We start from the raw sequence: 134,193 nt of genomic DNA, 5'->3' as shown, positions 1-134,193 counted from the left end.
GGGAATAACAAGCAATATCTATACACAGATAGATAGCTCTTCACGGCTTTCCAGCGGAAACAACACTTGGCTGTGTCCAGGAGTGGGCACAGACGTTACCATATGTGCCACAATGTGCCAAAGTGGCTTACTGGCAAAAACAAAAAAAACGACCACAAATTTTGAGAATTATGAATCAAAGAGATAGACGAATCAAACGCTCACCTTGATCCAGAGGGAGAGAAACACAGCCGGTGTAGCTCTTCCAGCGCCTCAGTAAACAATCTAAGGCACACCACACATATACATTTGTCTACGTATAGGCCTCGGCAATATCCTCATCAACAAGGCAGCTAAAAACTTGAGATTTCGCTAAGAATCCCCAGAAATCGAAGTGCATACCATTGGAAGCTGGCGGCGGAGGAGGCGATCTGTGGTGGAAGCCGACGCGATCGCCGTGGTAGCCGCGGGCGCCATGACCTCGAATACTCAATACACAAGAGCCCTAAAAACTCTTTTATTTCTATGTTAAACAGTAGAAGCTCGATTCGCCATAGTAATCGATCATCTCGTGTTCCTGGCTCGAGAAACCAATCGCCGCCCCGAGATCCCATTCCTGCTGAGGGGATGGCTGCTGGAGGATCTGGAGGAGATTGTCGTCGTCGCGCGCAAGGGGGAAGTCCGGACCAGCCATTGCGCGCTCCCTCGATTGATCGTGCTGGACGTTCTTGCTCTGGATCTGAAGCTGATAGATGCGGCATTTCTCCAGGACTTGCTCGATCTCCACCTGCTTGGGGCTCTTGGCGCCGCCGGGCTGCTGCTGGATCATCATCGAAGAACTGGAAGGATATTTCGAGATCCCGCAGAAAGAAGAGGAAGATCGCGGCGCGGCTGCTGCTGCTGCCACCGCTGGACGATCAGATTGATCAAAGACGAAATTGGTGCGCGCGCGAATCCCTCGCATTGCCCTAGCGGCCACATCGTAGGCAAGCGCCGCCTCCTCGGCGGTATCAAACGTCCCCAGCCACCGCCGCTCCTTCGTGTTTGGATCGCGAATCTCCGCCGCGAATCTGCCCCATGGACGCCGCCTCACCCCCCGGTACTCGCTGTTCTTCCTGCTGATTTTCTTCTTCCTCGCATGGCCCCGATTCGCCGCCGCTGGCCCAGGCGGTGATTCTCGCGCGCTCGAATCACTTGTACCAGCAGCAACAGTAGCAGTAGCAGACATGATGATTTCGCAATCGAACGAATGATCGATCGGTCGATCGATCGAAGGAGGGGAGTACCAAGCAGATATATAGTGGATTCGCGATTTTAAAGTGGGTGCCCGTGGGATTAGATAGAAGATCTCGTAGGTAAGGCGCACGCACGCACGGCACACGAGCGATGGAGAAAGAGAGACCGACCAAGCAAGCAAGCAAGAAGAAAATCCTGCGGTGCGGACTCCATACGGACTCCTATATAGCAAGTCGCACATTCAATTCGATGGGCATCGTTCTTCCTTCCTCGCTTTGAGAGTGGTCATAGTCAGTCAGTGATTGTCGCTAGCTAGAATCATAACCGAATCCAGCGTAAGATCTCTTGCGGATTCAAGGAATTCCACAATCATTTCTCGCATTTAAGGCCTTGCACGCTCCGACTCTAGGCTCGTGTAATTTTGATTTTCTAAATCACACATTCCTAAAATTATATATTTATTGTAAATTTTCATAAATTTTTCTTTTTATTTTTAACCTTATTTTTAGCTACATAATATTACTAATATATTTCATAATTATAGCTCATAAGTTATAATTTATCAAATTCTCTGATAATATTATAAGTTCATGCTTTTGAGTCATTTTATTAAGATAAATATTTCTTTTAAATTTTCTCAATTCATAATAAAGTATATAAAATTTTATGCTACATTACAGAAAATATTTTAAAAATAAACTAGAAAAATCTATATATACGACTGGTTTTGGGAATGTTTTTTTAATTCAGTCATACTCTAGCCTGGGACTATAACAAATCTTTTGCTGGTTTTTAATATGATTTATATGCTATTTGACAATCAGTCTAGGAGTGGTTTTTAGTGTGGTTTCTATAGTTTTCTATATAATTCACCGATATAGATAAAGTTTAAAATTAACTAATGGAGAGAGTAAGTTTGGAATAATGTTTTGGTCTTTCTATGCACTTAAGTTTTAGTACAATTTACATATATTGTTATAAATAAAGAATGATTCACAATATATTTTGAAAATAGATATAGTTTTAGTATATTTTTCTAGTAAATATTATTGTGGTAGTCCCAAGTATTTTTGGACCAAACCTCTTTAAAAATGATTATCTATCCAAACTTCACAGCCTATTTAGCAATGTACTTAAGGCCTTCACAATTTCAATTTTTTATGAATTTGGCAATTGGTAGATGTATTTCTCACTTCTAAAGTATCACTTTATGTTGGCAAAAGAAGGCTTTAATTCAAGTAGTAGTTGCAATATTTATTTCAAGGTTACTATGTCAAACTTTTATCGATATTTGTTCATTTTAAATGAAGAAATGATAATTTGATGCTATACTACTTTAGTGATAGTTGTTAATTCTTGTTATGCACTATTATCAACCACATTTAGAATTGATAAATTTGACCCAATGTATCGCCCAACTCTTCATTTTGGGTACCAAGCCAATTTTGGATGTATCCTGACTGCATATTGATCAGCTGATTGAGCTAATGGATGAATATTTTAATTCAGGCAAGGAGATTCTATGAATATTCTAATGCTTAAAAACCATGGCACTAGGGATTTCTCCTCCATTCTAGAATACTATTGTGGGGGCTAAGGTTTCTAAAATTGTAGTACATATTAGGGACAATAAGCAGTCTTGATATTTCTTGGTCCCTTATTGATATTCTTGGTCTCTAGCATCAATAAACTTGCAATAGTTTGGGAATGCATTGATTTTCTTTGCGCTTAGCATTGCAACTTATTACAAGACCAAGGACAAGAGTCCACAATTAAGACAAGCATTGAAGTGATTGGAGGCCATCCAAGGAAATAAATTAGCTTCATCTATAAGGCTTAGATGGCTGTGTGTAATCTAGGACAAAGATGAGTATTCTTCCAAGTTGTCTACTTAAGTGAGTAAATAGAGAAATAAAGAAGCCTTTTAAGTTCTCACTTCTTTTCCTTGTATTGTACTTGTCTAGATAGGAGTCAATTTTTGCTATGGTCTAAAGAGCAACAAGAACTTAAACATGCTACTAGTATTAAAAGTTTTACTTTGCTAATCCCTCCATCATGATGTTTGTCTTGTTGCAAGAATAACAACAAACTAGTAAAAGAAAAATCCAAGGATGAAGAAGTGTCAAGTAGAAGTAAAAAACATTCTTCTACCATTACCACATTATTGCTACCTTCTAGTAAGATGTAAGTCCTCTTTTTATTTGGAAGTGTGTTGTCTTCTTTCCAAAACCTACTACATATAAAGGATGAATGGTGTATTTTCTCCTTGACAATATTCTTTTGACATTGCACCATTTTGCAAACTAATGATGTCTCTAGCTAGAACTTGTCTAAAGAAATTCCCATACGCTTTTAGTAAGATAAATAAATTTATATTACTACTATTTAGTATAGGATGTTGAGTAAGGCTTTTTCTGCCTGTACTTGTTCTCCCCTTACTTGCAAAATAGTGTCAAATAGACAAAGACAAAAACATAGAAGGAGAGAAGAAAAAAGAATGAGAAAATAGATTATAGAAGTATTGAGCCCCAAACTCTAAAAGCATGAGTAAGGATAAGTATATGTCACTTTCTCAATTCTATAGATATAAGCGGGAAAAAATATGGTTAATTCAATGCAAATGCATACAACAATGAGTGAGAATTGTTTTCCAATACATTTAAGTGTTATTGATTTTATAACTATTCCTAACTACTTCTTGCATATATTAAGTATTTCTTCTTTGAATGCTTAAACTTAAGTGTAACTCCATTTCATTTAACTTTTTTCTTTTGCTCTGCCTAGGAAGATATACAAGATAAAACATTTACTTCTTTATCAAATATCCTCTTCTAATACTGTATATATTGAGATTATTGGTTATAGACTCCATCCACTTGGCTTGTACCTTCATCATATATTTAGTTCTTCCATGGATTTTGACTATATCACCTATTGCCACTTCTATTGGACTATCATTGTTGAAGACACCTCTTAGAGAAACCATATCCAAAATCAAATGGAAGTGGTTCTAAGTGTGGCACAATATAAACCTTTTTAGAGTATAATATTCATTGGTAGGATGCAAGTGTGATCAAACTGAACAATCCCTAGAGCTAAAACATGCAATTAGTATAGTGATCCACTACTAGAGTTTCTCTTGGGTAATTTCAATTTACTTTTTTTCATTACACACCACTTTTGGCACTAAAAATATTTGTCATATCTAGTACCAACTTTCCTCCCAGTCCATGGCTGGCCAACAGCCCTACATATAAAACATCATAAGCTTAAGAAAAAATACCATACTAGCCTATTGTTCAAGGTATTATAAATTGCAAGTTATTCATATAATAAATTTTGTTTTCATAAATTTTGTTTTCCAGTTTGAAAATATTTGTTGATATTGTCTATATTATAAACTATATTATGTTCCAAGTTTGTATAATATAATACAACAGAATATTATCTATACTAAAAACTATATTTTGTTCTAGTTTTATTATAGTAGTTGAGAGAATGATATAACATCTACACTAAAAACAATATTGTCTTCTAGTTTCATATTACATACACCACAACATTGTCTATATTGAAAATTATATTATATTACACTTTCAGAATAAAACTTCAAAGAACTATAATTTTTATATATAATTTTCTAATATAATTTTCTTAAGTATATGTTATGTATAATAAAAACCAGGTTGATTTTAGTTGCATAAATGTTATATATATTGATAACTATATTCAATTCCAGATTTATAGCTATATATAAAAGAATTATGTTGAAATATGTATATGTGCCTAATTTCATTTTATTCAAACCATTTTTTTTTGTGAGAGCTACATGAAAACTGATATTGATAATCAAATTATTTGCTATGTGAACAGCATACAATAATGCTTGGTTTATTTAATAGTTGTGTTATTCAACAATTGATCAAATGTATGTTTATAATTTATAAACACAAGATTTATCTTATTGTCTATCAATCATTAGATGGTAAATAAATTAGAATATACTAGGAAGTGTTTAGGAAAGTCTATAAATTTGGACAAGAAGCATGCTGGCATATGCCTGTGGGTCTCTAATATGAACAATTCCCTCTAGCAAGGAGGCCTGCCAGCCATTGGATCCCAGACCCAGGCCAAGCTTTGTTTGCATGGTTGCACGAATAATTTTCCTAATGTTAGCCCTGGCCAATAGGAGGCCATCACAACTTTAGTGCTCATTGGCTTCAAACAAGGCAACATAGGCATCTGACATGTGTCACCTATGTGTCCTGCCCTTGTGCCCATTCGTTTTAGCTCACCCTAGGTGCTCTGCCGCAATTGAGCTAATACTTGCTTGCTAGATCACTAGCAATTGCAGCAATTACACTTCTTCCTATGGAGATCCATGTTTAGCGTCAGGTTGGCAGCCACTAATTTTGCCCCCAACCACAACAATCTAGATTTTTATGTGCTGTGGAAATTTGAGACATCTTCATTTGGGTTTATGAAGAACTATTAGAGAGTTTGTAGTCTCTATCCTTCCACGAGAAAGAACAAGCCTAAGGTGAGTTCTTGAACTTGCAAACCCCACCCACCTCTCACGGCTCAAGCATCATTGTATTCTAAAAAGCATGGGAGGCTTTTTGAATTCTCACCACACCTTGGAAAAGGTGTGCTAGTCCTATGTCTAGGTTTTGTTGGTTACTAGATTAATCTCTTTTGTTTATAGCTTAAGGCATGTACAGATTATGCTCTCACTATATAGTCTTCAATTTTTTTTATATATATTTTTTTCTAGTGGAAGAATGCAAGTTTTGGCAATCTCTAAAAATTTTAAGATAAGTGCTTTGATTTTCTTTTAGATTGATGTATCACTCACATTTACTTCTTGCCTTAAGTTTAAATTTGCACTAGATAGGTTATTTCATTTAATTTAAAACTTCCTCCCTAGCAAATATACCTTAGCTTCGCAAGTATTAAGAAGTATACCTCACTAGTTGCCTCCAACTATTGACACTAGCACATATATTCACACTCACAACAACCTTGCATGTGTTAATGAAGAAACTAATCTAGACTTTGAACATGCTAATGCAAAAATTACTTTAGATTTTGACGATGCTAATACAAACATAGCACATGCTGATGAAGATCATACAAATATAGACCTTTAAAATGCTAATGAAACTAATATAAATGCATGTAATTGTCATAGTTATATTGTCTATAAATTAGCACATCAAAAGAATTATAATGACCATATAATACATGTGTTTAATATTGGAAATATGTCATTTATATATGTCTTTTGTGGTGCATTACATTTTGAAAATGAGTCAAGATCAATATGCTGCAAGAATGGAAAGGTTTCCCTTCCCCATATATTGTGTATGCTTTTTAATGAAAATAAAAACTCAAACTTTAAAATTAACATATAAAATCAACATTTGGTTTTTGCATCAATGGGTGTTAATGTTGATAATTTAAGTGGTAAAGTCCCATATTACTTTACAATACAGGGTCAAATTTATCACAATATTGTTTCAGCATATCCTGCTACTAAACGTGCCACCATCATATGGATAACTTTACATGTTTGATGCATCTGAGGCTACAAATATTAGAAAGCAAAACCCATTCAACACAAACTATGATCCTAATTTGCTATTACAATTAGATCACTTGCTAAGAATAATAAACCCATACGCACAAGCTTTTCAAATGATGTATGATTTTGAATCACAAGAACAATGTCTCTCAATTTGCAATGGAACTCTGAAATATAGTGTTTACATGATTGTTAAAAGTGAAGGTATTAATCTACATTGTTATAACTTGCCACTGACTAATGATGTTACTATTGTTTTTGCTATTGATGAGGGTGAGGCATTTTTTGATAGAGGAATATACATACATCCATCTAACTCATAGCCAAAAAAATTTTCTATTCTTAATGAAAATTATAATCCTATGGTTTATCCTTTACTTTTACCATTTGGTGATAAATGTTAGCATGAAAAAACCTACCACAATGAGTCACATGTAACAGTACTTTAGTACTATATATATCAATTTTCTCAATGAGATAGCATTGGCAACTCTTTCCTTTATGATCAATTGCTACATGCTGGGAAGTTTAGTCAACAATTTATGATTGATGCTTATATAAAGGTTGAATTTAACAACTTTAATTTCTTTCACACCTTAAATTTGGATTACTACATAGGTCTTATGGACTATGTTAATAACAGAGTTACTAATAATAATGTTAAATTTGGAAAAGTTATAATTTTACCTTCTACATTTCTTGGTAGCTCATGAGCAATGCAATAATATTATCAAGATGCTATTGTTATTGTTATACATTTTGGAAAATTTGATTTATTTATTACATTTATATGTAACCTAAAGTGGCCTGAAATTTTGTAAAACTTAGAGTTGAATGAATTATTTGAGGATCGACTTGATCTTATTTCAAGAGTTTTCAACTTAAAACTTAAAGAATTTCTACATGATATAAGTATCAAAGGAATTTTTGGGAAATGCATCGCATATATTTATGTTATTGAATTCCAGAAAAGAGGTTTGCCTCATTATCATTTCTTAGGAATGTTATCAAGCAAAGACAAGATAAAAAACTATGACTTGGTTAATGAATTTGTCACTGCATAATTGCCACACCCACTGCTAAAACCAAAATTGCATAACATAATTATAAATCATAGGATATATGGTCTATGTGGGAAGCATATAAATAATAAATACTCTAAAAATTATCCAAAATAATTTAATATTGAAGCTATTTATTGTGTTGATGGTTATTCTGATTACGACCAACCTAATAACAGATAGACTTTTATAAAAATGATTATACTATTGACAATAGATGGGTTATTTTTTATAATAAATACCTTTATAAGAAATATAAAGCACATATCAATATAAAGATGTGCACTTCTATTAAAACTATTAAATATTTATTTCAATATGTATATAAAGGTTATCACTGTGCAACATTAAAATTCCTAATTGCATATGAAGAATGAGGAACTTTAAATTGGGACAAAAACTCAAGTTTTGTTGATACTCAATATATTTCTACTTCTGAAGCTATGTGGCATATATTTAAGTTTCATATGCATGATAAATCACTAACTATTATACAATTTGTAATTCATTTTCCTAATTTTTAAAACATCTATTTCATACCAGATCATGAATAAAAAGCACTAGAAAGAGCCACTCAAAATAGAACAATGCTTACACAAGATACTAATGCAAGGCAATACATATATGCTCAAATTCCATTACACTACATATATAACAAATCCTTTCATAAATGGCAATTACATCAATAAAAAGCTAAACTCATACCAAGAATGTATTTAATATCTCCTTCTAATAGTGAGTTATACCACTTATGGCTTATATTATTCCATAAAAAAGGTGCTATAACATTTGAGGAAATATGTATTGTCAAAGGTGTTATTTTATCTTCTTTTAAACAAGCAGTTATGGCAATGGGACTTTTAGCAAATGGCAACATTGCATATATAAAGCTTTTACTTTTAAAATGCCATCCCAATTAAGATAGTTATTTATTTTTATTTATTTGTATTGTTCACTAAAAGATCCAAATCTATTATGGGATCAGTTCAAAATTGATATGTCTAAGGATTATGTTAGAAATGATATAAACTATTTTGATATTGCTTTACTAAATATTAACTCAAAATTCCAACTACACAATAAATTTAATTGTGATTTTGGTTTACCACTTTCAACTCTTACTCCCATTATCGAACACATGCTCCTTGATCCATCACAAGACCAAATCAATACAAACATAAATAAATTTAGTTATAAAAAATGTTATATTTTTGAGTTTATTATGAATGCCATTGACACTAACTAGTATCAATGTTTCTTTATTGATGGACCTGATGGTACTGGGAAAACTTTTCTACATCATTATAGTATGACAATTAAAAAAATAAAAAGTAATAAGTATGGCATGGACTGGAATTGCAAGTATTTTTACTAAAATATAGTCAAATAGCACATACAACTTTTAAACTTCTTATTCCTTTAAATGGGACTTCTATCTCTACTTTAACAATTAATAGTGTTGCTAGAAAAACCATTAAACAACCAAATATTCTTATATAGAAGGAAATTAATATGGTCCACATGTATGCTTTCTTTACAGTTGATAAATGTTTAAAGCATCTCAAATGTAATTCTAAACCATTTGGAGGTGTTACAGTGATTACAAGTGGTGACTTTCATCAAACTCTTTTTGTTGTTCCCTATGGCTATCAAACTTCTATTATTTCAAACTTAGTTAAAATGAATAAACTATGGTCACTCTTTACAACACTAACACTAATAAAAAACATGCATTCAAGCAATCTTTGTTTTTCTAAATGGCTTGTCAAATTGGTGATAGTAGTTTGTAGTTGCCATGTCTCCCACCAAATATTATCAAAATACCACATGCACTATCTATCTCTACACCTATTGTAAACTTTATTTTCCCAAATACAAATGACATTATAAAAAACTTACACAGCTACATCAAAGATTATTCTCACCCCACTCAATGATGATACGATCAAAATAAATAATGACATTGTTGGAAGACTATCAAGTGCTCCATATAGTTACTTGAGCATTGACACGGTTGACTTAGATCACCCTGAAGAGTTCCCAATTAAATTTTTAAATTCAATCACCCCACCACACAAATTAATTCTAAAACAAAATGTGATTTTGATTCTTCTTAGGAACATATCTCCACAAATTGGTTTATGAAATGGTCAAGCAAGCATCTCAAAACATTTTAGATTATGAAATTATCACAGGACAATTCATAGGATTGCAAGTTTTTATTCCACATATTACCCTTACATCTTCTGATGTTAAAATCCCTTTTAAGATGTCCCGAAGACAATTCCCAATTTGTCTAGGTTATTGCTTAACTATTTCTAAGCCCAAAGCCAAACTTTTGACCTTCTTCTCCCCCAACCTATTTTCACATATTGTCAACTTTATATTGCTCTCTCAAGGTGCAAATCACCTAAACAACTTCGTGTTCAAATGCTTGCAACCCCCCTTCAAGGCAATCTTATACCATATGATCAACACTTTTATACTATGAATACAGTCTAGGCTGAAATTCTTAAGTAGACTAACAAATACATGACATAATTCCAAATCCCTATCTACTCAGCCACCTTTGACCTGCAATTTTGAGTTTCAAGTGCACACCACAAGAAAATTGGCACTGAGTGGTGTGCATTGGGTGGTGTGTCATTTTGGTTATGGTAATGTGCTATTGAGCTACTAATGGCAAAGGTACAATTTTCATCCTATTGCTTCTTGAGTGCAACTCTCATTGCAGTATAATGGTTTTTGGCTCATCCTAGGAGGAACCTCTCTAGCAGGCTGTGGAGCAAGTAGCAACACCTACACCAAAGATGGACTTGGAAGTATTCTTTGGGCTCTTTGTGTTCAAAATGGAAGAGTGCAACTTGCCTGAAGACAATGCTTGTATGGAATCTAGGAACAGGGCAACGATCGGGCAAAAGACACAGCTCCTCATCTAGCAAAGGCGGACGATGAAACCCTAGAAGAAATCTTCTAGAATCTTATTCGCTTGGCACTTAGCTCATCAGTGCCTTCCTCGCTGCTGCCATAAATCTATCAATTGGATTAGGCAAAGCTCTGCAGCAAGATAAATTTAAGTATTTTTCTAAACATTTGGCTGTTGGTGGTCAGGTGTATTTAAAAGTTATAAAATAAAGGGTAACAAACAATATCTAGGCATTGGTCTAAAGAAGATTCTATCTCCATTGGTCAATAATGCCATGAAAATTTTTCTATCACTCACCTTCCAAGAAACTGGTAATGAGAGTTCTCATATGGTACATATCACCATGGACCCAATAGACACTATGGCAGTAGCCGTGCTTGTCCGCATTGATCTCCCATAGCTTCTTGCCCTTGTTGTGGATTGCTGGAGACCATCAGACTCGAGAGTGCACTCCATGGACTGGTAGGGGTAAAGTGATCCATCTTTGGGTAGACCATGCATGACATTATGCCATGTAATACTAAAGGTTTTATATTTCTAATATTATATTATAATAATGAGCCATTTGGTGTTTATCCAGCTGTATTTTATATATTAGAGAATTATAAACTTCAATTTTAAGGCACATGCCATGAAGCTATGCAAAGTTCTATTTGAAGCCAAGTGTCAACATAATATTAAGGAAATGTAAAGAGGACTAACAATTAGTTGTAGTATAAAAGAAGGATGTTTTGATTCATAACACAATCTGAAATTTTCTCTTGATTAAATATGGCTTATAGTTATGTTTTATTCTTTGCATTTATAAGTTTAATTCTAGCTGTAGAAGCAAGACTTAAAACATGTGGTGAATCTTGTTCAAGTCATAATGAGTGTAAAGGGGATATTGCTTGTTTTGATGGCATTTGTAAAGATGATCCTGATATGGATACAAATTTATGTCCTGGTGATGATGGGAGTGGTGGTGGTGGTGGGGGTGCTGGTGGTGGTACTGGTGCTGTTGGTGATGGTGGTGCTGGTGGTGGCACTGGTGGCGTTGGTGGTGGTGGCGTTGGTGGTGGTGCTGGTGGTGGTGCTGGTGGGGGTGCTGGTGGTGGTGCTGGTGGGGGTGCTGGTGCTCGTGGTGCTGGACTTCTTGGAGGAGATATATCTGGAGGAGGTGGTCTTCATAGAAAACTTTAAGTAAAAAAAGAATTAATCTAAAATAAAAATGATTAATTAATAAAGGATCAAAATAATCTACTTTATAATTCTTTGTTTGTATGTTTAAGTTTAGCTTTAAGTTCATATCATCCAAGGAAAAGGGGTTATTAATCAAATTGCTAACATTTCCATATTTAGGTTTGTGTAATGAGTAGGATTCAATATAATAATTAATGAGGAGAAAAACAGAAAATCAAAAATTTGAGAATACATTTATAGCCTTAGACTTAGTTTTAACTTTAAGTTTCAATAATGTGCTTAATTTTAGATTCAGGTTTAAAAATACATTCTTATTCCACTTTGCTCAAGAAAGCCAAAGGTTACCTATGTTTGCTATTTGATCAACACTAATCTAGCAAGCAACAAAACTTAGACAGAGGATTGGCACACCTTTTCTAGGCTGTGTTGAGCACTCAAAAAGCCTCCTATGCTTTCCATTGTGTCTTGACCACCACTAACACTGTAGAAACACAAATGAGCCCAATTTGCTGATCAACAACTTGAGCCGATCACGCTTGTCTCCTGGAACACTTTGAATGTAGAGACTGGGCAAGAAGATCTAGCTCTTAAGTTTCTGAATAGTGTAGAGGATCAAGGAAGGTGGCTGTGTAACAGACGATGCAAGCTACTTCAAGGGCTGACAGTTGGAGAAGGCAAGGAGCTCAATGGGAAGCTTGATAAAGTTTTGGAGAATACAATTACATTTGGGGGATGGTCCAAAGTTGAGTTGAGCTCATGAGTTGAGCTCAATTCAACACAAGTCAACTCAAGTCAACATAGTCAATAAAAAATATTACAAAGGAGATCTAAATTGAACAAATGAAGGTTCTAGCAAACTTTAAAATATTAAAATACGTAAATATCTAAGTTAAAAGTTTCTATAAGATTGAATTGTTTAAAAAAGACAAAGTTCATGAGAACCTATCTTTTATAAAACTATATTATTTTATTATGGCAACTGTTACAGCTATCATATTTGATTTGACTACTTAATATTTTGAATACTTTTACAGCTGTAGATACTATTCCTTCATTCAAAAGAGTTTTTAGGGTTCTTGAGAAGATGGGAAGCAAGGAAAATACAAGATCTGTGAGTAAGAGTTGTAGTGCAAAGGAATGTGAGAATGTTAATTTTATTTCACTACCACAATCTCCATATTACACTCCTGGTCCTTATTACCCATCTGGGAATGTGGAAACCACTATCACGATTGATAAAAATACTCCTGTTACTTCTGAAACAACAGTCCAGAGCAAGAGAAATGAAGAAATCAACAACACAGCGGAAAGCACCATCAAGCAAAGACAAGATAAAAAACTATGACTTGGTTAATGAATTTGTCACTGCATAATTGCCACACCCACTGCTAAAACCAAAATTGCATAACATAATTATAAATCATATGATATATGGTCTATATGGGAAGCCCTTACATATAAAATAATAAACACTCTAAAAATTATCCAAAATAATTTAATATTAAAGCTATTTATTGTGTTGATGGTTATTCTGATTACTACTGACCCACTAACAAATGGACTTTTATAAAAATGATTATACTATTGACAATAGATGGGCTATTTTTTACAATAAATACCTTTGTAAGAAATATAAAGCACATATCTGTAAGCGACTAAATTTTCCATTCTACTTTAGTCACTTAACCACACCTCCGACCACTTGGAGGAGTCTCATTCACAACCTCCATCAGTCCAATTCAGGACTTGGGACTTGCTAGCCCCAAGAATGGCATCCATGCCACTCCACACTTGCACCTGGTCCAAGTGCTCCACGTGTCCGGTCCCGAGACCGACACCCAAAGGTACCACTGACATCTCGGCCCGTTACGCTAAGGCCATGCCCATTCACCTTTGCTGCACCAGTGGTTCAACACCACTTGCATCACCACCTCGTCTCTCCAAGACTGGGCCATGTGTCCACGAGTGGTCATCCTAGATCCACTCCTTAGCATCCTTAGGATGCCCACAGACCTGGGGAATTGCCTTCCCCAAAGTCCCTTTGTCAGTTCCTACCAAGTCCCTTTCTGCCCCTGGCCGTGTTTGCCAACACTGCCACTGGATCGAGGCCCACAGGCCCGACCACTAAGTCCCACGGTCCTCTGGGACTTCCTCACCACATGACTGTGTCCTTGGTCACTACCCCAGAGGACTGCTCCTCTTCCTTTCCACAGTCTGGGCCTTTGGGACAACATTTCGGAACACCGTGGCCTTACGCGAGCCACCTGGGTACTCTCCCCACCTATCGCCTTTAGGTGCTCTAGCCATGGGCTTAGAGCGAGGTTCCGTTGAGCCACGCCTGGTATCCAAGTAGGTAGTGCCACCCACACTTGGACTGGGAGCATCGGCCAGTCGATCTCCCGGGGGAACTAGAGCCGGCTCTTGAACACTTCACCAAGCTACCCCGCTTGTCGGTCCGTGTTCACTCTAGTCTTGGACTTCCCAGTGGGCAGCTCATCACCCAACACTGGGTCCGGCCTTCCTGGGCCAAACTGGCCTTTCCTGGCCAAACTGGCTCCACTGCAGTCCTCCCCCTACTATACTTTTGGAGCTCACCAAACCCCCCAGGGTCTGGGAGACGAACGCTTTGGGCTTTCACCCTCTCAGGCTCCGGACTCGGACTCGGACTCGGACTCGGACTCGGACTCGGACTCGGACTCGGACTCGGACTCGGGCTCGGGCTCGGTCTCGGCCTCGGCCTCGGTCTCGGTCTCAGTCCCGATCTCGGTCTCGGTCTCGGTCTCGGTCCCGGTCTCGGTCCCGGTCTCGGTCCCGGTCTCGGTCTCGACTTCGGACTCCATCTCGGACTCCATCTCGGACTCCATCTCGGGTCCATCTCGGGTCCAGCTCGGACTCCATCTCGGACTCCATCTCGTGTCCATCTCGGACTCCATCTCGGACTCCATTTCGGGTCCATCTCGGGTCCACCTCGGACTCCAACTCGGGTCCATCTCGGATCCATCTCGGACTCCACTTCGGACTCCATCTCGGGCTCCATCTCGGGTCCATCTCGGACTCCACTTCGGACTCCAACTCGGGTCCATCTCGGATCCACCTCGGACTCCACTTCGGACTCCATCTCGGACTCCATCTCGGGTCCATCTCGGACTCCACTTCGGACTCCAACTCGGGTCCATCTCGGGTCCACCTCAGACTCCACTTCGGACTCCATCTCGGACTCCATTTCGGACTCCAACTAGAGTCCATCTCGGACACTCCCACGTGTCATGTGTTGGTCCTTTTGGGTCCCTTTTTGGAGCCTCACCTTTTGCTCGCTTCGTGCTCGTTCCTCGAGCACTTCGTTGGGAGTTCCACTCCCGCTCTTGACTTTTCAAGTCGGAGCTTTTGGTCCAAACGTGTTACGCTCGTTTGGCTCTCGCTTCGGCCACTACCATGTGGTGCCCTTCCGGCTCCACTTTGGGGCCTAGGGATTTTGTGTCTCACAACTCCACCACCCATAGACGAAGTTCGATGTCCTCATCGAACGGTAAACCCTTTCATAAAGTAACACCCACACGTGTTACCATTTCCATCCTTGGCACCTAGCCAATCTTTGTCTATGGTTTGACATCAAAGGCTCACCATGCCTTGTCCATCCTTTAAGGAGCGTAGTCTCTCCAACTTAGAGACTGATTGGACCACATGTAATGGTTCTCTCCTTTTATTGGTTTAGTTCTCGCTAAACCTCTTAGAGACCCTTCTCTAAGTCAATGCCACTACTCCTTCTTGAGTAGTCTCAATTTCCATCGATATAACCTTTGCACTTTGGAACTTTGAATTTTGACTTCTTGGAGTCAATTTCCTAGGTGTCTCCAACACCTTGCATTGCATAGATTGTGCGACTCCACTTCCCTATCCTATTGAGTTCATTACTTGAGGGCACCATCATCCTCTCTTCTATTTCGTGTTACCTTGGGCACTAAGTTCCATTTATCACACTTTGTGCTAGGGTTGTCCATCGCCCTATCATTTGGCTACCTTACCGCTCCCTCCCTTGGAGCTTCCACTTTCGCCAAATCGGAGCAATTCGGAATCCCTCCTTGGAAACACACTTCCTTTCCCGCAACTTGTTAGCGTCCAACACATTAGTGTTCCTCGCCTAACTTTGTCACTTGGATTCCTTCCAAGGGATTCCACGGCCCTATCTTGGCCACTCATCTTTTGCTCCTATCCGTTGATTGTTGCACCAAGCAACATCGAATCTCTACCTCCCTCCTTGAGGTATTGTTTCGGTTCCATAGCAAAGACTCTTCTTTGCCAAGTCCGGAGGATGTTCACCCCTAGTACGTCTCTTTAGCATCTTCTGCTATGGGCTCTATCCACGGCCCAACTTCGTGACCCTCCCATGGGTCTTTTATAGAGACTACTTTCCTCGGACTCACTATGCCATCGCACGGACATAGTTTATTTCCCTTAGGTGCTCTTCCCACTTGGTTATCACGACCAAGCCACACCACCTTAAACAGTTCAATTTCAACATTTTGAACCAGGAACTTCATTCCTTAGCCAACCAAGGACCTTGTCCTTTTCTGGCCATAAGATCACCTAGTGATCTCACCTTGGCACCTTAACAGAGTTGCCAAGAGGTACTTGGTTTTCTAGACCTCCAAGTTGTTGACTATAACCCCGGGGGCATCCCCCACACTTGGCGGTGCACCCAAGCTAGCCCTTACGGCCAAGGGTTCATAGCAACTGAGATTAGGTGTCCCCATCTCACTCACCACGACCTTGGTGCCACTTGCACCAAAGTGTTCAAGTTAGATATGCTGAGCTTTCACACTAAGCAATCTAACCGTGCATCACGACTCCGAGGCATCCCTCGCTTGGCGGTGTGCCCAAACCAGTCTCCCCACTGAGAGTCCATGACCACCGAAATATGAGTGTCCTCATATTCCAAACCATCACCACGCCCTAGTGATTTGGGACTCGAACCCAAGCACTAAAGGGTCGGGACTCGAACCCAACCTCCGTATATGCATCTACGGACGGCATCACACTAGATGCCTGGCGTGACTCCCCACGCCGGTGCACCAACCTATTTTTAAAGTGCGCTACAGATCACAGCTTAGGAACCTAGTTCCTCCACACTGCCAAGTCCTCTCACTTGACATGTCTGTGATCATGCATGGACTCCTCCATGCTCGGCCCCATGGCCCACCCCTTTTGAAGTTATCACCTTCAACTAGGGTCTTTGTTCCCCCGATGTGCCAATCTCACTTGGCAAGTCCTCCGACCATTGTAACATGGTTCCTGCATAAGCGTGAAAGTCCTTGACCATCGACTTTTGTTCAAAGCCCTCTCTTTGAACACTCGGGAACTACTTCCCTAACCTTGATAACCTTGCCTCATGGCAAGCTTCAAGACCACGCTTCTGCTGTGCCACTCTGATTTCGCGCGTTCCATAAACCATTTACACTTGGCCTTTCTAGGTACTACGCTACCTAGAATCGTCTTTGGGAACCTTGAAGGAACTCTGTCCCTCAGCTTGCTAAGGCCTCCCCTTTCGCAAGCTTTATAGTTGCCATATAGTCTAACATGGACAATTCCATATTTTAGACTCTCCATGGCATCACGGTTGCTAGCAACAACATCCTCGAGCACCCTCTTGCTTCTCCACTCCCAACTTTCATAACCACTGTTGGATATGTCCTTTGATTTCTATGGTTCAATTCCATCCCAATACTACTTGCCTTTGGCTTCACACCTTTCCTTCGGTCATTCTCCTCCAGACCAGGAGGATAGCTTTGCACTTTCTATCATGCCTTAGCAAGTATTCTTAGGGATGAACCTACCCAATAGCCCAGGGAGTGGTTCCTCAATCCGGGTATGCTCAGCTTATAATCCCACACACTGGGATTACATTGTTGCTTATGGGCCTTTACATGCCCATCACTAGCCTTGCCAAAATTCCATTTTTGGCTTTGTCCAACTTGGGTAGACAGTCCTCTCCTGTCTCCGCAAGCTTGGACATTTGGATAGCACCTTCTATTCATCATTCGCTAGGGACTTAGTCCCTTGGGCTTTATCCATTGCCCTCGCGACATCAAACACCACCTTCTGGTGTTCTAGAGTGTTTGGGTGTCCCAATGATGGCTTTCTTGACAATGAGTATTTCCTTTTATGACATTGACTTACTATATTGCAACATAAGCAGCTTATCCCCCGTAAGGGTATATACGACTTCCCTATATTAGAAGTCTTGGGTAGCTACCTTCTACCCGTTTAACCAGTTATTTTGCACCTCTTGCTTAGTTGCCTCATAGTTGTCAAGTCCTACAACTCATTGCTTGGTGCTTGCACACCTCCATCATTATCTGGGTCACTGCACTCCAACTGCATGCTCTGCCGCTTAGGCTATGCCATTCCCATTTCCATTGGGATTCCTTTGGCAAGGGGTTCTCATGAACCCACCAACATAGCTTCAAGGTATCACACCTTGGCACATTTGGTGTCTCCACACCATCAGCTCCACGAGCCTACCTCTATGATACTTCCCCTTCGTGTTTAAGTCTTTGCCAAGACCAACACCGCTCTTTCTCATGCCAACCATCCGTTAGCACTACACCATAGAGGTCACACACAACTTTGTGTCAAAGTTGTTTTCTTCTGGGAACACCTTTCCCATAACTTTAGCATGGCACATTTTGCCATTGATGAGATACTCTTTGTTCTCATCCTTGGATCCTATGATCCCCCCCCATCCTTTGTGGGGTACAACGCACCTCAGTCCAAATGCTTCTATCAGTCCTTTTAGGACCATCCCTTGACTCTACTTGAGTCGTCTAGCAGTTTTGGACTTGGTTAATCCACCGACCCGTAAGGTCCTACTTGTGAGGCACTAGCTCACCGGAATACACTTCTTGCATTCCTGTCCTACTCAAAAGGACTATTTTCACAAGTGTTACTCCGACACTTGATTTTGTTCTCTGGGGTCAAACTTTGCCCCTTAGGACTACTTGTCCATGTGATGAGAATACCAACTCATCCACTTAATACACCCCCAACTCCTTGGGTTGTTCCAGGATTTATTAGAGGTAGCCCCGGCTACCATTTCGAGGACTCGTGTCCTCATCCATACTTGACCTCTCACGGTCATCAATTCCGGTCTCACCTTCATGAGCACCAGCCTCCACCATGTGAGGATAAACTTGTGACTCCTTTATTATTTTTGGAGTCTCTATCTTCCCCGTGATCCCAACTATAGTTGTTTACCCCAACTACATTAGCCCGTTTGCTGAGTCAAACGCTCATCTGGATCACCTCCTCAACTCAATGAGGAAAACCTTGCACTGTTCCCAAGATCCCAAAGTCGTTCCATTATTGGCCCCTTTTCTATCCACCACCTTGTCTACAAGTTCACACATGAACTGTAATGGAGAGCCATGTCTTCCCGACCTGCTACTCCTCAAGGATAGGCCCACTTCTCGGACCTTCCATTACAAACACCAGTGGTGATATACTTGAGCACCAATAAAAGTCAGACTAAGGAACAGCTCCGATACCAAGTTGTAAGCGACTAAATTTTCCATTCTACTTTAGTCACTTAACCACACCTCCGACCACTTGGAGGAGTCTCATTCACAACCTCCATCAGTCCAATTCAGGACTTGGGACTTGCTAGCCCCAAGAATGGCATCCATGCCACTCCACACTTGCACCTGGTCCAAGTGCTCCACGTGTCCGGTCCCGAGACCGACACCCAAAGGTACCACTGACATCTCGGCCCGTTACGCTAAGGCCATGCCCATTCACCTTTGCTGCACCAGTGGTTCAACACCACTTGCATCACCACCTCGTCTCTCCAAGACTGGGCCATGTGTCCACGAGTGGTCATCCTAGATCCACTCCTTAGCATCCTTAGGATGCCCACAGACCTGGGGAATTGCCTTCCCCAAAGTCCCTTTGTCAGTTCCTACCAAGTCCCTTTCTGCCCCTGGCCGTGTTTGCCAACACTGCCACTGGATCGAGGCCCACAGGCCCGACCACTAAGTCCCACGGTCCTCTGGGACTTCCTCACCACATGACTGTGTCCTTGGTCACTACCCCAGAGGACTGCTCCTCTTCCTTTCCACAGTCTGGGCCTTTGGGACAACATTTCGGAACACCGTCGCCTTACGCGAGCCACCTGGGTACTCTCCCCACCTATCGCCTTTAGGTGCTCTAGCCATGGGCTTAGAGCGAGGTTCCATTGAGCCACACTTGGTATCCAAGTAGGTAGTGCCACCCACACTTGGACTGGGAGCATCGGCCAGTCGATCTCCCGGGGGAACTAGAGCCGGCTCTTGAACACTTCACCAAGCTACCCCGCTTGTCGGTCCGTGTTCACTCTAGTCTTGGACTTCCCAGTGGGCAGCTCATCACCCAACACTGGGTCCGGCCTTTCTGGGCCAAACTGGCCTTTCCTGGCCAAACTGGCTCCACTGCAGTCCTCCCCCTACTATACTTTTGGAGCTCACCAAACCCCCCAGGGTCTGGGAGACGAACGCTTTGGGCTTTCACCCTCTCAGGCTCCGGACTCGGACTCGGACTCGGACTCGGACTCGGACTCGGACTCGGACTCGGACTCGGACTCGGGCTCGGGCTCGGTCTCGGCCTCGGCCTCGGTCTCGGTCTCAGTCCCGATCTCGGTCTCGGTCTCGGTCTCGGTCCCGGTCTCGGTCCCGGTCTCGGTCCCGGTCTCGGTCTCGACTTCGGACTCCATCTCGGACTCCATCTCGGACTCCATCTCGGGTCCATCTCGGGTCCAGCTCGGACTCCATCTCGGACTCCATCTCGTGTCCATCTCGGACTCCATCTCGGACTCCATTTCGGGTCCATCTCGGGTCCACCTCGGACTCCATCTCGGACTCCATCTCGGGTCCATCTCGGACTCCACTTCGGACTCCAACTCGGGTCCATCTCGGATCCATCTCGGACTCCACTTCGGACTCCATCTCGGACTCCATCTCGGGTCCATCTCGGACTCCACTTCGGACTCCAACTCGGGTCCATCTCGGATCCACCTCGGACTCCACTTCGGACTCCATCTCGGACTCCATCTCGGGTCCATCTCGGACTCCACTTCGGACTCCAACTCGGGTCCATCTCGGGTCCACCTCAGACTCCACTTCGGACTCCATCTCGGACTCCATTTCGGACTCCAACTAGAGTCCATCTCGGACACTCCCACGTGTCATGTGTTGGTCCTTTTGGGTCCCTTTTTGGAGCCTCACCTTTTGCTCGCTTCGTGCTCGTTCCTCGAGCACTTCGTTGGGAGTTCCACTCCCGCTCTTGACTTTTCAAGTCGGAGCTTTTGATCCAAACGTGTTACGCTCGTTTGGCTCTCGCGTCGGCCACTACCATGTGGCGCCCTTCCGGCTCCACTTTGGGGCCTAGGGATTTTGTGTCTCACAATATCAATATAAAGATGTGCACTTCTATTAAAACCATTAAATATTTATTTTAATATGTATATAAAGGTTATGACTGTGCAACATTAGAATTCCTAATTACATCTGAAGAATGAGGAACTTTAAATTGGGACAAAATTCAAGTTTTGTCGATGCTCAATATATTTCTGCTTTTGAAGCTATGTGGCATATATTTAAGTTTCATATGCATGATAAATCACTAACTATTATACGCTTTCCAATTTATTTACCTAATTTTCAAAACATTTATTTCATACTAAGTCATGAATAAAAAGCAGCAGAACGAGCCACTCAAAATGGAACAATGCTTACACAATGATTCAATTTAAACATACAAGATACTAATGCAAGGAAATATATATATGCTCAAATTCCATTACACTACTGTAAGTAATTACTTTTTCCATTCTACTTTAGTCACTTAACTACACCTCTGACCACTTAGAGGAGTCTAATTCACAACCTCCATAAGTCCAATCTAGGACTTGGGGCTTGCTAGCCCTGAGGATGGCATCCATGCCACTCAACCTTTGCACCTTGTCCAAGTGCTCCACGTGTCCAATCCCATGACCGACACCTCAAAGTACCACCAACATACAAGTCTATTACGCTAAGGCCATGCCTATTCACCTTGGTCATATCGGTGGTCCAACACCACAAATATCACAGTCCCATCTCTCAAAGATTGGGTCATTCGTCCATGAATGATCATCTGAGATCCACTCCTTAACACCCTTAGGAAGTTCACAAACATAGGGAATAGCTTTCCCCAATATCCCTTTTCCGGTCCCCACCAAGTCCCTTTCTATCCATGGCCGTGTTTGCCAACACTGTTACTGGATCAAAGCCCACAGGCCCAACCACTAAGTCTCACAGTCTTTTGGGACTTCCTCACCATACAACTGTATCCTTGGTCGCTACACCAAAGGACTGCTTCTCTTCCTTTCTACAATCTAGGCTTTTGGGATAACATTTTTGAACACCGTGGCCCTACACAAGCCTAGTGAGTACTCTTCCCGCCTTACGCTTTTGGGTGCTCTAGCCATAGGCTTAGAGCAAGGTTCTATTGAGCCACGCCAGGTACCTAAGTAGGTAGTGCCACCCATACTTGGATTGGGAGCATCGACCATTTGATCTCCTGGGGGAACTAGAGCTAGCTCTTGAATACTTCACTAAGCTACCCCACTTGTCGGTCTGTATTCATTCTAATCTTGGACTTCCCAATAGTCAACTCATCACCCAACACTTGGGTACAGCCATCCTGGGCCAAATTAGCTCCACTGGGCTCCAACCCCCACACTCTCCCTACTATACTTTTGGAACCCCCCTGCAGCCCCCCTCTAAAAGGATGATTGCTTTGGGCTTTCACCCAACTACCTGTATTAGTATTCGGACTCAGACTCAGACTCGGAGTTAGTCTTGGTCCCGGTCTCAGACTCGGACTCGGTCTCGGTCTCGGTCTTGGTCTCGGTCCTGGTTCCATCTCGAACTCCATCTCAGATCCATCTTAGGTCCACCTTAGGTCCATCTCAGGTCCATCTTAGACTCCATCTCAGGTCCATCTCAAGTCCATCTTGAACTCCATCTCAAGTCCATCTCGGACTCCATCTTAGGTCCATCTCGGACTCCATCTCGGACTCCATCTCAGACTCCATCTCAGACTTCATCTCGGGTCTATCTCGGACATTTCCACGTGTCATGTTTTGGTCCTCTTGTGTCCCTTTTTTAAAGACTCACTCATTGCTCACTTCATGCTTGTTCCTCGAGCACTTCGTTAGGAGTTCCACTCCCTCTCTCGACCTTTTCAAGTAGCTTTTAGTCCAAACGTGTTACGCTTGTTTGGCTTTCGCTTCGGCCACTACCACGTGGCACCCTTTTGGCTCCACTTTGGGGCCTAGGGATTTACATACAACAAATCCTTTCATAAATAGCAATTACGTCAATAAAAAGCTAAACTCATACCAAAAATGTATTTCATATCTCCTTCTAATAATGAGTTATACCACTTATGGCTTATATTGTTCCATAAAAAAGGTGCTATATCATTTGAGGATATATGTATTGTTAAAGGTGTTATTTTATCTTCTTTTAAACAAGCAGTTATGGCAATAGGACTTTTAGCAAATGGCAACATTGCATATATAAAGCTTTTACTTTTAAAATGCCATCTCAATTAAGATAGTTATTTGTTTTTATTTATTTGTATTGTTCACCAAAAGATCCAAATCCATTATGGGATCAATTCAAAATTGTCTGAGGATTATGCTAGAAATGATATAAACTATTTTGATATTACTTTACTTAATATTAACTCAAAATTCCAACTACACAATAAATGTAATTGTGATTTTGGTTTACCACTTTCAACTCTTACTCCCATTATCGAACACATGCTCCCTGATCCATCACAAGACCAAATCAATGCAAACATAAATAAATTTAGTTATGAATAATGTTATATTTTTGAGTTTATTATGAATGCCATTGACACTAACCAGTATCAATGTTTCTTTATTGATGGACCTGATGGTACTGGGAAAACTTTTCTACTTAATACCATCATTATAGTATGACAATTAAAAAAATAAAAAGTAATAAGTATGGCATGGACTGAAATTGCAAGTATTTTGCTAAAATATGGTCAAATAGCACATACAACTTTTAAACTTCTTGTTCCTTTAAATAAAACTTCTATCTCTACTTTAAAGTCAACCATGTCAATGCTCAAGTAAATATATGGAGCACTTGATAGTCTTCCAACAATGTCATTATTTATTTTGAATGTGTCATCATTGAGTGGGGTGAGAATAACCTTTGATGTAGCTGTGTAAGTTTTTATAATGTCATTTGTATTTGGGAAAACAAAGTTTACAATAGGTGTAGAGATAGATAGTGCATGTGGTATTTTGATAATATTTGGTGGGAGACATGGTAACTACAAACTACTATCACCATTGCCAAGTTTGACAAGCCATTCAGAAAAACAAAGATTACTTAAATGCATGTTCTTTATTAGTGTTAGTGTTGTAAAGAGTGACTATAGTTTATTCATTTTAAATAAGTTTGAAATAATAGAAGTTTGATAGCCATAGGGAAAAACAAAAAGAGTTTGATGAAAGTCACCACTTGTAATCACTGTAACACCTCCAAATGGTTTAGAATTACATTTGAGATGCTTTAAACATTTATCAACTGTAAAGAAAGCATGCATATGGACCATATTAATTTCCTCCTATATAAGAATATTTGGTTGTTTAATGGTTTTTCTAGCAAAACTATTAATTGTTCACCCTGAAGAGTTCCCAATTAAAATTTTAAATTCAATCACCCCACCACACAAATTAATTCTAAAACAAAATGTGATTTTGATTCTTCTTAGGAACATATCTCCACAAATTGGTTTATGCAATGGCACTCACCTCATTCTCAAGCAAGCATCTCAAAACATTTTAGATTGTGAAATTATCACAGGACAATTCAAGGGATTGCAAGTTTTTATTCCACATATTACCCTTACATCTTCTGATGTTAAAATCCCTTTTAAGATGTCCCGATGACAATTCCCAATTTGTCTAGGTTATTGCTTAACTATTTCTAAAGCCCAAAGCCAAACTTTTGACCCTATTGGCATTTACCTCCCCCAATCTATTTTTACATATTGTCAACTTTATGTTGCTCTCTCAAGGTGTAAATCACCTAAACAACTTCATGTTCAAATGCTTGCAACTCCCCTTCAAGGCAATCTTATACCATATGATCAACACTTTTACACTATGAATACAGTCTAGGCTGAAATTCTTAAGTAGACTAACAAATACATGACATAATTCCAAATCCCTATCTACTCAGCCACCTTTGACCTGCAATTTTGAGTTTCAAGTGCACACCACAAGAAAATTGGCACTGAGTGGTGTGCATTGGGTGGTGTGTCATTTTGGTTATGGTAATGTGCTATTGAGCTACTAATGGCAAAGGTACAATTTTCATCCTATTGCTTCTTGAGTGCAACTCTCATTGCAGTATAATGGTTTTTGGCTCATCCTAGGAGGAACCTCTCTAGCAGGCTATGGAGCAAGTAGCAACACCTACACCAAAGATGGACTTGGAAGTATTCTTTGGGCTCTTTGTGTTCAAAATGGAAGAGTGCAACTTGCCTGAAGACAATGCTTGTATGGAATCTAGGAACAGGGCAATGATCGGGCAAAAGACACAGCTCCTCATCTAGCAAAGGCGGACGATGAAACCCTAGAAGAAATCTTCTAGAATCTTATTCGCTTGGCACTTAGCTCATCAGTGCCTTCCTCGCTGCTGCCATAAATCTATCAATTGGATTAGGCAAAGCTCTGCAGCAAGATAAATTTAAGTATTTTTCTAAACATTTGGCTGTTGGTGGTCAGGTGTATTTAAAAGTTATAAAATAAAGGGTAACAAACAATATCTAGGCATTGGTCTAAAGAAGATTCTATCTCCATTGGTCAATAATGCCATGAAAATTTTTCTATCACTCACCTTCCAAGAAACTGGTAATGAGAGTTCTCATATGGTACATATCACCATGGACCCAATAGACACTATGGCAGTAGCCGTGCTTGTCCGCATTGATCTCCCATAGCTTCTTGCCCTTGTTGTGGATTGCTGGAGACCATCAGACTCGAGAGTGCACTCCATGGACTGGTAGGGGTAAAGTGATCCATCTTTGGGTAGACCATGCATGACATTATGCCATGTAATACTAAAGGTTTTATATTTCTAATATTATATTATAATAATGAGCCATTTGGTGTTTATCCAGCTGTATTTTATATATTAGAGAATTATAAACTTCAATTTTAAGGCACATGCCATGAAGCTATGCAAAGTTCTATTTGAAGCCAAGTGTCAACATAATATTAAGGAAATGTAAAGAGGACTAACAATTAGTTGTAGTATAAAAGAAGGATGTTTTGATTCATAACACAATCTGAAATTTTCTCTTGATTAAATATGGCTTATAGTTATGTTTTATTCTTTGCATTTATAAGTTTAATTCTAGCTGTAGAAGCAAGACTTAAAACATGTGGTGAATCTTGTTCAAGTCATAATGAGTGTAAAGGGGATATTGCTTGTTTTGATGGCATTTGTAAAGATGATCCTGATATGGATACAAATTTATGTCCTGGTGATGATGGGAGTGGTGGTGGTGGTGGGGGTGCTGGTGGTGGTACTGGTGCTGTTGGTGATGGTGGTGCTGGTGGTGGCACTGGTGGCGTTGGTGGTGGTGGCGTTGGTGGTGGTGCTGGTGGTGGTGCTGGTGGGGGTGCTGGTGGTGGTGCTGGTGGGGGTGCTGATGCTCGTGGTGCTGGACTTCTTGGAGGAGATATATCTGGAGGAGGTGGTCTTCATAGAAAACTTTAAGTAAAAAAAGAATTAATCTAAAATAAAAATGATTAATTAATAAAGGATCAAAATAATCTACTTTATAATTCTTTGTTTGTATGTTTAAGTTTAGCTTTAAGTTCATATCATCCAAGGAAAAGGGGTTATTAATCAAATTGCTAACATTTCCATATTTAGGTTTGTGTAATGAGTAGGATTCAATATAATAATTAATGAGGAGAAAAACAGAAAATCAAAAATTTGAGAATACATTTATAGCCTTAGACTTAGTTTTAACTTTAAGTTTCAATAATGTGCTTAATTTTAGATTCAGGTTTAAAAATACATTCTTATTCCACTTTGCTCAAGAAAGCCAAAGGTTACCTATGTTTGCTATTTGATCAACACTAATCTAGCAAGCAACAAAACCTAGACAGAGGATTGGCACACCTTTTCTAGGCTGTGTTGAGCACTCAAAAAGCCTCCTATGCTTTCCATTGTGTCTTGACCACCATTAGCACTGCAGAAACACAAATGAGCCCAGTTTGCTGATCAACAACTTAAGCCAATCAGACTTGTCTCCTGGAACACTTTGAATGTAGAGACTGGGCAGGAAGATCTAGCTCTTGAGTTTTTGAATAGTGCAGAGGATCAAGGAAGGTGGCTATATAACAAACGATGCAAGCTACTTCAAGGGCTGGCAGTTGGAGAAGGCAAGGAGCTCAATGGGAAGCTTGATAAAGTTTTGGAGAATACAATTACATTTGGGGGATGGTCCAAAGTTGAGTTGAGCTCATGAGTTGAGCTCAATTCAACACAAGTCAACTCAAGTCAACATAGTCAATAAAAAATATTACAAAGGAGATCTAAATTGAACAAATGAAGGTTCTAGCAAACTTTAAAATATTAAAATACGTAAATATCTAAGTTAAAAGTTTCTATAAGATTGAATTGTTTAAAAAAGACAAAGTTCATGAGAACCTATCTTTTATAAAACTATATTATTTTATTATGACAACTGTTACAGCTGTCATATTTGATTTGACTACTTAATATTTTGAATACTTTTACAGCTCTAGATACTATTCCTTCATTCAAAAGAGTTTTTAGGGTTCTTGAGAAGATGGGAAGCAAGGAAAATACAAGATCTGTGAGTAAGAGTTGTAGTGCAAAGGAATGTGAGAATGTTAATTTTATTTCACTACCACAATCTCCATATTACACTCCTGGTCCTTATTACCCATCTGGGAATGTGGAAACCACTATCACGATTGATAAAAATGCTCCTGTTACTTCTGAAACAACAGTCCAGAGCAAGAGAAATGAAGAAATCAACAGCACAGCGGAAAGCACCAAGAAATCTACTCCATAAAACTTTCCATGACATTTGTAATTTACATATTAATTCATATTAAAAACTCTATTGCTTGCCTATATCGCAATCCTCTCATATGATAAGACCAAGGTATATTTTGCAGTGAATCCTCATTAAAATTTTTTGGGAATTGTTTGTAAATAATGATAAAAGAAATCAAAATCTTTCGAAAGACTCAAAAGTAATATCACATCAAAGAATCAACTTTATCTACATTTCCAAGACTAAAAGGCAATCTCACATGAGAGAATGGTAGCGTGCCAACGTGCTCTACCACTATAATGTGGTCTATATTTCCTTGCAATTTATTTCCGTAGACATTTGGCATGTGTATATGTGTAGCAAAGTAGGATTCATCATAATGATAGAGCATGTGTATACACGATAATCTAAAATTCTAGAAGCTCTTATGTTTACAAGAAAGCTATGATTATGAAGCCCCATTTCCAAGACTGACATTTAAAGAATCTGAGTATTGTCAGTGTCATAATAAATAAACCTCGTTCCCAAGAATCTGAGTATTGTCAGTGTCATAATAAATAAACCTTGTTCCCAAGAATCTGAGTATTGTCAGTGTCATAATAAATAAACCGCATTCCCAAGACTAAAACTTAGTATATAAACTATCTAGAAAAGTTATAGTCATTGTAGGTTTTTTGTTCTCCTTGAGCTCCTTAGAAGTTTATATTGAAATGGCTCAAAGGAGACCCATTGCTAATCGTACTTGGCCCCCCAGCATTTCATATCAATCTCCACCTCCATCCCCAAGTTCTACCAACATTCCACCTTCACCTCTACATAACAATCTTTTTTCTGCTGAGGGCTCTAGTGAAGCTGAATTAGAGCTCCCTATATGTGAAATTCCAGATCTTGCTACTAGAGAGGGATTGCCTTTAGCGCTTCAAGAGCAATGCCACATGTTTTTGCAAGATCTTGCTCCTGACATGGCAGGACTACTTGAAAGCACAGAACGCTATTACATTCGGTGTCCAATATGCTACTTTTTCTTGGACAAGACAAATGGCTCTATGGGTTTACAAACTTTTCTTGAGCACTGTAAGAATTGCCCAACGGCAGGTCTGGAAAATGTGCACATGTGGATGTACAATAGATTCAAGAATGAGTTACAGACATATACCCACTATCGCTTCATGGTGAGGAACAACATCCCCTTAGGAAACACTGCATTGGCTAATGCAAAATATGGGTTTTTAGGCCACCCTATAGTGGAATCTAAGATCTAGAATTACTTTACTATACTATAGTATTGTCACTATTAAAAGAAAAAATATAATAAAATGATATTAGTTGTAGGTAACATACCTTGTTCTAGAAGGTGCTATCATATCACATACAATTGTTTACAAAATGTTGAAGGAGGAGATGGCAACACACAAGCGCTACAAAGTGATGGTGATAGGTGAGAATGATAATTTGCAATTATGATATCTAACACTGATATTGACATCTGACACTTTCATAGATATTTGACATATAACAAGCTTTTCATTTTATGTAAATATGCAATTCGCTGGGGCCACTGAAGTGCCTGAGGTGGCTGGCCCGAGCTCGACCTCGGGCACTTTAGGGGTTGGAGGGGCCGAGGTTATTTGAATAACCTCGGCCTCCTGGGCAGCCAAAGTGCCCGAGGTGGCCGGCCGGAGCTCGACCTCGGTCACTTTTGCTCGCCGAGGGGCCGAGGTTATTTGAATAACCTCGGCCCCTCGGCAAGCAAAACTGCCCAAGGTGGCCAGCGGGAGCTCGACCTCGGTCACTTTTGCTCGCCGAGGGGCCGAGGTTATTTGAATAACCTCGGCCCCTCGGCAAGCAAAACTGCCCGAGGTGGCCCGCCCGAGCTCAACCTCGGCCAGCAAAGAAGCAATCAAGAAAAAAAAAGGGAAGAAATGGAATGGAAGCAATGGACTCAAAAAATGGAAGTGCAAGCAATCAAATCGAAACTCACCCTTGGCAGCATCTTTCCTCCCTCGATTTCTTGATCGTGCTAGATTTCTTGTGCGCTCAATCTCTCCCGCTCGCGCACTCAATCTCTCCCGCTTGCGCACTCAATCTCTCCTGCTCGCACACTCAGTCTCTCCCGCTCGCGCGCTCAATCTCTCCTGCTTGCGCGCTCAATCTCTCCCGCTCGCGCGCTCAATCTCTCGATCTCTTGCACGCTCAATCTCTCGATCTCTTGCACGCTCAATCGCTCGATCTCCTTCGCACTCAATCCCTTGATCTCCTTCGCGCTCAATCTCTCGATCTCTTGCGCACTCCACTCATGATGCAAACAGTAACCTAATCTTGGTGGCTACCCTAACCCTAATCCTGACGGCTGCCCTAACCCTAACCAATCTCTAATCCTGGCCGTTCATTCCAAATAACCTAAATCTCAACCATCACAATATCTTTGATCTTATTTTATCTTATCATTATTATTGTATGTAAATTATGCTTCTTTATTTTGTATATTTTAATGATGGTATAACTAGCACCTATCAACATTTCTGTTATTAGAGATATGATATTATATTTTACAAATTATCTAGAAAGGATGCATTCTCATCACTATTTTGTACATATTTTGGAATCGTTACAAGAACTTCAAAGAGTATAAATAAGGCACGTTAAAATATGTTGTACTATATCCATCTATGAATGGATGAATCCTCATCCAGAAATTTATTTTGTACTGTATTAGATCCTAGACAATAGGCACGTGCTTTAAATGTCATTGAGCAGTGTTCACAATTATGGATAAAACTTGAGTTGTACTACGAATCAAATCTGTTATTGAAGAATAAGATTTGACAAGATTTATTATCATCTACCACTCAAAATTTGACAACTTGACATATCACACGTGCTGATAGTTAGATTGGATCTCTTGGTTTGACACGTTATAGCTGAATGTCATTACTGGTATCATTATTAACTATCAAACTTCACGTGCTGAAAATCTTTCCTTGGATCTATGTGTATACATGCATCAGACATCATAATAGATGACAGTAATATTAATACTGTCACACTTACACATGTTAAATTTTCTATAGAATTTAAATTCATTTTGTACGTTGTCTTCTTATTACTCTATTTAAATTTCAATTATGTTTCACTATAGATTTTTACAAGTAGCATAAAGAGAGAGAACTCCAAAACCTATTGAGAAGGATGGAGAGGTTTCTTCTTCATTTTCGAGATCACCCACCTCTTTCATTCTCTCAGAGTATTGTTTTTGAAAGTTTTTTATGTCGGCGTTTTGATCTTCGTCTTGGCTCTATTTCTTTAGAGGCTGTGATCCGCAACGACACCGGTATAGTTGCATACTCGGAGTTTCTTCTTTCTGGTGTGGGCGAGGGTGGACAACAATGGGATTTACAAAATTCCAAGTCGAAGGAGATTCGAGTGTTTGGATCTCCAGTCAAAATGCCAAAATGCACTCCAGCGAAAGTGAATGTGAAGCAAGAGTCAGTCATTATCCTCTCGTCCTCTTCTAGTTCAAGTGAAGATGTCATGCTAGTGTCGGTGCCAAATTCACCAGCTCCAGCTCCAACTTCAGCAATATTCAAAGCCGTTAGCAATGCTTTCCAGTTTTCACGCCTCTCAATCGACGTGCACTTGTTTTTGTATAGGCTTGTGAGTGAGCTTCCATCCTCCTACAACGGCAACATTTTCTTCGAGCTACCACCTCTTGTCAGCAGCACAGGTTCCAAACGGAAGGGGATGGAAACCAAGCAGGATGTCCACAATTGGTGCAAGATCAAGACCACACACTTCCAACATTTTGAAGGCATAGTGTCTATAGTTCATTGTGGCGGGCATTTAGATTGTGTGGATGAAGCATGCAATCGAGACCGCTCTAGAAACTCTATATTTTTCGAAGGGTCTGCAGTCAATCCTCCAGCCTGTGACACCATTGCTGTTGGATTCAAATGTTGATTCTGCAAAAATGCTCCTCTATGTCGTGCTATCTGCAATGCCAAGATGTACTACTTTCTTCCACGGGATGGAGTGGCTGGAAGAGCTGCAGTGCATGTTGGCACACATATGCATCCAATGCAGGAAGGGATACAAAGGAGTTCTCTCAACCGTTTCAAAGATGCTGTATAGGAAGAGACTATGAAAAACTCATCTGTAACTCCGAAGCATGTTCAGAAGACCGTCCTCAAGGATTTTATCGCAAATACCTTACTCAATCCAGGTTGCCAAAAGACTCAACTAAACGAGGCTAGCTTGCGGGACTTACTACGAGGAGTACAACCTGCTACTAGCCTAAGGAGGTACATCCGTTATTTTTCATATGTTATAATAATAATTTTTTCTTACATTATATTGTTTAGGATAAAATCTTGGATGTGTGAATCTCGAGAGGGGAAGTTGCAATCAAAAATTGACTCCATCCTTGAATTGAAACGGACTTGTCCATACGAGTTCATCCACGGAAGTTTGTTTCTAGACCAAGTTGTGAATGAGCAAGAGCGCCCCTTCGTCTTCAAAATGTCTACCATGGGCCCTGCCTCTGGCGTAGATCTTGTCTCCCGAATGGACATGTTTGGGTCCAATGACCTTGCAAATGTATGGGTACATTTTGACCATATGGAGCGTGTATCCGGTTGGACAACCATGGGAGCTCATGTATATGATCCAAGGTAATTTTTATTCTCATTATATTGAAATTGTTATAATATTTATGTTTTTATAGGCTACGTTGTAATTTAACAATTGCGACAAAGCTCTATTTCGTTAAAGTGGGATTTATTCAGTAAAATGGGACTAGGTACAAATTTTCAAGTATTTGAAAATGACGTGAAATTATATGTTTTTTGTCCAGGGGCTAGACATATCTGGGGCATGGTGACTAGCGCGGTGACTTTGTGTCCAGACTGAGTCCATCTGGTTGTATAATAAATCTCATTGTCAAGGTGAATAAGCCGAATCTGAAGCTAAAGAAGAGCGATGGCATACGCACACACACTATTTGTTTGTTCATTGAGCGTGTGGTGAGCTTTCCAAGATGAACGTCATTCCTATTAGCCAGACATATAACTTAATGGTGAGAACATTTAGATATTATTCAATGTTATCTTTTTCTAACGAATCTAATTGTGAAGGTGTAGCAAGAGGCATTGCTAGTCTGGAGAAGTCATTTAACTCATTTGACCCTTAGTGTATTTTCATGAAACTAAATAACATTCATATTATTAAGGAATTTCTCTAGTACCTTTTTTTTACGACATAGAGGCTTGCATTTCTTTCAAAGGTGATTTAGTAAAAGGCCTGAGGGCACATGCCATTCTATTTCTCAGACCGGTATTAAGATATACTAGTGCAAAGGGCCACATGCCATCACGCCTCCTCTGATTCAGATTCGGATTGTTCACCTTGAAATAAAATACATTAGAAACTTAGTAAAGGAATATTAATGAATCTCACCTTGAACCCGGGTTATGAATGCTCTTGCTGCATCTCTTGCATGGTCTGGCAAGGTGATGGCGGCACTTTGCTTCCGCATCCAACCATGCACAACATTATCCACCGATATGCTCATGCTGGGATCCCTTGGATTCAGCACCCATCTCTTTTCTAAGCAATCCTTCGTATATCCGGAACTTGGCTTGAACCACTCCACAGTTACATTGAAGGAGTTAGTTTCCGCATCCTCCTCTGCATTAGTGATGCAGCGCCCCACCCATATCATTTGTTTTTTATTACTGGGTCTGACAAGCATGACCATTCCTTTGCAGACCTGTACTGGATTGAATGCTGAATCCGGCTTCTTGTTCCTCGGCCCACAATAGTGATCCTCAACATCGTTATCTGTCACTGCATTTCCAGAGGACATTGTTCCGCTACTATCTGGTGCTCTGGGTTCTGGCCAAAAGGACTTTTCCAATTCTTCATATACAACCGGCCCATTTTGGATAGCAGATATAATCTTCTCCCAGTATTCGAGCAAAGGCTTGCACCTCTTAAAATAGGATTCTCCACCAAACACCAACCCCCTCTTCCAGAAGGCAATATGCTGTCTAATCCCGGCCACTATACTTTCCTGGTCTTTGAGTCCATCCGGGTGCATCGGCCGTGGGGAACCCTGAGGAATCATAGGTTCCCCAGTTATGGGATCTCTCTTGAAGAGTTCAATGCCATCCACTGGCAGCCACACTGTGTCCCATTCTCTCATCTTGTACCTCATCACTAGAGCACCGTCACGCATGCTGAAATGAAACTGAAGAGGCTTGGAGTGGCCAATCAGCGTTTCGGATCCGTCCCTGATGTAGCCTCTTACAAACCCCTTAAAGTCTGGAACCTCTGTCACAAGTGCAGCTTCAACAGTGCCTTTGATGCAATTTTGGAATTCATCGTAGAGTTGTGGGAGGGTGAGGACATTGGATCGCCGGAGGGACTCTGCCAGGTGACTGAACATGGCATCGACGTCTTCATGAGTGTGCCCAACCATGAGAAAGCCAAGTGTAACCGTTTCAAATATGCCTTTGGCAACAAGCATCGCCAAGTACGCGAAGACGTACATGTTTTTGTTCTCACTGCCAGCATTGTCTGTTTGGAGCAGAAGATGGGGTGGAAGGCCACATCGGCCGCAAGAACTTCCTTGAGATTCTGCTTCGTTTGGATGAGGTTGTGCATTCACCGGGCGACCAGCCTCGTCGGAATGGCATGAGGCCTCACGTGATAACCCTACAATCTGACGGCCAACATATTCACTGGGATGGCATGGGGCCCCACGCAATACTGCAAGCCTTTGCTCCTCCTCCAGCTGAACCCTGTATGGGGTTCGATCGACAAGGGCCTTATGCAAGGGTTGGCCGTTCAGCTCAGTCTGCGCACTTTGCAGAGACCTTAAGTGTTTTGCTAGGGACGCAATCATCATGTTTGCACCCCCGCCACCCCATAGAGGTACAAAGAAGTTCCCATAGTTCTGGGCACCATGCCCATGAGCGATTATGCCAAACAGAGACACAGGCAGCTGCATGGATGAAGAGATTGCCTTGGGGGCAGGATTGAGTCGAGGTAAGCACGTCTTTTTCTGGTCCATTTTGTCGTGGATGATGCAGAGGTAAGAGTCAGGTCTCTCCATGGAGAGAATCCTGTTATGATAATATGCAGTCCTGCAGCTTCTCTGCTCGATGTTGTGGTCGAGCCGCCTTCTAACCAACGTCTCTCGCTCTTGAGCGCTGCAAAAATTCTTCGACAAAGCCATTTTGATAGCAGTGCACTCGTCACACTTTGAAAAGCTGGAGTACTTTCCTATACTCACATCCCTGAACCTGTTGCTCCACAATCTACTAAATCTAAATTGGCTCAGCTTCCTGTAGCCATTACTCTGGAGTTCCCGATTCACATCTTCCAATATGGCCCCCTTGGTATACATGGAAGGGAGAACTTGTTGGGTGTCTCGTGTTCCATCTTCCAAGAGGCGGGTTTTATGTGGTTGCTGCTCGCTACATGTCTCAACAAACCTCTTGAAGATTGCCTCTCCATATACAACATGACCCCTGGTTTTGTGCGTACCGTCGTTCCCATGGACTGCCTGTTGAACCCTTTGTTCCTCGAACTTAGTTTTGATTCTGTAGAATGTGCTTCGAGGGACTCCATAAATGATTCTCCATGCTTTCATGCAGACCAAACCCCTCTGGAAGACCATGCCCCCCACCTGATGTTTTAAAGCATCAACAGATGACCGTAATGCCTCATACACAAAATTGCGAGCTGCCTTCCAGGACAATGTCTTGTATCTTGCTCTCTCCTCTTCAATAGCATCCCAATCAGCATGTTGACAGCACCTCCTCTTGCAACAAGCAACTGTCGAGACCATTCGAACCTCCATCGCCATTTTCTGCCTTTTCGGTTCGTTGCTCAGATCCCTTTGGCTGCGCTGTAGGAAGGTGTACTTTCTTTTCCCATGAAGAGATGTTCTGTCATCAGTTGTAGTGGTGTTTGATTATGAATCCTTCACATTCTCAAACACTAAATGCCTCAATTTCCACCGCACAATGCTTCCAATAGTCAGATTGTTTTCTTCTGTGTCAACAACCTCTAAAATCGCAACTCCAATATCATCCCAGCCCAATTCTTGATTAGCAACCGCATCTCTTGGATCGACAACTGTGGCTAAGCCCTCAGCTACCACCTCCCCCTCGGGGTTGTTTAGAAACACCTTTGCCTGAATCCATGTAGCACGGTTCTTAAGATCCACGGAGGGAACATGCGTCGCACTTGCGCTGTCCCCAACATCTGCTTTCTTCTGCAGATTTTTCAAGGCAACAACAACATTTACCCTGACAACCATCTCTCCTCGTTCAATAGCAACCACATTCCCATCGAAGACAGTCTCTACTGATACAGCAGCATTGCCTTCCCCAAGCCTTTGACAGTGTATAACAAAGTTCCGATCCATAGACACAAGGGTCCCTTTTGCAACTCTCTTCCCACCATTCAAAATGTAAACCTTTTCCCCAACCCTGAAGGCCATTCTGAAAGTGCAGAAAAGAAGTTAAGACCATACAAAAAATGATTGGAGAATGGCCTAAATCATAACATACCAAATAGCATGAGGCCACATGCCATTATTCAAATATGCTATTGACACCCACATGAAATTTCGCATTCACAAAATTGGCATGAGCCCTCATGCCATTAGTGGTACCACTAATGGCATGAGGCCTTATGCTATCTTTGGCCCCTGCTAGCCTGTATGGGTGACTAGTCACGCACACAAAAATATATATAGTTGCAGCAAGGCAAAAGGAATATGGCAATAGGCTAGCAGGGGCCAAAGATGGCATGAGGCCTCATGCCATCTTGATATACACACAATTGCAGGCAAGTAAAAACATACATGACAATACACTAGCCATGAAATTGCAAGGGCCCAAGATGGCATGTGGCCTCATGCCATTTCTAAATGTGGTCCTAAACCATTCCATGGTGAACATACTAGGAAGCACAAGTGCCAAATATCAAGAGGAAGCGGTAGCCACACCAAAGATAGTGCCGCTCGCAACACCGCAACTACTCGTAGCGCCGCTCGCACAAACTGCCACTCGCATAAACTGTCGCTTGCAATGGCGCTCGCAATGCCGCAACCGCTTGTAGACGCATAAACCACAGCTCACAACGCCGCTTACACAAGCAGCGCTCACTGCGCTCAGCGGAACCAAGAACACGGCGCACAAAAATGATAGACCTAGGAATGAGTTCGAGAATTCAAAAATAACACACGCTTGAACGTCACATCAAATCCTCTGACAAACCAGATCTTATGATTCCTCTGACAAATTTCAAACTGAGTAGCTTCTAGACTTTGCTGTCGGAGGTTGAACTTTGTCACATCATGTCCTTGCCTCGATCCAGCTGTGCCATGTCAGTGATTCGAACTTTGCCATGCCATGTCAGCGATCCGCGCCAAGATTATTCGCCGTGTAAAGGAATAATTATGTTGTGTGTGTACGTCCATTTATGGCAATATAAGGCCACACGCCATTCAAAGAATAATGCTAGTCGAGCATTTTTTGGTGCATTTTTGGGTTCAAAATTGCATGAGCCCACACGCTATAAAGTTTACCTGTACCAAAAATAGAAACAGCTTTATTTACTTGGGAATTTAAGTGGTTGAGGCATTTTTAAACTTACAAACACATGCCCTACTTACATTCCTTTGGTTGCTTAAAATTCAAAAATATTATAAACCTTTCTTTTTGCATTTTCAATGTTTTCAATTATGGTTTTTGATTTTCGCAGGAACAGCCTAGTAATCTATTTGCATCCCGTCATGTTTATAGCTAGCTTTCGTTTGTCCCATTCGCTAGCCTGAGATACATCTGCTCGGCATCTGCCTCTTACAGCATTTGCCCAGAAAGGGCATCTTTCTTCACGCAGCATTTGCCACATGTTTAGGGTTAGGGTTTAGGGTTTAGCAATTCAGTAGCTTGATAAACATGCAAATACAGAACTTGATGCAAAATCCTTTGATATGTCACAATGCCCCTAGGACCATAAACACATTTCAATAGAGAGCGTCCTTTCATTTCATAACTCCTTACGTAGATCTTGGTGAAACCAGAGTTAGTGAAGTTGGTTTCTTGTGATCCCGCATCTGATTGTGATGTCCCTTTGCAGTGTCGATGGAAAGGTCAATGCACACCAAACTGTAGAATTTTGGAGCAAAATAACGGTCAGATCTATGGCAAATGCCCCTGAAACATTGTAAGGCTCGTGTGGTCTCATGTGGTGTCCGATCAAGATGCTTCTTTGCAGGGTCATCAAGAAGGACATTGTATACCATTCTGTAAAATCTAGTTGCGATCTAACGGTTGGATCTCCAGGAAACTCAAAACAATCTCGCGCGTGTCAGAATATTCTAGGAATATACTCCTATGTGCTCCTGAAAATGGCATGCGGCCCCACGCCATTCAAGAGATAACGCCAGATGACGCCGAGCATTTTTTGGTGCATTTTTTGGGATCAAAATTGCATGAGCCCACACGCTTGAACGTCACATCAAATCCTCTAACAATTTATTTAGCTGAACATCTGGCATTTCTGGAAATACAAGATGCTTTGGAATATCCAATCATGCATGGTATAAATATAGCGAGGGTATTAAATGATATCCCAATCATGATCTTTCTTTTGGATTTCGCGTGCATGCAGTCCGAGGAATGATGACGTTGCGGATTTCTTTTGGATTTCACGCATGCGCGCGCCGATCCAGAAATTAATGGTGGCGCCCAAGTCCGAGGAATGATGACGTGGTGGGATTACCAACCGTAGTGACATTTTGCGCGTGTGAGGTTAGGTTTTGCATTTTGCTTCGTACTCGCGCTCACACACTCGCGCTCGCATCGCGCTCCCACTCGCGCTCCCACTTCTCTACAGGTTTCTCGTGTGCATTGGCGTCCACTCGCGCTTGCATCACACTCGCGCTCGCATCGCGCTCGTGTGCATCGGCGTCCACTTCAAGACACACCCAGTTTGTAACTTCGCCGCCAACTCCGCCGCCCAATCCGCCACCCACACGCAGCCCACTTGGAGTCCCGGGAGATTTCAGCACCACTCTCCAACTGTAAGTGGCAGAGTAGCCTTACTGCTACGATCCGCTGCACACACAATGCACATTCGCCAGCGAGTCCGGTTGTCACGCCTCCATTCGGCTTCAAATGGTAAGTCTTTTAGGCCAAGTAGAAAATGGCATGAGGCCACATGCCATTCAGTAGCAACATTGGCATGCACCGATTGGGCTCTCGAGTGCAGTTCGGTTACAGATGGCGTGTAGCCTCACGCCATCTTAGGATGCAGCCTCAAGACATCTGATGCAGTGGTGAATGGCGTGTGGCCTCACGTTATTTCCAGCTGCTAGCTTTTCATCTGTCAGCTCTAATTGTTGTGCATTTCTGAACAGGCAAGGAATTGCGTTCTTCTTCCAGCCACTGTCAATGTGGATGCAGAGAAGGGGGAGGAGCTCACCAGTTGGACTTTCGGGATGGAATGCGAGGATCTGAGGCTGTACAATACAGATGGTGGGAGAAAAGAATGCATGGGGATCCTCATCCAAGTGACAGACACTCCATGCAGTTCCATGCAAGAATATGGACTGGCACTTGTGGTAGAGACAGCGTCTGCCTTCAAGATCCATCTTGCACATCCTAGCGGCTTCCCGGAGGGGGGCAGCGGCTATGAGGAATTCCTAGAGGGAGCTAGGGAAAGGTTGTCCAGGAGGCCCACAATTTCAAAGACGCTGCGGGTCTATGAAGATCACATGGAATCCACGGACCTCACCTACGGCAATGTTCAAAAACTATATTCCAACATTGAGCCGTTGAGAGTGCCTCCAGTTCGCGAAGCGAAGGGGAAGGGGGTCGATCTGGAAACTACCCCGAAGCAGAAAAGGGTGGTCAAGCTCAAGCCGACGTCCAACTCTCCTCCAAAAAAGAAGCTACTCGGTGATGCCATTGCCTCGGGTTCGAACACTACACCCACCAAAAAGAAGAGCCGCAAAGAGCAGAAAGAGCAAGAAGAGGCAGCAAAAATCGTCGCAGATAATAGTACTTGTTACTATTCCAACAAAGTATATACAATCGATGTGAGCCGTATCGACATCCAAAGCAAATACAACCACAGGCTAGTATCTGATGAGTGGGTGGAGAAACTGAAGCAGAAGATGCTGGCAAGTCCAGTAACACCCGACATCGCAGACGTGATCCCCTACTACCGAACAATGAAGGGCGAGACGAGGTTTCCAGACTTGATCAATAGGAAGGTGTTGGACGATCAGAACATCCGGTTCTATGCCGTCTCCGGGCAGCATTCTAGCTTGGCGATGCAAGAGATAGTTGTGGATATTATGGTGGGCGAGGAGGTGAAGAAAGTCTTCAAGACAAGAGTTGTCCGCCTGATAAAAGGCAACTCGCCCCTCCGATCTATCATATACATCTCCCACGCGCAGAATGTCAAGCAAGAAACGTGCTACAAATCGGGTCTGCACGAGACATTGGCACGAACACGGAAGCTCTGGGTTCAACTGAAGAAGCCACAAAAACCAGGACAAGGACGTGCACTAGCAACTAGCGCCTGGCAGGTAAGCCTCGTTGCATGTGGCATAGCATGTGGCCTCACGCCATTTCCATTGCAGGAATTCTCGAGTCTTCTCTCGAAAACACTGGGGGTCAATGACACACTTAGCATCCATAACATTCTACTCGCGACAAAAGTTGTTTTTGACAAATGGGTAGATGTGCTGAGGAGGTACCATGACGGGGAGTTGCCAAACTCAATGGGTGTGGAGGACGGCCGGAAGCCCAATGATTTGAAGCTCAACGCCTTGCGTTTCTCGCGGTCTCTAGACGACGACGACCTTCTGATAGTGGCTAATGCTCTTCTACGTGGTGAGGTAGTCTTCAACAAGACCAAAATGACTCCCGGCCATATTGTGACATACGAGGACTTGTGCACGACTCTGAGAGCTCGTGCGCTATTGAAGGATTGGATCTTCGAGCAAGTGGCCATGGAGAGGGTGAGCATCGACACCACGCAAGAGATGATGGAAGCGCTGGATTTGTCAAATGAAGACATCGACGAGTACGTGAAGGGGGCCCCCAAGTTCATCGATCTGCTGCGGGATGCCACGAAAAGTAAAGCTGAGAAGTTGGATCAGTATCCAAATTTCATTAAGATTGATGTCGACCGCCGGCTTCAGAAACAGCTCGACCCCGCAGCAGAGGCCTATCGAGAACCTTACCGGGTATACTTGAATTCGGATGAGGATCAAAGGTGGAGGAGCATCGTTTCCCGCGGAGATGAGCAAGTCAAGAACATCTTTTGTGTGATGGACTTCACAAACGAGGAGATCACTCATGCAGACGAAGTCAGCTCCATCATTGACTTAATGGTGGGACTTGCGGAGGTGGAATCTTCAGTCCACTATATGATCTACGACTCTGAATCCTATCACAAGTTCTGGAAGGCCTTGAACGAGGTGAAGGCTCGGTTGAAAGGCAAGGAGATGCGGGAGATCCATGGGATAATGGCTAAGAAGAAGATACCGACGAATGTCCGCATCTTCACACTCGCCCTTGTTGGTCCTGCAGCAGAGTGGGACTGGAGTGACTTCCCAGCTTCATTCGACAAGGCCAATCAAATTGATCTGAGGGAGGTCAATTTACCTGTGCCTGAGGAACTAAAGACGGCTATGGAGCTTTCGAATCCAAAGAAAGCTCTAGGTGCAGCATGGGAAATGCTCAGCTGGGTGTTCAATGCAATAGCGGGTGGGTCACCTGCTTCCAACTCCAAGGGCAAATGCGTTGTCGAGTACAACTGCAGCAGACTATTCTTTCGAGCCGCACTACTCAAGGGTGTCCCGTGTGTTGCGGTGACAAACTCCATTGAAGAGGTGACTTCAATGGAGCATATAATTACAGTTGCCAAAGAAAAATAGTATCTTCTCTGCGAACCTGGTGAGTACACACTTTAAGTTTAAATGTTATCTCACAAGCTCTGTATGCAGGAGCGTGGCCACCCCCAGATGCTGAAATGGGGTTAACAGCTACTGTTGAAGATACCCATGTTGGGCCGAGCTCACAACCTGCACAAGGTAAGGTCACGTGAGGCCTCACGCCATTTTGATTATAGATCGTTGTGAATATTCAGACACGAGGACTGAAAAGCGCACTGGTGGCGCATCGAAGAAGGACAAACAGACAAGCAATAGAAAAAAAGGAGGTACAAATTATATTTGCAATGGCATGTGGTCTCATGCCATTCCTTGCAGGAGACACTTCTTCAAAGGCAAAACAGGCAAGCACCAGCCAAGCTCAAACTGACAGTGGTCATAAAAAGCGAAAGCACGTTGGACAGTCGTCAAGATCAGAGGCGTTTGATTCGAAAAGGAAGAAGGGCAACGAAAAGATGATAGGTAATGCCTTGCGGTTATGGCGTGTGTGCTCATGCCATTCATTGCAGATCAAGGGCTGAGTGAAAGCAGGCAATCACCACCTCCTGACTCAGATTCCTATAACGGACTCCCCTTCCCCAATCTCAATGGAGAGGTACAATGGATGAGGGATGCTTTTCAAGTCAGGGCCACGTTTTTCTCATCTTGTCGTCTTCGAAGGGTGCAAAAACGTGCAGAAACCATGTTAAGACAGTCGGGTGAGGATACGGTCTTAGGTCACGCACTAAAACAGGCTATGGATGTCTTGTATTTTGAGATGGAAACTCGGCCAGATGATTTTCCCAAGATGGTCCTGGAAGAACAAGCCATCCAGCCTGAGCAGCCTATGGAAGAAATGCAGGAGGGGGATGAGGAGCCAGAGAAAGATAATGAGCAGAAAGAGCAGAAGGACGAAGAGGAGGACAAAGAAGAGGAGGACGAAGAAGAGGAGGACGAAGAAGAGGAGGACGAAGAAGAGGAGGACGAAGAGGACTTGGATGGTCCTCACAATGGTGACGATCACAATAACGACGACGATGATGATGACGACGATGGCCAGCCTGAGGTGGCCAAAGAGCAGCGGAGGAAGGTCATACAAGACAAACCATCAGGTAAATAATAGTACATCCATTCCTAACCTTTTACCATTTCTAACATTGTCCATGTAGGTCGCAGAGCAAATGGTAAGTAGAGATTATTCAGTTGAATTTACAAACTCTAGCCTTTAGTGTCGAGGAAGGATAGTGCCAAGCAAGGGTCGAAACGTATGTCCAATCCTTTAGAATCAGCAGTGCGCCCAAGTGATATCGGTCCTAGTTCCTCAATAGCAATTGATGGTAAATACAGTATAGTCAATTCAATGTGCTAATGAGTTTGTTTTTAGTAGCACGGGAGGATACCATCTCAATCGAAGGGAGATATTTGGACATGCATATGGATCCGCCAGTGGACTCTACTTGCCTGCAAAAGTCATCAGAGCTGGTGGAGGCTACTATCCATATCAACGCCAAGCAAGCTGACCACGCTCCACTTGATGCTGCCCATACCACTGAGTCAATCTTGTCCACGTATCCAACTGACGGTGACCAGGCGCCATTGGACCCGCATGAGGCCGCCCCAGCCGCCGAGCCGGTCGTATCCTCATTTCCAACGGACTCAACGTGTGCCCAATCGTCTAACTACGCGCCGTTGGAACCTCCCTACACCGCCCTTACTGCCTATTCGGTCATGTCCACTTTGCCAACAGAGGCACCAGCTGAAATGGCGTGTGATCACATGCCATTGGAACCACCCCATGCCACTGTTGAGCCAGTTGTACCAGAGTCTACAACTGAAATGGCATGTGCCCACACGCCATCGGATGCGATTGACCCCACATTGCAGAGGAGAGTATTTCCGCCCTTCACGTTTCCTCGACCAAAACCCTCTCAACGACCATCAGGAGCACCATTCGCTAATATTGTAGATGGTAAAATTGACTTGTACCATTTTTTATGCTGACGCATTTCATTTCAGAGTCACGGCGAAGGTACTGTATCATTTTTGATCTGAACGGTGTCCTTTTCTCCCATGAGCGTGGCTCGTCCTCGAATGTCATTGCACCCTCCAAAGCCTGCGGTCGCAAGTTGGTCAAAAGAGACAGATTCACATTAATCACACGGGAGAAACTGCGGGATCTAATAATGACCATGCGACACTTAAAACAGAGGGCCGGGTTCAATTTGCAATTGGGAGTTTGGACATCCATGATGCGCCACAATGCATTAACGTTGCTACAGATGATGCACGATCAGACGCGAGTAATATTACCATTTGACTTTCTCCTAACGCAGGAGGATTGCTTGACTGTGGTCCATGTGAGGGGTAGCAAGCCCATCTTCGTCAAGCCAGAGGCTGTAGTGATGAACCGGATGTAAGCAACCAAAGGGAACGACTCGAGAGACGATCCGTTGGGGTTCAAATATAGAGGGAAAAGGGCCCATGAACAAGAGTGCACCCCCTTTTCCAATCGGTTAAGGGTCTTGGGATATTTTGGAGTTAAGCGTCCTTGGGTTTGAATAGTACTGGGCTGGGTGACCTCCCGGGAAGTCCAAACTCAGGAGCTTACATTTGGTATCAGAGAGGTCTCGGGTCCGACTCTGTTGGTTGGCTAAGGGAATCACACCACATGTTGATTGACATCTGGCTGGTCCAGTTTGTTCCCGTTAGGCTCGACCCGAGGGGTAGGGTGTCAAGAGAGCGGGGCTCTCGGGAGAGTTGTGGCTCTTAGTTTCCGTTCACGAGGGCGTGAACTTGCAGGGAAGCGTGGTGGATTGTAAGCAACCAAAGGGAACGACTCGAGAGACGATCCGTTGGGGTTCAAATATAGAGGGAAAAGGGCCCATAAACAAGAGTGCACCCCCTTTTCCAATCGGTTAAGGGTCTTGGGATATTTTAGAGTTAAGCGTCCTTGGGTTTGAATAGTACTGGGCTGGGTGACCTCCCGGGAAGTCCAAACTCAGGAGCTTACACCGGACTGCTAGGTCAAGTGAAATCCTCATCATCGATGACTCGCCGATTAAAACTGCAGCGAACATGCACACATATGCAGTGCACCCCATCTCTTGCAGTATGGAAACTAGGGAGAAGAAACCGTATGTTCTGGGGGACCTTGCAAAACAGCTTGGAGCGATGGTGATAGAGAACCGGCCAGTCCAGGAGGTGGCTGCAGAAATCAACCAAATGGCAGATGGAACGGTATATCAGAAGCCATTTGATCGGACAGACACCAGTCATCATTTATGGCATGTATATTGTCTAGCCAAGCACTATCCGCATCTCCATAATCTGCTCAACCGGATGGGTTCTTCGACCACTGAACATGAGCGTGGACGTATTAGAGAAGAGATGGCATTACTATTGGGTTTAAATCCTGATAGTGTGGAGAGTGATGAAATTCCAAGATTATTGTATAGGCGTTGGAGGCAAAAAATAACAGTCTGAGATGGCATGTATTTATTTAAAAATGTAACTTATTATGGCATGGGGTTCCATGCCATTGTATTAATATTAAAAGATAATTCTTTAAGAGGATTTGCATTATACTAGAAGTGTTACAGCATGTTATTGGAAGTCTACGAAGTTATTTTATTAATAAGGGGAAAGTAAAGATTGAATGGGGACTTGGGCTCCACCTAGACTCGGAGCAACTGAGCCAATATTAAAAGGATGGAAAGAAATTGGACAACGATGACAAGGAGAAGAGAGAGGTGAAGTAGTGGTAGGGGGAGGAGAAGTGATTGAGTAGACATTTCCTTGTTTAAAATAAAATGGCATGTGCCTCAATGCAGTTGAATTTTGTTATATTTATATACTATATAAAGGTTTGGAAACCTTATTTTACAAGTGGGATAATGACAATTCCCACTTTAACGAAATAGAGCTTGACAGCAGAGTTTAAAGTACAAGACCAGACAGCACAGGAAATATTTTGGAAGTCCCTCTCTGATATTGTCCTAAAGCAGTCTGGTAAGCCTGCAAACTTTCGTGGTTTCATGGCAGATGGGGCTGGTGCAAACTGGAATGGTATCCGAGCAGTTTTTGGGAATGGTCAACCATTGGAAGGTCGTGAGAGGACTTGTGAGTTCCATTGGGCTCAAAGCCTAAACCAGCACTGCCACCTTATCAAGCCAAAGTTTCAATCAATATTTAAGGAGTTGTGCAAACAATGGCAGGTTGCACCTTCTGAAGAAGAGCATGAGGCAAAAGCAAATGAGATCCGAATGTGGTGGCGTGAAGATGGCCATACAGACGTAAGTTGCCTACCACAACTTGAGTCATGGTTAGGATGGTGGGAAGTTAGGATGTTCCAATGGGGACATCACTCTTTTCAGGTTGGTTTATATTTTTTCTTCTCCTTTTATTACCTTTTAATATTGCCTTTTCCATTAGGATCAACCACTTGAGGACCTCGCATACACCCCAACTGTGAATCTCTCCGAAAGTAAGCATTGGAGTTGGCGTTCCTCTGAGGCAGGGAAAGGGAAGATGAGTCTATACGAAGCCTGTCTATCAAATTTGATATGTGCTATAGAGCAATCTTCAAAAGCACTGGCATTTGAGGAAGGAAGATATATGGGAACAGGGCCTTCTGTTGAGATGTTACATGATAGGATGAAGAGAAAATTAACTCCACCCGCCTGAACAGTGGCAACTGCAGTTGAGGAAGTGGTTCGTGGCACATCTATGGAGTACACTCCCCGAGCTTCTATTGGTGATATGAAAACTGTTCGCTCAAAGCATCGTTTTTCCTTTGCTGGGGAAGATGTTTGTACGGACCTTGGAGCAAAAAGCTCCCACAGGCCTAATGTCGAGTGCCATTCTGCTCCAAGACACCGCTCTCGGACTGAGCCACCTCAAGTGGCTGATGAAGAGAGTGCATCGCAACAAGTTGAAATTGCTTACCGTAGCGTGGAGCCGAAGCAATGGGCAATCCGACGTGTGCCAGCAAAATCAAATGTAAGGTGTGTGGGGATGCTTCCGAGGGGCAAGTGTTGGGCCTGGATTCGTGGTGAAAAATCTGCTTCTGTTCCAGCCCCATGTTTCTATGGGGAACGAAAGCAAGCAGGATTTTCAAGATGGTGCTGGCTATATTGTTGCAACACCGACGCCAACCATACGAAGCGGCTTGAAGACACTATAGTGACTAAACCTGATGCAGTACCTAAAGAATGGCCGGTTGCTAATGGGGTCGCACTCACCTCGGATGAGATTGAAAACCTTGAGAAATCTGATTTTAATCTTGAGAGGAGAGTTGGAGACATGAATGACAGGAGCAGGACTATTCCTACAGAGATGCACAGGAGGCCAGCACGAAAAGGTAAAGCAATTAAATTTATTGGTACCATCTCCAAGTAGAAGCAAGGTAAAATAAACTTGGCTCAAACACTTGAGTGTGAGATTCTCTCCACGAAGTACATCACTGCGCTTGCAAAGGAGTACATAGTCAAAACAGAAGGTGGAGAGTACACAATTGCCATTCACGACTTTCCTTCTTGCACATGTCCAGACTTTACGAAGCGTGAGGAACATGGGAAGGCATATGCTCCTTGCAAGCATATGTACTACATCTTCATCAACATCTTGCACCAGTATCCTAAAGTGGATATTCATATACACCAAGCAAGCCTTACTATTGCTGAGTTGCAAAAGACTTTTGGAGCTAATTAGATTTCTCCAACACTATCGATGTTTATTCTCTATCAATAAAACTTATTATACTTTATATAATTAATACAAATGTGCTTTTTCATTTCACTTTTCATTTTATATGCTTCCGAGTGTTCTTCTCGCAATACTGCCCATAGTACTCGTGTGTCTCCATTTCTGTCTTTACCATCTCAAAAAAGATTTCATGGTAGTCTTTCGGGTGTGTGATGTTGCAGTGTGTCGCAAGAGCATATATACCATCATACTGATCATTGCCATTGTTTCCACCAGACGCTAGAAAACATATGGGGCACTTCTTGAAAGTGGCAGAATTGCATTTTTCTAAAACAAGTAAGAGGGCATTCTTTTTCACCCAATTTGTTGCACCCTCTGTCATTGCATTTATCTCCAACTCATGATCACTATCCTCACTATCCTCTCTTTCATTCTCTTGTGTGATTTGGTTATGTTGTGCAATGGGATAGTTATTGCATCTCCTAGCCCTTGAGCCCTGGGAAGAAAGATTGTGAGAGTTAAAATTACCAACACTAGAACCCATAGACATTTATGGGTGTATTTCCCTTTTTTCGAATGAGAGTGTGAATGAAGATCTATAAATTCTAGACAGTATGCTACGACAAACCCCTCAAGAATGTATTCTACAAAGAACCAAGTCTTTCTTTTATATGCAATAAGCTTACATCAACAGTTATTTTTTTTCCTTTCAAACGGTTATATGGCTTCACATAGAATCTTATTTCAAATTTAATAATTTTTTAATTCTGACAAACCTAACATTTACTAGCCAAAAAGCATAGAGTACAAATTTAAAGAAGTGACAAGAATACTCTTTTTTCAAACATTTTATTTTATGTTCTAACAAATGTCCCTATCATTGCATGTAGTAAATATTTAAATTATTAGAACAAAATGTGTTCTTTAGAACATTTTTATCTATATAATATATAGAGAGTTATTAAATTATTAGGTTCGCCATAACCTTAAAATTTTAAAATTTATAATGTTTGTATCAAATTACAATTGAAAATTGAGCTCAACTCGTGAGCTCAAGTATGGTCCACGCCCGACACTTGGGCCCATGAGAAGTAGATGGGGTTTGCAAACTATGGCTTCAAGAACTCACTTTGGGCTTGTTCTCTCACATAGAAGAATAGGAACTGCAAACTCTCTAATGGTTCTGGTTGCATTGAAGGCTAGCTCTAGCTCCAGCTTTACCACTCAATAGCATCCACAAACCCAAATGAACACATCTCAAATGTCCACAGCACACAAAAGGCTAGATTGCTGTGGTTTAGGACCAAATTAGTGGCTGCCATTATTGATTGTATGGCCAGCCCATCAAGACACTTGCATTCTAGTTACTGGCACCTATAACTACCATAAAGCTTCTTCTTCCTGATTGTCACACTAAAACTGCATGAAAAAACACTCAGTGTCAACACTTGACTTACTTTCTTGGTCTAGATCTTGGAAGCTTTGGAGTAATTCTAGTGCTGGTCAACCAAAAGTAGAAGCATTGAGCTTTGATTCAGCAGCCATTGAAGTGTCAATTCCAAATGATTGTGGGCAACCTTAAACTTTATGTGGCGTGAGCCCAATGACAATTCTCGGCACAATCATCCTTCATCATTGCTCGACGATGCTAAGAGTACATGTTGTTGGGAATGGATTCAGGGCAATGGGCAAATTTCTCCTATCCTAGGTGCAATGTGATTCCTGGAACAACATATATCTTCTCTAATCCATGGCTTGCACCCACAACACCCAATGAGCTTCTTTTCTTCTAGCCAACATGCTTATTATTGATTGGCCATCCAAAAATCAATGTGATTTTTCCCACAACCATGGCTACCAACCCTAGCCTGGGCTTGAGATCCAACAACTTTAGCTAATAAGAGTTGCTAGATAGGATTGTAAGGACAACAGCAATGGGCTTATCCAAACCCTCTTGGGAAAAACCATTAAACAAGATAAAACGCGTGTAAAAGATATAGGATCTATTGTTGTGTGAGATCATCTGGCCAGAGAGATGTTGACTTTTGCCGGGGAGAGGTCCTTCATCTCCCCACTATTTGTATATCCAGCACAAGCACACACATTTGTGTTGAGTTAGAGAATCTAGTGTCAATCTAGTGTGCAAGGAAGTAGATCATTCCTCAATGGCCTAAGCTATCATACATACATTATGTACAATGAAGATCCCCATGCTCAAGTGGTGCAAGCTCCCGAGCCTCCATCTCTAGCACCAGGCATTGCTAGCCCATTGCTATCCATTGGGCCATAGGGAAAGTTACAAAATAAACAAAGTTTATTATAGTTTGTTTTTTATGTTTTAAAGTGTAGTAGAAGAAGAGTTAATTAATATAAAGCTTCTTTGTATACAGTATTGATGGTGAGTGTTGATGAATTGAATGGAATTAAATGGCCTTGTGTATGAGTTGTGTCAACTTGAATTGTAAATTGTTGTAGTGATGTGCATCTTGAGAATGCAACATAGAGCTGCCCATGAGTAAAGATTGGCTAGGGTAAGTAGATGCCCATACAATAAAATGTTTGATCTTGGCATTTTAAAATTGTCAAATAATATCCAAGACAAAGAGGAAATTGTTAGACTCCATAGATTATTCATTCTTACAGATGTGAAAACAATTTATGCTTGGTGACTATGTGGGACAATTGGTAATGTTTTACAAAGGTCACCACTTATAACAATAATAATGCCACCGCATGAAAAATTATTCTATTTTAAGTCTTTTAAATAGCGATCAGATAACTTAAAAAACAAGTGTATAAACCATATTAATTTCATCCCAAATAAGCACTTGTATTGCTTTGATAGATCTACCAACACACTATTAATCTTGCTTTGCTGCAGCAATTGGCCTCAGAAGCCAGGGTGCATATCCAGCATCAAGCCATACACGATGAACAGCTTTGCTATAGTGTCCTTGCACACATGCACTTGACCACTGTGTTGGCCTCACAAAGCAAGTAGACAAGCATGTCTCCTAGGAGTCGAGCTCCCGATATGGAGTGGATGGTGTCCCATCAGGATTGTGGAACTTGTTGAGCATTGTAGAACTCTCCCAGCATTGTCTTCATGGCTAGGAACAAACTTGCTAAAACCCATGTATGCAATGAAAATTAGTTCATCAATGACTCGAATCCCAGGAGGTGGCTGGAAGTGTGCATTGAGTACTTGGGCGATGGCTGGAAGGTGCTTCACATGCTAGACAACCCAGACATCCCCGGCTTTGGTGGCACTCATGGCAATATGCAAGATATCAACGTCATGGTCAGGAAAGTGGCCAGAAGTGAGGTGGAGATCAAGTTCATTGGTCGTGTGAGGAGGGGCTGTGCTATCCGTCTTTCATGAACGATACAGGCGTGAGATGTATGGAAGCGTAGAGTCAGTGAGAGTCTTCGTTGACGTTCATTGACTTTTCTCATTGGAAGAACTTAAAACACACTGAAATTTTACTCACGATCTACTTACGTCACATTTATAGTTTTTCCTCTAGAACATAGTTACAAAATATATACATAGCTGTAAAGATCAGCAGTGCTCTTTGATGATTCAAGTGAGCTTTTTCAAGCTCACTGATCATATCTCTAAAGATCAAAGCTTACGGAATGGTAATGGAAAGCCACGGATCCAAACTTAAGGTTGTTTGCTCTGCATTCTTCCGCAACGCTTGTCTGGAGAGTGGAAGGCCCACACACGAGGACCCCCACGTTGATCCCCGACCACTTCTTCGTGAAACCGGCAAAGATTTCTGGAAGTGGCATGACTAGAATCAGTGCAACCAAGTAAACCAAGTTGAAACGGGCGTACCTTTAAGCTCAGGCCGGTTTCCATAGACGGTGTTCCACGGCCCAACGAGACTGTGCTGCTGACAGCCTGCCACTCCAACTTTGTCCCCGGCACCGGTAGCTCCAATAATACTTTCCTGGCAACCGGACTTTCGTCCCTTTCGAGAGCGTTCGATCCAGTCCCACAAGGCGATGGCCAAGCCTCCAACTACTACGACTCCGCACGTCATACTTAAGAGGAGAGCTGCCGCTCTCACTGTCCACGAGACAGAGCCGCCACTGCTACCTCCCTCGGTGGGCACCGTCATGGGTCCAAGGAAAAACTTCTCCATAATAGTTTGAGTGAGAAAAAAACCGGCAGTCGAGACAGCGATGTAGACTCCCATCCAAAGGTTGCTGTAAGTTCCAACCAGAGTGGAGACTGGTTTGCTGTCTGGTTTCTTTGCGAAGCTCAAGATATGTTCTGGGAGTGGCGTAGCTTCCTCGATGTCTGGCTGGATTTCTCTAGTTACAAAAGCCTGGATAGTGAGTTTGAGCCTGGAAGCATAGTCGGGGAAAATAAACTCCGGCTGGACCAAATTGATGATACCGAGTTCCTTGGAGTATTTTACTGCCCATATAAGCGTCACCTCTTTCGGAAGATTGCCGTGGTTCATGTTGTAACGGTGCAAAATATCTCTTAAGATTGCTATGAAAGGTGAGACTCCTATTCCGCCGGCTACCAGGACCAATGCTTCATACCTACAAATTCAAGCCGTTATGATTTTGCTAGATAGCTAGATTACTTACTTGAGGTAGTAGTCAGACTCGTGTCCATATGGACCTTCGACACCAAGCACCGGGCAGGCATTTCTTTTGTTCGTAGACTCCTTGATAAGCTTTTGCAACTCGCCAGTCCAGGAACCAAGAGGTTTGATGAGGAAAGACATGTTGTCTCGAGCATCATATGGACTAGATGAAACGCTAAAGGGATGCCACTGGAGAAAAGAGATTTTAGGAAAGCTCAGAAATATAAAGCTGAGTGCATTGTAGTTGAGATCTGCACAGAGACAAAAAATTAAACAAATGAAGAGAACTGAGTTCATACCTTGAGGTTTCGAGAGCGCAACCTCAATGGTACCGCATGGTAGTACCCTGGATACTAACAGATCTACTGACCTTCGTGACTGACAGAATCTCAGAAACCGGTCGAGCATAAATAGAAAGAAACCCGCCATGGAAATGCAGAACGACAAGTCGCCAATGTGGAAGGCCATGAAGACGAAAAACACCACGTAGAGCTGGTGTGTGTAAAAGAAAAGCTCAAAGAAGGCCTGCCGGATGTAGCCAAAAGACGTCATCCAGAGAAGTAACCCAGCCACAAGAGATATCTCCCCTGGCAAGTTCGCAACTCCAATTCTTTGCCATGCTAGAAGCTGGAAACGGAGAAAATCTCGCAGAAAAGAAACTTGAAAGCCAGCTTACCTCTTCCAATCGACCTTGAACTGTCCAAACCACGACATAACAAAGACCGTGAATGGTAAATATCGCCATGGTAAGGTGTCCGAGCCAGACGTGATACTTCACAGCGTGCTCAAAAGGGATGTCTATCAGCCGAAGCAACGGGGAGCCTCTCGCAACCGGAAGGAGCAAGAAGCCCAGACAGAAAAGACCAAGAAATCCAAACCGGAGTCCAATGACGTACGTCCACAGCTCCCATCTGGAAGAAGATTATTTTAGTACAGAAAAAAGAAATAAAAAACTCGTAGCTTACGGTAGGAACTTCTCTCGGATGGCAGGAAATTTCATGAATCGTTGGACGAGATCACTATCGTTGATCACGTAAATCGTCAAGCACCACACCAGGTAGCCAACGAAAGCAACGATAAGAAGAACTTCGGCAGCAGAGACTACACCCAGCAGTCCATCAACGAGACAAGGACAAGTCCATAGAGAAATCGCTGGCTGGCTCTTCCTAGAAAATTATAACCCCGAGATGATCTACGAGAGAAACCAGCTGTGAAAACTTACTTGGTCGTGGAGACTGGTTTGATTCTAATCTCCAAATAGATTGTCGCCAAGAGCGCCAGCGAAAGAACTGGAGCAGCAAACAGTAGCAACACAATGCCTGCGGCATTGCAAAGAAATTATTTTAGAAACCAAAGAATGCATTCTAGATCTCTCTCTATCTTACCCGTGCCAAGAGACTGCGACGAGGAGCTCCCTGGCCCTAGCTTGATCTTCGGGAACGCGAGAAGCACCAAAATCCACGCCAGGAACACGATCCACATGAGCGCGCGCAGCATCCATGCCGTAATCTTCCTCGCGGCCGCGCCATTGCTGCTGGGAGGAGGAGAGGAGCTGCGATCGAGCAGTGGCGCCTCCAATTCGCTGCCGCTCTTGGCAGCCATGGAGAATGTGGCTAGAAAGAGGGCAGCCTCTCCTCCACCATCGCCTTTTACGTGGCTCACGGAGTGCCAAGAATGAAGAGCGAGAGTTGCCCTAATATCTGGGTTTAGGGCTTTTATCCTATTGTCCGCCAACTTTCCAGCTTTCCTCGAGCACTGGATATTCTTATGGTCACTTGAGCGAGGCCAATGAACGCTATCACATTTAGAAGCCCTAAATTTTGCTAGTGTTGTGAAGCGTGCATAGCTCTAGCTTCTTGCTTGCTCTCATTTGCTTGGAGGGCATCTTTCTTCGTTTTTTTCTTCCTTTTTTTGAGTGTTCTCACACACCACCTTTAAATGTGGGTGAAGTTAACCATGCACAGGAAGGACACAGGACACGCACAGGTATTTCTCGAGCTTCACAATGGTGGCGGTCACTGGTCAGTTCTGTCTTATCACACGCGCTTTAAAGAGAGTTTGCAGAACCGGACTAAACCGGTGGCCTCATCGCTCCATCTCTGGAGTTTCTGGACACTCCACGCGGGTCATCTCGATCCCCTACTTAAAGCGTTACCAAATTCTCCTCGCTAGAGTGATCTTGGCTTTGTCTTCCGGAGAAAATCTTACACTCTTCTTCTTCTCACAGCTCTGCCTGCCTGTTTCGAGTGAGCTCGCTCTGCTCAAGTAATGATTCTTCTCGTCGCGGGAGGAGGAAGGATGATCATGACACGCTTTCTAGTTTTGCTGCTCTTGCTCTTAATGCTTCTCCTGGGATTGCTGCTGCTTCACCCGTTTTCTTCATCATCACCACCACCACCACCATCTTCTCTTGGTGTGGAAGATAATGGTCGCTGGATCAAGAGCTTGCGATCATTCTTGGCGAAAAGTAAACCGTGGTATGATCTGGGATCGTCCGGGAACTCAGAGGTACTATCCTGCTCCTGCTCGCATTGTACTTTTTGAGTGTGGGAACTTGGAACTGATGGAAATGAAATCAGAAGGGACGGAGCGGTCGCAAGCTGCTGTACAGAACACAATTTGGTGAAGAGATCTTTGTCCATTTCTTCTTTTTTTCGGTCGAGTTTATGAGATTCTTACGTACTGTGCAGGAGTATGCCATCGTGATACTGTCGCGCAGAGCTGTCAGCCGTTTTACAATGTAACTTGCAAGAAAGGCGGCTTCCGCTTGGAGTGCTGGTCTTGCGAGATGATTCAGAGGTGCACACCTCAGGCAGTGGGCTGCTACTTCCATTTCATGGACAATATCACATACTGTGGCTTCTGAAAGCCATACAGCGTCAGAGAAAAACTGATCTTTGATCAGAAAACAAAGATAAACTTCACTTTTAATTCGCTGTCTTCGCAGTTCTGATCTGCGTTCATTGCCTTGCCGCTCTAAGAACAATCCGACCAGCCAGACTTTTGAGTATCTCAAAGGCAGTTGCAAGTAACAAATTTGATGTTCATCACAGCCAAAAATGGTTCTCACCTTCAATACTCTTTGACAGTCTCTTAAATTTCGTATGTATAGATTCGTCCATCATTTGAAGTGGTATTCAAAACTCGTTAGCTAGCTTGGAAAACGGTACAAGAAGTAAAAGGACTCACAGGGCAAAGGCGATCGCAAACTCTATTTCAGCCGTGCCTGCTGCATAGAAGTAAAAACAGTTAGCTTCTGCTCTGGTCCTTTGCTCGTTCTCGGCTGGCTGAATGTCCTCAGTCGGATCCAAACCTTCGCAGACAACTAGTGCAAGACCTCAGAATCTGACAACACAGAAACAGAGATTAGAATAAAATCACCCCGGTGCCTTTGGAACTTAGTTTAGCACACTGACTATGCATTCGAGCTGAGCAATCGCATTTTGACGTCGCATAGCCTGCTTTATTCGAAAACGAGACGATTCAACTAAAATTTAGAAACAAAATTTCCCACCTTTATCGCCTGGTACTTAACCCCAAGGACCGGAAGCCAAATCAAATGAGATTTTCGAATGAAACCCTAAACCTTAGATTTTAAAAAAAAGCGAGGGAAGACAAACTATGCTCTACAGCCGAGTCGAGATCGCGACCTCCTACCCGATTTAAATCTCCAAAGTAAAAGATTTGGCGCGCGCGGGAAGTCAAGAAGTGGAGGAGCTTTGATTTTTTGACATGGACCCCCTCTCTGCCACAACTTACTACCGCCTGGCATTTAGTGCTGCCAAAAAATGAGTAGCCAAAAAGACCACCCCATGTCTCTTCTTTTATGGCGCAATGCGTAGGAGCTGAGGCACCACTCTTTTATCATATCATCCTTGTGCTCCTTCACCTTCTTGGCGTGGGGAGTTTACGAAATTTCAGGAAGAGATCATCCCCCTCTTTTGCCCTCCTGATTCCTCCTCTCCGAGAGAAAAGCGCTATCAATCGCGTCGAGAAGTTTCCTTTTCGTCCCATAAAACTCGCGGGGGCCTTCTTTCTCCTTTTTACTTCCACTGCTCTTGGTTTGATCGAATCGAAGAAGCGGTGGATCCACGAAGAACGAGGAGCTGCGAGCTGTGAGCCTTGCTTTGCTTGAAGAAGAAGATGGGTGGCTGCCTGGGATGTAACGCGGCGACCTTTGCAATGGCTCGCGCTACCAATTTCTTCCACTGGTATGGCCTCGAGTCGAGAGTCGTCAAGCTCGACAATGGAGCCACTATCCGCTGCTGGGCTCCAAAGAAAACCCGCAAGAATCCACCCCTGGTGCTGCTCCACGCATTCGGCCTGTATGGTCTGTCCTGGATCTTCCAGGTCCCCTCTTTCTCCAAATCCTTCGACCTCTACATCCCGGACCTCGTCTTCTTCGGAGACTCCACCACCAGCAGCGCGGAGCGATCGGAATTCTACCAGGCCGAGTGCGTGGTGGAGCTCCTGGAGAAATTCGGCGTCAACAAGTTCGACGTTGTTGGAACCAGCTACGGTGGCTTCGTCGCGTACAGGATGGCTCATATGTTCCCCGAGGCTGTGCGTAGAGTCGTTCTCTCAAACTCGGCTCCCAACAAGGACCCTGCCTCGGATCGCCGGCTCGTGGAGTACTGTGGCGTTCGCAGCGTGGCCGATGTTTTGATGCCTAGCAACTGGAGAGATGCGAGGACCGCGTTTGAGCTCTGCTTCTACAAACTCCCACGCATCATGCCCGACTTTGTCTTCAAGGATTATCTGGAGGTACGTATAAGAATCCAGAGAAACGAGTAGAAGCACTACCTCTTGCGTGAATTCTCAGGCTGTGTACAAGAAGAACACCAAGGAGAAGCTTGAGCTGCTGCAGGGGCTTGTTCTGGGCAAAGCCGATTCCCCAGAGTTGCCAACGCTGAGCCAGGTAAGTTTCCTGCGTTGTCCAAAGAGAACGAGTGAGCTGACTGGATAATTCAGGACGTTCTCATCGTCTGGGGAGACCATGACAAAGTTTTCGACGTTGAATACGCATACAAGCTAAGGAAGTGAGTTACTCGACATCAAATCTCCAATCTTTCTAAAACTTTTTTTTTTCTCGCAGGCATCTCGGGGAGCAAGCAGAGGTTGCAGTCATCAAGAACACAGCTCATGCACCGCAGTTCGAGAGAGTTTCTGAGTATAACAAGATTGTCGTGTCTTACCTCAAAAGACCATGATCCAAAGCGCGTCCGAAGTCATTATAGATTCCACATCTGACAGGGAAACCAACAATTCACGTAACCGGAAAACCAGAAAAACCATGTACCTCTTGTCCTATCAGGCTTGAAAAAATATGTGACGACGAAAGTCTCGCTGCCTTGGGACGAAAGAGGCTCAAGGTTCAAATGTCAAGCACGCAGCACCGCTTCTGACTCTCGCTTTCATCACGATGCCTTCGAGCACGCCATCGGATCCAAACGTGCCTGTGAACTGATTCGGCTCAACGGGTCCCGGAAGGTTGAAAGAAACACTAAACGGGCCTGGCGGACAAAGGTACTGCGTTTGCATGTGAAACATTCTATTCGTCCTGAAAATCCTGGATTCCCCGGTTGTTGTCATGCCTTTGATAGTAACCTTCCCATCACACTCCACTTCGCAATTAAAGTCGCCTGATTCACAAGTCATATCAGTCAGAGAGATCCAAACAAACTCTTTTCGCTCTCGACTCGAGCATACCTTCGTCTTTCTTGACTCCCGGCAAAGCAGCTCTGAAGAGATAAGCGTCGTCGGCGACTCCGATATCCACGAGTCCGACCAGTGGCCCCGACTGTCTAGCCGCGGCAGTCCCCGTAAGAACTATTGACGGCCTCGCAGCGTCCACTATCCTGTTCCACTGCTCCACGGTCGGAAGTGACGGGATGAGCAGCATGGCCGCAGCAGGCATTTGAGAACTTGGCGGCCACTGCGTCGCAGACGTCCTGTCATCTCTTTGTGTCAAGTCCGTGGCAGCAGCCAGAGACGCCTCTGCTTGCTCTCTTTTCTTTCTCTTCTTTCGAGACTCCAAGTTGGGATCCGGCAAAACATGAGGGAGTGGCCGACCGTCTTGATCCACTCCAAGTGGTCCACGAGCTTCTGCCAGAGCGTAAAATCTAGCCTGCCTCTCTTCGTCCCTGTCGTTTCTCTGCCCATGCTGGAAACTCCTCGCTAAGTCCCGGTCCATCGTGAGATCACCCAGCCCCGTCAACCTCTTAAACCTCTCGATATCTTCCAGCTTCATATAGGATAGTTCCGGTTCGTTGATAAACACCATGCTCTCCACCACCTTGTACGTCCCTTTGTACCGAGACTGCCTGTGCAAGTGAGGAGGGAAGAACGTCGTAAACTGCCGATCGTCTTCCAGGGCTTCTCTCACGGGTGGAGCAAGATGGCCCTGCAGGAACTTGTACAGGGACTGGAGCTTCACCCTGGCGGACGGATGCGAATGCCTGAGCGCGTAGTAGTAGATGCTCTCCATCTCCGAGAGCTTAAACACGGAACCGCCCAAGTCATCGGACGTGTATATTGGGAGCCGGTGAGCAATCCTCTGCAGTGCTGACTTTCTGGGAACTTCGTTCCTCAAGTCCGGCCCGAAGTAAGCTCCAAAGATGAAAACCAGAAGGAAACGTTGGTCGTTTGTGGAAGCTCCAACTCTGCTACCACCAGCATTGCCACCACCAGCCTGAGAAGAAGAAACCACCACACCGCCGCCACTCTTTGCCAAGCCCAACGCCGCTGCCTCGGACAAAAACGGAGCTGGGTGATGGTTTAAGATGTCCACCTGATACTCCCCATCCATAGCCTCCAGCTCGGGGAAAAAGAAGTACCCACCACTGTCGACCAGCTCGTCGCCGTCTTCACACCAATACTTCCTGTGAATTTCCCCCATCCATTCCACTGCCGCCACCGATTGGTTTCCAAAGCCTGCCCTGAGCTGCTGCTAAACCCATCAATCCACCTCTTTCCTGGCTCCTGGACAACGGCCCGAGCATATTCGTACCTCGCGATGGCGAGTGGAAGCGTGCGTCGCCCTGGAACCGCGGAGAACGGCGCGTGCAAGCGCGCTGTCCGCTGCCCTACTCTACGACCCCGGCATTGGTCCCCGGTTCGATCCCGACAGCCCCCCTCCTTTTTCTTTTTCCTTCTTTTTGGCCAACTATGCCGCTGGATCCCATCCTGGAGGCATGATGTTGGGCCAATCACCGCGAGCGCCTAGTCGCACATACAAGCTCTTGTTCCCTGGATTTAAAAGCTTGAATCAGCCTCCAAGGAAGCGGGAAGACGAAAGAGAGAGAATTAAAACTGTGAAACCAGGAATGCGAACCTGGAAGTTCTTTATCGGACTCGATGAGATACTTGAGAGCTCGAAGGCAACCCTCCGCGGCGTCTCTAGCAGCGCCGTCTTCCCAGCCGCTAAGAGCGACCACCGTCTCGGCTTTGCTGTAGACGACGCTGCCTTCTTTCGCTTTCACGGCTTCTTTCTCTGCGCCAGCTTCATCTGTGAAATATAAGAAGGAATAAAGAACCAACGGATTGAAATGAGTGAAACGAACCTTGGGACTGGCTGCGTGAAAGCCACACGGTAAAACCAGCATACATAAATCTCCAGCTATGTGGTTTTGATGCCGCGCCTTGATCTCCTCCTAGTGTTGCTACGACAACTCTCAGCTGCCTGACGTAAATTATAGATGTTAGCAATCGAAGTAGAGATCGTTTGGAGCTTACTTACTTGCTGAGAGTCTCGAAAACTTTGCACTCCAACTCTGCAACCGCATCCGGGCCTTCCAACTTCGCATCTAAGTAGGAATCGCTGAACTCAGTAGGAATAAAATCTCGTCGAGCAACTTACAATCATCAAGTGACGTCTTGAGTAGCTGCTCCATCAGTTTTTTACTTTCTAGAGGCACGTATCTGCAAAGGTAGTAGCGTCAAAAGACAAAGAGCTTGCTGATGGGCTTACCCCAACGCCAAAGCCAGCTCTTTTGCAACTGCTGAGTTAATCAATGTGGAATCTCCTACAATGTATATGGAAGTTGCTTTGAGCATGCCGGCCACACCTTTCCCAAGGTACTCCCAAGCTTCCAGAAGGCCAGGCCACGGTTGTGTGACATCTTGCTTTTTCAAGCTCAAGACAATCTCGTCCTCGTCAATGAACCTGCATAAGGCTACATCTTAGAAATAAAAAATTAGTAAAATACAACACCATACCACATTGTTTCAATCGGCTTTATCCTGCTATACAACCGAGGGATGCTGAGAAGAGTCCTGATGCCTTTTTGGGACATCAAAGCCACGTCGAGAGAAAGATCGTGTGCATTGATTGCTACGTTCTTGGAGCTAATCTCTTCATGATCAGGCGGCACCTGGAGTCGGAGTTCTAGCTCTCCACCGTCATCCCGAAACTGCATACTACTTTTCAGAAAACGCATTGTGAACTTCACAGTACCTGGTAGTCAAAATTGATTGAGGAGGATGCTGAACCACATCTGGACACTTTCTTAAGAGCCTCAGTGCTTCGATTGCAAATGCTCCCACCTGTTAAATGAAGCCTGCTATTGGAAGGAGCAAAGATAGCTGCAGAGGGCGGTGGAACAAACACAAGAGCCGTGCACTGCGAAAGAGGATACGCCATGGATAAAGTAGGGCTCAAAAAAAGTGCTTCAACGCAACGGTGGCTTCAAGTTTGACAACAACGTTATAAAAGCAGCTGCGAAAAAGTAGGATACCTCTTTGTCAGAATTTCCTTGTAGAAAACAAGGCCTTGTTGACGGAAAAGGAAAAGTCTTTCTTCGGTGATTGCCACTGGTGAGTACGGATAGTCTCGAGATTTACAATCGGGACCATAGTTGGGCGACCATGTGCACACTGCATAAGTAAGTTTTAATATCGAGAAGGAAATGAACAACAAGACGAACCTGAAAGCACAACGACGTTTTCTTCAGCGCATTTACCAACTGCTCACACTCGCTAGGTAGCAGGAAATCTCCAAACATTATAGCACCTGCATTGTCTCGTCAAAGTCCCATCCAAAATGTAAACAATCACACGCATACCCCTGCATGCCTTAAAGTTCAGGACTCTCAGAACTGCTGGCGGTGCACTAGATGATCCATGCGTATCAACCAGCTACAAGTTATTCACTTAGTGATGTGCTACAGAAAGAAGAACAAGAAATGAAGAAACCTGGCGAAGATATTCCAATAAGTCTTTCGATGTAAGCTTTACTCCTTTGATGCAAGGAACCTGGAAACATTTTCGCCGGTTACACCGCAAATCACGAAATAAAAGTCTTACTGCCGCCAAGACTACTTTGCAAATTTCCGAGGAACGACTGTGCAACAATACTTAGCTTTTCATGCTAATAACAATAGTCTTACCCTTGAGAGAAAACAAATGTTGATCTCCAACCCCAGTATTCGATTTTTTCCCGGTAAGATACAAGAGCCTCTTGTTCTGACCGAGTTAAAATCTGGAAGAAACTTTGAGACAACGGAATCCACACAGCATAATTGAAAAACATACAACTTCCTCCGACTGATCTCCAAGGGATGTCCCGTGGCCTTCTTTCGTGGAAAAGATCTACACGAAGAAGTCACTGGTGGTAAGTATATACTTCGGCTTCATACTTACGTCATCGCGGAATTCCTCCAAACGAACTCTTTCATCAGCGGCGTGCTGCAAAGAAAAACTAGCAATGAGAATCTAATTGGAAGCTCGCAAACCTGGTCGATGAAAAACAGAACTCCATTTGTGATAGCCGCAATGAACTTCCTGTCAACTTGACCAAGCACTTTCGCGCCTGACAGCATCTCCTTAGTTATAGAATCAGGTTGAAAATCTCCACTGGCCAAGGTTCCGGAACCGATTTGCAAAATAGGCCTTTCGATAGTTGTGAAAGTATTTTGTCTCGGTCGCAGCAGAATCTGTCTCCACTTGCAAAGTTTTCGGTCTTGGTAGTCGAGAGTATCCAGCTTTAAGATTTTGTTTTTTCTGGGAGCCTCGTAGGTGACAGACATGTCGTCAAAGCTTTTATGCGTCGCAAACTTTTTCCGTGGCTTGTAGAATGGGGGTGCAGACGAGCTTCTCCATGTATTCACCACTGTTCGGGATGCCTTTGTACCATCTAAATCTGAGGCAGGTAATTCAGAAAACGTCTCAGCACCTCTTATAAGACCAGCCCCGCGCTTTCTCTTCGCTTTTGGCTTCCTGCTTGTACCAATACGGCATTCGACTTCCCAGAGTTGTTTAAGAATTTCTTCAACAAAAGACAACACCAGACTCCAATCCTTAAAAACAAGAGGAATGTCAATAAGGCAATGATATGATCGTAGACATTACCTTAAACACGACAAGCGACTTAGATGCATCAAGTGTAATGTCATAGTCCACATGTGGACAGACAAGGTTTAAAACAAACGATGGACAGCCAATTTGTGTTGACGGCCAGGAGTTTAAAACCTTGTGCAACGGAGTTTTAACGACGAACCTCCGATTTATATCTGAATTCGTTGTCAAGAAAAACTAGCAGAGAAAAAAGGAACCGATTAATTGGGATACAGAGAAACTGCAACGCCTGCACTAAAGCACGTTATGAAAGAAAATTTATAAAAAGAAACGTTATACCTTTGTAGAAAACGATTTCAAATGCTTGGAGATATAACCAGCGAGCCTAAGCGATCCCTTTGCAAAATCTATTTTCTGTAGAGTGTTTCGAGTTTCATCCCCAAACATATCAGAAATCCTGCTAGATAGTGATCTTGCTGGTTTCGCTTGAAACACCTTCTCCTCCCTATGAAAAAACCTTTTCGGCTATTAGTTGGAATCGTAAGAGATAGCACCTCTCAAGGTCTACCAACGTAAACTGGATTTTCGGGTGAACAAGGCACAATCGCAGAATGTGGTTCTTTACCGACTCCACGGCTTTTCTGGAGCTGCAGAACCAGACAGTGTTTAACACAAATGCCATGGAGGAAAAGAAGGCTTCTTCAACTTGCTGTGAAGAATCTTTTTGCGAACTGGCTGATTGTAGAAAGCGTCTTTCACAACAACTGAGAAACAAGACCACAGCTTAGAGCAGGCAAGCTTCTCCACGTAAAGTAAACGTACCGGTTGTACCAGGATCTCTTTGGTTCCCCGGAAGTCCTAGTGACAAACTCTTACAATTCTGCAAGGGCAGATGATATCAAAACTGCCAAAAGCAAATGCTGTAGAACGCACCTTGAAAATCTTGCGATATGTATGAGGACTTCCTTTGGCTCTGGACGTCACTTCTACAAGGCCTATGTCGGAAACAGAGCTCAAGCCTTCTCCACGAAAGCCAAGCGTTTGGAGACCAGTCTCTAGCTCATCCAGGCAATGGAGCTTTGATGTAGCTGCAAAGAACAGACGTTCAAGAAGGAAAGAAACAGACACTGCTTACCATGTCTCTCTCCCAAAAATACGAAGTCCTCACGACTAATACCACAACCTGCATCGAAAAGGATGTCAAAGAAAGAAATCTAAGCTTGCTTCGTTCTACCGTCGTCCTCGACTTTGATATAGCAGCTTCTGATGTCCAGGAAAACGATGATCTGCCATCATCCAGCAGTGTTGCAAGATTTTGAGCTATCATCGATCGATCGATTCATACCTGTGTCGCTTGCGCGTCGATCGCATTACACACGAGCTCGTCGACTACTTGCGAGATGCCGGAGAGAATGCTGCTGGATCGCAGGCAGCTCGCGACTGTCTGCGGCAGCGGCGAAATGCGCGCCATAATATCCCCACTGGAGGAGAGCCGAAATTAGGGTTCTTGGCGAAGAGGAAGAAGACTCTAGGGCTGGTGAGTAAGAAGAGAAGATCCATCGATGGCGGGACAGCAGCAGCGCCTCAATGTGGTGCCGACCGTGACGGTCCTGGGCGCGATCAAGGCGCGGCTGATCGGCGCCACAAAGGGGCACCAGCTGCTCAAGAAGAAGAGCGATGCCCTGACGATGCAGTTCCGGCAGATCCTCAAGCGCATCGTCCAGACCAAGGAGGCGATGGGCGACACTATGAAATCCGCGTCCTTCGCGCTCACGGAGGTGAAATACACGGCTGGGGACAGCATCAAGCACGTCGTCCTCGAGAATGTGGACGCCGCGACGATCAAGGTGAGGGCCAAGCAGGAGAATGTGGCGGGCGTCAAGATCCCCAAATTCGAGCACTACGTCGAGGCGGTGGAGACCAAGAACGATCTCACGGGCCTCGCTCGAGGGGGCCGCCAGGTCCAGCTCTGTAAGTCCTCTTTCATCAAGGCAGTGGAGCTTCTGGTGGAGCTGGCGTCTCTCCAGACCTCCTTTCTCACGCTGGACGAGGCGATCAAGACGACCAACCGGAGAGTGAACGCGCTGGAGAACGTCGTCAAGCCGAGGATCGAAAACACCATCCTCTACATCAAAGGCGAGCTGGACGAGCTCGAGAGAGAGGAGTTTTTCCGGCTGAAGAAGATCCAGGGATTCAAGAAGAAGGAAGTCGAGAGGAAGAGACTCGAGGCGGTGGGGAAAGCCCCAAAGAAGCCGGCTCCTCCGCCCGCGAAGAAAGGTGGCGGGTTCTTCTCGAGTAGCCGGAGTCCGAGTCCGCCACCCCGTCCGAGCAGCCCGAGCTATCGGAGCGACGAGACCAACTCTTCTTACAGGAGTGAGAGTGGCGGTGGCGGTGGTGGTCACCAGGCTGCTGCTTCCACCACGACTGGATCATCGTTTGCGTCTCATAGTAACGATCAGAGCGACGATTTCCAAGACTTTGGGAACTCGGGCTACAAATCCAACTCAAACATGCTGCTGTCCGAGACCGATCGCGACGAAGATATCATGTTCTAAGACTGATCGAGGTGGGCTTCTACTATATCTAATTCTCATGCGTGCTGCTCGTCCAGGAGTGAACTTCGTCGATCAGATCGTCCTTGAATCGCCTGGATTCGAGTCTAGGAAACCAAAAGAGAGAGAGAGAGAGAGAGAAGGAACGCGAGAATAAGGAGAGCTTTGTGTGAATAAGTGAGCGTTTTTTTTTCCTCTCGAAGAACTTTTTTACTTCATAACTTTTTTTCTTGAGTGTGAGCTTCCATCTTGTTTGTTTCTTCCGGCTCTTTCAAAATTGGAAGAAACATACAAGCGAAGTTTTAACCGCCTTGCAAAACTTTAACGGCCTCCTTTAGGATTAGCATTTTAGTAACATAAGCTCCTCGCCCTCGGAGGATGGCGGCGATGGCGGTGGATCGTCCCAGCTCGATCGTCCCAGGCTGAGCTCCGGGCATGGCGGCTTCGATTGCTTCTTCTTCCCTGGTAAGTCTTCGTCCTCCTCCTCGTGTTCCTGCATCGATCGATGAAATATCGGTCTCAAAAACCTAGATTACGTTTACCTCGTGATCGCAAGCCTCCCAGCCCGATGATCGCCCCTCTTCCATTCGTGTTTTCGACCTGGATCATGAAAATTTCCAAGGATTTTCATCTCCAGGGAGGAATGTAGGTCCTTTTCTACCTTTCGGGATCATGCCACGCTACTTGCTCGCTGGATTTTCTTGCGTTCAACGATTCCAGGCTTCCTGAGGTCGCGTCATTCGTAGCGCCTGCGTGTTTGGTTACGTGAGGATCTTTTTGGTCTTTAGAAAAAGTTTGAAGTACCTGAGCTGCTGCTTGCTTTGTCCGTTGTTTTGATCGTCCTGTACATCTAGAAAATGGAAACAATGTTCCAGTGGAGTAACTTAGTTCTCTGGAAGAGAGAGTTTTTCCCTTCGTACCTGGAGATGGCTCTTGACATGGGCTAAAGTGAGATCCTTGACGTTCATAAGCTCCAGCACAGACTTTGGTGTTGCCCCTGATCATCAAATCGAAAACTGTGAGACAAAGATCATGCATATGATGGAGAAAATGAGAAACCAGTTCATGAACTCGTGAGAAACTTCCTTTTTTTTTTCCTTTCTTTTGCATGCTCTCTGATGCATAATGATTGCAGAAATAATTTGCTGATACACTTCCCATGCCTGACAGATGCTCTAGCAGCTGCGGAACAATGCAAGAGAGATCAGTTTCGAGCGAGGCTTACTTTCGTGTCCTCCGAGGAGCTCCACTGCATGTACAAAGTGAGCGTGGAGTGTACTTGTCCATCGCATTCTCCGAGCACGCATGCTTCTCTTGGTGGGTAAGCGAGGCATAAACTGCGACCTGAGATTGCTGCTACCTGTGTGAGCTTCGTGTTGCTGTGCAATGCTCCTTGTTAGGGTCGACAATGTGATGCCTGCATTCTCAGCTAGTTCCATGTACCGACCTTGGCCTTGCGGGCTCCTCCCTTGCAAGATTTCCTGAAGGCTTGGTGTATATCTTCGCTGATGGTAGTCCCTTGAGTCGTATGACGTGCTGTTTACTGCTGACAAGATGTTGGGAAGTCCTTCTCGATTGTGAAGTCTGTGGAACGAGCTGTATGCCTGATGTTGCTGCTGCTGCTGCTGCTGCTGCTGTAGACCGCCAGCGGCGTTGCTGTAAGTTGCCACAAGCCCATGTCCTGCTTGGCCTGCTCCCCCCGATTGATCAGCATACCCGAATGCGTGTGAGTAGAAAGCATGGAAGCTGTTCCTGGTGGACGCATCCGCGGATCTGCAGTGAGCATCCTCATTTGCAATTCTTAAGTTCTGAAATGATTGCGCTGCTGGAATGTGTGACGAGCTGCTGCTGTATACAGCGAATCCTGGTCTAGACGCCTCCAAAGCTGCTGCATATGATTCCGAGCTTGATCTTATGCTGCTCTTGAAAGAAGGAGAGGGAGGAGTCGCTCGAAACAAGGGGTTTGCTCCTAGCGAGAGCTCCGTGGATGGAGGTGCAGCGGCTGCTTCCCTGCACCACCTCTCACTCCCACAAGTGGAATTGGAGGAGTTGTCACTGACTGAGCTGCTTGAGTTGTGCTGAGCCCGACTCCAGAGATCGAATTCCTGGTAGTTCTTTTGATAAGTCGCCATGGGAGTGCTCTTGCCTGTCGACGGGGGGCTGATCTGGAGTGACAAATCTGGAACAGAGTGGTCCTGCTTTCTTCTGTTCATGCTCGGCCTCTCTTACTCAGCTTTTCCATCAACAAACGCCTCTGTCATAGCTCAGAGACTCCCGAAACAGCTGCTGCTCCGAGAACATGCCGTTGACTACTCCGAAGAGCCGATAACCCAGGGGTGGCATCGTGCTTGAAGCAGCGTAAGAGTCTTGAGAATTATGATAAATGCTGTTCTCACTTTTTCTTCCTGCTGAAGGATTAGTATCGCAATCACAGACAGCAGCGGGATCCAACCTTAGTAAGAGGCGTCGCTGCTCATACTCCCTTTGGGAAAATGCTGTTCGTGGTTGCTGCAATGGAAGATATACTGGGACGCAATTCCAGAGAATTTTTGACAGCTTCTGCTAACTACTGCAACCGGTACTGTGCTACCCCATATCACAGCTCACTTTGAATAATTCTGGATTTCGACGAGCACTCATCATGATCATGGTGCTCTCCGCTTGCAGGTGTATACGACGCGAAGAGGAGAAAGAGCATGAGAAACTCTTGAATGCTTTGGCAGCGACCTTGGCAAGGCAAGCGGAAGTACAAGAAGATGCCTGCTACGGCTCACCTAACAATTTAGCACGATGTCAAGAACAATCAATCGAGAAGGGGAGATGCTGATCGAGGAAGCGGAGGAGTATGTAGTAATTCGTTGGCAGTAACAGCGGCAGCAGCAGCAGCAGCAGGAACGGCAAAGAGCAAACAGCAGCAAAGAATCACTTGCGGACAAGAAAGGCTGCAATAGAGGCGAAGAATGCATCGAAAAGGAGAGGGCACGCCTGGCATGAGAGCGAAGCGCTACTGCCAAGCATAGATTTTAAAGGGAGGAAGGAGGAGGAGAAGCCACTCCGTGACGATGATGGGAGGAATATGGGAGAGCCGGAGGGAAGCAACCAGCAGCAGGGATTAAGATGACCTTTGGCTGGATTCTTATATCTCCGGAACCGGGAGGGTCAGACCGACACACAACCACTACTACTACTGCTTAGCAGGAAAATAGTATCCAGGCTTTGGAGCGGAATGATGATAAGAAGGATGGACTTTAGAGGCGGAAGGGAATCTCTTATCATATATATAAATATTCAGGTGGCATCAGCAGCATCGGGCTAAAGACGCGATCTCGAAGAGGCAGCACACACCAAGCGGTGATGTTATAGAGGGAGTTTAAAGCCTCTCTCTAGAGAGTTTTGCCAGCAGCGGTGGAAGGGCCGTATAGCAGGGGAGAAAAAAAAAACGATGAGCAGGACTCAGGAGGCAGCAAAAACAATTGAGCGCCGAGACAAATGCAGAAGCGCAAGTCAGCAGGCGGCACAGCATAATATTATACAGTAAGCAGAGACACTGAAAGGGAGGAGCCACCCACCAGAGCGGTAGTAGTAGTAGTATCAGACAGAGAAGACGAGGAACAGATCTGTGCCAGGCGGAAGAAAGGCATCGTCAATCACTCGACCCAAAAGCTGCAGTTAAGGTAAACAAAAGGCTGTGCTTTGCTTCTCGATCGCTAACAAGTTTTTTTTATTTTTTATTTTTTTTACACGCTCTCACTTTCTCACTCGCCACTTGCTTGTGTATGTGGTCTCTACAGGACTTAAAAACACGAGGATAGCTGGTACGTGATCAATCAATCAATTTGCTCGCTCGTCCGTCTGGCTCTACTAGAGGTTGATTGAGTCATCAAGGTTAAGTTTTATCGCTTGGTGTCAATTTTTGTCACTAAGTTTACATAAATTACATCCATCGCTCTTTAGGAGGGCTTATAAAAGTCGGGTCCGGAGAAAGGAACAAAGGAAGCAGGAAGGAAGAAGAATGTCACCATTGTTCCTCGGGTAATGCGGTGTGCTTATAGAAAACGATTACTTTATTCCTGGTTGCAATGCAGGGAGGCAAAATTCACCACCAGCGCTAGAAGAGAGAAAAGCTATCAAAGCTCCAAGCCAGCCAAGCTTGACGACGCTTCTCTCTGGACATCCCCCGGCATTTACATGAAGGATGGAGACTTGTATCCAATGTGATACACCAAAGATACTTATAATCTCTCTGAGGAGCTGGTTAACTTCTGGACTGCGCTTGAAAGGTGCGTATACATGTTTGTATTCTCAGTTGTAGTATAAGAGTGGTAGTAGTCGTATCCGTCCAACAACAGGGGGTAGTAATTGTTAGAAGATGATGAGACTAGTCTAGATTTTAAGAAGGAATAGACCGAGGGGCACCTGAGCAGGAGAGAGGCTGGGCTGGGCTCATTAATGGCAGGGTCTCTCTAGAAACGCCATTAAGATCTCCACGAGATCCAGTCCGTCCGTCGGGGGGCCTGGATCCCTCCGTCCGTTCTCTCCGTGTTGATGTTGTTGTGTCTACCACACAACAAGGACGGGACGCACACAGAGACAGTCGCCACTTAGTCATAACTTCGTTACTCGCTCGCTACTCTCTTTGGTTTCTTTCTATCTGCTTACTTACTCGGGCTTTGGACAGGGGCTTTTGGACGTGGAACCGGTGAAAGCGAGCGCTCGCTCGCTCTACCTGTTGGCTATCGGCTTACTAATTCGCGAGATGGCGACGAAGCAGCGGGATTTATAGTAAGTAACTTTGCACAGTTTTCATCAATGCAGTGTGATTGCTTGCTTGCCTCCTGCTGCAAGCTACATGCTGCTGTGCACTACTTTGTTTGGTCCACACTACTTTTCTCTCGTTCAAATGCAAGGTTTATGATATTCTCATCCCTCATTAAATGCTGCTAGCTTAGAGAGCTCCAAAGCCAGGGAGAATTTTATCAGGACGAAGATTGTGAGTGAGCTAGAAACTTTGGACCACAGGCAAGAAACTCACATTTGGTTTTTGAGGCCCACTGTTTTTTCCTTGCTTTTTTGTGGATTGCAGCCTCACCACTGCCACTCTACAAGTGGAGAGTGATTCCATCTATTCCAGTCCATCAATCTCCCCTACAAGCATGTTTTTCCACAGATTCAAAGAACCAACACATTGAGATGGTATCTCTGCTTGTTGGACAGTGAGTATTTGTGTACTCTGTACGTTGCAAAAGCCAACATTGTGGTGTGTTCCTTGAGAAAAAAACAAAGCCAGAAATTAGTTTTTTCTTATTAATTTTTTCACAGAGAAAAGGAGAGAGAGAGCGAGAGAGAGAGAGAATATTTTAAACTGATTTGATTGGTCAATCACATAAACAAGCAGCCAAGTATATGGCATTTGGAAAGATAGATATGCCATGCAGTACAATATTCTTTCAACCATAGCAAAATTTCAAGACAAGGACCTTGTCTTGTTAAGAAGGCAGGACAAAGACATGTCTTCTCTTCCCATTAATGCACTGGCAGCGCCCCTCCACCAGCCCCCCAAAAAAAACCCACATTAAACGTTTGCAAACTTGCCATCTAGCATTCCATCCCTCTTTTCTTTTTGATAGATTCTTTCCTTCTAACTTGTGAATTGTGACCCTTGGGTGATTTCCTCTCTCACAGCTTCTAGATTTGTGGTGACGCTCTGGTCCTTGTCTCCAAAACTTTTCAGTTTGGTGGGCTTTGGTCAATCGCTTCGTACTAGTCGTCTCCACAGCTGTGTGTCGTGTTGTTTCAAAGTGGAACCCATGAATCACCACAAATCTCGCGATCAAACGAAACATATCATCAACAACTATAGACATGAAAGGAGCGTGGATCTCTGGCATTCACAGCGAGCACCACATTTGTAGAGCTACACTCGCTGCACAAAAGCGATCGAGGCAGTTTTCACGAACTTCCTTGGGAAGAGAATGATCTTTTCTCTCTCGTTCCCTGTCTTTCTTGCGGAAATATTTCTGCTTTTTTCCGTGGTTGTGTCAGCCAGGCCATTTGTGTACGGGAGAACATCTCTCAAGACCGTCTAGCTTAGCTAGCTCTTTACTTTATCGTATTGTGAAAGGGACGAGAAACACTGGACACTGGAAGAGCGCAAAGCTCTTTCGTCGTGTGTGGATCAGATTCCCAGCTGATAGCAAGGCACAGCACTACTGGCGTTTGTTTGTAAGAATCACTGCTGACAGATCAAACTCTCGGACCACAAACGCAGAAAAAACAAGCTTTAAACCATCATCAAATTCGCTAAAACAACCAAGAACTCCCTCTCTCTCGGACCACAAACGCAAACAAACAAAACCATCATCAAATTCTCTCTCTCTCTCTCTCTCCATGTATGTATGTATAAGATCCCACATGTATGGCTTTGAAGGCTTGAACGTATTGACTACGTAAAAAACAGACTTTTGCTTCTCTCCAATCGATGTGTCCAGATCATCTAAACGTATAGAATGTAGCTATATACCGATTTATCGCCCGTCCAGCTCGCAAAGATGGCAATGGCTCGTCGTGGCATGGGGGACGAGCGATTGATGGATCACGTCCAAAACAAAGACACAAACACCACCACCTATACGAAGCTTTTGTCAAATGGTTTTGGCACGACCTCCTAGACTTCCAAAGTCAGTCTTAGTTGCTTTGAGACTTTTTTACTGCGTGGATCTTGTTCTGTTCTAAGTTTTCTTCCTTGCGTTTCATTCAAACCATCCAAGCACAAGACAATTTAATCTTGTTTATCGTTGTTCGAGGGCGAGGATATGTTGAAGTTCACGTCAATCTGGATAACTTAACCCCAAGGAACAAACCCAAATCGGTCAAACCACGTAAGTAGCGAGCTATCGTGAAGTGGAAGGATGGGATTTGGAAGAACTAAAAAAACACACACGGTGGTGGAAATCCCGGGAGGAGTATTACCAACACTTTGATCATAAACCATCCATCCATTCATTCATTCATCCACTCGTTGGTGGGAGTGAGCTGTGCCGTGTGGAGCGAATGTCAAACTTGTTCACGAGAGTTTCATGCATTCCAAGGCAGACCCTTTCCCGTCGTTTTGTCGCTTGTTCTTGCTCTCCTCGATCTCCCGGCCAAAGATATTCAAAGCTTTAGAACATACTATGAAATGATTCTCCTCGTTATTGTTAATCTCTTCGGCCAGGATCCCTGGAAGACACGAAACAATCAGCCAAAAACACAAGGACAAAAAACAACGAGAAAGAAAAACTCGAGACGTTTCTCCAAAACCAGCGTAACTTGTCTTCACCACCACTCTGTTTTCTTGTCTAAAAATTGTAGCTTTGATCCAGAGCGAGCACCGAATCCAATAACGGAACTCTGTCCACTGCCCCGAGAGCTTTAAATCTTCTCACAGAGACTGATATGGTCCTGTTCGTCGTCCATTTTCTTTCTTTTGTTCTTGGCTTTTCTTTTCGCTTCTTCCCTGCTTTGCTTCTTCTTCCGGCGATCTTCTCTCGCTTAAAGACCACCCGTGAGCTCTTCCAGCTACAGCTCCAACACTGTTCCTTTCTCCCCTGTTGGACAACCAGGTACTTGCAATTTGGGCGGGCTTGGGAAAAGGTGCCCCCCCAATGACTAAGTGGCTGCGTGGTCGTGCGTCGCCGAGGACTAGACGAGGATCTCGGTCGAATCGTACCAGTACCACCCCTGACTGCCAATGAATTCTTCAAAAATTCTTTTTTTTTCCTCCTGCTTTCTTATCTTTTCCAGAGGCCGCTTGCTTGCTCCATCGAATTCACACCACCTGATTGATTGGAGTTAGCTATTCCCAGGTAGCTACAACAATCTTATAGACTGACTTACTTGGTAGTGGTGGTAGACTACCACGCCTCCGAAAACCATTGTCATAATGGCGGAGCATTTCTAGGATCTACTAGCAGGAGCGCCCGAGTCGCGACCGAGAAAAATTCTCTTTGACTGCCGCAAAGAAAACCACACCTGGAGAGCACAGTTAGGTAGTATAGCCTTTGAAAGTCTCAGCATAGCTCTAGTAAGTATAAAGTACCTGGAAGAGCAAACCTTCTCCGTAATCCACCATCGCCACCATCGCTGTCTGCTTTTTTTTCTTTCCTTTGCTGGCCAAGCTCCAAATGTAGAGGCACCTGTTCCTTTCCAAACTGCGTCTTTCCTCCGCTCTCACATCTGTGAGCCCGTTCAGCTGCGCTACTAGTAGGCCTGATTTCTAATGTTTTTTATGATCTTCCCTTCTTCTCACACTTCAAGGAATGCTGTAGCGGCTGCTGCTGTAAGTTATGGCCATTTTTCTAATGTTCCTTTCTTCTTATCGGTGCTGCTGCTGCTGCCCTGGCGGGAATAAATGCGGGTACTGTCGGCGGCTCGGCTTTAGCTCTGTTTCAGAATCCCCAAAGTTGCAGTGCTGCCAAGACGGATTTTCCTCAGAGCTCTTAGGATTTCCTAATCGCAGCCTGCATACAAGGCTTAAAAGTTTGAGAATGAAAAGCCAAGGATCACATCTTGCTTATATAAGTGGATAGTACCTTGTGTGGAGTACAGACGAGACGTGCAAAGCAACCTGGCCATGCAACGCCAGGGCCGGGGACGTCACTGCACACTGGCAGCCTTCTTTTATGTGAAACGAGGGCGATACCCGCGTCAATCATATCTCTCCAGCTTCTGGAGGCCAGCACCAGCTTATTATGCCTTTAGCACACACATCATGATGGACCTGAGACCACATGAGCATGTCAAAATGGAGAGATCTAGCACGTACTTGGTTTAAGTTCAAGGCCGAAGGAACTAAAAGGGAGATAAGAAAGACAACCTCTGCCTTCCTCCTCCTCGTCACTGGATCTGTTTAAGCAAGACTTTCTAAGCGGACCAAAGTTCCAAGGCCTGGAAGTTTACAAACATAAGCATAGCACAGGAGAGAAAAAAACAGGAGGGGGAACCTTGGCTTGCATGGTACCCTTGGTCTTTGCTGGTCATCGTTGAGTTGCTGCCGGATTGGAGTACAAGCAACACGTTTGTCCTCGGAGCTTTGTCCTCAAGTCCGAATCAAACAAAATCGACGCTCAGAACTTCAAGCAACGAGTCCGTCAAGCGACATTGTAACCAGCAACCAAAGGATCCACGTACCTTAATGGAAAAGAGAAATCACTTGCCAAAAGAGAATTTGCAGATCCGAACATCCGCCCACCAGATGCGATGAACAAGACCAGCACCGTGCAGAGCGGCGAGAGCAGCAACCCCGTCCCTCGCGAAGTTCTTACGCACCGTGCTGACGCTCGGCCAAGCCACCGCACGAACCAGTCCAGTTGAGACACGTCCAGCTGAATCGTTTACTAGAGCCGCTCGTGCACGTTAAACAGCGCCAGCATTCTGAAAAAGATGAGAAACAACGAGCCGTAAGTAGTGCTGTAGTGCTGTAAGTCTTACCACCAGCTGCTAGAAAGTAGAGCTTGAAGAACACCAGAGCAACTTCCACACGGTCGCTTTCGCTTAAGTCGTAAGTCCCTGTCAATGGTTCCAGTTGCCGAGCCGAAGCTCTCTTCGCAAAGAGCTGCCATTTCGTGCCAGTCACCGCAAAGGCGATGAGAACTCTGGCGTTTCCAGTAGCTTCCTCTCGGCAGCACCTTCTACGTGCTACTCGTCGGTGTGTTTCTCGTGCATGGACAATTGACAGTCAAGATGGCTAGCCTGATCACTGGAGATCTTGAGATGATCGCACAGCTTGGAAACTCGCAACCTGTTCCCCGGAACCGGAAAACGAAGATCCAGCGAGCTCATGGAATAGAACAATAGCTTTCCTCTACCAAATGCCACAGGAACTAGCACTATTTCTCGAGGGCGATTGGGAAACGCCCGCGCTATTTTTTCCCGGGGGACAGCCCTCGTAGAAAATCTATTTCCCGCTCCCATACCTCTGCGCTACAAGCTTTGAGCTGCCCGCTCGCATCGCTATACCCTAAACCCTAAAACAAGCAGGTTGAATGCTCAAATCCAACGGCTCCTATTAATTTGATGTGTTTACGTTGCTAATCCAAATTTGCGAAGATAAAGGAGACAACCCTTCTACTTATCTATACAAATTGTGCGAGTGCTTTCTCCTTGTCATTGTCGTGCATAACAAGAGCTCCAGCAACAGCGGTGGATGGAAAGCCCATCTCTCTAAGGAGACTATACGCAGAGCAAAATTCCACCACCTGGAAGCTAGAAACGTAAGCAAGAAAAGAGAGAGGAAACTTTGGTACCTTAGCCTGCACATCGCCGTAAGCCGCCACTCCCAAAGACACTGCTTCTCTACTTAATCCCATTGACAAGTATTTGCTGATAACAGGATCGTCGTTCGCTTGCTGGAAGACAGAACAAAAGAGGAGAATCACACAAGGCTAAGAAAATTGCTATCACTGGAGACGAAGAACAGCGAAGAACTTACACTAGCAGAGGCTGTCTCACCGCCATTTGCCAGCTGATGTTGCCGGATTTGAGTGCGAACACCTCTCTCGGCATCGTCTATAACTTTGCGCTCGAAATCGAAATCAAACTGGGCGATCGATGTTCTTGGAACTTCTCCGATAACTGGAGACAATTGCACCTGTAAGAAACCATTGATAAGAAAAAGAAAGAAAACCCATGAATTGCCCTCCAAAGAGAGATTTTTATCCTCACCGGAGGCGCCATTCGATACTGTGGCTTGAGCGCGACCTTGATACCAAGTCCTGCTGCATAACAAGCGTTGATCCAACAGCAATGAGCTGCGAGCGAGTAGACTTACATGATTGAGGAGGAGCTCCAGGCACGGGCGGCAGCGCCGCGCGATTCACAGTCGGAGGCGCCGGCGCTTGCTGCGGGAGACGAGGATAGAACGATGACGATGACGGATTGGGGGGCGGCGGCCGCGTTGGATGATGCTGGTCATACCTCCGCCGATCGTAGGCGGCCTCCATCATCGCCAAGAATTAGGGCTCATAGTGCCAAGAGCCCTAAAATCTATTAAAATTTATTCCCATGATTGTAGAACTTCTACCGAAGCTTTCTCACGCGCTGTTGGATTAGTCTTCTTTCTTCTTCGGAAACGTCCGTGAAGGCATCCTCTGGAAGCTTTTCCAGCGGAAGCTTGAATGGATCGTCGTTCGCTAGATCATAAGTGGCGCCACGAATCGCTTCTTTCTTTGGCCCACACGGGCGCTTGGATGTGAGCAGTGAGTACGCGGTGTCCATCTGGAAGAACAAAACTAAGATTTGGAAGAGAAAAATGCCAAGCTTGAAGAAGAAAAAGAGCAAAGTTCTACTTACATCCATGTCACAAAACCAGTAGAGGTAGGCAATGGCCACTGCCGGTGATCTTCCCAGGCCGGCGGTGCAATGGACATAAACGCTGCCGCTGGAGATCGCGCTCTCGAGAGCAGCTACTGCTCTTGGCAGCTCGTTGCGTAGCGAGTTTGGATCAAAGTCTCGCGCCTGGAACCAAAGTAAAACAAAGATCGAGCAAAACTGAGAATGCCATCGAGGAGTAGAACGCAAAGATCGAGCAAATATGAGAAAGCGTACCGGGATACGAAAGTAAGCGATGCCATGAGAGGCAGATTGTTTCATGATCGCGGGCAAGTCGATACCCCAGTACTCGACATCTTTGTCTTGCTGCAAGTTGAGGATCGCCCGGACGCCTTCTTCCTCGTACAGGCGAGTGATGTCCTCTTTGCACTGCGGTTGCGAACCTACGATGAGATTCTTCTCTATCACAGTGAAATGCATGCCTGCATTACCCTCAATCCACACAAATTCCAGCACGAACTAGACAAATGGAAACGAGGAGAGGAAGAACACCGACCTAGATCGTGGTGATACTCATACGGATTCCTCATCTGCCGCTGCATTGCTCGATTGTAGTCGTCAGACTTAGCTGCTGCCGCCGAAGTATCTGGATCCGCGGCTGCTGCTGCCACCAAAATCGAACCTAATTTCAACGATTGACTGGATCCAGCGCTCAGATAGCCAATGCCGCGCCCGCATTGCACTGAAATCCTCGTGTTCCTGCTGGACGCGATCGGATTAAGCGGAGAGAGGAAGGAGCCTGGCGCCAAAGACGCCATAGCTCACAGAAAAGGCCCTAATTTTCAATTTACTCTGTTTTAGGGTTCACGTTTTTGTTGGGCTTATTGGAATCGAACTCGAGACCTCCGAGTTTTAGGGTTTGTTTATTGTGGATCTCTATTGCTCCAAGGCGCTCTCGGCGGTGGAGCTGCGCTTTCGCCAGTCATGGGGAAGGGCGGAGGCCGCGGGAAGTTCAAGGGAAAGCCTACGGGCAAGCGAAATTTCTCCACGCCGGAAGAGATGGGTAACGTATTTCTTCCTCGCTTGCCTATCTTGGAGCTGAATTGATCGCATTCACGCAGCTGCTGGCACGTCTGGGAAGCCTCGCACATTTAGACGGGTAAGGCGCGCTTTGCTCGAGTCTATGTCGTGATTTCTCTATCGATTCTTTGTTTTTTTCTTCGCTTTTTCTTCAGGAAGAGGAACCAGAGGAGGAGTCCGAGGAGTCTGAGGCAGAATCGGAAGAGGAGCCGGAGGTATTCGTTCATCGTTTTTTATTGTTGATCTTCTCATTTGGTTTTGTTATGCTCTTTCTTTCGCAGAAGAAGAAAGGCACTCAAGGCGTGATTGAAGTGGAGAATCCCAACTTGGCGAAAGCCAAAGGGACCAAAGCGAAAGATGTTGATGTAAGTGAGTAGCTTTCGAAATCGCGTTTATTCCATTCGTTTTGTAGTTGGACAGACCAACCGAGCTCTCGAGACGCGAAAGGTAAAGAGAACTTTTTTAGAATCTTTGAAAAAAAACTGACTTTTGCGTTGATCGATCAGGGAGGAGCTTGAGAAGCAAAGAGCACATGAACGCTATCTCAAACTCCAGGAGCAAGGAAAAACTGAGCAAGCTCGAAAGGATCTTGGTAAAGTTTCTTCTCTTTTCTTCTCTCTTTACAGTGTGGTTTTTGCTGTAGAACGCTTAGCAATGATCAGACAGCAGAGGGTGGAGGCTGCGAAGAAACGCGAAGAGGAAAAAGCTGGTAAAAAGAAGATTTTTCCCAATCCATCCACTGGAAGCTAAACAAGAATCTCTTTGTTTTCGCAGCCAAGGAAGCCAAGAAGCTCGAAGCACGGAGATGATGATTCGCTCGAACGAAATCTAAATACGAAACCACCATTTGAGATTTGTAAGTTCCAATCTTTGAAATTTTGTTCTTCGTTCGTCGTCCAAGCGCTCAGATGCACAGCTTCTCGATCGCTGCGATAAGCTTTCTGCGAGGCCCGACTGGAAGAACACCAATCTGCTTGAGAGCATCCATGGTGAGATGCGAGAGCTCGCTCACATCGATCTTGTGCTCCTGGAAGAGCCGCGCAAACCTTCCCAGCCCCTTGGAGCCCAGCCACAGTCGCAATCCTCCTCTTCTCTCCACCCTCTTTCTCAAAAACAGTGTCTTGGTCCTGTGAATGAGATTCTCCTCCTGGCCCGGCGCTAGCAATCTCGCCAAGGCCCCTGGATTGATGCTTGGGACGATAATCTCCTTTCTCTGGCGCTTCCTCTCCCTCTGCCTCTCCTGCGATTGCTCTGGATTCTGGCCGCGATCGCGATCGCGCTGCCGCTGCCGCTTCTCTTTCCTCCTGTTCTTGTGGATCTCCGGCCTCGGAGGCAACGCGGGGATGATGAAGACGATCCGCTGCTGGACAATCTCGACTTCTAGATCGTCGGCAGGGCGTTGCTCTTGCGCTTCCTCTTCTTCTGGCTCCAAAGCGTCATCCTCGTCCGAGAGATCGAGCTCGGCAATGCCCGGACTCTCCATCGCACGAAGAACCCTAATTCTACTCGCAAGGGGATAAAGGTAAAGATAAAGTAGGGTTTTAGGGTTTATGGAGGATTGATGGAAATGGCTATGGTGCCAGGGAGGAGCCTGTGCGTCGCGGCCTCCACATTCGCCAGCGAGCATTGGAATACAGGGAGGGCGCGGCTGAGATTCGCGAATCGCGGCGTGCGAGCGGCAGCAAGCATCGCCATTCTGCCGTAAGAGCGCAGATTTTTGTTCTTGGATTTCTATGGATGTCTCCCTTTCCCTCTTCCCAGCACTGCCGAGGAATCGCCTTCCTCGCCCTCGTCGATCCTGGAAGGAAGGAAGCTCTATCTGGAAACGTATGGCTGCCAGATGAATTTCAACGATCTAGAGGTGGTTCTCGCGATCATGAAGAAGGCCGGCTATGGCGACATCGTCCAGCTCCCCGAGGAGTCGGACGTGATCCTCATCAACACCTGCGCCATCCGGGACAACGCCGAGAACAAGATCTGGCAGCGTCTAAACTACTTCAAGCACATCAAATCTAACTGGAGGAAGAATGGAACCAAATCTTCCAGGCCTCCTCCCAAGGTCGCGGTTCTCGGTTGCATGGCTGAGAGGCTCAAAGAGAAGCTCATCGAGGCGGACAAGATGGTGGACGTGGTTTGTGGCCCCGACGCATACAGGGATCTTCCGAGGCTGCTTTCTTCGGTGGAGCAGGGCCAGCAGGCGATCAACACTTTGCTCTCGCTGGAAGAAACTTATGCCGACGTCTCGCCGGTGAGGATCGCCAAGGACTCGGTGACCGCCTTTGTGTCGATCATGCGAGGCTGCAACAATATGTGCTCGTTCTGCATTGTTCCTTTCACTCGGGGACGCGAGCGCTCGCGTCCGCTGGAATCCATCGTGAGAGAAGTTGGGGAGCTGTGGGAGCAGGGCGTGAAGGAAGTTACTCTCCTGGGGCAGAACGTAAACAGCTACTGCGATCTCTCCAACACTCCGGGAATCAGAGAAGGAGAAGAGGACACTCCTGACGAAGAACAACGCCGCGAGGAGGAAAAGAAGAAGACGAAGAAGAGCGAGGCTGTGGTCGTGGGACAAGGCAAGCACGCGATCAAGTACTTCCAGTCGGACGTTCTCAGCTCGGGTTTCTCGGCGATCTATCGCACCAACGAGTCGGGTCTGCGTTTCGCGAGCTTGCTCAAGTGCCTGGCGGAGACGTATCCCGAGATGCGCTTCCGGTTCACGTCGCCTCATCCCAAGGACTTCCCGGACGACTTGCTGCTCGTGATGAGAGAGCAGCACAACGTCTGCAACAGCATCCACTTGCCGGTCCAGAGCGGGAGCTCGCGGGTTTTGGAGAGGATGAGACGAGGCTACACTCGCGAGGCGTATCTCGAGCTCGTGGAGAGGATACGGGAGATCATCCCGGGTGTAGCTCTCAGCAGCGACTTCATCGCAGGTAGAAAATTTTTCGTTTTTTCTGCTTGCTCGAAGTTCGAATTTTTTCTCTTTCAGGATTTTGCGGTGAGACCGAAGAAGATCACCTCCAAACTCTCAGCATCGTCGAGACCGTCGGCTACGAGATGGCCTACATGTTCGCGTACAGCATGCGCGAGAAAACTCCAGCGCACAGGCACGACGTAGACGACGTTCCAGAGGAAGTGAAGCAGCGCCGCCTCTCGGAGCTCATCGCCACTTTCAAGAGATCATCCGCCGCCAGGTACCATTCCCAGCTCGGGAAGACGCAGCTCGTTCTCATCGAGGCTCCAAACAAGAGAAATCCCAACGAGTGGGGAGGACGCTGCGACAGCGGCCAGAAAGTCTTCTTCTCCAGAGCTCCAGTCCCGGACCACCAAAGCGGCGACTTGGTGGACACCAAGCCCGGCGATTACGTCGCAGTGAAGATCCTCGACACGACGTTTGCGTCGCTCCGCGGCGAGCCGCTGCGCAGGACGAGCTTGCAAGCGTTCTACAGCGAGCCGAGTTAGATCACGCGAACTTTCGCTAGATCACGAGAGAAAAAGAACTTTGCGCGCGTTTGGAAGCGAGAAAGCTCTCGCTGTGAATGAATCTATTGGAATTACAAAGCCTTCCTGTGGTTTTAACATACAAACTTTTCTTTCCCTGTCTCTATCGTGCTCTATCTCTCCCTTTCTGTCCCTCTCATAAATTACAGATGGTGTGATGAGTGATGAAGTGGTAGCAATGGTGAATGAGATGATGTTTTTGGATGCACTGCTTACTTGCCTTTGCTTTACTTGTGAGTTGACAAAGGGTCGTCGTAGCGACCCACACGGACACCAAAGTTAAACCAGCTTTTCCCAAAAATGCGACCGCCCAGGCGAGGGAGAGTTAGATGGCAGCAACTACGGGGAGTGCTTCGCTAGGCACAGGAGCTGCTGCTATTAGATCTGCAAAGCACACCAACAAAACAAAAAACTTACAAAAACTCGAAAGGATGGAAGTAAACAGAGACATACCTTTCCCGGACCTTGCAGCCAGAGCTACGGCTTCTTCGGCGGCAGCCTCGGCCACGGCCTCGGCGGCCTCGGCTTCTCTAGCTGCTTGTTCGGCTGCGGCGGCGGCGGCCTCGGCGTCTGCGACGGCTTGAGCGGCCAGCCTCGCAGCCTCCTCCGCCGTCTTCATCTTCGACCTGGCATTACTCAAGTCGAACGCGGTTGCGGTTCTCAGGAATTTTGGCGACGTCTCGTCCAGATCTTGCCGTCGTAACCGTGTGCCCTTGGCTGTCTTGCCGAAAAACAAGTAGTCTCGCACCTTGAATGATTTACCTACCTGGCTATCACGCTGATCTTTAGACTGAACAGTAAAATTGAGATATAGTTTCGTACCTTTACCAACTTTCCTTGAGCCGTCAAAGCTTTCAACTTCAAGGTGAGTAACTTCCGAAATCTAGATGGTACTCTCTGATGCTCCTGAGAAGCGAAAAGGAAACACAGTGAGGCAAGAGCGAGAGCAAAAGAAAACTCCTCACCTCGATGTAGTTTGCGATTGCCGAGATGTCTGAACCATTAGGTTCTTTGAGTGTGAGTATGGCTTCAGACACGAGCTCATCGTACCTGCAACACACAGCCAGATACAGATGAAAGAAGAAAAAGGAGCCTTTCCCGCATACCTGGAGCCAAGTTGCTTCCTTTGATTGTAAACTGGAGGCGTTTCGTTCCCATCCTCGTCCTCATCTTCATATTCCTCTCCCTCTCCCTCTTCGGAATCACTGCTGCCACTGAGGTTCTTCCCGGAGCCAGTACGCTCCGAGGATTTCGACACACGACGCACCTTCGACCTGGGAATCCGCGGCTGGCCGGAACTAACGCTCAAGTTTCGCCATTTGTCCTGCAGCAAAGAACTGTCAGAACGCCAAGGAAAAGCAAAAAAAAAAAAAACCAACTTTGATGAGAGAAAGAAACAACCAAGCAAAAGAAAGAAAGCAAAGCAAGCAGAGAAACGATTCCACGCACCTTAAGATCCACATTTGAGCGAGCGACAAGCGCTGGTCCAAACTTTGGATCCCTCTGGATCGCCCTCCACTTCCCTGGGCCATATTTCTCGACGCCAGCGCGCAGCGCGCACTCCTCCTCTGCTGTCCATTTCTGCTTCGGCGCCCCCATACGCATCTTCATCTCTCTTTTCTTCCTGTGATTCTCCACTCGCTTCGCGCGGCGCCTCCTCCCCTCTCACTCCACCATCTCCCCGCCTCGCTCTCTTTTCTTGCACCAAACAACAAACCCTAATCACGTGACATCATCATCGTCCTCAAACCAAAAACCAAAGGGAGAAAAAAGAAGAAAATTTCCCCCTTACCTTTAAAACGAAAATGTCGTCCCTGTAGCCCAATCCACCCGAGAAATCTCGCCGCGCTCGCCTGATTCGAGCGCGCAGTGACGCCACGCTCGCCCCTGACCCGCTGCTGGCCTCGATCGCTGCGATTCCAGCACGGGGAAACAAACTCGCCTGTGTCAGTGGACAAATGGAGCGGCGATCCTGAGAAACTGTCCTCGAGGAGGCGGGTTTTCGCAAGGCGATCACCTGTTTCGAGCTCGCTTCCGCAATGCAGCGGTAGAATCGATGGCCTGCCGCTCGCTCTCCTCCTTGAGTGCACCCTAAATTCCTAGAATTCTTCTAGCCCTAAAAACAGAGTTGCGCTCTGTTTTTAGGGTTCTTTGCAAAGTAATGTAATCTTTCTTTCACACACAATTTTTATTCCTAAATAACTCCTTTCTCGCTAGCTCCTCTTGTTTCCAGACGCCGCGAATGCTTCCACGACCGTTTTGGCGATGTTGGTTTGATCTGGAGTCCCAGATATCTCGATCAATCTATCGCCGGTGGCAGTGCATCCATCGGCGAGAGTGACTTTAGCTCCGGACATCTGCATAGAGACTTGTGTTCTTGATTGCCGTTCTAGAAAACAGGAGCTCACCTTGGAAATCTGTGTCAAGTTGTCTCCATTTTGTCCAAGAACAGCAGAAAAAGTGACTTCAGGGATGAGAACATCGATCTTGGTTGACGTGACAACGCTGAGGCTGCAAAGAAGTTTCGAATTTAAGATACTGACGTTGTATAGAGTGACTTACTTGGTAAGGCCAGTCGGCAAGGCCGAACGATCTCCTGCCAAGCCATAGCTTCTCTCGATTCCAGCATAGCTTGTAAGCCGTGGCAAACCATTGTAGGCTCCTCTTTCGGTCTAGACATGGAAGAAAACTTGTCAGTCGAGATTTAAACGAGGGGGGAGGAATGAGCACCTGTTGTAGTAACCATGACGGAGGACTTCTCGGAGCTTGAATGCCGGGTGGCTGACTCGCTTGCAAACCGAAGTTCGACAACGGGGAAGTGGATCTCTGGTATCCATAGTCGTCAGAGCGGTCAGTTTTCTCTCTATACAGGTTCGCTCGCAGTCTTGAGGTGATTTGTACCAAAGCATCACGGGCAACACGTATTTCGCCTAAAACCTGGAAGTCCAAAGACCGTGTCCCGTCGCAGACGAAAGCAGAAAGTTAAAAACAAAACCATACCTGGACGACCTCGTCATTGTCTAGAGCACAAAGTGGTAGCTGCTCTCTGTCTAGAACTCGGATGATGGCTCTAGTCGAGTTCCGCATCTCACTTATGATGTTGCCACCTTTTCCCAGAAGGCAGCCTACGTGATTCGATGGAACCAGCAGCCTAGTGACAACACGCTCGGACGTCTCTCCTCCATCATCCCTGAGCTTGTCCTGGATATGAAAAACAGCCTCTTGAGCGGGCGAGAGGTCATCATCCGGGGACTGCACAGAAAGAAAGAGCTCCTCATCATCGCATGGTGGCAGCAAACGAGAAAAAGAAACTAAACCTGTTATCACCTCAACAGCAGATACGATGATGACTCTCTCTTCGCAGCCAGGAACCGCATCCGGAACGTTGATCTTCGCCCCCGTCTCCTCTTGAAGCGTCTGTATGAACTTGCCGATTATGTTGCCAATTTTTTCGCTTGGGCACAGAATCCTGAAGACCAGCTCCTCGTCCATTGGAACCAAGTGTCTGCCGGTCCCAAACTCTGATAAACCAGGCGCTGTCGGTCGCAGCAACTGATAGCCATTGTCACCAGAATCACTTCGCGGCTCAGCTCGTAGCCTTGTTTGAGGTGCCAGCGAAGTATGTTGCGGGATATAAGGCTCGCTAGCTGGAAAACCGGAGCTCCTGGAACCACCACCAAAGTTGCCGGACTGGAAGGATGCACTCGAGGGGCGATCCTTTGGCGGATTGTCCAGCAAGCGAGTCGAGATCGCGTTTAGAGCTCTCTTCACGGAAGGACGATCCCCTACAACCTGTCCAGAAAAGGAAAAAGAATGAGAAGAAGAAGAAGGAAAGACGAAGAAACACGCTAGATACCTGGACAACTTCGTCAGTCGGCAATGCACACACCGGCAGCTGCTCTCTGGGAAGTATCCGGATCTGCGACCCCGTCTCCTCACGCATCTGCTCGATGATCCTCCCCTTCTTCCCAAGCAAGCAGCCAACTTGGTTCTCGGGAACAAGCATTCTCGTCACAACTTTCTCCGAGAGATCCTCCTCCACGCTATCCGAGTCGTCCAGATCGTCCTCATACTTGTCGGCGTCGAGGATCCGCGAGTGGACTTTGAAGAGAGCTAGCTGGGCCGGACACGCCACATCCCTCCCATTCGTGTACTCGTCCATTGCTCGATCATCCTTGTCAAGAGCCGCGGGGGCGCCACCACCGCTACCAGCGGGATAGTCTTCGTCCCCGCCCCCTTCGGCATCAAAGGCCCCAATTATAATCACTCGCTCATCTGAGCCAGGGATTGCGTCCGCGATCTTGATCTTCGCCCCGGTCTGCTGCCGCAGCGTCTTGATAATGCTGCCGCCCTTGCCAATCACGCTGCCGATCCGCGACGCCGGGCAGAGGATCCGGAAGAGCTCCTCCTGCTGCTGCTGGATCAATTGCTGCTGCGAGGCGGGGATTGCCGCGCCGCGCGAGCTGTCGGATCGCCGGAACGAGGACTGGTGGCGCTTGCTGGTGTCGGAGGAGGGATAAGTACCTGGATCGTTCATGAGCATATGGCCATACGAGCGCTTGCCCGCCGCCATGGGAACCATGCCCTCCTTGGCAACGAGAATTTAGGGCAAACCAGCTCTCGCTTTTAAACCCCGGATTTTGATCTAGAATTTTATGGTGGTTTGCTAAGCGATCTGAGAAGACTGTAAGAATTTACGGCTGAGATTTGAAGTGTTGGATGCTTTAAGACAAAATCGTTTTTTCTTTTTTTCTTTAACTACGGTTTTATACTTTTTTCCCTGAGTAAATTTTCAAGTCTACTCGACTGAGGAATTGACCATCAGAACTCTGGAGCTCGCAAGTCGCATAGAAGATTAAAAATTGTCAATCCAGAGATCATTGCTCACATCATACAATCCCTCTGTAGAACAATATGAGGTTTCGCCTACTTCGATTTAGATGGCAGTTCTGACTTCTACACTTTTATTTTACAACTTTTAAAGAGAATTCACGTCATGAAAAAGATGTCCTCGTACACCTCAGCCTCTATTCCGAATGCTCTCATCCTGTGTTGCCGGATCCTGGCAACCGTGTCTAGCGGCTGCTGCTCCCTCTTGCGCTTGTGCCCCTCGCCACCCTCGGGATCAAGCGCCACAGCTCCTTCCACGCCAGAGGGCTTCACAAGCGAGGGGCGGTAAACCACCGCCCGCCGGTACTGCACACCCTCGTCGCTCTTGGCACGGACGTACATCCACTCGTCGCGATCCAAGTCGTAGACCACGGGTGGCAGAGGCTCGCCACCTTCGTCAGCCCACTTCTCACCGTCGTCGTAGCAATGGCGGCACTGGCCGGCCAGGCACACGAGATTGCCCTCGGCCTGGCACTCGAGCGCCATGGACCAGTCAGTGTAGACACCCGTCTTGTCCAAGTCCATGCTCGCAATCCCTAGCCACTGACCAGCGCCATCCATGGAGTCGAAGTAGAGGTCCAAGACATCGCTCGCAACATCTCGATACTGGCCGGTCCACACCCACACCTTGTACGTGACTTTGCCGTAGGTATCAGCGATTGCGCACGCCCGGTAGCGCACTCCCTTGTGCTCCCACACGAAAGGGAGACACCCCAGCGTATCTGTGTTATCGTTGAGTTCGCCAGTCTCGGAGATGGCAGGCATCCTCAGGGTCGGGCCCCAGGCCCGTGAACTTGATTCGTAGACACGCCAGTTATGGTTGTCCAGCAGCTTGAACTCCCCAGTCGCCGGGTCGGCACTCATGCCGTAGATCCGACCGGCTTGCTGCGGATCCAGGCGTGGGATGCTGACCCACTCGTTGGTTGCCGGATTGCCCACCGTGAACTCCACCCCGGGCGTCTCACGGTCGGACCAAGACGGCTGGCGGATGAGCACCAGGCCTGCGGAGGAGGCGACGATGTCGAAGAAGGAGCCGGGCGGGAGCGGGAGCTTCATCCACCCCGGGAGCGGAGAGACGACGCGCGACTTGGGGCTCCAGGCGCAGACGTGGAGTGGTCGAGGGTGACGCTGCCAGTGGGAGGTGTAAGCCGTCAGGAGGACACGGTCTTCGTCGCTCGAACGCGGCCGCCAAAGCGCCTTAAACTCCGCGGATTTGATGATGGCTCTCCACTCCTTGCAGACGCGGCGGGCTTGCAATAGTGATTCCCAGCCGAGCGACAGCAAGATGCGTACCAGTATATCATACCCAAGAAGCATGCTCATTGCTTACCTTCTCTAACCCTAAAATCTCACTTACAATTTGTCCTCCCACCAGCTTTCATAATGCGATTTCCAGAATGATGTAGCAGCGAGACCATCCACAAGTTTCCAACTTGTGCACCCCGCCTCTGGCACCTTTGTTGACGTATTTCATGGAGTTCCAGGAGCTCCTCAACTTGGCAGAGAAGACTCTGATTTCTACGCCAAGCTCGCTGTTTCATACTCTAGGTGCGTGTGTGTTTTTGTGTGGAATTATCTATCTGATGTCTTGCATCTTGAGGAGGTCTCTGAATACCGTCCAATGGTTTCGGAAGCTCTGTGGCCTGGCTTTCGAGCAGGAGATGTTTACCAGACAAAGGAAGGAAAGTGTTTACTCGCTACTTGAGCCAATCCAGCAAGCTCACGTACTATCCTACAAAACGAGGAAGGAATATGAGGCTTGACGTAGCTTATATTGCACAAAAATAACAACAAGAGCAAGAACATTATTAACAAGAACAAGAACATTATTTCAAGTCAGGGTCGTGCTGGGACCTTCTTCCGCTTGGGTTGAGAGAATGTCAAGAGCAACTATTTCTTTTCTGGAGCAACAACAATCCAAGGCCGAGCTGGAACCTCCTTTGGCTTGGCTTGAGATGTGGCGCTCGTACCCGCGGTGTCTGACGACTTTTCTCTCGTGGCAACTCGTCCGATTGCTTCTCCTTCATCGGGTGTGTAACAGGAAACGCTCGACATCATCGCTCGAGGAACCTTGAAACTGGTCTTGGACGTGTCCTTCCCTGAAAGCCTCACTGCGTGGTCGCCCCGGAACACAAACAGCTCGTTCTCGTTCCCCACAAACTCACGGTAGAACTCATCGACCCCGGCCCCCAGAAAGGATGGCACTTCCACCAGCCTGCCGTGAATACCACCACCATCACCATCGGTGCTACCATCCGTGACACACTCGCAAAACTTAACGCGGGCTTGCTGAGAGTGTGACAAGCAAAGCATGAGCCTGCCATTCCAATGGAAGAAGCGCAGCTCATCGGGCCAGCGGAGATCTCCTTCCTCCTGATCGCTGCCAAATCGGAGCTGCGACCACTTCCTCTCGCCCAAGTTGTAGCGAAAGATCCCATTCTGGAGCGGGAGAGGGCGTGGCGGCCAACGGCGGAACGGCCCACGGCATTTCTGGAAGACGCAGAACAAGCCACCCTGTTGATAGAAGAGCTGCGAACACGTCGAGGAATCTGCGTACCAACCCCAGAAGGGGGCATTTTGCTGCTCCCAGCGCCCCTCCTCGAACTTGTATCGATCGACCCTCCCGTTGTACTGCAGGATGGCGAGGGCAATCTCCCCTCCTGTGCGATCGGGATCCGGGAACAAGGCACCGGCGACGACACCGCGAGGAAATTCCGCATTCCAAAGACGTCGCCATTTGCCCGAGATCGGCTCGCCAATTGCGAGCGACCACACGTCGAAGAGAACAACGACGAGGCCCTCGCAAGCGCACAGGATCCTGGATCCATCCATTCCGGAGTCAAGGATCCGTCCCGAGTAGGTGTCGAATGAAGAGAAGCATAGCTTGCCTGTGGCGGTGTCGAGCGTCCAGAGATCGAAATCCCTGTCTGTCCCGACCAAGTGAGTCGCGGCGAGCGCTACCGAGCCCCTTGCGTCGGCGCAGCATCGGCGCCACAGCCTGGACACCCTACTGCAGCGGGCGAGATCGCGGCGCCGATCCAGCCTGCGAAGTATCGCGCATACCAGATCCGGGCACTCCCCCACATTCTCCATCGCCAAAGCCCTTCACAAGAACCCTAAAATGTGTTTGGCGCCAAAATGTAAAATTTAAAACCCAACGCCAAAACTTTGCGTGAGAGAGGCTTGAACTCTCGACCTCAGGTTTTAACGAAAGGCAACTGATTAGCTTAAGAGCCTTAACCTTTATTATGTACCTTTCGAAGTTTGAGAAAGGCCCATTAACGAGCGTTTGACAGTGTAGGCAGGGGTTTGCATTTCTATAAGCCTCGAGGCCTGCAAATATCAAAGATCGGTGTGATCAAGCCAGAAGTTGGGAGGTAAAGGATAAGGAAAGACATACCGCACGACGAAATGCAAACATTTCCTCGTAGCCAGACAGGAGTAGCTGCACTTTGCTGTGATCTGTGACTGGGGCGACGTTCCCCGATACAAGGACATTTCTTCGGAGCCTCGTTCCTTCAGCTTCGGTCTCAAACTGTAGCCTGGATGGAAACATAAAAAGCTGTGACCAGAGAATTGGTGAAGATAGCACTCACCCTTCTAGATCTATCAAGGGGCCCTCATCTGTTCCAAGGAAAAGTTCGTCTGGAGGAGCTGCTGCTGTGCAAATGAGTTGACACTGATGATTATATAGTTCATCCACCAGGGTGATGAATCTTCTAGCCTAGTGAAACAGTCAGTTATAAATCGTAACAGAGGCTGTATTTACCTTGTCTCGAATCTTCATGCTCATGACAGGGATACCAGTGATGAAAACAGAGTGATATCTTTGGGCGAGAGCCATGTAATCCGCTGCTCCAAGCTGTGCGTTTTCTCAGAAGCGTAAAGAGTTTTGGAAACAGAAACTTACAGGGTAATCACAAAGTTGCTCGAAAGTGAACTTTGCAACGCCGTCGCAGGACTCTGGGATTTCGAGAGCTCTGCAGCAATCACGAAAGGAATTTTACCAAATCTTTGGACACAAAAGATGGTAAGTACCTGCCAAACATAACCGGCACACGACTTGATGAAACGGTCAGGCCGTTTTTTTCTAAAGAACTGATCGCATTCTTCCATTCCAGTCTCAACTTTTCATCAGTTTGACTGTTTAAAGGCCAAAAGTAGTGCTTTTGCTCGTCCTGGAAAGAAATCTGTAAGTGATATAAAAGACTCCAAGAGAAACGCACCTTGTTATACGAGTCTGCTATCACTCGTCTGTAGTCCACTTTGTTGTCAACAGAAACGGGACACACATGTTTTTCCAAGCGTTCCAGAAACTTCAGAAACACCTCCTTCTGAAGCCCGTCCTGGCAAGAGAGAAATAAGAGTTGTAAGTCGGACACCGTAAAACTGTAATGAATTGTGGACCTTGTTCAAATCAGTGAAAGGACGATTGCTTGTAGCAACAAGAACAAGACCTCTGTTAAGAAGCCTACCAAAAATTCCGGCTAGTGCCACCGCGGTAAACGGATCAACTACCTGTGAAAGTAAATCAGAACAAGCGGTGCTGAAACCAAAGTAATACCTGGACCTCGTCGAAACATAACAAGCTTGCGCCTTCAAACTCATCTTCATCGTTGGCATTTTTTAAGAGTTCGTCAGCAATAGCATCAAAGATTGGACTGACAGAATCGGTTCGCGGTTCCAATTCTCCTTCCTCCTCTTCGTCACCCGGTTTTTCTGATGAACGCCATTCTTTCCATATCTTCTGCATGCGATCGTGAACTTCCAGCATTGCCTGAGAAAGAAAACAAGAAAGTGAGCAGCGTATTAAGTAGCGAGAGTATCTACTAACAGCATGAAAATGCATTCTTCGACGGTACTTCACAACACCTTCTGAGGAATTGAATAGCAAATCCATAAGTAACGTTTTTCCTGCAAGCAAACGCTTGACTTTTAAAAAACAAAAAACATTGTAGCGAAATAGCTTACCACAGCCAACATTTCCGTGAAGATAAATTCCTTTGGGAGATTCTGGAGGAAGAGGGCGACATCCTATTAAGTTGTCGAGATTTTTCTCTCGTTTTATTCGAGCCACCATCTTTCCAGCTCCCGGTTCAACTTGCCGTAATGTTCCTTGCCTGAAATGAAATTTTTCATCAGAACGAAACAAAACAACTTGTTTTTCCATACCTCGTGAACATCTTAGATATGGATTCTCTCCAGTTTCTTTTCGCTTGCACATTTTTCCTGGCTTCTTCTGCCTCGGCTTCCTCCTCCAGCATTTGCTCCCGTAATTCATGTCTCGTTCTCTTCCAGCTCTGGAGCTCAATCTAAAAGTCTGCTGATATTTAGAGACGAAAAGAGAGAAGAAAAAAAGCCTTAAACATCACATAACTTACATTGTAGAGCTCCATGTTCTTCTGGTGGATCTTCAAATTCTCCAGCAGCAACTCCAGCATCGACGCAACCCTGTGCTGCTGTTCGTCGTGCTTGAGAATCCCCAGCGCGACCATCTCCTCGTAGCGCGCGCGTGGCCCTGGATCCAATCAATATCAGCTGAGCTAACAAATGAATCTACACAATTAACGCACCAGAAGAAGAGGAGCTGAAGAACCTAGGGAGGCCGCCATTCCTCAGGGGACGCTTCCAGGCCACCCGCATTTTAGGTCTTCCAACAAAGACAATCGCTAAAGGAAGAAGACATTCATAGAACATCTCAACCGTCCAACATTCTACGGTTCAGATTTATTTGAGGTCTAAGCATATGCTATAGCATCTTTTAGCCTTCGACCCTCGAGATCAATTCACCGCGCGATTCGCGCGAGTCGAGAGTGCCATTGTTGCGAAAGATGTCTCCAAAAGCTCAGGAAAATCGATTTCTTTCAGAGCATATAGTCGAACCATAGTGGTGTACTTGATCATCAAAAAAGAAAATGGGGAACAGACAGGGAAGAAATGATCCCTCCAATGGTGGCCACCAAAAGTGGCCGCAAAATCAAGACCGCCCAAGAGAGGAAGAAGAAAGAAAAGAGGATTCCTCTCCCTCCAAGATGAGGAACACCAAGTCCGCCATAGCCGGATCCTCGACACCCCTCCGGGGCTCCGCGGCATTCAAGGCGGGCAACGTCCTGGGCCGCCCCTTCTCGGATCTCCGCCAGGAATTCGCCCTCGCCCGCGAGCTGGGCGCCGGCCAATTCGGCGTCACGCGCCTGTGCTCGCGCAGATCCACCGGCGAGCGCCTGGCCTGCAAGTCCATCGCCAAGCGCAAGCTCCTGGATCGCAGCGATGCCGAGGACGTACGGCGCGAGGTCCAGATCATGCACCATCTCTGTGGCCACGCCCACATCGTGGCGCTCCGCGAGGTGTTCGAGGACAAGGGGAGCGTCCATCTCATCATGGAGCTGTGCGAGGGCGGCGAGCTCTTCGATCGGATCGTCCAGCGCGGGCACTACAGCGAGAGGGCGGCGGCGACGCTGTGCCGGACCATGGTGCTTGTGCTCCAGACGTGCCACTCGCTCGGGGTGATGCATCGAGATCTCAAGCCCGAGAATTTCTTGTTCGCCAGCGCCGACGAGGATTCGCCGCTCAAGGCCACCGATTTTGGCCTCTCCGTGTTCTTCAAGCCCGGTAAGTTGTTCCTCCACCATCGCATTCTTTCCTCGAGCTTGCTAGAAAGAATAGTTGCTATTTCTTTTTCTTTTTTTGGTTGGGTCTTCGATCGATCACTGCCTACTCTCTTACGTAAATCTGGAGATCCTATCTCTCGATCACTGCCTACTCTCTTACGTGAATCTGGGGATCTTCTTCTCTCGATCACTGCCTACTCTCTTACGTAAATCTGGATATCTTCTTCTCTCGATCACTTTGTCTTTTTCTCCCTGGAATCATGTTTTTATCTTCGGATCGATCGATCGCCGGTTATGCTTTCGTCTACTCTCTTCGTACGTTTTTCTACGCTCCGAGCTCGCTCTTCGTATCTTTACGTAAATCCTGCAAATCTTCTTCTCTTTTTCCTTTCTCCAGCTTGATCATTTCTACGTGGAAATCTTCTTCTCGTTTTTTTTTCTTCAAGCAAAAAACGCATTCGGTCTAGTGTGATAGTTGGCACTTTCTCTTTTTCTGTCTTCCAGGTGAGACCTTTAAAGATCTTGTTGGCAGCGCGTTCTACGTTGCCCCCGAAGTTCTTAGACGCAACTATGGACCTGAGGCCGATATTTGGAGTGCTGGAGTAATCCTATACATTCTTCTCAGCGGAGTTCCACCTTTCTGGGCTGGTAAGAGGAAGATCATCTTATTGAACAGGGGAGATCCCATTCATTTGATCTGTAGAAACGGAGCAAGGGATTTTCGATGAAATTCTTCGCGGCCACCTCGATCTTTCCAGCGACCCTTGGCCATCAATCTCCGACGGTGCCAAGGATTTGCTGCGCAAGATGCTCAAGCAAGACCCCAAGGAGAGGATGACACCACTGGAAGTTCTAAGTACATTGCATTCTTGGTAAGATGTTTGTGGAGATATTAAGCACAGGCTTTGTCATTTCTAGACCATCCTTGGCTCAAAGAAGATGGCGAAGCGCCGGACGTGCCGCTGGACAACGCAGTGCTCTCACGAATGAAGCAGTTTTCTGCCATGAACAAGCTCAAAAAGCTTGCACTTAAGGTACTTCCATCTTTCCTGGTATTTGTTTTTGGAGAATTAGATTTGATCTACCCAGGTGATTGCCGAGAGTCTATCCGAGGAAGAGATCATGGGACTCAAAGAGATGTTTAAGAGCATTGACACAGATAACAGTGGGACGATCACTTACGACGAGTTAAAAGCTGGACTCGCAAACTTGGGATCCGCTCTCGCGGAACACGAAGTCCAGCAGCTCATGCGAGCAGTAAGTGTGCTTCTTTTCTACGTTTTAGTTCGTTCTTCTTTTTCTTTTTTCGTGTTCCAGGCTGACGTTGATGGAAATGGCTCGATCGATTACACGGAGTTTATCACCGCGACCATGCATCTCAACAAAATGGAGAAGGAGGATCACCTATACTCTGCTTTCCAGTTCTTCGACAAGGATAACAGCGGGTAAAAGCCCAAGCTTCTTTGTTTTTTTCTAGACTTCAAGTATCAATCAGGTACATCACTGTGGAAGAACTGGAGCAAGCTCTCGGCGATCTAAACATGCAAGACTTGACAGAAATCATCAAAGAAGTGGACACAGACAATGTAAGTCATCCACAGGATTGAGGGAAACTAATTTACAGCACCACAGGACGGGAAGATCGACTACGATGAATTTGTAGCCATGATGCGAGGAGCAAATCCTCCAAGAACAGCTGCTGTCGCCGCCAAAGCCGCAGAGAAGAGTTCCTCTTGAAGAAGAAGAAGAAGAAAACATAGAGGGAGATCATCCAGTGTTCTATCATATGGTGGAAGGAGGGATGGTTTCGTTAGAAAGAAACGCTTGTTTGATGGAGTACCATCTATTTCTTGCTCGTCACTTGTCCGTGTTTGAGTGTGTGTGCCGGCGTACTCCGCCCATCGTCGCCACTATTGGGAGCATCGGTGGTCTGCTGGCCGGCGTCTGACGCAACGTTCTCTCCCGCCGAGTCGCTCCCCGAATTTGAAGCCACCCCGCGATTTCCTATGTGCGAGTGGAAAAGAAACGCAGAGGAGCATAGACGAAGAGGATGGGAATGCAACGTGGGAGCTGGAGCCGTGGAGCCCAATTCGATCTAAACACGAGGAGTGGGATTTCCAAATTATATTGCTGTATTTTTTTTAACTTTTAGGATTTCAAAACGGAATCTGCGGGAATCTTCTTTGTGAATCTGTGTATTACCTTTTTGGGGCTTCCATATCTTGAGGCATCACGGTTTGACTCTGTACAGGTAACAAAATTTCTTTGTAATTCTTAATAATCGATTTGGCTGAAGATCCTCTTGATAACCAAGAACATCTACAAGATTAACTTGATAGCCTTTTAGTTATGGCCCAAACGACTGCGCATAACAGATATTGAAGTTTACATATGATTTTTCTAAATTTTGAATCTTATCTATTTGTTTGAATCAGATTAATTATTTGTACAACCCAAGAAATTCTTATTGCATATGCTTAAGCATAAATCGATGAAATTGAGAAGTAAACCATTCTCCAGCATCTTTGCCGTACCATTGCAAAGACTAAATATCTTTGTCCTACCTTCTATAATAAACTTGGGATCAAAGGCAACAGTAATGTATCCTTTTTCTTCTTGCACACTGATCTGGGTTTTCTTTCTTCCAAATCTCATATAGGTTCTTGCTGGTTTAGCTTGTTAAAAAAAACCTAGTATCAATAGCAAAACTCTTGTCTTTACACTACAATGAATAATGGCATCTGTAGTCATTTCTTGTAATATAAATGTCATCCAGAAAGAAAATAAATCCATACATTAGTACTAAGTCTCACTCAAACATACCTTGAACATGGAAGAGATTATAGAATTGATACATTTCATTAATGAGATGATCACTATCCCCTTAGCTTCAACCTCCATCTGAAGAAGGTTATTATCCCCTATTGCCCCAGGAAAGATCAAAAAGCTCCTCGAGCGCCATGTCCTGCAATCAAAGTATATAGTGCCCTCATAGACTCTCATCAGAACATAAAAAAACTCGTACTCAAGGTAGTCCCCTCTTAGGGGCTCTGGCTTAAGAATACCAAGCTGCAAAGAACATATAGCAACAGTGTTGGACTTTTATACCTGATTCCTGCTGGAGTTCCCTGCATATATACGTACCCTTTTAAACATTCTTGGATCTCCAGTGATGAAGCAGCCTTAAGCTTCACACCTGTCAAACAAAAGTTGCAACATATGCTTCACCATGTCTCTGTTCCCCTCCGATAGGATCCTATTTACCACGACTTGCAATTTTGCATGCAGGAACAGTATTCTAAAAGTACCCTTATCTGAGGCTCGATGGATGCAAACCTGGAGTCTTTGACAGAGAGACTTAATACCTGAATTGCAGAAGCCATAGGCTCTAGTGTGATTTTGATGTCCATCCACCCTGACATGTATTTCCCAGCAATTGGGAGAACTGTTCCTCCAAGAAGAGGTAGTCATGATAGTGCCTACCCAATTACACATGCCCCTGAAGATCACGCAATAACCTCCTGCACAAGCATTTGAGTAACAAATAAAGAGGCAACATTTTCCCATTTGCTATCCCAAGCCCTTTCCTAACGTGATCATGAGACATGACACTTTATCTGGATATCACTTGGTAGGGCTCACCATAAAGTACAGACGATGTTAAACAAGTTTGCATGAAAATACTGCCGCCAATCAGCCGAGTTCGCCAATCGCCCCCAGTCGGAGGAGTTCTTCCGGATCTTCAGCTTCGACTGGAGCGACCTGGCCTTCCGCTCACCGGGGAAGCTCATGCTGCGCCACGAACCTCTTCAGCAACGCCATGCTCGCCACCAGTGCCCCCTACCGCCGATCGCAGCTCCAGGTCACCATGGAGGGCATCCTCGATTGATCACGGCGCAGCGAGCCCGTGAACTTGCGGACCCTCTTCGCCAGATACAGCTGTGCCTTACGCTCTTCAGCGAGGAGTGTTCCGAGGTGGTGGAGACGATCAACAACATGGCCTGGCAGGCGATCAACCTCAACATCGGCGAGATCATCCCGTCCCTCGACTGGATGGATCTCCACGGCGTCCACGCCAAGATGAGGGGCAAGATCATGCCCCGGATGAAGGCGCTGGTCGACGATCAAGTCCGGGAGCACCGGGAGCGTAAGAAGGCGGGGCGATGGGTTTGTCTGCGCGACTTTGTGGACGGTCTCATCTCCCTGGACGACAGTGACAAGCTCTCGGACCAAGAGATCATTGTGTGTAAGTGATCATCATCCTTCTGGATCCTCTTCTCTGCGATGTGACGATCCATCGAACTTTCTTCTAGGATATGGTGGGTGCCGGATTCAAAACCTCCATGGAGTCGATCGAGTGGTACATGTCCGAAGTGATCAGCAAACCCGAGGTCATGCGCAACGCCCAAGAAGAACGGGAGGGGTGGAAGAATCAGACCTCCCAAATCTCCCATTCATCCAGGCGATCCTCAAGGAGGCTCTCCGCCTCTACCCGGCGTTGCCGCTGGGGCCCCTCCCCCCGTGGAGCTCGGCGATGGCCATGGCACCATAATCCCCGCGAATGCAAACTCCTCGTCAACCCAAGCCCCCACGAATTCCAGCCCGAGCGATTCCTATCTCGCCCGGGGGGCAGTACTTCCAGATCATCCCATTCTCCGCCGGGAGGAGGATGTGCGCCGGCTATGGCCTTGCCATGCGCTCCCTCTTCTTCCTCCTTGCTACACGGATTCAGCTGGAGCGAGATCTCGGACAATCCCATCGCTCGATCGGAACCACTCAATTGCTTGCGCGTGCTACTGCAGCAGCATCGAGGCGAGGGTGCGATCGCGAATCATCCGGTGCTTTGCGAAGATCAGCTCCTCGGTTCCTCCATTCTCAGCGGCGAAATTCCCTGGTAAGAAATTCTCGAAATATTTTGAGCTTGTAGCTACCCCGCATTGCTCCTTCAGCACCCGAGCCCGGTGGCTATGGCGAGATATCCTACTGGGACAAGCGCTACGCGGAGCAACCCGATGCTTTGGTTCTCGGATTACTCCAGATTCGAGACGATTGTCCGTAAGCACATCCCCAAATCTTCCCGGGTTTTGATGGCTGGGTGTGGCAATTTAGGTACCAAGATCTCAATGAGCGATGCCATAGAAAAGAATACTAATTCCAGTGATGTAACACAGCAATGTCTAACGATATGGTGGAAGATGGCTACCAGGAAATCGTCAACACGGATCTATCTTCGGTGGTGATTGACAACTTCAAAGCTAGATATGCTCACGTTCCTCAGCTCTCTTGTATCCTTGGGCTTGATGATGTTACTTCTTTGCAGCAGCCATATCTTCCTTGACGAAACTTAAGATGTGGCAATAGATTCACGGGACATGAGTGCGTTTCAAGACTGTTCCTTTGATGCGGTCATTGACAAAGGTAACAAAGTTATAGTTTACTCTCCAGAGTCTCCTCTTACATTTTTTTTTCTTTGTTTTTCAGGCATGGCCAACGCCATGCTAGTACGTCTTTGTGCCACCAAAAATATCCTTGTCTAATGCAATTTGCGTTCCTTCTTTCAGTTTGGAGTCGATCCGGCCGAAGGCGTTCTACAAATGCTAAGAGAGACTTACAGGTTTTGTGTGTACTACTACTGATTGAGTTCATGCTCTCTCGCAGGATTCTGCTGGTAGGAAGAAAGAAAACTTCTATAGTTCCTGATCTATAACCATTCTCACTGCAGATCACATACAGCCACCCTGAAATATGAATGCCGGCGTTGCTGGAACCAGGATTGAAATGGTCCATCCTTGTATACACCTTGGGTATGTTTTAAGCTCACTCTGTGTGTATTTTCTTCTCTGGCACTGAGAAAGCCGTAATGGAAACTATTGAGGGAGTAACTCCAGATTCACTACCCATTGACGACTGGTCTCTTGGCTTGGAAGATTTTGGGGGTGACAAAGGTATGACCTTTGTCTACGTATTCTCAAAGCCTAATAAGTAATATATTTAATTAACCTTACTGCTAAATGTATTTATCTAACCACATTTTAATCTAAGATACATCAATTACCGTTTCCCTCAAGGGTTACTTAAATCATTTTCTTAACTAGGTTAAGATTTGGTGTTTCTAGCGAGCGCTCTCTCTTTCTTTCCAAGATGTTGTTTGAGCTATTACAGATAGCGGAAATCGTGCTTGCCTTCAACTTTGTATGCAGTGAATGGAATGTCAAGGACGAGCTCCCGAGCGACTTAGATGCTCTAATTGAGGTGAGTTTTGGGGCTTCTTCTCAATCTCTCATTCCTGCTTGTAGGCTCAGGAAACCGAAGCTGCACAGGAAAAGGTATGGCTAGCGTTTCTCCTTTTCCTCTCTCATTTTCCCCTTTCTTTTTCCTTTTCTGTTGATGCTCTCCTTGGTACAGCACGATTCATCCCTCGAACAGCTTTGCAGCGTCGAACCGCCCAAGCGGCAGCAAATCCTACACTCTGACGATGAAAAGGTGGTGGAGCTACAGGAGTTCGCCCGGAAGCCCGAGCTGGGTCAAGGTTTCCAAGGTCTTGTCGCTTGTTTTCCGCTAACGCTTTTTCTTGTAAGCAGGGTTGTTATACCCGGAGTTCGATGATCATAACACAGTGCTTGGAAACAAGAGGAAGGCACCGCCGGCGGTCTGTGATCATCCGCCTCTCGATCACGGCAAACTTACTCTCCCTAACAGTAAGCTTATTTCGTGATTTCTGTGTGGTCGGCTCACTAAACTGGGGAGTTTGATGATCGTGGTGCAGTAGAGCTGCTTGGAAATAAGAGGAAGGCACCGGCGGCGGTGGATCATGACTGTGATCATCCGCCTCTTGATCGTCGCAAACTTACTCTCCCTGACAGTAAGATTGTTTGTGATTTCTATGGGATCGGCCAACTCTTTTCCTTGTAAACAGGGCTATTCTACTCGGAGATTGATGGTCGTGGTAGGAAGGCACCGGTGGATCATTGCTGTGATCAGCCGCCTCTCGATCACCGCAAACTTACTCTCCCTGAGAGTAAGTTTTTTCGTGATTTCTGTGGAATCGGCTAACTCTTTTCCTTGACAGGGCTATTCTACCCGCTGCCTGGAAACAAGAGGAAGGCACCGGCGGGGGCGGATCATTACTGTGACCATCCGCCTCTCAAACGCCGCAAACTTGTTGAGACGGTGGCGGACTCTCCTCTCAGCGAGAACTGGATGATAATGATGGAAGTGATCAAGCGTCATCCACCTGAGACGCTGCGGGTCTTCAACTTCGCCAACATCTATCATGGCGTGAGCCTGGCGCTGGCTCACTACGACTGCCTGGCGGATCCTGTGCCGGAAGGGGCTACTCGGCCGGGCCGAGGAGCCCATCGACAGCATGCCTTTCGAGCCAGGCGTGGACGACGCTCCTGGCGGCGTGCCAGACTCAATCGACTCTCTGTGACAAGGCAAAGGTGGAAGGCTCTGGCGACGGAGCCTCACAACGCCGAGATCTACTTCGTGGAATCGGGTCTCCGGACTTACATGCAGGACAGGCTCAACGTCTCGGACAAGCTCAACTCCGTTGGATCCACGAGATCGTGGCGGCTTACGTGACCAGGCTAAACATCGAGCTGACCATCGAGTGGGGGTGCAGAAGTACCACAGGCCGTGCTGCTGACGCATGCTGCCAGTCAAGAACCTCAAGTCTGCCACCACAATATTAACGTGAGGTTGACTTCCAGGACATGCCTATTACTCATATACTAGGAACTCTCGACTGACAGTTGAAACTATACTAGGATATTCTCTATTTACTATTTAACAAAAATGTATTAATTCGCATATTTAATGAATTATTTCATAAATTTAAATTTATATAAATATAATAATTCTATTGGGGTACTTATATAAATATATTAATTGGGGTACTTATATACATCTATATGGTATAGTATTAGTATTATAATTAATATATCACTTAGGCAGGGATATATATATATATATATATATATATATATATATATATATATATATATATATATATATATATATATATATATATATATATATATATATATATATATATATATATATATATATATATATATATATATATATATATATATATATATATATATATATTACAGAACTTACATCATCCTCCCCTCTGGAAGATGAACTACCACAAGAATCTAAAGTTCCTACAAAATTATCAATATAATTGCTAACAACTATAACTGAAATAAAATCCAAAGCCATGGCAAAAGCATTAATCAACTATAGAATCTTGATAAACTAATTTTAAATTTATATGCAACTACCAAATGCTCAAACCAACTTCAAAATCATAATTTTGAACCGAAACAAAGGACTTTAAGAGCAATTACAGTCAATAAAGCACAATTATAGCAAATAATATATTTTGTCTTTAAGTTTACTTATTGATAATCTTTTAAAACCACCATTAACTCTAATTCACAACCATAAACAGAATTTATTTTTACATCTTCCCTTTGCTGAACATTTAAGACTTGTATTAATTCAGACTTATGACCATTGTCTTCATTTAATACCACACATAGGAAATTAGACTCACTCCATTTATTTTCTACATCTTTGAATTTTGAAGCATCGGTTTCATTCACATTTGTTGCACTTATCCTCACTCCACCATTTATGTTTAACCTTATTTTACTATTGCATGTATTCAACTTCATTACATTGGGGTTGAATGATCCATTTAGACTCATTGTACTTATCTCAATTCATATTATTTATCTTCATTCTATTATTATATCCATTTATCTTCACTCCATTATCAAGGATAAATTCCTATCTATCCCCTTTACCCTTTCTTGCAAAATTTTTTTTTTTAAAGCATTAGGCCAAAAAGAAGACAACAAAAGAATTTAAGAAAGAAACATCCAAAGACAAATTACAATGCCCCTCATTTCTATCAATGTGAGTGTTTGGTATATAAGAATAAATATATTAATTGCAGGAATAGATGGACAAAAAATGGATAGTATACTCAAAATCCCCTTTAACACTCAAAAGTCAAAAAGTAAGGTTTAAAGGTGTTAAAAGTTCAACCATTAAAGCTGATGTAAAAAGCATCCACAGACCCATTTATTGCTTGGAGCCAGAAATTTTCAAATCATTGCCATAACCTCAATAAGTAACTCAGTCTTCCCTACTCTAGAAAGGCCTTCTATTACCACTAAGAGATCCCAATGGTTACAAATTTTGAAAATATAGAACTCTAGCAATCTGCTGTGCCAAGCCAGAATAGGATCAGGAGACACCATAAGTTGGTCAAACCTAAGAATCATGTCATAAATCCACTTTTGCTTCAGATTCAACGGCCTACACATACAAAGTAAACTTAATTATTTTGCAACCGCTCTTTTGAATTGTTGAACTGTTAAAATACATCCTGAACAACTCACCATCATGGTTGTTCTAAAATGTCAAGAAGCAAATAGTCCAATGTATAATGCAATTCCTAGAAAGGATTAAATAAACTCCTGGAAGGAAAACTAAGTGTGCTTGCTTGTCTTTTATTTCATCTAGAAACTGCCTAGCCAAGATCTTACACTCTCATGGCATGAGCTGATGATTGGTCACTGCTGCTGGACATATCCCATATTGCTCGCTGTCACCCTTTTCCCATCCGGTGACCAGTGCCTGTTACAAAGTCCTGGCACAATCTGTGGAGCATGCTGATATCTTCGCCGCCCAGTGCCTAGAGCCATGCCTCATCCATCCACAAAGTAGTTTGAGAATTTTTTAGTTTCTTACAAGAATTAACAGGTGAATGCTGAAAACCGTCTATTTCTTTTGTTCCCTTGCTGATGATAAACTACAAAAGCTGATTTGAGTTTCAGAAGCGTGCGTACATGGAGGGCACCCCCTCCTGCTCCAATTTTTCTAGCATCCGCCGGGTCATAATTGCAGAGCACACTGAGCGGTAAAGTTTGTAGATCAGCCGACAAACTATCAGCCATCCGAAAGCCGAGCCCACGCATCCTGTGGCAGCCGCCACCACGCACAGCACTCCAGCCGCCACCCCGGCCCAAGTATCCGTCTCCGACGAGCCCAGCTCCCAACTCTCCCACGCCGCAAAAGCCTTTACCATCGCCACCGGCACCAAGATCCAGGTGAGCCCATCGGACAGCGTGAGCGCCTTGGAGGAAACGACGCCCAAAATCCATGCCAACAAAGCGAGAAACTGTACCGGTTGTAACCAGTCCAAGACTTGAAAGAGCGTGAACTTCCGATTCTTCTGGAGTTTGTACGCGGCGCCCGTGAAGCAGCGCACCTTCAAACCTTCTGCCACTAACCGGTGCCGCTGGAGGGAATGGGCTCAACGCCTTGACAACCAAGCTCTTGGCCAGAGTCGCCGCCGGGAGGAGCTCCGCAATGTCAACTCCTATTCCCCAGCGCCGACACTCGCAGGCAATCACGAGCAAGCACGCGACGCAATTCGCAAGGCAGAGCTGGGCATAGAGCAGCAGCACCTTGAGAACACCGAGATCACGTCCATAGCGACCAGCAGCAAGGGGCAGCACTGGGAGGAGCAGCGACACGCCAAACATGACGAACTTCGTTACTTTGTCTTCGGGCATGGGCACCTCCTCGCTCATTGGCAACCTCACCCTCACCTGACTAGCAGCCACCAAGCATATCACTCCCAGGTCTGTGAGAGTTCCTGGGCTGGATGCGAACACCTCGCGCACCCATGCCCAGCCAGCTGCCGGCGTCTTGGACATACCATAGAGCGGGATGCTGCCGAGAGCTATCCAAAGCAGGGAGATCGCCGCTAGGACGGTGAACCTGTGAGGCAAGCCCCAGTACCTCGGGGGCCTGCGCGAAAACGGGTGCGAGAGGATCCACAAAGCCATTGCACAAGCTTTGAGCCCTCTTCCTTTTGAAGATTCGTGATAAAGGGTATATCTCTGGAAAACAAAGTGAGCAGCAAACCCTGCAAGCAAATGCTTAAAATCTTCCTATTGTAATTCATGTCTCGTTCTCTTATTAAAAGGAACATCACAACTTACAGTATAGAAAAGAGTTCCATGTTTCTGGCGGATCTCCAAATTTCAGCATCGACCGTGCTTGAGGAAGCTTCTGAAATTCCCCCCACGTCGAGAATTCCAGGCTCTTCGGCGCGATCCAGTGCCCGAGCGGCGGAAGGCATCACCATCAGCATCAACTGGGGGTCGCGGCGAAGCTGATGCTCCCCAGCGCGACCATCTCCTTGTAGCGCCGTGGATCCAAGTGAGCAAACAAACAAGAGCCCAAAATTTGTCAAACAAAGATTTCGCCCGCGAACTAAAATCTCTCCAAATCGGCCAAAACGCTTGTCTTGTCGATGCTCCTCTAGTCCTCTCCAGCATCACCACTTGCGACTCGCCACTGCTCGCGTTCTACGCAGGGACTACTCGGGATTGTCTTCTTCATTGGTACCACTCGCGAGCTTGGTCCTTCTCCAGCACTTCTTCACTGCCCCAGCCATTTCGACCACCATCTTCGCCGCCGGTGTTCCAGCCTCTGCCACCTGTTCCAGCCTCCAGCACACCAGCATTGTCGCTGCCTGTCTTCCAGCCGCAACGACCATCCTCGCTGCCGGTGTTCCAGCCTCCGCCACCATTGTCGCCAGTGTTCCAGCCATTTCACCGCCAGCGTTCCATCCTCCGCCACCATAGCCTCCAGTGTTCCAGCCTCCACCATCACCAGCGTTCCAGCCACCGTTATTGTCATCAGTTTCCTGGGGAACTCCACCACCTCGCGGAGGTTGCACTGCTATACCGTCCAACGAAGCTATTATTTGTGCTTCCACTGCAGAAAGAGAACACAAAAGCAGCTAGACAGAATCTGATGGATTTGCCTATGAGATCTCCTCCATTCAACTGTCCAGTATGGCATGATGGCATTTTCGTGGCTGCAGCACAGATCATATCTAGCTTGAAGAAAAACTTGAGGAAACAAGGAGAGAGCTCCTTTCAAGCTTCGTCTGGCCTTCGTGCTCACTGGATGGGACGTCGTTCACAACCTCATAGACTCTCTCAAGGGGAGTTGCCTTTCCAGTATCGTTCCTTGCCTTTGCCTTCTCCTTTGAGGCAGTGGCATCCCTGACCAGAGTCATAGAATCATAAAAGGGAGAAACAAAAGAGAGAAATCTTGTCTATATATTTTAAGTAGATCAAGTGATTACAGAACACAAGAACTCCTACTAGCTCATGAAAAAGCATAGCATGCATATTGTCATTGCTAAAGAAAGGTGTTGAAGAAAAAAGTTATGAGAGAAAATAAATGTTGGAAAAATAATGAGAATTCAGAAGTGAAAGATGTGCCAAGACAGTGATTTCTGATTTCTGAGATTAAATGAAAAATTAATTAATGAAAAAATTATTATAATTTAAAAAATAAAACTAAAAACTTGCATATTTCTTCTTTGTTTCATTTTTTATTTCTGAATCACTTATCCAATAGCATGTTCAATTTTTTTAACTTGTGTTAAATTTTCATAGCTTGACTTTTTAAGCAGATAATATATATTTTTTGTTTTCTATTTTTGATTTATTTATTATTGAAATATAACACATTTGATTCTTTAAATTTTTTTTTACTTCTTTAGGATTATTCTCTGGAACAGGGGAGTACTCCATATATATGTATGTATAAATGTTTTCTGACTTTTTACAAATAAATAAAATTATATTTTATCGTTATATAATCCATTTTATACATTATAAATAATTGGGAATGGAAGGGTGTTTACTACAATACTCAGTAAGCAGTACCATAAATGGTGCAACTGCTTTTGTGGAATACAAGGCGCACATTCTAACATAATCTAGTGAAAATATATAGTTAAAGATTTTATTTATTTGTAGCTTGTTTAATATTTAGTTAAAATATTTATATTGAAAGCCTTTCAAAACTTAAAAGTACTAAAATTTATAAATGTTTATATATAAAAGTTTTTCTAATTTCTTTAAATATAAAGTTAATATAGTATAGACTTTGGATATGCTTTCAATTAAATAATAACTAAATTAAATACACAAGTAAAATATAATGAAATTATAAAAATCATATTCCTCCATTGATTCATAGATTTATGTCAAATTATTATTTATAAAAAAGATAAATTAAATAAAATTTTAAATAAAATTTAAAAAAAACTCACTAAATATCTAGAGTAAAAATGAAAAATATTAATTCACATTTTACTTAGATTTTAGCTGTTTATTATAATTTTAAAGTAAATATAGATTCTATATTATGGGTAAATAAAAATAAAAATTAAATTAAAATTAAAATTAAACATAATCTTTAGCCTTCATCTACTTCACAAGTTAATATATTAATTTCACAAGATAATATATAAGTTTTTGATATATTTAATTATATAAAATATTAATGTTAAAACATTATTTTTAATTTTTTTACTACAAGTTGTCAATCATAATTATTACAATAATAAATATAAATATCCAAATAAATATCATATCAAGAAGCTCAATTAAAGTGAAGAGATATGAATTTCTAATGAATATGGATAGCCACAAATAAAAAAGTTAAAACTATAAATAAAAGTTTGTTTTTATTTCTTAATTTATATTACTTCTATAAGTGCATGGAATATAGAAAGGGAATACAAAAAATATAAATATCAATTAGCCCAAAAACCCTAGTTTATATACAGGAGCCAGTGGTTCAAATTAAAATCAATCTGACAGCTATCAAAATCCCACTATGCTAATATTAGTATATGGCATTGTAGCCATACACTTGGCCTTCACATCATCCCCTCCTCTTGGAATAATAAAAGACCATTAGGGTTCTTTTGTAGATGGGCCGAGATATGAAAGAACGTCAGGACAAAGCATCGGCGGATTTGTAAGTGGTATTAGCTATTCTTGATCCCTTTCTATGAAGTATTTTAACCGTTATACATACACAATCTCTGGAAGATTGACCTGTTGGATGTCATACTGAACCTCATAAACTTATGGTCCAACTTGCCACAATACCCAATACAATCTTTTCCACTAAGCAAGGAGCCTTTTAGATAAATTACATACCGTAAGATGGGGAAAATGGACTAACACTAAGTCATCCACTTTGTACTCCGCAGGTGGATGATGATGGGGGTTGTAATAAGTCATCCACTTTGTACTTTGTAGGTGGATGATGATGGGAGTTATAGTGCCATTGTTGCCCCATTTGTATGCGGCTTAAGTGTTCGGTAAACTTTGCTCGGACAAATGAAAGAATGCTCGTCAAATATTAATCCCACAACTTAACATCAGCAGCTTATGGCAATCACGAAGGTAAAACCAGCTCCGTTTGTAATATTGGATCATGACGAAGTTCACCAATCGCCCTAAGTCAAAGGAGTTCTTCTGGATCTTTAGCTTTGGTTCAAGCGATTGGCCTTTCACTCACTGGGGCCTGAGTGGAAGCTCATGCACAAGATCTACACTAATTTTTGCCACAACCGCACTAATTTCTTCTCAAACTCTAGCAATCTACTGTGCTAAGCCGGAATCAAATAAGGAAACACCATAAGTTAGTCAAACCTAAGAATCATGTTGAAGATCCACTTTTGCTTCATATTCAACGGCCTACATACATAAAGTAAACTTAATTATTTTGCAACCTCTCTTTTGAATTGTTGAATTGTTAAAATATGTCCTGAACAACTCACCATCTTGGTTGTTCTAAAATGTTAAGAAGAAAATAGTCCAATGTATAGTGCAATTTCTAGAAAGGATTAAATAGACTCTTGAAAGGAAAACTAAGTGCACTTGCTTGTCTTTTATTTCATCTACGAACTACTTGGCAATGAATACTTTGGTAGATGGTGCTTTTCAATCCCCCTGACTTGGTTTTGAGCAGCTCTATAGTTCTACTATTGGATGAAAAGTTCGAGACCCGGAAAACTTATTCAACATCAAGCTCCTAGACTCCATTGGAAATCTGACCAACCTACTTATATTTTTGTCATCTTCATTTAATTTTTATTGTAATTGATTTTCTAATATTATATATGTCTTGTTATCTATATTTTCTAAATTTTGTGCTTGATGAAACCAGTTTTCATCTATATTTATTTATTTTTCTTATATAGTTTTGTTTCTTATCAGTTATTTTTATACTATTATAAATATAATTTTCTCTAGCTACTCCATATTTATAATCATTTTTTTGTTTAATCTTCAATTTAGTTGAATTTGTTTTTAGTATGTTCTATTGAATATTGGTTTAATATTAGTTGGGACATTTATAATTCATCCTTTTATGTGTTGCTGGTAATACCAGCAACACATAAAAGGAGGAATAATAAATTTCCCAACTAATGTGATAGTACTATTGAGGTTGTTTTGGTATTGTTTTATTTGCAAATAGAATATGTAGAGCAATCATTTTTTCTTCAATATCATTTAGTTGTTCTGTATATTGATCAATTTCATTCATTCTAACATTTTCTAGACTTTTTACTTTTCTTTATTTATCATGCATTGATTGAATATTTTTTATTACATTTAAACTAGAGTCTTTTACATATTTTACAAGGATGTAGTGGTATATTATGTATAGCTTCATAATAAGTTTGTAATGTTTTTATATTTTTTATTTCATCTTCATTTTCTTGTTGTTTTTTTTCTTTTATTGTTTTTTTTTCTTTGGTTCTCATATAATACTAGTATTTGCCAAGCCAATGCTAGGTAGTTGGAAAATCCTCTCAAACTTACTAACATATATTTGTGACAGAATTTGCACACATCTCACAATTTCCTTGTGAAATGATTCCTTCATTGTTAGCACCAGTCCATTGCTATCTATTGGGCCATAGGGAAAGTTAAAAAATAATAAAGTTTATTGTAGTTTGTTTTTATGTTTTAAGGTGTAGTAGGATAGGAGTTAGTTAATATAAAGCTTCTTTATATACAATATTGATGGTGAATGTTGATAAATTGAATGGAATCAAGTAGCCTTGTGTTTAAGTTGTGTCAACTCGAATTACAAATTGTTGTGGTGATGTGCATTTTGAGATTGCAACATAGAGCTGCCTATGGGTAACAACTGGCTGGGGTAAGTAGATGCCTACACGATCAAATGTTTGACCTTGGCATTTTGAAATTGTTAAGTAGTATCCAAGATGAAGAGGAAATTGTTTTTGAGACATATGAAATAGAACATCCGAATTAAAGGGTGTTAAGTTAACGTGTGGGATAAAAGTTTTAGTACCTTTAAATTCACCTGTAATTATTTCACAGTCCAAAACTTTATATGAAGTTCTTTTGACCATTAGTCGAGTTCTATTGCATAATCCAATTGTTAGAGACATATTTCTCAGAAGAATAACTATACAACATTCTTTTAGTATCAATTTGTGTGGTGGTAGTCTAGAGGGAATGATAGAGTTTAGAAATTCAATTGGGAAATCTTCAGGGTGTTCAACATTAACAGAGTCAATACTAATATAAATTTGAGGTGGACCTGGTAATTGAGAGATGATGTTGTTGTTAATTGGAAATGTATCATCATTAAGAGGTGTTAAAATGGCTCTATTTGCTGCAATTTGAACATTTGAAATATCTTTGATACATGGGAATACGAAATCAGTAATAGAAGTATTTCTAATTAGTTCTGAAGGAAGAAGGATAGAATCAAGTGGTAAAATAGGGTTTTGTGTGTAATTATTTGCATCACCGACTTTCAATAGCCATTCTGCCTAGTCTAGGAACTTGGGGCCAAGCCACATATCTGTTTGCAATTGAAACTTTTAAAATAGATTTTATAGACTATTCATTCTTACAGATGTGGAAATAATATGTGCTCGATGATTGTGTGGGACAACTGGTAATGTTTGACGAAATTCACCATTTGTAACAATAACAATGCCACTGAATGGAGAATTGTTTTGTTTCAAGTCTTGTAGGTAGCAATTGACAGTTGCAAAGGTAAGTGTTACTAATTTCATCCTAAATAAGCACTTGTATTGCTTTCATAAATCTACTAACACTATTATTAGGTGTTAAACCAGAAATGGATATATCATTAATTGGAATTAATAACTTAGGTTGTATGGGATGTTTGTCCATTATGTAGTAGTGTGCTTGCAATGTCTGTCCATGCCATACAAACCACTTTTTTATTGTAGAACTCAAAATATTTTACCATTATCTTTAATAAATATATTTTGCCAGTACCACCAGGGCCATTTGAAAATTGCATGTTTCTTGTAAACAATTATACCACTCGTTATCATCGTCAAAAAGACTCATAGCAATAGCAGCTTGTTGAAAGCTTTAGTAAGTTACATCATTAACAGTTTTAATATTGTCGAAGGATGTCACTCATTTTTTATGAAGAAGAATAATATGTAAGTGGTACAACTCGGTATTTAGAGGAGATATTAAATATAGTCGAGGAATAACCTTTTTCTTTTTTTGACATTGCCATACATTAGCAGATTTATTGAAAACATAATGTAAAGGTATTTCAACATAGATATATTGTCTTGCATTTAGATTATGAATATTGAGTTTGAACCATTTTGTTAGTATTGTCCCATTATGTGCTACTCTTTGCAAGGCATTGTGCTCCGAGCCTTCTGTAAAATACACATTTTGGAAGTCAGGAAGATGTATAGATAGACGTATTATAGGGTGTGAGTGTCCATGCATTTTAAATTTAAATATCCTCCAAATAGCTTCTGGTACTGAAATGTATTGGGTATTTATAAAATTCGTGATTTCATCCCAATTTAATACATTTTCAGATTGAGTAGCTGTTTGGATTTGAATGGTTGCACAATCATATCATTTATAAACATATTGAAAAAGATACTTAATACTTTTAATTGATGCACATATTTCTACATTTATATGGGCTTTGTATTTTTTACATAAATATTTATTATATGGGACAATCCATTTGTTATCAATTGGAGATCATTTTTAAGGAAGGTGTCACCATTTTTTAGCCTAAAATATTCTAGGTACCCATCCACACAATATGTAATTCTGTCATTGAAGTTTTTGGGATAGTTTTTGAAGCATTTTTTGTTTTCTATACATGAACTTTGAGGATTTAGTAATCCATATGGACATATGTGATGTGATTATTTTAAAGAGGTCGGGCTCTGATAAAGGGTCAAGTAATTGAGTAGATACATATTGGTCAATAGTGTCACGGTCTTTAATTTTACTTTCATTATCTAATATGCCTAGGAAATGACAATGTGGCAAACCTCTTTTTTGGAACTCAATGATATATATAAATGCAATACATCTTCCAAAGATATTATTTTGTGTAATATCATGGAGAAAATATTTTAGCTTCATGTTAAAAACCCTAGCAACTAAATTAGGTCAGTCTTCAAGTCCTTCATTAGGGTGCAGATTTTGTAATATCTCAAGCTATTTAGGATTGCAAGTGAAAGTTATGAAAATATCAAGTTTTGAGTATTTTGTTACAATTGCCATAGTATCTTGGTAATTTTGTTGCATAGCTCTTGGGCTTCTTATAAAAGTAGAAGGTAAAATAAAAATTTTTCTTGGTTGAGCATTTGCATCAGCAGCTTTGCCAACAATATAATCCATCAAACTTGTATAAAAATCAACTCTCATATTTTTTTGATTAGATCTATAGTATTGTAAATTGTTGCTTTCAATTTTAACATAGGCATCTACAATATATTGTTGGGTGAGTTTTCCAGCATGTAAAATTTGGTCATATATAACTGTAGAGGTTGATAATGTTGAATCTCTTTTGGACAAAAAATAAACATAATTGAAGGAGTGTTACATGTTTGTTAGAAAAAAGCTTGTCATGCTAGGCTCTATCTCCATATGGAAAAAGCAATGGATAAACCATAGGATCGCAATTAGCATTTAAAATAGATATATATTGTGGTTATGATGATTTTGGATGAATGCATATTTCACGGTCAAAAGGTGGCACACCATCTTCACTTTGGAAAACTGTTGCAATATCATTAGTCTGTGGAGTATTATATTGACGATGGTTTGTGCCTTCATTTTTAATGAGCATATAAACTCCACGTAAATTGCTACCAGAAATAATAGTTCTTGAAATATTTTCTCATTCCAATTCATACATCATTCTAAAAGCTTGTGCATATGGATTAATATGTTTGAGTATCATATCTATTTTCTTTTTCGAAATGATCAAGCAGATATGCAGCAGTTCCAGTCGAGCAATCCCTTCAGATTCATCATGGTTGTGCTGGAGGGTGAAGGTGGTGATGAGAGTGAAGCTCTTCATCCACTTCCTGATGATGCTTACATCACAATCATATGATAGAACTTGATTACTTCTAGCAATGGCAGTTCCAGTCGAGCAATCCCTTCAGATTCATCATGGATGTGCTGGAGGGCGAAGGTGGCGATGAGAGTGAAGCTCTTCATCCACTTCCTGATGATGCTTACATCACAATCATATGATAGAACTTGATTACTTCTAGCAATGGCAGTTCCAGTCGAGCAATCCCTTCAATGAGAGTGAAGCTCTTCATCCACTTCCTGATGATGCTTACATCACAATCATATGATAAAACTTGATTACTTCTAGCAATGGCAGTTCCAGTCGAGCAATCCCTTCAGATTCATCATGGATGTGCTGGAGGGCGAAGGTGGCGATGAGAGTGAAGCTCTTCATCCACTTCCTGATGATGCTTACATCACAATCATATGATAGAACTTGATTACTTCTAGCAATGGCAGTTCCAGTCGAGCAATCCCTTCAGATTCATCATGGATGTGCTGGAGGGCGAAGGTGGCGATGAGAGTGAAGCTCTTCATCCACTTCCTGATGATGCTTACATCACAATCATATGATAGAACTTGATTACTTCTAGCAATGGCGATGAGAGTGAAGCTCTTCATCCACTTCCTGATGATGCTTACATCACAATCATATGATAGAACTTGATTACTTCTAGCAATGCTGATGGGAATGGACACAACCTTCCCAAGAGTCCATTCGCCAGCCTGCATCACAGCAAGAGCTCTTCCAACTCACACATATCGGAAGAACACCGAGATCAACCTCTATCTCTGTCAATCGAAGAGAAGATGATTGTAAGCAACCTCTATCTCTGTCAATCGAAGAGAAGATGATTGTAAGCTCTTGAGTTTGGACTTCCCGAGAGGTCACCCAACCCAGTACTATTCAAACCTAAGGACGCTTAACCCCAAATATCCCAAAACCCTTAACCGATTGGAAAAGGGGGTGCACTCTTGTTCATAGGCCTTTTCCCTTTATATTTAAACCCCATAGATCGTTTCTCGAGTCGTTCCCTTTGGTTGCTTACAATGATGGGGCTAGATCTCAACGAAGTTTTCAACTTCGCAATGCCACACAATGACATCATTTGCTGCATTTGTCTCATTAACTCCCACTCTCGCAAATTGTTGTAACAATCTAAGCTTACTTCATTTCTTCCCATTCTTCGTCCAGAGCACTGTGTAGAGCCATCCAAACTGGACTGCAGCCATACCTTTTGCATGCAATGTATCCTGAAGGTAAAAATCTCTTTTTTCTCTCTCGACTTTGAACTTTGCTCATTGTTCTCTTCATTTTCTCCAGGTTATCAAAGGATCAAAGGATGAATGTCCAATCTGCTGACAACACATAGACAGCCAAGTATACAAAATCTTACAAAACAGGGATTTACAGTCTTGGCTCTCCCTGACAGCACTAAGTCACAAAATCCCGCAACACATATGGTAGGAAGAACAATAACAAAACAGTGAAAAGAAGAAAATTTACCAACACCACAACACAGCAAAACAATGGGAGGCGCCCACCGCGCAGATTGAGTAGGTAACTTTGCAGTTGTTACAGCCTCCACAGCCTCTACCTCGGCAGCACGGTCTCGGAGCGAATCTTGTAGATGCGATTGCAGATGTAGATGTTGTCAAGCTTCACGTCCAGGTGAGCAAGGCTGTGCCAAGTGAATGTGCTTCAAAGCATTTAAGAGCTTAAATCGCCTCATCCCATTTCTTGACAGTGGAGTAAGAATGAAGATCATACAAATTCTACACACCACAAATACCTTGATTTGATGGAACTCCTCACATTAACGCGATGAAGAGCTAAAAGTGGAGACACATTGTGTATGAGAATACCAAAGTTATGAAAGAAGAATGACAAATAACAACTTGCGATGGGGTTCTCACTCCTACATCAATGTTAAAGTTAACTGGACACCAACATTGACACAGCACCTCCGATTTGGATTGCAAATTGGCAGCAGCAGCAGGGGCTCTCTCGCCGTCTCATAAACCCTAGAAAAACATACAAAACAAAACCAATTCACTTGATAGGCCACGACGGTCAACACATTGCATGTGACATGCGTCGCTAGGCCTTCCTCTCTTGCCACACACAGCTTGGCCATTGGCCGGGAGCAAACACTAGTGTGATTATTCGCTAACATGTGGTTAAAGAAATAACCCCTTTACAGTTACCCCCCCATTGGATGGCCCCGATTGGCCAGATCTGGCAGCCCACAAAGTTCAGCATTTGCTCCTTAAGTAGTAGATACTCTTCTTTGAAGTTTTTCATTTGCTATTGTTCTCTTTGTTCTTTGTCTAAAAACATTTATGTTTTCAATTTCTTTTTGTAAGTTCCATGTTTCTATTAGTATTTTGTCTTCTTCTGATTTTGTAAAGTATGTGTAAGCGACTAATTTTTCCATTTCTACTTTAGTCACTTAACCACACCTCCGACCACTTGGAGGAGTCTCATTCACAACCTCCATCAGTCCAATTCAGGACTTGGGACTTGCTAACCCCAAGAATGGCATCCATGCCACTCAACACTTGCACCTGGTCCAAGTGCTCCACGTGTCCGGTCCCAAAACCGACACCCAAAGGTACCATTGACATCTCGGCCCGTTACGCTAAGGCCATGCCCATTCACCTTTGCTGCGCAAATGGTCCAATACCACTTGCATCACCATCCCGTCTCTCCAAGACTGGGCCATCTGTCTACGAGGGGTCATCCTGGATCCACTCCTTAGCATCCTTAGGATGCCCACAGACCTGGGGAATTGCCTTCCCCAAAGTCCCTTTGTCAGTTCCTACCAAGTCCCTTTCTGCCCCTGGCCGTGTTTGCCAACACTGCCACTGGATCGAGGCCCACAGGCCCGACCACTAAGTCCCACGGTCCTCTGGGACTTCCTCACCACATGACTGTGTCCTTGGTCACAACCCCAGAGGACTGCTCCTCTTCCTTTCCACAGTCTGGGCCTTTGGGACAACATTTCGGAACACCGTGGCCTTACGCGAGCCACCTGGGTACTCTCCCCACCTATCGCCTTTAGGTGCTCTAGCCATGGGCTTAGAGCGGGTTCCGTTGAGCCACACCAGGTATCCAAGTAGGTAGTGCCACCCACACTTGGACTGGGAGCATCGGCCAGTCGATCTCCCGGGGGAACTAGAGCCGGCTCTTGAACACTTCACCAAGCTACCCCGCTTGTCGGTCTGTGTTCACTCTAGTCTTGGACTTCCCAGCGGACAGCTCATCACCCAACACTGGGTCCGGCCTTCCTGGGCCAAACTGGCCTTTCCTGGCCAAACTGGCTCCACTGCAGTCCTCCCCCTACTATACTTTTGGAGCTCACCAAACCCCCCAGGGTCTGGGAGACGAACGCTTTGGGCTTTCACCCTCTCAGGCTCCGGACTCGGACTCGGACTCGGACTCGGATTCGGACTCAGACTCGGGCTCGGGCTCGGTCTTGGCCTCGGCCTCGGTCTCAGTCTCGGTCCCGATCTCGGTCTCGGTCTCGGTCTCGGTCCCGGTCTCGGTTCCGGTCTTGGTCTCGACTTCGGACTCCATCTCGGACTCCATCTCGGGTCCATCTCGGGTCCATCTCGGACTCCATCTCGGACTCCATCTCGGGTCCATCTCGGACTCCATCTCGGACTCCATTTCGGGTCCATCTCGGGTCCACCTCGGACTCCATCTCGGACTCCATCTCGGGTCCATCTCGGACTCCATCTCGGACTCCATTTCGGGTCCATCTCGGGTCCACCTCGGACTCCATCTCGGACTCCATCTCGGGCTCCATCTCGGGTCCATCTCGGACTCCACTTTGGACTCCATCTCGAGTCCATCTCGGGTCCACCTCGGACTCCATCTCGGACTCCAACTCGGGTCCATCTCGGACTCCACTTCGGACTCCAACTCGGGTCCACCTCGGACTCCACTTCGGACTCCAACTCGAGTCCATCTCGGACACTCCCACGTGTCATGTGTTGGTCCTTTTGGGTCCCTTTTTGGAGCCTTGCCTTTTGCTCGCTTCGTGCTCGTTCCTCGAGCACTTCGTTGGGAGTTCCACTCCCGCTCTTGACTTTTCAAGTCGGAGCTTCTGGTCCAAACGTGTTACGCTCGTTTGGCTCTCGCTTCAGCCACTACCATGTGGCGCCCTTCCGGCTCCACTTTGGGGCCTAGGGATTTTGTGTCTCACAACTCCACCACCCATAGATGAAGTTCGATGTCCTCATCGAACGGTAAACCATTTTGTAAAGTAACACTCGTATGTGTTACCATTTCCATCCTTGGCACCTAGCCAATATTTGTCAATGGTTTGACATTGAAGGCTCACCATGCCTTTTGCATATTCCTCAATGGTTCGACACCAAAGGCTCACCATGCCTTGCCTATCCTCTAAGGCGGATAGTCTCTCCAGCTTAGAGACTCACTTGACCACCTGGGGTGGTTTGCTCCTTTTTATTGGTTCAGTTCTCGCTAAACCCGTTAGAGACACCCTCTCTAACTCAATTCCACTACTCATTCTTGAGTAGTCACAGATTCCATTGATCTACCTTTGCACTTTGGAATGTTTACTTTTGACTTTTTGGAGTCAATTTCCTAGGTGTCTCCGACACCTTGCCTTGCACATTTTGTGCAACTCCACTTCCCATCCTAGGAAGTTTTCTACTCGAGGGCACCATCATCCTCTCTTCTATTTTGTGCCAAAGTTCCAGTTATCATACTTTGTGCTAGGGCTGTTCATGGCCCTATCATTTGGCTACCTTACCGCTCCCTCCCTTGGAGCTTCCACTTTCGCCAAATCGGAGCATTTTGGAATCCCTCCTTGGAAACACACTTCCTTTCCCGCAATTTGTTAGCGTCCAACACATTAGTGTTCCTCGCCTAACTTTGTCACTTGGATTCCTTCCAAGGGATTCCACGGCCCTATCTTGGCCACTCATCTTTTGCTCCTATCCGTTGATTGTTGCACCAAGCAACATCGAATCTCTACCTCCCTCCTTGAGGTATTGTTTCGGTTCCATAGCAAAGACTCTTCTTTGCCAAGTCCGGAGGATGTTCACCCCTAGTATGTCTCTTTAGCATCTTCTGCTATGGGCTCTATCCACGGCCCAACTTCGTGACCCTCCCATGGGTCTTTTATAGAGACTACTTTCCTCGGACTCACTATGCCATCGCACGGACATAGTTTATTTCCCTTAGGTGCTCTTCCCACTTGGTCATCACGACCAAGCCACACCACCTTAAACAGTTCAATTTCAACATTTTGAACTAGGAACTTCATTCCTTAGCCAACCAAGGACCTTGTCCTTATCTGGCCATAAGATCACCTAGTGATCTCACCTTGGCACCTTAATAGAGTTGCCAAGAGGTACTTGGTCTTCTAGACCTCCAAGTTGTTGACTATAACCCCGGGGGCATCCCCCACACTTGGCGGTGCACCCAAGCTAGCCCTTACGGCCAAGGGTTCATAGCAACTGAGATTAGGTGTCCCCATCTCACTCACCACGACCTTGGTGCCACTTGCACCAAAGTGTTCAAATTAGATATGCTGAGCTTTCACACTAAGCAATCTAACCGTGCATCACGACTCCGAGGCATCCCTCGCTTGGCGGTGTGCCCAAACCAGTCTCCCCACTGAGAGTCCATGACCACCGAAATATGAGTGTCCTCATATTCCAAACCACCACCACGCCCTAGTGATTTGGGACTCGAACCCAAGCACTAGAGGGTCGGGACTCGAACCCAACCTCCGTATATGCATCTACGGACAGCATCACACAAGATGCCTGGCGTGACTCCCCACGCCGGTGCACCAACTTATTTTTTAAAGCGCGCTACAGATCACAGCTTAGGAACCTAGTTCCTCCACACTGCCAAGTCCTCTCACTTGACATATCTGTGATCATGCATGGACTCCTCCATGCTTGGCCCCCTGGCCCACCCGTTTTGAAGATATCACCTTCAACTAGGGTCTTTGTTCCCCCGACGTGCTAATCTCACTTGGCAAGTCCTCCGACCATTGTAACATGGTTCCTGCATAAGCGTGAAAGTCCTTGACCATCGACTTTCGTTCAAAGCCCTCTCTTTGAACACTCGGGAACTACTTCCCTAACCTTGATAACTTTGCCTCATGGCAAGCTTCAAGACCACGCTTCTGCTGCGCCACTCTGATTTCGCGCGTTCCATGAACCATTTACACTTGGCCTTTCTAGGTACTACGCTACCTAGAATCGTCTTTGGGAACCTTGAAGGAACTCTGTCCCTCAGCTTGCTAAGGCCTCCCCTTTCGCAAGCTTTATAGTTGCCATATAGTCTAACATGGACAATTCCATATTTTAGACTCTCCATGGCATCACGGTTGCTAGCAACAATATCCTCGAGCACCCTCTTGATTCTCCACTCCCAACTTTCATAACCACTGTTGGATATGCCCTTTGATTTCTATGGTTCAGTTCCATCCCAACACTACTTGCCTTTGGCTTCACACCTTTCCTTCAGTCATTCTCCTCCAGACTAGGAGGATAGCTTTGCACTTTCTATCATGCCTTAGCAAGTATTCTTAGGGATGAACCTACCCAATAGCCCGGGGAGTGGTTCCTCAATTCGGGTATGCTCAGCTTATAATCTCACACACTGGGGTTACATTGTTGCTTATGGGCCTTTACATGCCCATCACTAGCCTTGCCAAAATTTCATTTTTGGCTTTGTCCAACTTGGGTAGACAGTCCTCTCTTGTCTCCACAACCTTGGACATTTGGATAGCACCTTCTATCCATCATTCGCTAGGGACTTAGTCCCTTGGGCTTTATCCATTGCCCTCGCGACATCAAACACCACCTTCTGGTGTTCTAGAGTGTTCGGGTGTCCCAATGATGGCTTTCTTGACAATGAGTATTTCCTTTTATGACATTGACTTACTATATCGCAACATAAGTAACTTATCCCCCGTAAGGGTATATCCGACTTCCCTATACTAGAAGTCTTGGGTAGCTACCTTCTACCCGTTTAACCAGTTATTTTGCACCTCTTGCTTAGTTGCCTCATAGTTGTCAAGTCTTACAACTCATTGCTTGGTGCTTTCACACCTCCATCACTATCTGGGTCACCACACTCCAACTGCATGCTTTGCAGCTTAAGCTATGCCATTCCCATTTCCATTGGGATTCCTTTGGCAAGGGGTTCTCACGAACCCACCAACATAGCCTCAAGGTATCACACCTTGGCACATTTGGTGTCTCCACACCATCGGCTTCACGAGCCTACCTCTATCACATTTCCCTTCGTGTCTAAGTCTTTGCCAAGACCAACACCGCTCTTTCTCATGCCAACCATCCGTTAGCACTGCCCCATAGAGGTCACACACAACTTTATGTCAAAGTTGTTTCCTTCTGGGAACACCTTTCCCATAACTTTAGCATGGCACATTTAGCCATCGATGAGATACTCTCTGTTCTCATCCTTGGATCCTATGATCCCCCCCCATCCTTTGTGGGGTACAACGCACCTCAGTCCAAATGCTTCATTCAGTCCTTTTTAGGACCATCCCTTGACTCTACTTGAGTCGTCTAGCAGTTTTGGACTTGGTTAATCCACCGACCCGTAAGGTCCTACTTGTGAGGCACTAGCTCACTGGAATACACATCTTGCATTCCAGTCCTACTCAAAAGGACTATATTCACAAGTGTTACTCCGACACTTGATTTTGTTCTCTGGGGGCAACCTTTGCCCCTTAGGACTACTTGTCCATGTGATGAGAATACCAACTCATCCACTTAATACACCCCCAACTCCTTGGGTTGTTCCAGCATTTATTAGAGGTAGCCCCGGCTACCATTTCAAGGACTTGAGTCCTCTTCCGTATTTGACCTTCCACGGTCATTACCTTTGGTCTCACATTCATGAGCACCAACCTCAACTATATGAGGATAATCTTGTGACTCCTTTATTGTTTTGGAGTCTCTATCTTTCCCGTGATCCCAACTTTAGTTGTTTACCACAACAACCTTAGCCAATTTGCTGAGACAAATGCTTATCCGGATCACATCCTTAACTCAATGAGGAAAACCTTGCACTGTTCCCAAGATCCCAAAGTCGTTCCATTATTGGCCCTTTTCTATCCACCACCTCGTCTACAAGTTCACACATGAACTGTAATGGAGAGCCATGTCTTCCCGACTTGCTACTCCTCAAGGATAGGCCCACTCCTCGGACCTTCCGATGCCAACACTAGTGGTGATATACTTGAGCACCAATAAAAGTCGGACTAAGGAACAGCTCCGATACCACATTGTAAGCGACTAATTTTTCCATTTCTACTTTAGTCACTTAACCACACCTCCGACCACTTGGAGGAGTCTCATTCACAACCTCCATCAGTCCAATTCAGGACTTGGGACTTGCTAACCCCAAGAATGGCATCCATGCCACTCAACACTTGCACCTGGTCCAAGTGCTCCACGTGTCCGGTCCCAAAACCGACACCCAAAGGTACCACTGACATCTCGGCCCGTTACGCTAAGGCCATGCCCATTCACCTTTGCTGCGCAAATGGTCCAATACCACTTGCATCACCATCCCGTCTCTCCAAGACTGGGCCATCTGTCTACGAGGGGTCATCCTGGATCCACTCCTTAGCATCCTTAGGATGCCCACAGACCTGGGGAATTGCCTTCCCCAAAGTCCCTTTGTCAGTTCCTACCAAGTCCCTTTCTGCCCCTGGCCGTGTTTGCCAACACTGCCACTGGATCGAGGCCCACAGGCCCGACCACTAAGTCCCACGGTCCTCTAGGACTTCCTCACCACATGACTGTGTCCTTGGTCACAACCCCAGAGGACTGCTCCTCTTCCTTTCCACAGTCTGGGCCTTTGGGACAACATTTCGGAACACCGTGGCCTTACGCGAGCCACCTGGGTACTCTCCCCACCTATCGCCTTTAGGTGCTCTAGCCATGGGCTTAGAGTGGGTTCCGTTGAGCCACACCAGGTATCCAAGTAGGTAGTGCCACCCACACTTGGACTGGGAGCATCGGCCAGTCGATCTCCCGGGGGAACTAGAGCCGGCTCTTGAACACTTCACCAAGCTACCCCGCTTGTCGGTCTGTGTTCACTCTAGTCTTGGACTTCCCAGCGGACAGCTCATCACCCAACACTGGGTCCGGCCTTCCTGGGCCAAACTGGCCTTTCCTGGCCAAACTGGCTCCACTGCAGTCCTCCCCCTACTATACTTTTGGAGCTCACCAAACCCCCCAGGGTCTGGGAGACGAACGCTTTGGGCTTTCACCCTCTCAGGCTCCGGACTCGGACTCGGACTCGGACTCGGACTCGGACTCGGATTCGGACTCAGACTCGGGCTCGGGCTCGGTCTTGGCCTCGGCCTCGGTCTCAGTCTCGGTCCCGATCTCGGTCTCGGTCTCGGTCTCGGTCCCGGTCTCGGTTCCGGTCTTGGTCTCGACTTCGGACTCCATCTCGGACTCCATCTCGGGTCCATCTCGGGTCCATCTCGGACTCCATCTCGGACTCCATCTCGGGTCCATCTCGGACTCCATCTCGGACTCCATTTCGGGTCCATCTCGGGTCCACCTCGGACTCCATCTCGGACTCCATCTCGGGTCCATCTCGGACTCCATCTCGGACTCCATTTCGGGTCCATCTCGGGTCCACCTCGGACTCCATCTCGGACTCCATCTCGGGCTCCATCTCGGGTCCATCTCGGACTCCACTTTGGACTCCATCTCGAGTCCATCTCGGGTCCACCTCGGACTCCATCTCGGACTCCAACTCGGGTCCATCTCGGACTCCACTTCGGACTCCAACTCGGGTCCACCTCGGACTCCACTTCGGACTCCAACTCGAGTCCATCTCGGACACTCCCACGTGTCATGTGTTGGTCCTTTTGGGTCCCTTTTTGGAGCCTTGCCTTTTGCTCGCTTCGTGCTCGTTCCTCGAGCACTTCGTTGGGAGTTCCACTCCCGCTCTTGACTTTTCAAGTCGGAGCTTCTGGTCCAAACGTGTTACGCTCGTTTGGCTCTCGCTTCGGCCACTACCATGTGGCGCCCTTCCGGCTCCACTTTGGGGCCTAGGGATTTTGTGTCTCACAGTATGTTGTTCTTTGGATACATTAAAAAATTTATTTTCTCATTTTTATTCTTTATCGATATATAATAGTATCTAGAAACAATTTGTTGCTCAATTAAGCCAATATTATGGCTAAGTTTTAATTCTTTTGCTTTTCTATTTGCAAGTCCTTGAATTGATAACAATTTTGCATCTAGAATTGATGTCCATTCAAATTTTCTCTTTGTTATAATTTTTGCCTTTTATACTTAAATGCCCTTATAGCCCTTAATGTTCTTACACCCAGTTGATTAGTTTCCTAAGATTTTTTAATTGATCTAAGAATCAACAATACTTCCACCAGGGTTTGCTGAAATCTTTCGTTTTCTTTTGTTCCCTTGCTACAAAACCTGATTTGAGTTTCAGAAGCGTGCGTACATGGAGGGCACCCCCTCCTGCTCCATTTTTTCTAGCATCCGCCGGGTCATGATTGCAGAGCACACTGAGCGGTAAAGTTTGTAGATCAGCCGACAAACTATCAGCCATCCAAAAGCCGAGCCCACGCATCCTGTGGCAGCCGCCACCACGCACAGCACTCCAGCCGCCACCCCGGCCCAAGTATCCGTCTCCGACGAGCCCAGCTCCCAACTCTCCCACGCCGCAAACGCCTTGAACAGTAAACCCATCGCCACCGGCACCAAGATCCAGGTGAGCAAACCGCGCCCAGCGGACAGCGTGAGCGCCTTGGAGGAAACGACGCCCAAGATCCATGCCAACAAAGCGAGAAACTGTACCGGTTGTAGCCAGTCCGAGACTTGAAAGAGCGTGAACTTCCGATTCTTCTGGAGTTTGTACGCGGCCGCCACAAAAGTGACTGTGGCAAGCACACTCCACAAGCTCACCACTTCATTCCCAGAAGCAAGATCGCCGCCGCCGCCGGTGCCAAGAGCACTATAAAACGCACTCCCACTGTAATTGCCACGCACCACAGACAGCCCGTGAAGCAGCGCACCTTCAAACCTTCTGCCACTAACCGGTGCCGCTGGAGGGAAAGGGCTCAACGCCTTGACAACCAAGCTCTTGGCCAGAGTCGCCGCCGGGAGGAGCTCCGCAATGTCAACTCCTATTCCCCAGCGCCGAAACTCGCAGGCAATCACGAGCAAGCACGCGACGCAATTCGCAAGGCAGAGCTGGGCATAGAGCAGCAGCGCCTTGAGAACACCGAGATCACTTCCATAGCGACCAGCAGCAAGGGGCAGCACTGGGAGGAGCAGCGACACGCCAAACATGACGAACTTCGTTACTTTGTCTTCGGGCATGGGCACCTCCTCGCTCATTGGCAACCTCACCCTCACCTGACTAGCAGCCACCAAGCATATCACTCCCAGGTCTGTGAGAGTTCCTGGGCTGGATGCGAACACCTCGCGCACCCATGCCCAGCCAGCTGCCGGCGTCTTGGACATACCATAGAGCGGGATGCTGCCGAGAGCTATCCACAGCAGGGAGATCGCCGCTAGGACGGTGAACCTGTGAGGCAAGCCCCAGTACCTCGGGGGCCTGCGCGAAAACGGGTGCGTGAGGATCCACAAAGCCATTGCCCTAGTTTGGAGAAACCCTTTGAGGCCTCTTCCTTTTAAAGATTCGTGATAAAGGGTATATCTCTGCCTGAAAACAAAGTGAGCAGCAAACCCTTAAGTTTTCCCTGCAAGCAAATGCTTGACGTCCATAAAAGAATCGAAACGAAAGAGCTTACCACGGCCAACATTCCATTCGCAGTAATGCCGAAATGAATCTTTTAGTTTTTCTCTTCGCATCTTCTGCCTCCTGCTTCCTCTTCCTATTGTAATTCATGTCTCGTTCTCTTCCAGCTCTCTAAAAGTCTGCTGATATTTAAAAGAACATCACAACTTAACAGTATAGAAAAGAGCTCCATGTTTCTCGCGGATCTCCAAATTTCAGCATAGACCGTGCTTGAGGAAGCTTCTGAAATTCCTCCCACGTCGAGAATTCCAGGCTCTTCGGCGCGATCCAGTGCCCGAGCGGCGGAAGGCATCACCATCAGCATCAACTGGGGGTCGCGGCGAAGCTGATGCTCCCCAGCGCGACCATCTCCTTGTAGCGCCGTGGATCCAAGCGAGCGACCAAAACTTGTCAAACAAAGATTTCGCCCGCTAACTAAAATCTCTCCAAAATCGGCCAAAACGCTTGCTCCTCTAGTCCTCTCCAGCATCACCACTTGCGACTCACCACTGCTCGCGTTCTATGCAGGGACTACTCGGGATTGTCTTCTTCATTGGTATCACTCGCGAGCTTGGTCCTCCTCCGTGCTCGTTGCTGGGAGTTCCAAGTAGCATTGTTATCACACTTCTCCACTGCCCCAGCCATTTCGACCACCATCTTCGCTGCCGGTGTTCCAGCCTCTGCCACCTGTTCCAGCCTCCAGCACACCAGCATTGTCGCTGCCTGTCGTCCAGCCGCAACGACCATCCTCGCTGCCGGTGTTCCAGCCTCCGCCACCATTGTCGCCAGTGTTCCAGCCATTTCACCGCCGGCGTTCCATCCTCCGCCACCATAGCCTCCAGTCCACCATCACCAGCGTTCCAGCCACCGTTATTGTCATCAGTTTCCCGGGGAACTCCACCACCTCGCGGAGGTTGCACTGCTATACCGTCCAACGAAGCTATTATCTGTGCTTTCACTGCAGAAAGAGAAAGGTTACAAACACAAAAGCAGCTACATGATGGATTTGCCTATGAGATCTCCTCCATTCAACTGTCCAATATGGCATGATGGCATTTTCGTGGCTGCGGCACAGATCATATCTAACTTGAAGAAAAACTTGAGAAAACAGGGAGAGAGCTCCTTTCAAGCTTCGGCCAGCCTTCATGCTCACTGGATGGGACGTGGTTCACAACCTCATAGACTCTCTCAAGGGGAGTTGCCTTTTAGGAGTTGCCTTTCCAGTATCGTTCCCCACCTTTGCCTTGACCAAAATAGAGAAATGTTGTTTATACATTTTAAGTTGATCAAGTGATTACAGAACACAAGAACTTCCACTAGCTCATGAAAAAGCACAGTATGCACATTGCCATTGTTAAAGAAAGGTGCTGAAAAAAAAATTAAGAAAAAATAAATATTGGAAAAACAATGAGAATTCAGAAGTGAAAGATGTGCTAGACAGTGATTTCTGATTTTTGAGATGGATGAGAGAATGTTAAAACTAAATGATAACATTAATTAATGAAAAGGTTATTATAATTTAAAAAATAAAACTAAAAACTTGGGTATATATAAGGTTTTCTTCTTTGTTTCATTCTTTATTTCTGGATTGCTTATCCAATAGCATGTTCAATTTTTGTATCTTGTGTTAAATTTTTATAGCTTGACTTTTTAAGTATATAATACAATTTATTTTTCTTCGATACATAATACATTTGATTCTTTGCAAGATTCTTCACTTTTATAGTGATTGTTGGTATGTAACACATTTATTTTTATTTTATTTCTTGGATTTCTTTACAAAGCACATATTAAGTCTATATGTATGTATAAATGTCTTTTAACTTTCTATAAATAAATTAAATTAAATTTTATCGTTATATAATCTATTGTATACACTATAAACAATAGGGAATGGAAAAGGTGCTTATTGCAATGCTCACCAAATAGTACAATAAGAGGTGCTAGTGCTTCTGTGGAATGCAAACCGCATAGTCTAACACAATCTGGTAAAAACATTTGGTTGGAGATTTCAGGTGTTAGTAGCTTATTCAATAGTTTATTAAAATATTTAAATTGAAAACCTTTCAAAGCTTAAAACTACAAAAATCTATAAATATTTTTATATAAAATTTTTTCTAATATTTATTAAAAAAATTTAATATTATAGACTTTGGGATTTTTAAATTAATTAATAACTAAAACAAATAACAAGCAAAAACTAATGAAATTATAAAAAACAAATGTATTACTATTTTGCTATCTAAAGTGAAACTATTCATCTTTAACATCAATATTTATATATTTTATTAAAAATATATTCTAAATTTATTTAAATTTAATATTATATTCCTCTGTTTATGTTATGATTCATAAAATTTATGTTAAATTGTTATTTAAAAATAAATTAAATTAAAAAATATTAAATAAAATTTAAAAATAAGCTCACAGTATCTAGAGTAAAATTGAAAAATATTAATTGACATTTTACTAAGATTTTAGTTATTTATTATAATTATAAATTAAGTAGGACTTATATATTATAGGTAAATAAAAATAAAAATAAAACTTAAACATAACCTTGAGCCTTCATGTACTTCACCAGTTAATATATTGGTTTCACAAAATAATATATAAATTTTTTTATATTTAATTATATAGAATACTAATATAAAAATAATTATTGTTTAATTTTATTAGTGCAAGTAGTCAATCACAATTATTTGAATAATTAATATAAATATCCAAATAAACATCATATCAAGAAGCTCAACTAAAGTGAAAAGATATGAATTTCTAATGAATATGCATAGCCACAAATAAAAAATAAAAAATATAAATAAAAGTTTGCTTTTATTTCTTAATTTATATTACTTCCTTTATACTGATGTTTTTTCTAAATTGACCATGACTTACATTTTTAATGTTAGATAAATATTATTATCCAAATTTTTTAAACTAACAGTAAATATAAAAGTAAAATTTCATACATTTCTAAAGAATTTTGATAAAATAAACAATAAATAATTTTGAAATTTATAGCAATACTATCTTATCCAAAAACAAAAAAAAAATAGTAAAACTAAGTTAATTGTTAATAGTGCTGATGTTAAGTTTTAGCTGAACAACACCATAACTAATGTTAAAATATAGTTCTTTACTAAAAATATAGAATAACACGAAATAACTGATTTTTATTTTACTATTAAAAATTAATATGATAGTTTTATATTCAGAATAAATAATAAATAAATAAAATAAGTGTACAATATTTAAATATGACTTTAATTTTAAAAAGCTTTAGAGACAAATAAAAAATTAAAACTTTTTATTAATTAATATATTTTATTTAGAATACTTTCTATACTCTATTTTTTAATGGTTTATTTGGTTTTATTTTTTATTTACTTGTGACTCCAAAAACTATCAGCATGTATTGTTAAATGTAAAATGTACTTTTTGAGCCGTACTTAAAAACACTCATTGTATATTTTTAGTATAGTCTTCTTAATAACCTTGATTTTTCTATATTATTACTTTGTTGTGTGCCTTTAATTTTTAATTGAATTATTGTTTTCCTCAATTAAATGGTTTTTAAATTTAAGATTTATTATTTTTTGTCTACTTAAGCTAACCAGAATGCTAATGGATATATTTAGAATTTAGTTGAATATAATGGGATATTCTACCATCTAACAGTGGTTTAATTTTATATTTATCTGGGAGTGCTGAACTTTCTAGGCCACTGGATCTAGCCAATCACAACTATCCGATAGGGGGTAATTGTAAAGAGGTTATTTTTTTAACCATATCTTAGTGAATAATTGTGCTGATGTTTGCTCTCAGCCAATGGGAAGTGGCCAAGCTACATGGGGCGAGAGAAGAAGGCACTACAACATGTGTCACATGCAATGTGTTGACTATGACTGCACCTGTTGCCTATTTGTGAGACACAAATCCCTAAGCCCTAAAGTGGAATTGAAAGGGTGTCAAATGGTAGTGGCCGAAGCAAAAGCCAAACGAGTATAACACATTTAGATTAAAAGCTCCAACTTAAAAAGTTGAGAGTGGGAGTGAAACTTAATGAAATGCTTAAAGAATAAACACAAAGCAAGCAATAAGTGAGTCTTTAGAAAAAGGACATAAGAGGACCAACACATGACATATGGAAGTGTTGAGATGGAGTCTAAGATGGAATCTAAGATGGATCTAAGATAGAGTCTGAGATGGAGTCTAAGATGGACCTGAGATGGAGTCCAAGATGGACATGAGATGGAGTCCGAGATGGACCTGAGATGGAGTCTAAGATGGAGTCCGAGATGGACTTGAGATGAAGTCCGAGATGGACCCAGGATGGAGTCCGAGATGGAACCAAGACTAAAACCGAGTCCGAATTTGAGTCAAAGCTGAGTCCAAGTCCGAGTCCAAATCTGAGTCCGAATACTAATACAGGCTATTGGGTGAAAACCCAAAGTAATCATCCCCTAGGGGCTATAGGGGGTTCCCAAAGTATAGTAGGAAGAATATGGAATGTTAATGTGACCTATGCCCATGTGTTGGATGATGATATATCCACTAAGGAGTCCAAAGCTAGAGTGAATATGGATTAACAAATGGGGTAGCTTGGTGAAATGTTCAAGAGGCGGCTTTAGTTCCTCTAGAAGATCGAATAATCAATGCTCTTAGTTCAAATGTGGGTGGCACTACTTACTTGGATGCATAGCGTGGCTCAACGGAACCTCACTTTAGCCCCATAGCTAGAGCATCCAAAGGTGAAAAGTGGGGAGAGTACCTATAAGGTTTGTGTAGAGCCATGGTGTTCCAAAATGTTATTCCAAAAGTCTTGAAAAGAAAAGAAAACTATGGAAAGGAAGAAAAGTAGTCCTCTGGTGTAATGGCCAAAGATATGTTCATATAGTGAAGAAGTCCTAGAGGACAATGGGACTTAGTAGTCGAACTTGTAAACCTTGATTTAGTGGCAATGTTGGCGAACCACAAATCGAAAAACACTTAGTAGGACCAAAAAAGGGATATTGGGGAAGGTTGTTCCCCATGTTTGTGGGCATCCTAAGGATGTTAAGGAGTGGATCTAGGATGATCATTCATGGATGGATGGCCCAGTTTTTGAAAAATGGGACTATGATGTAGGTGGTGTTAGATCACCGGTATGACAAAAGTGAATGAGCATGGCTTTAGCGTAATGGGCTGATATATCAGTGATACCTTTGGGTGTTGGTTATGGGATCAGACATGTGGAGCACTTGGACCAAGTGCAAAAGTTGAGTGGTATAGATGCCATTCTCGAGGCTAACAAGCCCCAAGTCCGGAATAGGACTTAAGGAGGTTGTGAGTGAGACTCTTCCAAGTGGTCAGAGGTGTGATTAAGTGATTAAAGTAGAATAAAAAATTTAGTTGCTTACATTATCGAACAAAGAGGAATCTGATTTGCTCTAAGCCTGCGCGAAGCTCGAAAATCCATTGCCTCCCAAATTGTTCAAGGCCTTCTCGGATGCTGAGACATCACATTATTTATCTGAAAAGCGGCATGATTTTGAGAAGTGGCATTCTAATAATCCCATTAGAGCATCAAATCACAAAAAACAAGCACCAAAGTGCACATTATCACAGCAACAATGCAGGAATCCCGCGAAACAATGCAAGAAATTGCAAGGATTCTGTTCAGAAATCCATACCCTAGGTAGATTGATTGCAATCTCCAATCCAAAACCCCACTACCCATACAACGCCAAATTAACCCTTGCTCTTAAAGAGAGACATAGGGACAAGGGAAAAAGGAAGTCTGTTCGATTGGCTTGCTAGTTGGTATGAGATCTAATAGTTCTCTATGGACAAAGATTTAGCTATTTGGACCTCCACACAGCCTGCTCACTCAATCCAAGCCATTGATTCTAACGGTATTCATATGTTGATTAAACCTTTGGTTTGATAGTCTGTGATTGTAGCTTAAATTGGCTTCTTTGAAAATTTGGTGCCAAGAACATCCAAGTAGTTATTGACAAATCCAAATCTAGCATGTTGGGTTTTTGTGAGAATCTTCTATAGCACATAAAGATATTCTTGAAGGAGCATATTCTGCTTCATTGTAAGAATATTCTAGAATTCTGAGAAACACAAATCAATCTAGGCTGTTGGTTGATCTAGCTAGCAAAGTGTTCCAATGTTTGTGGCAAAGGCTCCTCTTTTCTCGAAGAAAGCACTACTACACATGTCATATGTAAAGTGTTGACCAACATTGACACTCAACCTTTTGCAATGGAGACCAAGGTTTAGTGGAGAGTGTTTACTATGACAGTAGGCTTGACTATTGGTGCCTTTAGATTGTGATTCAAATTTATATTTGAATCTCTTTCCCTCAAATTAGGGTTTTGTGAGTTATGGCACATGCTCTTGCCAATCCCTAGCAATGACACCTCACATTCATCCCAAATGTACAAATCCCTGCATGGCACCTTTCTTTTCTCGCTGCTGGTTTGCTGCCTGTTTTGGGAATTGAGATGAGTTGTGATGCCATTGGAGCTGCTGTTGTAAGTGGATTTTCTTGTAGTGAGATTGTATTTTCTCAAACTTCATATCCAGTCACTAGCGGTGGTGTGATGCCTCTAGCAACATGTCTAAACCACAAAAAAACAATTGAAAAAGTAAGCTATTCTCTTTTCAATGGAAGTTTTGAGAATTATTTTATGTTCTTTAGGTGGCAGCACAAGTTCTAGAGAATGCAAAAGTGAAGGAGTCAAAATTTGTAGTAGTAGTTATAACAATTAGTCCTAGCTTGAGTTTATACTTGGATGGTAATGTTCTTTGTGATTTTTCTTGGGCTTATTGTTATGCCTAGTGCTGGGAAGATTATGTTGGGCATCATATTGAAAAATTGCTTGGCATGTAGTTTCTCAGCCACTAACACTAGAGGAGGGGCATTCATGGCTCATATGCTTCTCATTCTGGCAGATCCACATGGTCATCAATATGGTAAATTTTTTACTTTCTTTACCATGTGAATTTAAGGGTGTAGAGATTGGGACACTAGGTGTTGATTGCTGGCCAGACTCTGATAATAAGTTCTATCTCTTGCTAATTATGCTACCATGGTAATGGAGTGTGGTATCAAAAGATTTTAAGTTATCCAGGTGGCAATACATAATGCTCTTGCTAATTTAACCAATGACAAGTTGTACCATGAGGTAATAGATTATGTATGTCTTTGGTGGCATCACTAGATCAAAATCCAAAACTGGTAGAGATTTATTTTGATTAATGGGTTACCCTAAGAGAGTGAATATTCTATTATGTGAATAACTTTATTTTTAATTCTTTATGAATAAAATAATCAAATTTACCTAAAATTATTTTGTTTTATAAAGTATTAGAATATTTGAATATTTTAGGTCAAAATTAACTTTTATAATTTAATTTAACAGTATTTACAAATATAATAAGAAAATTATATTCTGTACAAATGGTTTATCTAAATATTACTAAAACATATAGAACCTAATACTAGGTGATGGTATATCAGATGTGGGTTGACTTAATTTTATGAATGTGTAAGACTATAATCAAATCTTCAACTGTTAATACAAAAAAATTAAACAACTTTAACAATAAGAGTATGTATTATATTTTTATATATAGCCTTAGCTATTTATAATCTAACTCATTATAAAAAAACTAAGATTATGTATGTAATATTTGATTAGTCAGTAATATTTCGAAATCTTTTTCCTAACTATAAATATAATTTATTGTGTATAATACTATGGAATATAATATTTGAATTTATAGTTTCTGTAACATATATATATAACAATAATTATTTTCTTGACTGTATTTGGGTTGTAATATATTAATTTTCTTAAAAACTTATTGTTCTATATTCTAATTAAAATACATAATTAAGTAATGTCTTGCAGTAATTATTCTCTTTTATTTGATAAAATCTTAATATAAGTTTATCCTAAGTAAAAATATAATTTACATATACCATATTATTAATAATATAAAATTCATTTTTACTTTTCTCTGGGTTAGGTATGTTTCTAAATATATTCATATTTCCAAATAATAATTTGTATCTAATATTTTTATTAATGAATATTTAAAAATATATTTTGTTCTAAATATTTATATTATCAAGTTTACAAGAATTAGATTTTGTATTCATCTAGCATTTTTTAGCATAATTCCCTAAATTCTTCTTTCAAAGTGAAATACAATATTTGTTGTTTTGATACTATTCCAATTTTAATCATACTCCCTTATTTAAACGTGCTATTGGCATATGGCATCCGGCGTCTTTTATTCCATTTTTAGAATATTATTTCTGAATATACTTATAATCTAACGGTTCAAATTCAAAAACTTGAAATAAATGGCATAGATCAAGTGCCAAAGGGGTGGCAACGCTTCAATGTGATTTTAATGACGCTCCAAATCAAGTGAAATTTTTTAGGGCGATCGGGCAGATTGGGGCAAACATGGGGCGAGAGGAGCATCGCTGCAAAAAGAGCATGGATGCTGCCATCCTCGAGGACCGGGCCTTCATCCAGAACGAGGCCAAGGAGAAAATGGGAGGAGTAAACAGGTGGCGTTCCTGTGTCACAGACATCGAGTCCCACGAGTGACTCTGGTTTCGGCTGGATGTGTTTGTGTCGAATCAAGAGCAGGTGATGGAGCGGCCACTGCTCAATCTCATGATGAAGTACGCCTACACCACGACTTGGCTGCGGGACGCTCCTGCCATGCTATAAGTTGGTACATGGAAGGTAAACTTCACTGGATTCCACTTCAGCCTCCATTGTTTGTTCTTGTAGATGGGGAAGATCTCCAAGAATTGGCTGCAATGTCTTCAAATTCCAGTGCCCTGGATTGAGTTGGCCATTGCGTACTATTCTGCTGTCAAAAGGATCATCCTATAGAGGCGAGAACTGGCTGGTTCATAAATTTTGTGATTTACAACTGTTTTACAGTTTTGGAGCCAATTGAAATATCCAGTGTTTTTAATGAGAGCTGATGCATCCCCAAACGGAGATTGTAAGGTGTTGCTGTTTTCCTGGATGGAAACTCTTCCGTCGTAGCATCCAGTTGGGACTTGGTAATACTTTTCTCTCCATCTTAGAACTTGATAAAAGATGCTAAACTTACCATGACGGTTGAATCTCTGGCAGCTATGGCAAGAGTGTCAGCGCAGGAGACAACACCAGGACAAAAATGAAGCTCTTGGCAGACATGAGGCTTGGAAGGGACAACTTTTACACTTTACTTCCATCAGTCGAGAAGAACCGATCCATCACAGTCCTGAAGAACAGCAAAGTTAGAAGACAAGAATTTAAATCTTGCAAAGCTACTCCTGTCGATGAAACAGTCGTGGAAGTGCAAGCGAAGAACTCCTGCTGGTATCGTCCTGTCCCAATCGGTGTGCTTGCTCAGAGTGTCCCTGATGATTCTCTTGGCTTGAGGACAGGATCTCGAGTAACTGTGGTAGCCATTCTTGTATCCTCCACTCTCATCATGATCCAAAACACTAGCTCAGAGACAGCAGAAGCAAAACCAAAATGTTCCCTCTCCAACTTCCCATCCTCAGGTATTGCAGCTTGGCATGTCTTCTTCCTCCTCGAATTTTCTTGGCAGTAATCGATGATCTGAAGATGAGAGTCGTTCCGTGATGAAGTGGGTCACTGATACAAGGCTCTTATAGTCCAGGTTAAGCCGTCACAAACCGTGTCTGCTGCCTCTAATGAGTGTTTCCATGCTTAAGAAATCCTTTGACATCATCCAAATCCAGGGAAGCTAGCGCTCATAGTTTGACAAAGTTGAACCTCTGCACAAGAAATAGGAAAATTCAGCCAACTAAAGAAAGGTTCTGAAAGGACATATGTCTGTAGGCCGCATTTTCTATTCCATTTCCAAGCTTTCACTTTGTTCTGTTTCTTAAGATTTTTGCTTTTTCTTCTTCTTCACGATGTTCTGCCCTTCTTTTTCTTCTTGTTTTCCTTCTTTTGGTATATGACGCTCAATGGTCAATGCTAAAAGTATAATGGGTAACGAGATATGGGTCCGACAAGCTTGCCAAGCTTCAAATCTTCATTGTCGTCCATTACTTCTTTGCTGGCTATAGGTGAATATTTATTATTAGTGCTATTATTACTTTATCTGGTGTTTGTAGGAGGACTGCCTTGGATCCCAACAGCACAGTTTCTTGCCACAACAGAGGCCATGAGTTTTCAAATCTGTAAGAGTTTAAAAAGTTTTGTAATTATAAAAGAAAAAAGTACTATACTGAACTGTACCTTGATCTTAGTGAATCAAAATAGCTTTTTCTCCTGGCTATGGAATGGGCACTTATTTTTGTTCTCTACCTACCCGCTTTATTCCTATCTTGCAGTACTATTATAGCAGAGACTCCAGCTCTGCTGGAATATAAATTGATACCAGAGCATTGATGAGCATCCTGCAGCTCAGCCAGAACTTTTTTTTTTGTCAA

General features: G+C 44.2%; 19 protein-coding genes and 4 long non-coding RNA genes across 26 annotated transcripts in view; 9 read left to right on the top strand and 14 right to left on the bottom strand.

Annotated features, from left to right (window-relative positions):
* Positions 1-498, bottom strand: part of LOC112341902 — a 1,071-nt gene extending 573 nt beyond the window's left edge. The window contains exons 1-3 of the long non-coding RNA XR_002990739.1: positions 382-498; positions 205-332; positions 1-130 (exon numbers count right to left, since the gene is read on the bottom strand). The exon at positions 1-130 is cut by the window's left edge and continues 100 nt beyond it. This is a non-coding gene — a long non-coding RNA (uncharacterized LOC112341902). The remainder of the gene's footprint in view (positions 131-204; positions 333-381) is intronic.
* Positions 499-502: 4 nt separating this feature from the next.
* LOC112341889 (ethylene-responsive transcription factor FZP-like) lies at positions 503-1,207 on the bottom strand. Its single transcript, XM_024662837.1, has one exon. The coding sequence runs from the start codon at positions 1,205-1,207 to the stop codon at positions 503-505; it is 705 nt and encodes a 234-aa protein (XP_024518605.1).
* Positions 1,208-51,273: 50,066 nt separating this feature from the next.
* On the bottom strand, positions 51,274-54,066 carry LOC9629513 (ferric reduction oxidase 6). The gene is made up of 8 exons (XM_002989003.2): positions 53,785-54,066; positions 53,622-53,718; positions 53,365-53,565; positions 53,076-53,310; positions 52,699-53,026; positions 52,401-52,650; positions 51,634-52,352; positions 51,274-51,574 (listed from the first exon to the last, which is right to left on the bottom strand). The coding sequence occupies exons 1-8, from the start codon at positions 53,999-54,001 to the stop codon at positions 51,411-51,413; spliced, it is 2,211 nt and encodes a 736-aa protein (XP_002989049.2). The 5' UTR covers positions 54,002-54,066; the 3' UTR covers positions 51,274-51,410.
* A 588-nt stretch (positions 54,067-54,654) lies between these two features.
* Positions 54,655-55,451, top strand: LOC9629512. Of its 2 annotated transcripts, none has more exons than XM_024662863.1 (3): positions 54,655-54,907; positions 54,982-55,021; positions 55,090-55,451. In XM_024662863.1, exons 1-3 carry the CDS (start codon positions 54,668-54,670, stop codon positions 55,263-55,265), a joined length of 456 nt encoding a protein of 151 aa, XP_024518631.1. In that variant the 5' UTR covers positions 54,655-54,667; the 3' UTR covers positions 55,266-55,451. The 2 variants fall into 2 exon arrangements, with proteins under 2 accessions (XP_024518631.1, XP_024518630.1); XM_024662862.1 differs by having other exon boundaries at positions 54,656-54,907; positions 54,979-55,021.
* A 519-nt stretch (positions 55,452-55,970) lies between these two features.
* Positions 55,971-57,615, top strand: LOC9628937 (epoxide hydrolase 3). The gene is made up of 4 exons (XM_002989061.2): positions 55,971-57,163; positions 57,222-57,317; positions 57,371-57,438; positions 57,495-57,615. The coding sequence occupies exons 1-4, from the start codon at positions 56,543-56,545 to the stop codon at positions 57,607-57,609; spliced, it is 900 nt and encodes a 299-aa protein (XP_002989107.2). The 5' UTR covers positions 55,971-56,542; the 3' UTR covers positions 57,610-57,615.
* A 3-nt stretch (positions 57,616-57,618) lies between these two features.
* On the bottom strand, positions 57,619-59,322 carry LOC9628936 (increased DNA methylation 2). Its single transcript, XM_024662794.1, has 2 exons — positions 58,109-59,322; positions 57,619-58,041 (listed from the first exon to the last, which is right to left on the bottom strand). The coding sequence occupies exons 1-2, from the start codon at positions 59,295-59,297 to the stop codon at positions 57,767-57,769; spliced, it is 1,464 nt and encodes a 487-aa protein (XP_024518562.1). The 5' UTR covers positions 59,298-59,322; the 3' UTR covers positions 57,619-57,766.
* A 211-nt stretch (positions 59,323-59,533) lies between these two features.
* On the bottom strand, positions 59,534-61,073 carry LOC9629511 (probable inactive shikimate kinase like 2, chloroplastic). Its single transcript, XM_024662795.1, has 8 exons — positions 60,855-61,073; positions 60,617-60,810; positions 60,369-60,563; positions 60,258-60,319; positions 60,138-60,204; positions 59,962-60,080; positions 59,733-59,906; positions 59,534-59,647 (listed from the first exon to the last, which is right to left on the bottom strand). Exons 1-8 carry the CDS (start codon positions 61,038-61,040, stop codon positions 59,565-59,567), a joined length of 1,080 nt encoding a protein of 359 aa, XP_024518563.1. The 5' UTR covers positions 61,041-61,073; the 3' UTR covers positions 59,534-59,564.
* Positions 61,074-61,125: 52 nt separating this feature from the next.
* Positions 61,126-64,196, bottom strand: LOC112341875 (DNA mismatch repair protein MLH3-like). The gene is made up of 19 exons (XM_024662797.1): positions 64,038-64,196; positions 63,927-63,978; positions 63,828-63,875; positions 63,626-63,780; positions 63,515-63,572; positions 63,399-63,456; positions 63,247-63,339; positions 63,032-63,197; positions 62,966-62,981; positions 62,747-62,907; positions 62,131-62,694; positions 62,039-62,083; positions 61,931-61,987; positions 61,786-61,877; positions 61,703-61,739; positions 61,592-61,651; positions 61,462-61,534; positions 61,324-61,409; positions 61,126-61,273 (listed from the first exon to the last, which is right to left on the bottom strand). Exons 1-19 carry the CDS (start codon positions 64,161-64,163, stop codon positions 61,142-61,144), a joined length of 2,079 nt encoding a protein of 692 aa, XP_024518565.1. The 5' UTR covers positions 64,164-64,196; the 3' UTR covers positions 61,126-61,141.
* On the top strand, positions 64,192-65,478 carry LOC9628935 (V-type proton ATPase subunit D). The gene has a single exon (XM_024662796.1). The coding sequence runs from the start codon at positions 64,255-64,257 to the stop codon at positions 65,245-65,247; it is 993 nt and encodes a 330-aa protein (XP_024518564.1). The 5' UTR covers positions 64,192-64,254; the 3' UTR covers positions 65,248-65,478.
* Positions 65,429-67,481, bottom strand: LOC9629510. Its single transcript, XM_002989000.2, has 6 exons — positions 66,470-67,481; positions 66,165-66,241; positions 66,049-66,094; positions 65,906-65,993; positions 65,787-65,844; positions 65,429-65,737 (listed from the first exon to the last, which is right to left on the bottom strand). The coding sequence occupies exons 1-6, from the start codon at positions 67,455-67,457 to the stop codon at positions 65,585-65,587; spliced, it is 1,410 nt and encodes a 469-aa protein (XP_002989046.2). The 5' UTR covers positions 67,458-67,481; the 3' UTR covers positions 65,429-65,584.
* A 1,175-nt stretch (positions 67,482-68,656) lies between these two features.
* Positions 68,657-70,548, top strand: LOC9628934. The gene is made up of 5 exons (XR_002990733.1): positions 68,657-68,918; positions 69,036-69,276; positions 69,330-69,524; positions 69,923-70,026; positions 70,189-70,548. It is a non-coding gene; the product is annotated as an uncharacterized LOC9628934 (long non-coding RNA).
* Positions 70,549-72,417: 1,869 nt separating this feature from the next.
* On the bottom strand, positions 72,418-74,658 carry LOC112341895. Its single transcript, XR_002990735.1, has 6 exons — positions 74,413-74,658; positions 74,226-74,354; positions 73,815-74,169; positions 73,322-73,742; positions 73,120-73,254; positions 72,418-73,060 (listed from the first exon to the last, which is right to left on the bottom strand). It is a non-coding gene; the product is annotated as an uncharacterized LOC112341895 (long non-coding RNA).
* Positions 74,659-75,262: 604 nt separating this feature from the next.
* Positions 75,263-76,277, bottom strand: LOC112341894 (protein HUA2-LIKE 1-like). The gene is made up of 5 exons (XM_024662873.1): positions 76,052-76,277; positions 75,946-75,998; positions 75,713-75,871; positions 75,528-75,629; positions 75,263-75,479 (listed from the first exon to the last, which is right to left on the bottom strand). Exons 1-5 carry the CDS (start codon positions 76,224-76,226, stop codon positions 75,357-75,359), a joined length of 612 nt encoding a protein of 203 aa, XP_024518641.1. The 5' UTR covers positions 76,227-76,277; the 3' UTR covers positions 75,263-75,356.
* LOC9629509 (phosphoglucan phosphatase LSF2, chloroplastic) lies at positions 76,248-77,390 on the bottom strand. The gene is made up of 4 exons (XM_002988999.2): positions 77,108-77,390; positions 76,828-77,033; positions 76,573-76,737; positions 76,248-76,497 (listed from the first exon to the last, which is right to left on the bottom strand). Exons 1-4 carry the CDS (start codon positions 77,367-77,369, stop codon positions 76,300-76,302), a joined length of 831 nt encoding a protein of 276 aa, XP_002989045.2. The 5' UTR covers positions 77,370-77,390; the 3' UTR covers positions 76,248-76,299.
* A 66-nt stretch (positions 77,391-77,456) lies between these two features.
* On the top strand, positions 77,457-78,507 carry LOC9629508 (28 kDa heat- and acid-stable phosphoprotein). The gene is made up of 8 exons (XM_002989058.2): positions 77,457-77,614; positions 77,673-77,710; positions 77,787-77,846; positions 77,913-77,996; positions 78,044-78,078; positions 78,138-78,223; positions 78,275-78,340; positions 78,406-78,507. Exons 1-8 carry the CDS (start codon positions 77,536-77,538, stop codon positions 78,438-78,440), a joined length of 483 nt encoding a protein of 160 aa, XP_002989104.1. The 5' UTR covers positions 77,457-77,535; the 3' UTR covers positions 78,441-78,507.
* Positions 78,508-78,535: 28 nt separating this feature from the next.
* LOC112341888 lies at positions 78,536-79,114 on the bottom strand. The gene has a single exon (XM_024662836.1). It carries the CDS (start codon positions 79,112-79,114, stop codon positions 78,536-78,538), a length of 579 nt encoding a protein of 192 aa, XP_024518604.1.
* Positions 79,115-79,199: 85 nt separating this feature from the next.
* LOC9628933 (CDK5RAP1-like protein) lies at positions 79,200-81,211 on the top strand. Its single transcript, XM_024662868.1, has 3 exons — positions 79,200-79,332; positions 79,393-80,561; positions 80,618-81,211. The coding sequence occupies exons 1-3, from the start codon at positions 79,205-79,207 to the stop codon at positions 81,088-81,090; spliced, it is 1,770 nt and encodes a 589-aa protein (XP_024518636.1). The 5' UTR covers positions 79,200-79,204; the 3' UTR covers positions 81,091-81,211.
* Positions 81,140-83,208, bottom strand: LOC9628932 (telomere repeat-binding factor 1). 2 transcript variants are annotated; one of them, XM_024662872.1, is made up of 8 exons: positions 83,147-83,208; positions 82,922-83,071; positions 82,579-82,847; positions 82,236-82,453; positions 82,095-82,179; positions 81,952-82,035; positions 81,583-81,895; positions 81,140-81,513 (listed from the first exon to the last, which is right to left on the bottom strand). In XM_024662872.1, the coding sequence occupies exons 3-8, from the start codon at positions 82,738-82,740 to the stop codon at positions 81,455-81,457; spliced, it is 921 nt and encodes a 306-aa protein (XP_024518640.1). In that variant the 5' UTR covers positions 82,741-82,847; positions 82,922-83,071; positions 83,147-83,208; the 3' UTR covers positions 81,140-81,454. The 2 variants fall into 2 exon arrangements, with proteins under 2 accessions (XP_024518640.1, XP_002989044.2); XM_002988998.2 differs by having other exon boundaries at positions 82,579-82,822.
* A 71-nt stretch (positions 83,209-83,279) lies between these two features.
* Positions 83,280-85,746, bottom strand: LOC9628931 (KH domain-containing protein HEN4). The gene is made up of 7 exons (XM_024662867.1): positions 84,986-85,746; positions 84,457-84,921; positions 84,130-84,381; positions 83,860-84,066; positions 83,692-83,801; positions 83,538-83,640; positions 83,280-83,486 (listed from the first exon to the last, which is right to left on the bottom strand). The coding sequence occupies exons 1-7, from the start codon at positions 85,709-85,711 to the stop codon at positions 83,343-83,345; spliced, it is 2,007 nt and encodes a 668-aa protein (XP_024518635.1). The 5' UTR covers positions 85,712-85,746; the 3' UTR covers positions 83,280-83,342.
* A 3,495-nt stretch (positions 85,747-89,241) lies between these two features.
* LOC9629507 (AFG1-like ATPase) lies at positions 89,242-91,661 on the bottom strand. The gene is made up of 14 exons (XM_024662871.1): positions 91,593-91,661; positions 91,401-91,537; positions 91,192-91,331; positions 90,991-91,139; positions 90,854-90,933; positions 90,584-90,796; positions 90,427-90,537; positions 90,246-90,365; positions 90,058-90,197; positions 89,930-89,999; positions 89,789-89,881; positions 89,616-89,743; positions 89,420-89,561; positions 89,242-89,352 (listed from the first exon to the last, which is right to left on the bottom strand). Exons 2-14 carry the CDS (start codon positions 91,512-91,514, stop codon positions 89,266-89,268), a joined length of 1,587 nt encoding a protein of 528 aa, XP_024518639.1. The 5' UTR covers positions 91,515-91,537; positions 91,593-91,661; the 3' UTR covers positions 89,242-89,265.
* Positions 91,662-91,777: 116 nt separating this feature from the next.
* LOC9629506 (calcium-dependent protein kinase 1) lies at positions 91,778-94,487 on the top strand. 2 transcript variants are annotated; one of them, XM_002989056.2, is made up of 8 exons: positions 91,781-92,628; positions 93,132-93,275; positions 93,331-93,483; positions 93,546-93,661; positions 93,717-93,884; positions 93,945-94,072; positions 94,123-94,213; positions 94,260-94,487. In XM_002989056.2, exons 1-8 carry the CDS (start codon positions 91,935-91,937, stop codon positions 94,362-94,364), a joined length of 1,599 nt encoding a protein of 532 aa, XP_002989102.1. In that variant the 5' UTR covers positions 91,781-91,934; the 3' UTR covers positions 94,365-94,487. The 2 variants fall into 2 exon arrangements, with proteins under 2 accessions (XP_024518637.1, XP_002989102.1); XM_024662869.1 differs by having other exon boundaries at positions 91,778-92,628; positions 93,717-94,072.
* A 4,000-nt stretch (positions 94,488-98,487) lies between these two features.
* Positions 98,488-100,445, top strand: LOC112341887. Its single transcript, XM_024662835.1, has 8 exons — positions 98,488-98,609; positions 98,744-98,879; positions 98,924-98,953; positions 99,033-99,156; positions 99,209-99,325; positions 99,394-99,489; positions 99,544-99,645; positions 99,697-100,445. The coding sequence occupies exons 1-8, from the start codon at positions 98,488-98,490 to the stop codon at positions 100,209-100,211; spliced, it is 1,242 nt and encodes a 413-aa protein (XP_024518603.1). The 3' UTR covers positions 100,212-100,445.
* Positions 100,446-132,184: 31,739 nt separating this feature from the next.
* Positions 132,185-133,483, top strand: LOC112341892. The gene is made up of 3 exons (XR_002990732.1): positions 132,185-132,475; positions 132,524-132,804; positions 132,878-133,483. It is a non-coding gene; the product is annotated as an uncharacterized LOC112341892 (long non-coding RNA).
* Positions 133,484-134,193: the final 710 nt, after the last annotated feature.

The sequence above is a fragment of the Selaginella moellendorffii genome, unplaced genomic scaffold (genome assembly GCF_000143415.4).
Source record: "Selaginella moellendorffii unplaced genomic scaffold, v1.0 SELMOscaffold_93, whole genome shotgun sequence".
NCBI lineage: Eukaryota > Viridiplantae > Streptophyta > Lycopodiopsida > Selaginellales > Selaginellaceae > Selaginella > Selaginella moellendorffii.
This window is presented reverse-complemented; position numbering and strand designations above follow the sequence as displayed.

Excerpts from the sequence above, each read along its gene's own strand:
- LOC112341889 (XM_024662837.1), bottom strand. The coding sequence starts at position 1,207 with ATGTCTGCTACTGCTACTGTTGCTGCTGGTACAAGTGATTCGAGCGCG.
- LOC9629513 (XM_002989003.2), bottom strand. The coding sequence starts at position 54,001 with ATGGCTGCCAAGAGCGGCAGCGAATTGGAGGCGCCACTGCTCGATCGC. Across the intron at positions 53,311-53,364 it reads ATCCGAGAGAAGTTCCTACC|ATGGGAGCTGTGGACGTACG; the intron begins GTAAGCTACGAG and ends ATCTTCTTCCAG. Across the intron at positions 53,027-53,075 it reads TTCAAGGTCGATTGGAAGAG|CTTCTAGCATGGCAAAGAAT; the intron begins GTAAGCTGGCTT and ends CTCCGTTTCCAG.
- LOC9629512 (XM_024662862.1), top strand. The coding sequence starts at position 54,668 with ATGATTCTTCTCGTCGCGGGAGGAGGAAGGATGATCATGACACGCTTT. Across the intron at positions 54,908-54,978 it reads GATCGTCCGGGAACTCAGAG|AAGGGACGGAGCGGTCGCAA; the intron begins GTACTATCCTGC and ends AAATGAAATCAG. Across the intron at positions 55,022-55,089 it reads GCTGTACAGAACACAATTTG|GAGTATGCCATCGTGATACT; the intron begins GTGAAGAGATCT and ends CGTACTGTGCAG.
- LOC9628937 (XM_002989061.2), top strand. The coding sequence starts at position 56,543 with ATGGGTGGCTGCCTGGGATGTAACGCGGCGACCTTTGCAATGGCTCGC. Across the intron at positions 57,318-57,370 it reads AGTTGCCAACGCTGAGCCAG|GACGTTCTCATCGTCTGGGG; the intron begins GTAAGTTTCCTG and ends TGGATAATTCAG. Across the intron at positions 57,439-57,494 it reads TACGCATACAAGCTAAGGAA|GCATCTCGGGGAGCAAGCAG; the intron begins GTGAGTTACTCG and ends TTTTTCTCGCAG.
- LOC9628936 (XM_024662794.1), bottom strand. The coding sequence starts at position 59,297 with ATGGGGGAAATTCACAGGAAGTATTGGTGTGAAGACGGCGACGAGCTG. Across the intron at positions 58,042-58,108 it reads GGGAGTCAAGAAAGACGAAG|GCGACTTTAATTGCGAAGTG; the intron begins GTATGCTCGAGT and ends CTTGTGAATCAG.
- LOC9629511 (XM_024662795.1), bottom strand. The coding sequence starts at position 61,040 with ATGGCGTATCCTCTTTCGCAGTGCACGGCTCTTGTGTTTGTTCCACCG. Across the intron at positions 60,564-60,616 it reads AAGCCGATTGAAACAATGTG|GTTCATTGACGAGGACGAGA; the intron begins GTATGGTGTTGT and ends AGCCTTATGCAG. Across the intron at positions 59,907-59,961 it reads TTCACGCAGCCAGTCCCAAG|ATGAAGCTGGCGCAGAGAAA; the intron begins GTTCGTTTCACT and ends TATATTTCACAG.
- LOC112341875 (XM_024662797.1), bottom strand. The coding sequence starts at position 64,163 with ATGGCGCGCATTTCGCCGCTGCCGCAGACAGTCGCGAGCTGCCTGCGA. Across the intron at positions 63,781-63,827 it reads ATTTTTGGGAGAGAGACATG|CTACATCAAAGCTCCATTGC; the intron begins GTAAGCAGTGTC and ends TGTTCTTTGCAG. Across the intron at positions 63,457-63,514 it reads AAGAGATCCTGGTACAACCG|TTGTTGTGAAAGACGCTTTC; the intron begins GTACGTTTACTT and ends CTTGTTTCTCAG.
- LOC9628935 (XM_024662796.1), top strand. The coding sequence starts at position 64,255 with ATGGCGGGACAGCAGCAGCGCCTCAATGTGGTGCCGACCGTGACGGTC.
- LOC9629510 (XM_002989000.2), bottom strand. The coding sequence starts at position 67,457 with ATGAACAGAAGAAAGCAGGACCACTCTGTTCCAGATTTGTCACTCCAG. Across the intron at positions 65,994-66,048 it reads CAAAGCAAGCAGCAGCTCAG|GCGCTACGAATGACGCGACC; the intron begins GTACTTCAAACT and ends CCAAACACGCAG. Across the intron at positions 65,845-65,905 it reads GCGTGGCATGATCCCGAAAG|GTCGAAAACACGAATGGAAG; the intron begins GTAGAAAAGGAC and ends TTCATGATCCAG.
- LOC112341894 (XM_024662873.1), bottom strand. The coding sequence starts at position 76,226 with ATGATGGAGGCCGCCTACGATCGGCGGAGGTATGACCAGCATCATCCA. Across the intron at positions 75,872-75,945 it reads AGTATCGAATGGCGCCTCCG|GTGCAATTGTCTCCAGTTAT; the intron begins GTGAGGATAAAA and ends GGTTTCTTACAG. Across the intron at positions 75,480-75,527 it reads ACGGCGATGTGCAGGCTAAG|GTGGTGGAATTTTGCTCTGC; the intron begins GTACCAAAGTTT and ends TCTAGCTTCCAG.
- LOC9629509 (XM_002988999.2), bottom strand. The coding sequence starts at position 77,369 with ATGGCGTCTTTGGCGCCAGGCTCCTTCCTCTCTCCGCTTAATCCGATC. Across the intron at positions 77,034-77,107 it reads TGAGTATCACCACGATCTAG|GCATGCATTTCACTGTGATA; the intron begins GTCGGTGTTCTT and ends AGGGTAATGCAG. Across the intron at positions 76,738-76,827 it reads TCGCTTACTTTCGTATCCCG|GCGCGAGACTTTGATCCAAA; the intron begins GTACGCTTTCTC and ends CTTTGGTTCCAG.
- LOC9629508 (XM_002989058.2), top strand. The coding sequence starts at position 77,536 with ATGGGGAAGGGCGGAGGCCGCGGGAAGTTCAAGGGAAAGCCTACGGGC. Across the intron at positions 77,711-77,786 it reads AGCCTCGCACATTTAGACGG|GAAGAGGAACCAGAGGAGGA; the intron begins GTAAGGCGCGCT and ends CTTTTTCTTCAG. Across the intron at positions 78,224-78,274 it reads GCAAGCTCGAAAGGATCTTG|AACGCTTAGCAATGATCAGA; the intron begins GTAAAGTTTCTT and ends TTTTTGCTGTAG.
- LOC112341888 (XM_024662836.1), bottom strand. The coding sequence starts at position 79,114 with ATGGAGAGTCCGGGCATTGCCGAGCTCGATCTCTCGGACGAGGATGAC.
- LOC9628933 (XM_024662868.1), top strand. The coding sequence starts at position 79,205 with ATGGTGCCAGGGAGGAGCCTGTGCGTCGCGGCCTCCACATTCGCCAGC. Across the intron at positions 79,333-79,392 it reads GCAAGCATCGCCATTCTGCC|CACTGCCGAGGAATCGCCTT; the intron begins GTAAGAGCGCAG and ends CCCTCTTCCCAG. Across the intron at positions 80,562-80,617 it reads CAGCAGCGACTTCATCGCAG|GATTTTGCGGTGAGACCGAA; the intron begins GTAGAAAATTTT and ends TTTCTCTTTCAG.
- LOC9628932 (XM_024662872.1), bottom strand. The coding sequence starts at position 82,740 with ATGAAGATGCGTATGGGGGCGCCGAAGCAGAAATGGACAGCAGAGGAG. Across the intron at positions 82,454-82,578 it reads GCTCAAATGTGGATCTTAAG|GACAAATGGCGAAACTTGAG; the intron begins GTGCGTGGAATC and ends TCTTTGCTGCAG. Across the intron at positions 81,896-81,951 it reads CTCAAGGAAAGTTGGTAAAG|GTAGGTAAATCATTCAAGGT; the intron begins GTACGAAACTAT and ends CGTGATAGCCAG.
- LOC9628931 (XM_024662867.1), bottom strand. The coding sequence starts at position 85,711 with ATGGTTCCCATGGCGGCGGGCAAGCGCTCGTATGGCCATATGCTCATG. Across the intron at positions 83,802-83,859 it reads CGTCATGGTTACTACAACAG|ACCGAAAGAGGAGCCTACAA; the intron begins GTGCTCATTCCT and ends TTCCATGTCTAG. Across the intron at positions 83,641-83,691 it reads TTGCCGACTGGCCTTACCAA|CCTCAGCGTTGTCACGTCAA; the intron begins GTAAGTCACTCT and ends ACTTCTTTGCAG.
- LOC9629507 (XM_024662871.1), bottom strand. The coding sequence starts at position 91,514 with ATGGTCGCGCTGGGGATTCTCAAGCACGACGAACAGCAGCACAGGGTT. Across the intron at positions 91,332-91,400 it reads AGAACATGGAGCTCTACAAT|ATTGAGCTCCAGAGCTGGAA; the intron begins GTAAGTTATGTG and ends GCAGACTTTTAG. Across the intron at positions 90,000-90,057 it reads GTGCCGGTTATGTTTGGCAG|AGCTCTCGAAATCCCAGAGT; the intron begins GTACTTACCATC and ends TGATTGCTGCAG.
- LOC9629506 (XM_024662869.1), top strand. The coding sequence starts at position 91,935 with ATGGGGAACAGACAGGGAAGAAATGATCCCTCCAATGGTGGCCACCAA. Across the intron at positions 93,484-93,545 it reads GACACCACTGGAAGTTCTAA|ACCATCCTTGGCTCAAAGAA; the intron begins GTACATTGCATT and ends TGTCATTTCTAG. Across the intron at positions 93,662-93,716 it reads TCAAAAAGCTTGCACTTAAG|GTGATTGCCGAGAGTCTATC; the intron begins GTACTTCCATCT and ends TGATCTACCCAG.
- LOC112341887 (XM_024662835.1), top strand. The coding sequence starts at position 98,488 with ATGGAAACTATTGAGGGAGTAACTCCAGATTCACTACCCATTGACGAC. Across the intron at positions 98,610-98,743 it reads GTATTCTCAAAGCCTAATAA|CGAGCGCTCTCTCTTTCTTT; the intron begins GTAATATATTTA and ends TGGTGTTTCTAG. Across the intron at positions 99,157-99,208 it reads GAAGCCCGAGCTGGGTCAAG|GGTTGTTATACCCGGAGTTC; the intron begins GTTTCCAAGGTC and ends TCTTGTAAGCAG.